Source organism: Tachypleus tridentatus, chromosome 4 (assembly GCF_004210375.1).
Source record: "Tachypleus tridentatus isolate NWPU-2018 chromosome 4, ASM421037v1, whole genome shotgun sequence".
Lineage (NCBI taxonomy): Eukaryota > Metazoa > Arthropoda > Merostomata > Xiphosura > Limulidae > Tachypleus > Tachypleus tridentatus.
The window spans coordinates 84,752,613-84,888,904 of NC_134828.1; the positions used below are offsets into that span (position 1 = coordinate 84,752,613).

A 136,292-nucleotide genomic window follows, 5' to 3' on the forward strand; every position below is an offset into this window, starting at 1 on the left:
CTCAGCTCTGAAGTCATTGCGAACAATACTTTATTAAAAAAAAACAACAATATTCAATAGAAAGTAGCTTTCACTGCAAATAATAATAATAATTTACAATATAATATTCTTGAAAAAAAATATTAATCTTTAAACTATATGTCATTGACAATAATAATAATAAATATGCTTAAACTTTATTTGAGAAATTCTCTCAGGTATCGTGTTTTTTTTTGTTGAAACAATTGTTTACCGTACTTAAATTTGGTAAAAACGACAAAAGAATCAAGTGCTTCAAAACGTATTCGGAAAAAGCAAACACTGAAATAACCAGCAGTTAGTAATAACAACATTACTAAACTGTAAGAATGATATCTCTGTATCAGTTATACTAAACTTAAGAATCTGAGACTATCACTGACGTCATTAAGTCTATAGAAATTATATTTTATATTAAATTAACTTTAATATTATGTTTATTTGTGATCTACTTACTCGAATGTCTGTCAACTATCAGATTAAGTCTCCAAAGAATCACACTGTTTTGGAAGGGTTAATATATCTTAAACATTAGCAACATGTGTTACAAATTAACGTTATTAACATGAAATCAGAAGCTTTGACTCAAGGAAGCGTCTAACCGATCCACTTGTACCAATACCTCCTTGTTCCTCATATCACCAAAATTTTTGTTTGTTTTGTTTGATTGTTTTTGAATTATGCACAAAGCTACTCGAGGGCTATCTGTGCTAGCCGTCTCTAATTTAGCAGTGTAAGACTAGAGGGAAGGCTGCTAGACATCACCACCCACCGCCAACTCTTGGGCTACTCTTTTGCCAACAAATAGTGGGATTAACTGTAACATTATAACGCCCCCACCGCTGAAAGGGCGAGCATGTTTAGCGCGACGGGGATGCGAACCCGCGACCCTCAGATTACGAGTCGCACGCCTTAAAACGCCTGGCCATGCCGGGTCACCAAATTTTTTAATAGTCATTACTCTGTGAATTTGTTAATAAATTAAGAACACTGTCTGGAACTACAATATTTAACATTTGTGAACGAAGTGAAGAGTTGCAAAGTGTTTCAAGTGCTTGCAATTAGGTGATAAAAGTCTGTATATATACTGACATAATACCTGTTATATCATTATAACACCTGTTCATTCATGATCTTGACGCTACCTACAATTTTCAGAAGAAACAAATAGAAAGAAATACTCGTAGAAACATACAAATATAAAAATAAAACCGTAAACACGTATATCTATTTTTATAAGTTCGTAGAAATGTGAATCTGAGTTTTATTAACCCTATCCAGCGCAGGGAAATCGGAGTATTGTTTTCAGTCTCTAATATTTTTGACAGACTTAGTACATTTGTCGAGTGTTTCCCATGGACTAATTATTTAACTTTTGTTGCACGTACGTGGAAAGTGAGCATAGCACTGACAGTTAACCACCTTCGTTATAACCGAAAATACTGTAATTAAAAAAATAATCAGAACCTGGGGAATAAATTAAACAGAAAGAAAATCTGGGTACCTAAACTTAAATATTCGAAGAGCGGGATATTGTTTGTTTTATACTTTAAACTGGTTAGATACAAAAACTTGTGTGGATAACTTTGCTCTGTAAGTTAACATTAAGCACTGTACAGGTTAACCACTGGTTCGTTATAACCGAAAATACTGTAAGTTAAAAATTTCTAAGCAGAACCTGGGGAATAAATTAAACAGAAAGAAAATCTGGGTACCTAAACTTAAATAATTCGAAGAGCGGGATATTGTTTGTTTTATACTTTAAACTGGTTAGTTAATATTAATTTCTAGTTGTACAGGATAACTTTGGCGGCCGCAGTTGTACAGGATAACTTTGCTCTGGTTGGAAGTTAATATTAATTTCTAGTTATAGGTTTTGATAACAAGAGAAAATATTTTTTGAAAAATGGAAGAAAAGTTTTAAAACTTTGTTGTTTTAGTTTGTTTATATTTGCCATGATAAGTACACAACATTTTGTTGTTTTTTTCTAGGTTACATCAACACATCCACTCATCAACAAAACTAAGATTATAAAATACAAAATGCGAGAAGAAAGCAGCTAAAACAAATATATATGTATATCGATTCTTTGCTCTACAAAGAATTTGAAGAGCAGTGTCTTTGTTTATTATAAAAGTTAACAAAGGCTATATTGACATTACGAGGTACACCGCAAAGAGGCACAGTTGGAAGTACAGCCCCTTACCTTGAGGGGGAGAGAGAGAAAAATGCTCTCTAGGGTGGTCTTAAGAGGTTACGACTGAACTAAGACACAAACACTGGTGAAGAATTATTACTTTTTAATGATAGTATGCAAAATAAATGTGTATATATATATATAGAGAGAGAGAACTATTATTTATAAGAACATTCCTCGGTGGGACAAAGAAAAATTTATGAAATTACAACGCAAAATTTCGGACACAACAAATATCTCAATGTGGATTTGCTATAAAATAAGCAAAGAATCAATTTATAATAACCTCTGATAATAGAGAACATGTCAAGTGCTAGGGCTCTTCAGGCCATCTGGAATATAATGAATATAAAAATGATTAAGAGACTATTTATACTATATTAGCAAACGCTTAGCGACAACTGTTGCGTTGTCAACTAGTATAATTTGGTGAAATGTAATTTCTCATCATTTCAATTTATAGTACAGCCTACCAGAACGAGGGTAAAAACAATATTATTTATCTGTTTTAACAGGGTTTTAAAAATGAAAAACACATTAACAAACTGGAATTAGGATTTCGAAATTCGTGTTTCCTGTTGTTACTAACTATAGACAGTGAACATTTAAGTTGATGCATATCTACAGAAGAAAAACGTGATTTCATATTTTTGCTTATCTTACACGAGTCGCTTATCGCCGTAGGGGTAGTTTTATACCTGGTATATGTAACTAATATATTCTGTCCCCCGCTGGTACAGAGATAAATCTACGGATTTACAACGCTAAAATCAGGCGTCCGATTCCCCCAAGGTGGATTTAGCAGAGTACCCGATGTAGGTTTGCTATAACAAAAACACACATTAATATGTTTTGATTATATATAATGAAACATATTTTACACTTTTACAAGGGGGCCCGGCATGGCCAAGCGTGTTAAGGCGTGCGACTCGTAATCGGAGGTTCACGGGTTCGCATCCTCGTCGCACCAAACATGCTCGTCCTTTGAGACGAGGGGCCTTATAATGTGACGGTCAATACCACTATTCGTTGGTAAAAGAGTAGCCCAAGAGTTGACGGTGGGTGGTGATGACTAGCTGCCTTCCCTCTAGTCTTACACTGCTAAATTAGGGACGGCCAGCGCAGATAGCCCTCGAGTAGCTTTGCGCGAAATTCAAAACAAAAACAAACTTTTACAAGTAAATAACTTGGAAGAATATAATTTGAAAAGTCTTCTGCTTTTAACAAACTATTAAAAACATATTTTCTCTTGGACGACAGCTTAGTAAAGTCTTCTTAAATGAAAATGTGAACAGTGGCAAAGAAGTAGGTCTGCTCTGCGAGCTTATAATGTCAAAATTTGCGTTTTGATATTCGCGGTGTAGACAGCACAAATAACCCATTGCGTAGCTTTATGCTTTGTTACAAACAAGTTTAAACGAAAGAAGATAAAACAACAACAGCACATCATGTCAAAGGTTGGGAGGTTTCTCTGAGGATTTATTCCTGGTCCCGAAATTTTTGGGTGCAACTTTGCACAGTACCAAAAGATATGTTCTGAATGCTTTGCCTTTATTGAAGGCCCGACATGGTGAGATAGTTGAGGCGTGCTCGACTCGTAATCCAAGGATCGCGGGTTCGAATCACCATCACACCAAACATACTCGTCCTTTCAGCCGTGGAGGCACTGTGTGACGGTTAGTAAAAGAGTAACCCAAGACTTGGCGGTAGGTGGTGTTGACTAGCTGCCTTCGTACTAATCTTACACTGTTAAATTAGGGACGGTTAGCACAGATAGCCCTCGTGTAGCTTTGCGCACAATTAAAAAGAAAAAAACAAACAAGCCTATATTGAGAGTAATCAAACTGTGCAAGAATGATGTTCCTAAACTGTCCTTGAAGTTAAGTCTTTAATTGTGCTCAATTAAAAAAAAAAACATGCAAAAGCCCATTGGAGCTGCTTCGAGGGATTGATAGGTTTGTGGTCGCCTGAGGTTGCTATGATTCTAGATTGTCTGGCTATCTTCCATATGGAAATAATATAAAGAGTTGCAAACTTTGGGCTTCTGAACCTTCGTCAACTTCAAATGCTTATTTATTATTTTGTAATATGAGACACACTGAGCTTCATGGCAATAACATTTTGCGCTGAGAGAAGGGATTTCTTCGTAACCAGACTATGGTTTCTTGTAATTTGTTGATATTCTACTAGATAAGTTTATTTAAAGTCCCCCTCCAGTGTTTGAAATTTTATGTTCTTTGACCCTACATCGTTTAATAATCTCATTTACAAATATTTCTTATGCTGAATAATAGGCTACACAGTTTTACAGCACTAGTTTATCATTGGCAGTATTGCACTGCCAAAGGTCATGATTTCATTGTGAACCAAATATACTCTTCAAGAAAAGAAACGCAAAAGGCAAAATATGAGACAAATTGTTGACAAGTTTATTCCGGGTAGTTCTGTATGGCATGTGTGAAACTTTGCACATTCACTGCTGAACATCCAAAGTCTGCAAAGGCGAAGTCCACGCTCACTAGGTGAAGTTTAACGTCACTCAACCTCAATAACGAGTATGCCCCCCGTGAGCATCAATACCTGCTTGGCATCTCCTGCCCATTGAAGCGATGAGATGACGAATCACATCCTGTAGAATGGCTGTCCACTCAGCCTGCAAAGCTGCTGCAAGCTGAGGTAGAGTCTGCGGTTGAGGTTGTCGCCGTCGCAGACGTCGGTCCAACTCGTCCCAAAGATGTTCGATGGGGCTTAAATCTGGTGATCTGGAGGGCCAAGGAAGAACGTTGATGTTGTGGTGTCTCAAGAAGACAGTGGTGAGTCGAGCTGTGTGAGGATGGGCGTTGTCATGTTGAAAAACGTCGTTGACGTTCACCTAAGAATCTCGTCGACGTATCGTTGAGCCGTAAGATTCCCTCGAATGTGCAAAAGGTCCGTTCTGGCATTGTAGGCGATGGCAGCCCACATCATGACGCTGCCACCACCAAATCTGTCAACATCCTGCACACAGTTTGCTGCAAAACGTTCACCTCGACGACGGTAAACACGGATCCTTCCATCCCGCCTACGAAGCATAAAACGTGATTCATCGCTGAACCAAACATGCCTCCATCGTTGATGAGGCCATACCCGATGTGCCCGAGTCCACTGCAGCCGTGCTTGACGATGTTGCTGGGTGAGGATGACGCCTCTGACTGGACGTCGAGGTCGGATTCCTGCATCTCGTAGACGGTTGCGTACGAGCTGATCGGAAATCCTACGCAGCCCTGGTATGGTTGAGGCAGTAGACGTCGCAGTGGTGGTCCTATCCCGAAGGTGACGTAACCGGATATAGCGATCTTGTGCGGGCGTGGTCACACGAGGTCTGCCAGATCGTGGACGGTCACGAGTTGATCCATGTTGTTGGTGACGATTCCATAGCCTTGTGATGGTGCTTGGGTGGACATTCACAGCTCTGACAACATCTGATCGAGATTCGCCTGCTTCCAAGCGACCAATGGCGTTGTTGCGTTGTTCTTCAGTCAGTCTTGGCGTAACTGTATTGCGTGTCGGTGGCTTAACACTGAGCTATGGAAACCGAGAACTCGTCACTTTTATAGGGATTTTGCACATGCTGCACTTGCAGAACATGCAGATCTCTCAAACAAATTTATTGGATACGCATGCGTTTTGGTGAAAAATCCGATGTTTTCCTCCGTTTTCAAAGTGCACAACTTTTATTGTCATTTTGGTCTGACAATCAGTGCCTTAACACGTGTAACATCATATACTCTGAGCTTGTAACGGTATTACATATATTTCTCTTTAAAATAACAAAAATATCCCTTTTGAGTTTCTTGTTTTGAAGAGTATATATATAAACAGATAGATACTAAACATATGTTTGTTTTACACCACATCACGACTGTTGCGCCTTTATGTTGGCGAAATACAATGTGAATAACTATCTGTGAACATAATGCCAATAAAAGTATGTTCCCCAATATTACATAAGATACGGCGATAACCTATGTAAACTCAGTAACGATGAAATTCCTAACACGACCTTAACCTTTAATTTAAATTTATAATGTAAATGTTTTTATCATACTGTTCAAAGTAGGTTCCATGTTGAGAAGGAGAAAAGAGATGAGTTTCATAACCACGCACATACGCAGGAGCTTCAGCCGGATGATCTATTTTTGTGATAAAAAAAAGACTATATACCTAAAGCGCAACTGCTTATAGCATTCAACGCTTTACAGTGCATTTTTCTGATGAAGTATTAGCATTTTTGCCTTGAAATAGTCGCTTGTCCCCAGACCACTATAACTGCGCGCAATATGTGTTGGCTTTTGATTTCACAAAGTAGATCACCCCCTTTCAAGCCCACCATGACCAGGGGGTTAAGGTACTTGACTTGTAATCCGAGGGTCGTGAGTTTGAATCCCCGACCCACCAAGAATGCTCGTCCACTCAGTCGTGTGAGCGTTATAATGTGACAATCAATCCCATTGTTCGTTGGTAAAAAAGTAGCCCAAGAGTTGGCGGTGGACGGTGATGACTGGCTGCCTTTTCTTTAGTCTTACACTACTAAATTAGGGACGGCTGGCACAGATAGCTCTCGAATAGCTTTGCGCGATATTGAAAACAAAACAAACCACCCTCTTTTAAACATTCTGACTACGTGCCTAATCTAGCCTGATATGTGTTGGCTTTTAATCTCACGAAGTATAATCCTCCTTTTAAACATTCTGAGCAGGGCCTGATAACATACTCACATGAAGTGACATGTTGAACCTGTCGTTGCTGCATGACAACTACGAAACACGTTTTCTGAAACATTAAAAAATATAGAGATCAAGTAGTAAGAGGTAACTAACAGAAGAGAATCAGACAGACAAGAGTAATGTACTAAAAACAGAATAATAGCCAGACAAAATGAAAAATAGAAATATTAATGGTACAATCCGCTAATCTTTCTATCTCAGACGAATGCAAAATTTATTGTCGAGAAGCAAGATACGGTGTTTCAAATTAAATGTACCACTAGCAAAAACCTATTATGAAGTCTGGCCTGACTTGGTTAAGAAATTAAAGAAATCTCATCCATTTGCTAAATGCTTCAAGAGAAAATAAAGGGAAGAGGACATAAATTTTATTGAAGGATGACAAGAAGTGTTATGCCAACAAACTGTCTACTGCCTTTCCGAAAAACCAGCAATTTGCTTATTGATTCTTCAGTTTATAAATTAATCACTTGTGAGAAGAAAAAAAACTATTTCTACTGTCCGTTTGGGACTGCAATGAATAAAACGTATAACTTAATTTTTCATTTGATACTGTGTGTGTGTTTTTCTTAGAGGAAAGCCACATCAGGCTATCTGCTGAGTTCACTGAGGGAAATCGAAGCCCTGATTTTAGCGTTTTAAATCTGTTGACTTACCACTGTACCAGCGGGGGACATTCAGTAGTGAAATGAGATAAAATTATTTTATATTTTTTGTCGGAATTATTTTTCCCATTCTGTAGTTTGTTTAATGATTTATTAAGATGTTTTAATTTCATCCGTTGTGAAAAAAAAAAAGGTACCAGGTTTGTGGTGATAGAAGGTGAAATGACATCTGAATAAATATAAATGTCTTTTATAAAATACCAGAACTAGAATGTAGCGTGTTTCTGTATTTCATAAACAAATTGCGGTTGTTGCGAGGAAAAAAAGAATCTAAAACAAGGCATAAGAAATGTTTTGTCAATCAAACAAAATTTCATACAGTAAAGATCAGCCTTAACTAACTGTAACATGAAGATTCCCTAACCTTTGTTTAAATAATTATGAGAAATTGAGTAAACTATCGCAAAAAATCGTTCTAATTATTACTTTTTATTAAATCTTAGCTTACAGCGACACACCACCTTAGGTACATAGTACATGATCTTGTCTTCATTTTGTTGAAAGTGGTCTGACGTGGCCTAGCGTAGGGGTTTTCAATCGTTTTATAGCATATAAGTAATGTGAATTTTATATGAGATAAAGTTTAACTTTCAATGAGATCGGTAAGGATGTTTATTGGATCAGAGCTTTAATTGAACCCTTTTTACGTACGGTCATTATTTATTTCGTGAACATTCTGATGTTCCCTAATAATACATGCCCCCACCTCCCCAGAGAGGGATCCCCCAGTTGGAGAAACATTGACTTCTTGGTTATGGTAGTTTAGATGGGTCATGGTTTGTTAACACAAAAATACGCTCCACATTTTGGGCCGTGGGTGTCATTTTAGGGTGACCTTCAAATCTCACTGATCGGTTAGACAAGTGTAGCTCAAGAGTTTGAAGTGAGTATTGTTGATTAGCTGCTTTCATCTAACTTATGTATGAAAAATTAGGAGCAGTTAATGCAGACAGCCATTTGTATAGTTTTTCGTTAAAATTATCGAAAAACAAGTAAAATATCAGTCACAAATTTAGTGAGTCCTGGTTTGATCTGATAATCTGATAGATGATGACTTAAGCTTTATAAGACTTTTCAAATAATGGATAGAATAATTGAACACAAGTTGGAACATAATTAAAAAAATCTTTTATTGCATTATAAGCAAACTATGCATTGAATAAAAATTCTTCGAAATACATAAAATTACAAATTTGACGAACAAAATGTGACTTGTAAGAGCCTTTGTATTTGTACACATCATGTTGCCACTCGTATTATAACACCAAGGTATCCATGCAAATGCCCTTTTACCATCACCAATTTGTTACCTTTCCTTCTCCACACCTGTTAACCCTTAAAAACTTCTTTATCCATAATTATAAACCCTGGAGACAAAAAAAAAATCCAAATCCATCCCTCTGAAAAAAAATTACTTTAATACAGTTACTTTTGTTTTCAGCAAAATAATTTAAACAAATAATTACTAATTAATAAAAATGTAATTGCGTAAAAAGTAAATTTTAAAAATTAATGTTCTAAAGGAGAGCTCGTTTCAAAGGTGGCCATCTTATAAATTACTGAACGGACATGAAATCACAAGAATCGACTTTTTCTTTTTCAGCTTAAAACATTCGGCTACATATTTTAAAACAGAAATTTTATTTAAATATAAAATAAAATGAAGCTGTATATGATTTAATTATTTTTATTTTATGATTTAACGACTCGAAATGATTTATTTTGTTAAATTTCGACATGTGAAACATTTGCTATTTTTCAAATTAGTAACTGCTAAAATAAATTAGCTAATAGCGGTATTTCCTTTGTTTGTTTCAAATTACGCGTGAACTTTGCGATACTGTTTGTAAACTATAATCAAATTGCTTGCCACAAAGAAACTCCATTCACAACAGAAAACACACAAATAAATCCTATATTTTAGATTGTATTACTAAAACATGCATTAAAAAAGCAGCCTTGTATTTCACCTCATATTTGAAAATATAAATAGTAACTTTTGCGTCATTCGGTTTTATCCCTCATGTCCTAATAATTTTAAATGTTTCTTGAGCATTGCTAAGGCTCGTCCTCTGACCAAAGACAGAAATAACTTCTGTGTTACAAAAGTTATGATTGGTTACTGAATAGTTTTGTGTTACTATTTATTGATGCTCTGCTCATAATCTGGCGGATGTTACCGGGATATTCACTTGACTTCCGAGTGAAAATTAGGGAAAATACACAGAAACTTATCAGCGCCACCTGGAGGATTCCGATGAACGCAGCAACTATTATAACAGACGCGCGTGCTACACATAAGCCTTTTCTTGAAGGATCGACGATGGGATCGCCTGTAAAACAAATCAACACATAAAATACAAATTTAATATTTACTAGTCACAACAAAACTATTATATCTATTCTTTTATCTTAGAAACAATAATAATACTTTCATTACTAGAATTTTTTCTGGGTTAACTGACAAACGTGTCAAAAGATAATGACAATGTTGATACATAATCAGTATAAATTTATTAACAAATACCTTATTTTACATTATTTCCAAAATTACAAGTTAAGTTCAGTTTGAAAAATAATTTTAATTTCAAAGTGTCTTGTGCCTATTGAAGTCAAATATAACACATTTAACTTGTGATTATTGTTTCCATGTTTGTTTTTCATCGAAACTAGTATTCATGATCTGAATTTTGCTTGTTTTTTTAAAAGGTTAAATGAAACTTGTTTGGAAAAAGGATAGTGTGTTATGCTGAAAAATTACCTAACAAAACACATTAAACATTGAAACAATATTATAAGGATAATAAACCTGCATTGTCGTATCGTACAACTTTATTATTACTTTTATACTGTGCGTGGTAAAACCAGAAAGTAAACTTGCAGTAAAATCTCTGGTATTTAGCCTGAGAAAATCCATTCCTCTCAGCTTGCGGAAGTAATTGCGTACACTGTGAGAACGATGATTTATGGAATGATTTATACATTGAAGTTTACTAACCCTTACTATCGAAAAATGCGACAAATCAATTGTTAGCTAAGCCCAATAAGTAGAATCATTCTGTTATATGAGCCTACGTAAGCACAGAGATCATAAGACAGATCTATCAATCTTAGAACAGTCTACAGTTGAGAAGAACGTTTATAATAAGCTTCTTTTATATCGAGCAAATGGCGGAGAGGATGCTGATAACCGCTTTAATTGTACTTAGTTTAAAGTTTAACACTTGGAAATTAGCTGCTGACCAAAATTCCTACTAGTGATCCAAAAGATTTTAATACTTGTGGTAAAGTTACTAAGGCTAGCTGCCGTCGTTCCTGGTTTCGAACTGTTGATCAAAGGAAAGGCAGGCAGTCAGTAGCACATTGTCACTCACCAGCTGTGTTAAAGGAGTGACAGTTACTCTAATAATCCAGCCATAGCTGAAAATGCGGCGAATATTTTGTGGTGTTGCACGGATTCGAATCGGGTTCTGCAGTTCCAAAATCTAGACTTCTTTTTACAACAGTACCTACTCGTGTCATGAACCAAAAAACTAGCGCAAAATTACGGTTTTGGCTATATACAATATTTTCACTAAAAGGATTCGAACACCGGATTTTAATGTTGTAGATCCGTAGCGCTGACCCTCCAGAAAATACATTATTATTGGTAAGCAAAACTCTGTGTGATAAAACCGACAAAAAATCCGTGTAAGTAACTGAGAAACAACTCGCTACATTATTTTATAATAACGACAAAAAAAAAAGTTGTGTTCGACTAAGTAAATAATTTCACTGTCTTATTTGTTTATGATAAAATATGAGTATATATTATTTCCTGAAAAGAAGGGAAAGTAATTAAGTAAAGCATTAGTTTCGGACCTTAATGGGTTTTAAAACGAAGCTGACACAGTCTGGGAAAGTTTCATATAAATAAAAACACCATGGCAAGCTATATATGTGTTTCATATCGATTTATTTGCTCTCGAAGCAGTAAAGATCACAGTCTGAACTATGGTTAAAATGACCTTATGTTATAGCATATTCAAAGACACGCTTAACCCAAGTATCGTAGACAGAATACAAAATAGTATAGGGCCAAATGGTATCGATCCTGTTGATATCATACTATAATGGAACTCTTTCTTATATGATACTGGAAAAACTTTTTTATTATGTGATGTGCAACCCCCAACTTCGCGAAATTGTTATTCTGTGTGCATGTAAATTTGCAATAGGGATCACGATTTTCCCGTTTCACCCCCGTCTATCGTCACGGAGAACTTTAATGTTCTCCATTTGCAGGACACAGATAAGACGTCAGAATACATCACACGTCATACTACAACGGAACTCTAGCTTGTGTTTATAAAACGGACTTGGTTGAGGATCAATACAACATACCGAGTTTCTCAATGTAAAGACATGTGATGATCGATTGGTAAAAGTGAACCTATACGGTGTACTATGTTTATTCATTCTTTCATAACGTGCACTTAGTAGAAAATTCTATGAAATGATTCGTCGAAAACCCATACACTGTAGCGTTTAGTTAAGTCTGCCAAAAATGTAGTACATTTTGCAGTAATATAGCGTTGAGTGTATTCGCAAATTTTCTGAAGTTTACATGCATTTTAAGACAAAGAAAATTTAAAATATTTTTTATTAAATAATAACTTGTTTGACCAGGTATACGTTCTGGCTTAATTTACAGCAATAAAAAATAAAATGTAGGCGAAGTTGTAAGAACAAAACAAAACTTTTGGAAACTGGACAAATCAAGGTATTCACTTTATGCAACACCCTTCGTCTGTTTTACAATATGACGCACTCAAGAGGCAATATAAGCTGTAATAAATTACCATTGACTGTTTCTAAAATATATTTTTGGAATTTAAATATTTTTGTCGGAAGTTCAATGACATAATATTTTAATGGAAAGCAATACTTTGAGCAATAAAAATTAAATTAAATGGTAAAAGTGTTTTTGTCCACTAAAGACAAATGTATCAAAAAGTGTTTGTTAAACTTCACGTTATTTTCTTAGGGTTCTTTTATGGTTCTTCGTAGTTAAGCACAAAACTACACAATAGGCTATCTGTGCTCTGCCCACCACGAGTAATGAAACCCGGTTTCTAGCTCTGCAGACATGCCGCTGTGTCACTGGGGAGGAATGCATTCTCATGTATGCTCATCGTGTTTTTCTGTCATATTTGAGTTAACGTTATTTTTTGTAACAGAAAGTTTTATTTTAACTAATAACATAATATTTTATTAGTAAATGGTAAAGAAAACGACAGTTCATAAAATATTACGATATTAAATTAAGAAGTAGCTATTACTTTTTTCTGTATAAAATACAAAAATAACTATTTCTCACTTTGTATGTTAGAATTTATTTTTTGTTGTTCAGGAGGGTATTCTGACTTCAAGTCTGTCACGGTAAACAACATACTTTCCATGATGACGTCATTCACGACGTCACCTACTTGTAATTCCAGGATAGAAGTGTCTGCTACAGGTATTGACCTTTGGAGTCTTTGAAGACTTTGTGTATCATTCCTCGTGCAATTTACCTAAGAATAAACAGTAGATGGGCTGTAATATGCGACACAATGAGAAAAAAGGAACAAAGAACCGAAATACTTACAAACATCTTCTGACACAGTAAACAAAACATGTACAATCACACTACAGATTATTAGAATAATGTAAAAATTAATATAACTTTATCTGCTGATAAGAATGTCACTAAACTCTGTTTCATTCACTTCAGAAAAAAACGTGTTTATTAGAAAGAAAAATTGTTATCTAAGAACTTACCAAAATTAAATGGGAGAACACAGTTAGGGTCAACAAATCTATTCTGTTCTAACCACCTAACAACCTGGTCCCAGCTAAACAGCTCTAGCTTTCTAACAGTCTGGTCTCACCTAATATATTTTAACTTTCTAACAGTCTGGTCTCACCTAATATATTTTAACTTTCTAATTGTCTGGTCTCAGCTAATCTATTCTTATTTGTCAATGTCTGTTCTAATTCAATCCAATTAACTTACTCTAACCTGCTAATAAGCCTGCTCACACCTAATCCAGCTCACCTATTCTAGTCAAATCTAACCATTTCCAACCTGCTTTCACCTAATCCGCTTGACCTCTTTTTGTAATCTGATCCCAGCTTGTATATTCTAAACAGTTATGATCTATTAATAGTCTTGTCTGGGTAACCTCTGCTTTTTTGCTTTTAGTTAAATATGTGTTATTTGCTTTTCCACAGCTGCTGGCTATATGTTTTGTGAGTACTATCAACTAAAACCTTTGGTCGTTTTATACAATTTTCCTACAATTGACAAACCAAGGAATTCCTGGGTTTGTGTCAACATTATTTTGGCATGTTTAAAAAAAAAATATTGCTTTGTTTGTTTTTAGGGACATGTTGAAATGTGCCGCTTGAAAAAGATAACAACCGCAGTATTTTATTTATTTGTTATTTGTTAAAAAAAAAGAAAACTTTGACCTCGATATTTGGTTTATATTGTCTCCCTCGAGGTAAGAACATGTTTTGTACTCAAAATCCTTTTAATTAAAGTTTGGTAAACACACTCACTTTTTTATAATTTGTTAAAGTTATAAAATAACTACTTACAATTTGATCGACTCCAAACAAGGTTTTTTGTTTGTTTGGTTATGAATTTCGCGCAAAGCTTCACAGAGACAATCTACGCTAGCCGTCCCAAACTTAGCAGTGTAAGACTAGAGGGAAAGCAACTAGTCATCACTACCTACCGCCAACTCTTGGGCTACTCTTTTATCAACAAATAGTAGGATTGATTGTTACATTATAACGCCCCCACGGCTGAAAGGGCAAGCATGTTTTGTGTGACAGGAATTCGAACCCACGACCTTCAGATTACACAGTCGAGCGCCGTAACCACCAGGCCATGCTGGGCCCGAGTCCAAATAAGCATTTCTATATTTTATTTCCTGGGATTATCTTTTTGTTTATGCTATTAAGTTCTAATTACAACTTTTAATACTTACTGGTGGACAGACATCTAGGCAAAAGGACACCGTCATCTGAAACTTAACTGTGCTATCTGTAGCAAACTTAAAAGCCTGAAAAGGAGCTTGAAGAGATTTGGACCCTTGTACAGGACTTAATGAAGGAAACACATTGGGTTCCACAGGACACCTGCAAGAAGAAATGCATAATATAACTTAGGGCTATTACGGTTAACATAATCTAGTGGTAACAGCTAAGTGCCTCTGAATATATTTGGAATGCAGACTGACATCAAACTCGAATATCTCATATTTTTACAGTTTATATTTTCTTTTACCATTTCAAATAATTTTTATTCTGTTAATTATCTTAGAAACCTCTATATCTGAAAATAAACCATACCCACGATCATCAATCAAAAGAATCGTGTTCAGCCCTTGACCACTCCGTGCCACAAGACCTCTTCCAGTTATTCCATAGATATCTGTAATGTAGACAGATATTGGTTTTATTCCCTTTTCGTTTTAATATCTGAAAGTTAATCGCACTTTATAATACAGTGGAGGTTTGAAACAGATAAAAACAGTGGCAGCATATTTATAATCAACAGTCTTCCTGTCGTTATGATGCATTATGGAAGGAAAACGGAAGACTCGGATTTTTAGATGGATCTTTGCAAGGCGCCACCTAACTTGTGAGCTACGTCTGCAGTTATTGTGAAGCCCCGAATCAACGATATGTTTTTGTTTGTAAAGTGGAATTACTAGTGATATGTCAGAGAGACACGCTGATTTATTACTTAAGGTAACTTTGCGAGAGAAAATGAACAACCAGTTTTCACATACGTAGCTATCCCTAGCAAGAAACACCCTTTCTCTCTAATAAGATACACTTTTTCCTAAATATTTAAACAAGTTACTTACTTTCGTCTAGCATCTCTATTTTGAGAAATAAAGGGTCTCCTAGTTTCACTCCCCTAACATCTTTTCCCGTTTCAGTGACGACTCGGAGTTGGACTATCGGAGTTGGAGCTAAACCAGTTACGACCTGAGACAGACTTTGAAATTCTCTGTATTGAAAATAAAGAGTATGGAAAGTTTTTTTGAAATTACAAACAAGCCAGAAATGTGTTTTAAAAGTATAGGTTGTTTGGAAGGTGTTATTTTCTTGTTTTTTTGTTTTCAGAACATGGAGCATTTAGTATAGTTTTGTAAAACAACTTTCCTAAAACTATAATGAGTCAAAGTAATTTAGACGAAATATTATCTATTTTGTTTACTAATAAACATTAAGCACTGAAGAACTCTCATTGTTACTTTAGGAAGCATACTAAACTGAACCAACAAGGTGTGTAATATAGAGAACATCACAGTTTTCAGAATAAGCTAACATGTACTTAAAGTGCTTTAATAAAGTTTTTATAAACAGTTTTGTGAGGTAAGTGCCACTTTTCAGGTTTTTTTTTTGCTGCTAAGCATACAGCTACACAATATTATAAATGTGTCCACTACAAAGCAAAGTTAAGAGGTATAACATTACAAATAAAACTAAATAAGTAAAATAACCTGAGATAAAAATTGAAATAAGTAACAGTAAAAGCAACTACAAACTAATACAAATATTTGAAACTAAGCTCATATTATAACATTAAATCCTGTATTTGCTTTTATTTTTTTTGTAAGAAGGTTTATATCCAATAACTTTGAGATTTTCTTTAGACCTGGTTGAAGTCATTTCCTTTATAATTTGATAACCTATTTATTACTTAGAAAGGCCTTAAAAAATCAAGTGATCATTTCCCTCCTAACAACACAATTTTCTTTTTCATTACAAGTCAGAAATGACAAATCATTGAAATGAAACATTTCTTTCATATTAACAAATTTTTGTTTAACATCTGTAGTGCTAGTTAATAAGACCGAAAGCAGGAAATTCGTTAGGCTTCAGTGGGGTGTTATGGTTTCTGTTATTTGAGCTGGAGTCAAAAACAAAATGTATTCCGGTAAATGGTTCGATCTATTAACCTAAAAATGACACTTTACTGTCAAAAGAACTCGCATCTTAATAGTGTTTGTATTCCAAGACGCGAAGTTTAGCTAGTTAGGCAGACTGTGTTTCTTTAGCAAGAAACAGAAGTATTCACTTAAGCAGTTATAGCACTAAGCTACCTTTAAAACAGCAAGTGAACTTCGTCAGCCATTTCTCTAGGTAGAACTTGTTAAAACCGTAAAAATAACAAACGGTTTTATAGATTTGAGGAATCATATATTGCAAAGCCTAACGTGATTTTGGATTGGATTATGGGTTACACTTCCTCATATTCTGGAAACAGGTTAGAAATCCATATTTCAGATAACAAAAGAAGGTCAAATTTCCATCCAAAATCTAAAAAAGAAATGAGAGACAGAGTACCAGATAGTTTTGTTTGGGAACTGTTCCGAAAAACATTTGTCCCTGATTCGAAGGTTAGGTGTTAAATCATTCCCGAATGTCTTTGAGTATGTTGTAGAAAGCCTTAGCTAGTAGAGTATAGCATTTAGTAAATAATATTAGTACCTAGTATTACATTTCGTAAACTACACTATACATAATACGACGTTTAGTAAATAACATTAGTACCTAATATGACATTTAGTAAACTACATCAGTACCCAGCATGACATTTAGTAAACTATATTCGTACCTAATATGACATTCAGTAAACTACATCATTATTTAATATGAAATTTAATAAACTATATGAGAACTTAGTATGAAATTTAGTAAATTACATCAATAAAGGAAGTAAAATATATATGTAGTTTTGTTGATGAAATAATTTATATTAATTCTGTGTGTAACTGAAAATTCAAACTTATTTTATACGTACCTTGTTGTGGTACGTAATAAAAGGTACGTTGAGGGAAGCGAAAAGTTACGACTATATGGACTAATACGATCTGAACAGGCTATCTATTTAGATACAAATAAAAAATCATACACTACGTCGTAATTCAATATTCACACCTCTGTCTCTCGGGATTTGTGTGATCTTATGTTCCCTGGAGGGTCAGGTACGCTTTGACTTCTTCTTCCTTCCTCATTTTCGTGGTCATGCAGTATGAGTAGGTATGGCTACTACTATAGGGTCAGAGTAGTCCGAGTTTACTCTGACCCTCTGCAGGGCAATATCCATGTACTATTTTCACATATTTGTCGATACGAATTTGCCCTATCAGTAGGAAGTCTAGTTTGATGAAGGATTTTTTCTCCCTTTTTAATATTATTTTATTTAATTATCTTTTATTTTTTAAATTTATTTTTGTGTTTAAAATATATGTTGATCGGGGAGAGATGTTTAGGACTATCCTCATCATGTATGCGATACCTGTCTAGTTCGTATAATAATTCATTTTTCATCCAAATGTTATCAAAATTCGTTGTTGTACTCTGTAGGAGCCTAAATACTATCGTTGGTATGTTTGAATATTTATGTATGAAATTAGATGATGTGGTTCTGGGAACTCTGTATGCTGTTGTGAGTAGTGTGTTTCGTATTGTTTTTATTATCTTGTCACTCACATTAATCCATGCTGGAGCTGCACAGTCAATTACAGTCAATTAATTTTTCAAAAAAAAAAAAGAAGCAAAAGTAATAGGCCAAAGTGAGGTGAAATTTTTAAGTTAACCTATCAGTTTAAATTATTTCATGGACTTTAAAAAGGTTAACTGTGTTACACTCTTGGTGTCACTCAAAGCCAACTCTCTGAATTACTTATACCGCTCCCTACGAAAAGTAATTGTTGAGCATTTCAGTCATGCTAAGAGCCACTTAACAATAACATGTGGTAAATCTACATTTTTCTTATTTAAGTCACATGTTTAAAAGTGAATAATAATCTGTTATCAGTTTCTAACAATTTAGTGTAGAATATTCTGCTTACGAAATAAAATTTGGCGTCAACGGTATTCATGCTGTTCTACCATCATTTCAAAGATGAATGTTGAGTTTTGTCGTCGTGCGCAGCTTTTCAAACAGGAGTCAGACACCACGGTTGGCAATATATAAGATAATGTATTTCATAGGACATTAAAAATCTTCTTTTAATGATAAATACATTATTAAACCTCAGGGGGCGTAATGTGAATGAATTACGTTAGTTTAAAAGAGTTTGTTTGTTTATCCTGGAGCAAAGTCACATTTGCTTATCTGGTGTGTCCACTTTTGAATTCTAACGTTGTAAGCTCATAAACTTGCCGCTGTCCCATTAGGAACATCTGGTTTGGTTTGTTTTGAATTTCGCGCAAAGCTACACGAGGGATATCTGAGATAGCCGTCCCTAATTTAGAAGTGTAACACTAGAGAGAAAACAGCTGGTCAAGTCATCACCACCCACCGCCAACTCTTGGGCTACTCTTTCACCAATGAATGATGAGATTTACAGTAACATATAACGCTTCCACGGCTGAAAGGGTGAACATGTTTGGTGTGACGGGGATTCGAACCCGCGACCCTCGGATTACGAGTCGAGTGAAGGAAATTAAATGTAGGTAAACGTTCGTACAAAAGAAAACTAGCAATACGGGATTTAATGTTCTAATATAAACTTTGTTTTCAAATCTCGATTTTTAATTTATAGGTAATAAAAATGATTAGTCTGTATCTTTATTTATATCCCACTTTTTATTCTAATAGCTTGTAAGATTGCTGTTTTCCAGGAATATTTTCAGAGTGGCATTTACATCACGAAACCGGTTGTAAACGTTTTAACTTTGCTATTGGCCCGCCATGGCCAAGTGGTTAAGGCGCTCGACTCGTAATCTGAGGGTCGCGAGTTCGAAACTCCGTTACACCAAAGATGCTCGCCCGTTCAGCCGTGGGAGCGTTATAATGTTACGGTCAATCCTACTATTCGTTGGTAAAAGGGTAGTCCGAGAGGTAGCAGTGGGTGATGATGACTAGCTGCCTTCCTTCTAGTCTTACACCGCAAAAGTAGGTACTGCTAGGGGCAGATAGTTTTGAGCGAAATCACAATTTCACGAATACTTACAGAGTCATATTTAAGTCACAAAACCGACTGTAAAAGTTTAAAGGAATACTTGCAGATTGACACTTAAGTAACCTGTTGTAAAAGCTTTATTAAAACACTTCAGTAAAGTTCAGCCCAAAATCATGATTTTTTTCAAAGTTTAGCATTAAAAGAAAAAGAAAAACTCAGGGCAATTAGTGAGTATAGTATAGTTATCTCAGTAACACAGCTCTTAAACAAAGCACATATGAGCAATCATAAGCATCACAATGTCTAAATAGTCCATTTCATAAAGTCATTATTATTATTTTACTTTAGCCAAGGAAACAGGATAATTTAAAACTAACTTCTTAAAATGAACTATCTATTAACGTTTCTTCTGTAAAGTTACGATGAATATAATACGTGGAACCCATAATTTAATAGTTTGTTTTGTCGTAGAGCTAGACAGAAGGCAATCTGTGATCTGTGCACTTCGGAATATCAAAGCCCATGTATTAACGTTGTTAAGTCCGGAAACTTACCGGTGTCCCGCTAGGGGACCAGCTTAACACTAAAGATATATATTATCCACGATTTAACAATAAAAACTGTTACAAGAACCTATGAAAAGTAGGAGTGAGATTCGAAATTAGAGTTGTTATAAATTCAATAAATTATGTAAATAAAAGCAACTAACAAGAAACTATTTGTTCTTTGTTGAAAAGACATTTGAACATTTTAATGTAAATCTTATGGATACATTCTTAAGGTTTCTTCCTTACAGTAACAATAATTTATACAATATATTGTTATCAGCATAAAACGACACATAGTTCTATATTTGAATGCAACTCCGTTGGTGGTTCAGTGGTGGTTTTGAGAGTTTATAACGCTCAAATTCAGGATTCGATCGTCGTAGTAGGCATGGCGCATACAGTCCATTGTGTATGCTTGTTCTTAACAACAACAACAAACAAGCATACATGAAAATAATATAAAATATATTTACCCTTCCTCAACTTTTTTTCCACCCCTCACTCTTCTTTTTACCTCTTCATAATCACAGACTACTTCTATTCGGCGATCTGTGTTTGTTAGAACAATTGGATGGTGTTGCACGACTACGCTATTGGTAAACGTTCCGTTTCCCTGTAATTGCATACAAATAAATAAAAAAGGCAATTTTTTTGCCTCACTTAGTATTTGAGAATAGTTAACCAAGTGTTTGACACATCATAGAAGAAAAAGGAAGAGAGAGAAATACTGTATAACTAGAAACACATTGTTTATGTTAGTGAATCTAAATCTGTCCTTGATATGATCATGAACATGACAAATAACTAAGCTTCTTATTCGGTTATTAGTTACCAAAACCATGCAGACCATGGCTGATTCCCACGTTCAAAATATGCATTGATGCTCATCTAATAACGAACACGAGTTACGTGTTACACCTTGCGGTTGCCTGAATGTACTTCGTCAACTCATCATGTGTACAGAAGGTAAGAACTGTATTATGAATTATAAATTTTTTGTGTTTGTTTGTTTTGGAATTTCGCACAAAGCTACACGAAAGTTATCTGCATTAGCCGTCCCTAATTTAGCAGGGTAAGACTAGAGGGAAGGCAGCTAATCATCACCACCTACAGCCAACTATTGGGCTACTTTTTTACCAACGAATAGTGGGATTGATCGTAACATTATAACGCTCCCACGGCTGAAAGAGCGAGCATGTTTGGTGCAACGGGGATTCGAGCTCGCGACCCTCAGATCACGAGTCGAACATATTAACCCATCTGGCCATGCCGGGCTGAAATTCTTAGTGAAAAGAGAAATGATATATAAAAATATCCAAACTAAATCGTGTCCGCTATATTTAATATTGATAAGGCCTTTTTCCCAATACCAAGGTTCTTTAGACCGAACGACATATGACACTTATAGTAGTTACTGAGTACCTATTGATATAATATTAGCAAACTGATTGAACAAACTGGTATAATGTGGATTGAATTACTTTAAAATATGGAATGCTAGGAAAATGAGGAATTACACAGGCCTAACGTGGTCAACTCAATTCAGAGAACGTACGAGTGAAATGAAAAATAAAAATATTAGCTAACAATATGTCAGCCACACTATATATGCCATAATCAATGCCGACTATGCCTTTCGTATGAAACCAGGATTCATTCGGCCAGCTAGGATAGGACAGATATAGTAGTGGTCGAAACGCTATTTATATTATCAAATTGCATGAACACCAACTAATATAAACAAATAAAGTTGCAAATTATTAGTTCAAAGATATCGTTTTTGGAAACATTATTCTGTCCACCTGAGCTAATTTTATAAATTAAAATTATAGAATTCCTCTATAAATGTAACTTTGGACTAGACAGCTGCTGCCCATGTCATCTTTGTTTGTTCATGTCTAAACTAAAGATTAAATGTGAAATGTTAATTATTATTAATTTTATCTACGTCATTTATAATTCACTATTATGGTTTGATTTATCCATTTATTATTTAGTTATTTCGCACTTTCTTTACGTACGTCTTAAGTATCTAATATAGCAGAAAGTACATTGAAGGATTTTTACGCCAAAACATATTTAACCTATAGTTGTTAAATTTGTAAAATATACAAATTAAGTATATATATATAAATATATATGTTATAGTACTATAATTAAATAAAACAGCTTGTATTAACCATATTTGTTTTACCTGAATTCAATAAGATTGTTTATGGAGCTATGTTTGTTTTTTGAATTTCGCGCAAAGCTAGACGAGGTATAACTGCACTAGTCATTCCTAATTTAGCAGAGAAAGGCAAGAGGGAAGGCAGCTAGTCATCACCACCCGCCGCTAATCCTTGGGCTATTCTTTTTGCCAACGAATAGTGGGATTGACTGTTACTTTAATACGCCCCTACAGGTGAAAGAGCGAGCATGTTTGGTGCGACGGAGATTCGATCCTTCGACCCTCAGATTACAAGTCGAACGCCTTAATCACCTGTCCATGCTGAGCCATAAAGTTGTGAGTCAATGTACAGTGAAGACTCAGGAACGTAACGTCTGGCAGTCAGAGAGCATTAACGTAAAAATACTTGTGCTTCTGTTGTAAATTATTTTATTAATTAGTTTTATGTTAGTAACTTAGAGACACAAGAATATTTACATGCCTCCATAACGGACAATGTTAGACAATACCATGTTTCCTATTAAAAAAAAATTGAAAAAGTTTAAAAAAAAAACTCATTATTTAATGTGTAGTAACTTGGTTGTTTTTGGTTTTTCTGCATCATTGGGCTGTTTTTAGTGTCGTGCTTAAAGTTAGTATGATGTCTGATCTCTTCTCCCGTTCCTCAGATACGGTGCAAGTTCAGAACTATTTCACATTACGGCTATGCACCGAATGTGGGGAAGGAGGGAGGACAATTAATAATCTAAACAAGTATACCTTACTACTACACAGTCTTTGTCAAACGCATTACTCAGAACAATTAAAGGATAATAAGGTTCTGATTTGTTTCTCAATAGAGAGAGATATTCAATATCGGCTAAATTTTTTTATTACAAATACCACAGGAAAACATATCAAGCAAGTTAAAACTTCATTTGAAACTAGCAAAAAATATCAGTATTTAGATGGTCACATATCAAAGAAAAATAAATTATTAAGATAAAAATCAACAATTTTGTTTAGTTGTTGTTGTTGTTTTGAATTAAGCACAAAGCTACACAATGGGCTATCTGCGCTCTGCCCACCACGGGTATCAAAACCCGGTTTTTCGTGTGTAAGTCCGCAAACATACCACTGTGCCACTAGGGAACAGAAATATTTGTTTTGGAAACTCTTGGGCTACTGTTTCACCAACGAATAGTGGGATTGACCGTCACATTATAACGCTCACACGGCTGAAAGAGCGAGCACGTTTGGTGCGACGAGGCTTTGAACCCGCGACCGTCAGATTAAGATGGCGGATAAAAATTAACAAAAAGAGTTTTTAGTAGTTGGTCGGTTTTTCTTTGTTGTACCTATTCTCCGTACTGATGATGACATTTAGAACGACTTACTGGAGCAGCGCAGTCCACTCCTTGATGAGGGCAGCTCTAAGCTCATGGGCCATTATAGAAGCAGAGTGTCTGTCTCTTACTGCCCTCACTAGCAAGTCCCTCCCCCCACGCAATCAGATGTGGGTCCAGTGACTTAAAAAGGCCAGTCCAGTACCTCTATACCTCTATCCTGAAACAATTTTGTGTGGTCTTGGCAGTGTGAGGACGCACGTTATTCTGCTGATATACGAACTCACCTCCAACATCACCGGCAAAAGGGGTGAACAATGGGTAGCAAGCTCTCTTGGTGTCAAGGATATTCCATTCATCACATAAAGATTTGTACGCCACTGCATGCAGCTGCCACTTCCGACCATGACTAAGTGAATCCAAAGGGCATCATGGTGGACAATGTTACAATCTAAATATCATTCTTTACGTTTCCAGACCGTAACACATCGATAGCTTGAAGATACACAGAACTCCTTCTGTGAACAGTACAGTGGTTCGTTGCTGAAGAGCCCGAAGAAAACGCCATGTGGACTTTTCGGTACTTTAGGATCAGTACAGGGGCTCTAACTGGTGTCACGGATCTGAGTCAAGCCTCATAAAATATGTTCATGACCGTTGAGCACGATATCTGCACTCAAGTAGTTTGTTAAAGTTCATTTCTGAGGCCCCTAGCGCTGCTGGTGTGGCTTATAAAATCTAAATTCCACAGATGTTGATTGTCTACTGCACCTGTAGCCATTTCGCGACCCAAGCCTGCCCTCAGGGTGTTTTATCCTGTAAGCTTTTATTAAGGCCAAAATTTACTGGCCATAGATTGTGACATTTCCATGATTCCTATCAATTTAGTCTGAGTGTGGCCTTCCTGAAACAGCCTGACTGCTCTGCAAACTTCAGTTTCAGTTATCCAATTGGTTTCTAAACGTTTGCACACTCTTTGCAAAAGTCAATGCCAACAAAATTTTTCAATAACCTAATAATGCCTCAATAATAAACATTTTTTCTAACCAATTAAAACAAGTCTTTAGATTTGGATCATTTGTTATGAAGGCTTATTACGTCGGGAATTATTGTTGTATCAACTTGCAAACCCTAAGTAGGATTAGTGTAATCCTTTCCAATAAATCAGATTAATTTGAAAGAGTGAGAACCGAGAAACAGCTGATTATCCTTTAATTTTTGTGAATAATGTATTTCATGGACTGGCACTAGAAAGACATATCTGATTAAAATCTTGTCTATAGTAAAATACGATTCGTCCTTATATTGCACAAGAATTCCAATTTTAGTACAAATGACAATTCGATCTTGTTGTTACGTTGCGTTAAATTATTGAGCTCACTTAAAAAAAAGTTTTTGTTGAAAATTCTTTCCTAAATAATTTATTAAGAGAGGTATAGAACTGCCAATCTCCCATCTTAAAGTATGTATACTATTCACTAAAGCATTATAATAGTTATTCAACTTTCCAAGTCATCATTCTAAAGTTGTTGGCTTCACCTTTTCTTTAAGCGTTTAATTTATTAAGAATGAATCCATGTATGGTTGAACTTTGACCTTATACAATTCTTACCGAATTCTTAGTGCCACAATTCCGCCCGTGCAACGGAAGTGTAATGGCAATTTCTCCATTGTCCCCTGCCGTTACAGCGTAGCATTCGTTAGGATGGCCTAGGGCGTAAACTCGCCCCCGGAAAGGAGTAGAAACTCGGAGGATGGCTGTCATTGATGTGGAGTCACACTGCATCTTGACTGAACAAGAAAATGTTATATATCATTCGACTTCACTTAAAATACTATACTTGATAGTTAAAACGCTCATATATATATATACACACACACATACTTAATGAACTACTCTTCAAGTACGAAACCAAAACAATTAAAACAAGTGATAGTTTCTAATTAAAAAGATCAAACCTACTTCTTTTAGAACATATTAATGTACTTATTATAATGAACTTTTATTACAGAGCTTATTATTATAAATATTTTTATACAGAACATCGGTGTCAAGTCGTTGAAGTTTCCATTAATTTACTCACACCAATTATACCCACAAATTAGAAAAAGAAACTCTCTTTCTTTACTAGGTGATTAGGGCGCTTGACTCAAAATCTACGGGTTCGAATTTCTATCTCACCGAACATACTCGACCTTTCAGGCGATTAATATGTTTCAATCAATCCCACTATTCATTGGTAAAATAATAGTAATACTTCGCGATAGGTGGTGATGATTAACAACCTTTCCTCTAGTCTTACACTGCTAACTTAGGGACAGCTAGCGCAGATAGCCCTTGTGTAGCTTTGCACGAACTTCCAAACAAACCAATTCTCTTTTTCATTTATATGATGATCCGAAAGATCAATCTGGTTGTGCAAGTCAGCAGACAATAACTTAGGTACTTACGGTAGAATTGTAGCGATCGGATATCGTAAATGTAAACAACAATGGCTTACGTTTATATCACTCACTAAAACCCAAATATGCCAAGGATTGACTGAGAAAAAGTAAAGTTATGCTCTAAGATAGGAATAAATGTACGTGTGTGTGTAATTAAGCTCAAAGCTACACGAGGGGTTATCTTTGCTCTGCCTAACACGGGTATCTAAACCCGGTTTTAGCGTTTTAAGTCCATAAACATATCGCTGTGCCACTGGGGGTAACTACAAGAAGAAGAAAAAGTAGTTGTTTTTGCACTTAAGCCGGAAGCTACACAATGGGTTATGTGTGCTCTGCCCACCACGGGTATCGAAATTCTGTTTCTAGCGTTGTGCATCTGAAGACATGCCGCTGTGCCAGTGGGGGAGGAGGGGGTAAAGAAATAAAATAATCAATTGTCCAGAACGCCATGGACTGTAAATCCTTCTATAATATCGCTCTTTGCCCCAGTAGCTCAATAGTTCTTTTGATGGCTTATAATGATAAAAAGCAATTTTCGATGGTTTTGATTGGCACAGCACAAATAGCCTATTATTTAACTTTGCGTTTAACAACAAACAGTAATACCACTTAACCAGAAAACAGTGTCTCCGAAACGAAGAAAGACAACACCATAAAAAGAGTACCAGCAGACAAAGATAATGCTACAATTATGAAGGATAAAAATGAATACTTCATCCAACTCCAAACTCTAGCTGAAAATGGCCATTACGCGAATATTAAATCTTATCCTACCACAGAGAAGATAATTAAGTAATTTCTCAAGAAAAATAACTTGGATCAAAAACAGATTAACGACAAATAGTACACACTGTGCCTCTGGGAGGCTATTATAAAGGTTAAAACGATAACCAAACAAGACACATGATTAGTTTAGATGTATCCAATTTTTTCACTAATGTATAAGCCTCTGATATTCCACAGATGCTAAACAACTGCATGTAAACGATAGAACTCTCAAAGCATGCGTACAAGTTACACTCTACACCAGTCGAGCTCACAGTTTTCGGTTCCAACATTACAATAAACACTACGAACAAGGAGAAGTCATATATACAGTCCTGGACATGGGTTAGCCCTCATCATCAGCACTCAGCATTCCTGACTTGGAGCATTTCGAAGGTAACGTCCACAAAACAGCCGCTCTACGACCCAAAATTTTTCTCGAATATGTTGGCAATACGTTTATCATCATGGCCACGCATTACAGACAAAATTCAAGAAACCATGATCCACATGAACAAACATCATCCTACGATACGATTCACAATATATATTTAGAAAAGACAGTCAACTCCAATTTCCAGTCGTTGTGATTAAAAAGGCACATAATTAGTATATCACAAGAACGTAGAGAAGACCCATAAATATAGTTAATTACATCGATTATACAGAGTTGAGTACGTTATATTTAAACGATTTTGAACACATAAATCAGCAAGTAATTTTACAAGTATGGCCGCTAAAAGGTCACGGTAGAACAAAATGCATCAGAACTGTATTTTCAAATTGTTTGATTTTTTGTAAGTATTATTATGTCACCGGAAACTGATAGATCTTGAGAAGGGCATGAACTGGTATTTTCCGATGCAAGATATTCATTTACTTATAATCTTAGATCAATAAGTTTTGCTAGAAGTTGGGTTTGGAATTTCAAAAACAGAGATATCTTTTGTAATTAATGACAGTGGAAGACAAAGTAAGTAATATGGATCAAATTCGGAGGTAACGTTCAGGGAAAGACTAGAAATAAGTCCTATACTTTCTTTTATTAGCAAAAATATGGCGTTTTTTAACATTAACGCAAAGATCAGTGGCAAAAGCTGTATACGTGTCCCAGGAAACAGTACAGTACGCAACATTAGCAAGAAGGATCTCAGTTTGCAAACGAAACCAAGAGGATATGGGTTCACCAATATAAGCTTTCCAATCATACCACACATTCAATCATCGCATATTTCAAGCAGCTGGAGAATCAATCGGGTATAAAGACAAACCGATAAAGTCGCTTGTGGATTTCTGTGTGATTAGATTGTTGAAACGCACGCTGGAAAACTGGCATCCTCGTACACTTGATAGCTTATGGGAAAAATATACAAAGAAGAGTGGTGTGGTTTAAACGTGACAACCTTACGACGTATCCTTTTCCAATGGAAACTATGATTCAGACATTTCATCAGTGTAAAGACAGGCATATCATAGAATACCTAGTTTTCAAAATAAACAAAACTTGTAACACAAATAAAATCAAGAACGAAGAAAAAGAAATCACGACAACCCCACTAGAAAATAACTACCTAGAGTAATTGATGAAGAGAAAAAATAAAGAGAAAAATGAATAACATGAAAGAAGAAAATTACAGACATATTCTTATGTGTCAGAGTTCTCTCTGAAAATAAACAGAGAATGTGTAAACCGCATAAATCAGAATGTTATTCGAAAATATAATCGCAAACAATATCCAACAAGTTGTTTAAAGGCTCAATACAGAGAAGAAAAAAAACACAATTTACAATATCCCATGTGAATGTCGCTTCAGATACCTTCAAGAAACAAAAATACCAATAAAAATTAGAATTCAAGAACATAATAGTCTTACGTATCTCGGTAATACTGATCTATCTGTCATAACCCATCATGACAGAAAAGATCATACGATAAAATGTAACAAAAGCAAAATAATAGAATATGAACCACACATGCGAAAAAATTAGCTTTTTTTTTCGTTTCACTGATAACACACCTTGCAAAAAAGTCAGCAAAACCTGGATAATCCTCTTGAAAACATTCAAATAATTAAATACATTCGTCTGATTTCAGACGACTTTTCGTCAGTCTGACGTCTTAATACTAACAGTCTCTACTGCATCTCAAATAGCCCCCGCCTCCATCATCATATCCTTTATGTGATTTTCATTTGACGGAATTAAATATTAAAACGGCTGTATAGATTTGAGCTAATAAAACTAGAAAGAAGCCAGTTAGTCAGCAGCCCCCTCTCCTGGCAACTGTTATATTACATTAATCGAATAGTTGAATTTGACCGTCGCTTTTATAATACATCACGGCCTCAAAGTGTGAAGCGAGATCTTACGGCAACCGGACGCGAACCATGGTTCCTCGGATTTATCGTACTGCGCGATTGACCTAAAGAAAGTTCTTCCTGAGAATGAAAGAAATCAATCAACCAGAATACTCTTGTATAAATTTCAAAAAATACAGAATATTATTAGTCACGAATTCAGTTTATCTTTTAACACACTTTTTTTTTTTTTTTTTTTACACCATATGAAAAACGGAGCGTTTATAAAGGAGTTTGAGCTTCTTACATCAGTGATTAAATGCTCACACCATCCTATCCAGGTTGTTATTAACCATGTTAGTTCTACTATATAGTGAGGTACAACACACTTATAATTTACAGTTGATCTAGTTTCACATTCGCAACTTATAAAAATCATAAGAAAGGTTTAATGTGTTGTGACTAATTTGGAACACCCCGTAATGGTTCAAAAAAGTTTCAAAACACACAAGACATGTCATCGTTCACACGACATTTTTGTTATTCTTACTGGAGGTCCTGAGATACTTGTGTCCTTGTGGACGTCCCGTACGATCTAGTTTAATGTCTCACCGTGGAATGTTTAACACTTGGTCAATGAAGGATCAGTAAATTGAAGGTAATTTGAATGAGAACTGATATAAAAATATAAATTAGCTCTCACACCCTATTGTCAGTTTAGCTTGAAACAGGAAACGACATTTTTTTTCTTGTTGCATCAGTACTCCAAAACGATAAAAACAAAATGTAACTTTCTTAATCTCAGCTTTTACTTCTTCGCTGTCTTGTCTCAATAATAATGTACATGCAAGAACACACCTAGCAATTTATTTGTCTACTGAATGTTCAAAAGCTTATTAAGCCTTTAGACACAGTGAACTGTAGGGTTTTTGTTGTTTTTTAACATAGCTCAATACTGTCGTCCAGAAATCTTTATTACACTGTGAAAGCCCAAAACTCATTTCTTATATAAAAATAATGAATTTGGTTTAACTAAATATCCTGTGAATTACCAGACATGTGAGAATGGTATTATTCATATGTACCTGGTGTTATTTTAGGTGAAACTCTATAGATATAGGTAAATCGACTGAGAAAATTATTGATAGATGGATGTACTGTGAAATTATAGATATATTGTCAGGCAAATTCTAATTGAGATCGCTGTAAAAGCTTAAAGAACATTAGTAGAGTATTAGACACTGAAAAGTAGATAATATAGGGTGACTAAACAGATAGCTGGTTTTATACTGCTTATCGTTCTGAGATCTGGTATAGCCATGCGTATTAGAAGGTCAGCGAACCTGCTCCGCACGTTCAGCTGTGGGCTCGTTACAAATATTACAGTCAATCACGCTATTTGGAATTATGAGTAGGCTTGTCAGTGATTGCTATTTCTTACTGGCAACCGTCCTTTCGGTCAGCAACTCTAAAGTAGGGATGACCATGTCTAAGCCTTGGGATCTCTGACCTGTCCGTTTACACGTGTTTAACATAACGCGCCGTTTAGGATTGAAAATACCAGATACACGTTGCTCGTCAAAAATGTTTTTATGTAGCAGAATAACCTGAACTGATAGTAAGTATTGTCAGAAGTAGCATCGCTTTTGGTATTTCCTTGTTTTACTCCAGTATAGTTATAAGCGACTGTATGTTATGCCCAAACAGTGACTAAGGTTCATTGGACTAAATTGTCTGTGATTATATAAACACGCACTTTAAGGTGCACGTGTCCACGAACTCAGCTTCGTCAATTTCCGAATAATTTTTATTTAACTCCAGCTCAAAGTTTTCTTCTTGAAAAATAGCATCATCATACCTACAGGATTTCAGTAAAACCATATACTAAAAACAAAGTACGTTATGGATTTAAAAAACAAACGATTCTTCAGTAATTAATAGTAACATCGTGAAGCTAAAGACAGACAGCTGCCAAAGCTTAAAGAGCGCGTTGATTTTATTCTATTTTTATTAAATGTTTGCTTCATTATGTAATCAATTATTATATCTTAATTTAAAAACAAAAAAAACAAAACGCGATCAATTAGGTTTGCAGACACTGACGGTCTTTCATAAAACGTTTCTTAAAGCAGGTGATATAAGCCGTTTAGAATGTGAAAAGTTCTCGGCATCACTAAAACTAACAGGAAGAAACAACTGCATCAAATTCATAATTACGAGTCCAACGATTTGACTTGAAGTACTCTAAGAATCAATCGAACTTGAAATAGGATGGGATTAATTGAATATTTGCTTCATGGCTCAACAATCTGTTTTCTTACGGTACAAAGCTGACAATTCAAACGAAAATCTATCCCTAATAAGCTGCAACCTTCACGTTGCAAAACCGTGATATTAACATGTTCGATTGTTTTTTTCCTCATTCTTATAATTTTTCCAAGCGAACCTCTGCTGTTTTGAAATAGACACGAACTGTTGGTGGCATAGCACGTTTTAGAGCTCACACAACAACTATAATACCTACGAAAGAGGCAAAAGGTTGTGTGAACAAACATCAAACGGAAACTTCGACAAAAGGAAGAAAAAAAGGAAAGAAGAAACTGAAAGCACGACCATAATGGAGAGATTGAAGCACGTGCTATAATATATATTTCCGATGAAGTACACAAGATTAGTGTGCAGTTAGGAGAACATAACTCAATGTCTTTTTATAATATATTATGTTTGATCTTCTGATTTAACCTTAACTCACTCTGATTTTCTTAAAATATTAGCTACAGTATAAGTAATTTAAAATAAAAGTTGAAAGTAATTCGTGTTTGACAAACGAAACTCGTTTGTCAGTGATAATTTTTTCTGAGGTGAACAAAAGATATTACACTTGTAGTTCTTAAAAACCTAGATTTTAAACCAACCAGATATATCTCACGGGCGACAGTGTATATACCACACCTGGTATCATACTGCAAGTCCTAAAGGATGACTTATAATTAACAGATGTCAGTCATAATGTTTAATTATATGTGTGTGTTTGAGTGTACAATGAATGGACGTGTATATGTGTGTGTGTGTATATATACGTAGAAGTAAATTACAATATATATGGCTCGGCATGGCCGGATGGGTTAAGGTACTCGATTCGTAATCTGAAGATTGTTATTGCAGAAAAATTGGATTTTGTTAGGATTTAAGGAGCTTTTCAGTTGCTTAATCAATATTCCAGTTTTTTTTAGAATAACTTGGATATTTATAGAAACAATACTATACGTTGCAGAGTTACTCCAGATACATATAGCGCTAGTACATTGAGTGTTTATTCAATAATTCGGGTTAAATAATGGTACATCATTAATATTAAAGAGAATTTTGAGACACTCCTATTTCTGGGACCAAAGAATGAGTATTTGTCTCATAAGAAGTTACTTTAACCACTGTGGCATCCAGGAAACTTGAAATTCAGGTTGCAACTTAAGCAGGTTATAATTTGAATGTGTATGTGTTAGTCAATTGTGTCAAATTTAAAATACTAGGAACTTTCAAGAGCTTTGAGTAATCAATTGAGTAAATTTTATCAATCGAACAAGATATTCGTCTGTAAGATCGTTTTAAGTGTCGTTAAGTTCATAATTAATTTCAAGACAAAGAAGTTAGTTGTTGATGAACTTTTCTAAAACTTTTCGTAAACAACTTGTTCAGTTGATCGGTTTGTAACCCAAAGAATTACCCGCCATAGCTGTCCTTCCTTGAGATCATAATGATATTAGTTTAAGTCCACGATTTAGGGGCATTACCAGCTTTTAGAGACACTATACAGAAACATTTGATAAGGATAAACGCTTCTGAGGGCTTTGAATTTCTTAAGAATTATAAGTTGAACGGTACTGTCTCCTATATCTGGTTTCTGGAGGATTAAACTGAACTTATGTCACCTAAAACGATGAGTTTTAATAATATAGGATAAATACTGGTTTCAGTATTTTTGCTAGTAAGGTCATGAGGAACGTCGGTTTTGAAAGGCATGTATGATAATTTACGTCCCCAGTGGCTCAGCGGCATGTCTGCGGACTTACAACGCTAAAGATCAGGTTTAGATACCTGTGGTGGGCAGAGCACAGATAACCCATTGTGTAGCTTTGTGCTTAATTCAAAACAACAATGGTAATTTACATACGTCTTAATTTTGCTATAAACGTAGTTGTTTGAGTTCGATTTGGTGGGGCTCATAAGTATATCTTATTGGTAATTGTGGAAAATATCAGCTTTGAGTTGGTTGGTATAACCATCAATGCATGTCTTTAAATGTTAGGGTTTTTGTAAACCCAGTTGTGCTTTCTACGCTATCTTCAATTTGGACTGCATTAATGATGGCAGTATTGAGGAACCATATTGAACTTTGGCATTTATGTCAGTGAAACGGTAGTTAGACACTGATAAATCAAGTTAAAATAATCGTAGATTGTGTCAGAGCCCTTGGAGTAGGTGATGACTAAAAATTACTGTAAATCAATTGATAGCTTAAAATGTTCCCAGTCATTGTGTTTTTTTTGTAATTATATTTCTCTAAGCATTTTTTAACAAAAGTCTGTGTACTTCCACTTATAACCGACAAAAACATTAAGTTGATTGTCACCAAAACTGGCAAATGCCCTTAAAGCCCTTAGGGAGGTCTGAACCTCTATCTTACCCTTAGGAGTCCTTATGCCTTCCCCTTGCATTAAACAGACACATCATCAAGAGAACAATATTCTGACGCATGGCCAGATGATTAGGGCGCTAGACTCATAATCAGAGGGTACGGGTTCAAATCTCCGTCACACCAAACATGTTTGTCTTTTTCAGCCGTGGGGTCGTTATAATGTTATAGTCAATCCCACTATTCGTTGTAAAAGAGTAGCCCAAGAGTTGGCGGTGGGTGGTGATGACTAGCTTCCTTTCTTCTAGTATTACACTGCTAAATTAGGGACGGCTAGCTCAGATAGCCCTCGTATAGCTTTGTGCGAAAATAAAAATAAAAACCAAATCAAACACTATATTAATGAAATACCTTCGAAAAAAATTAAAACAACAAAGAAGAGATTAATGGCCACTGTTTACACTTTACACACTAACGTAGCACGGGAGGCAAAGTGAGTACAGCTGCCATTCTTGGCTCTGCAAGGGAAAGATGGTCCCTGATATTTGTTCGAAAACTATAAAAAAAATTAACTAATTGTATGGTGTTAATACTCAGGAGCTCTATTTGCAATGTAAGTCGTCACAAACATCTTAGTTTTTGCTCTAAATACCATTGTTTGTACGTAAAATCCTACAATCAAATGTATACTGGTTCTGGAGGTCTCCCTCTACCATACACACATATACCAATCTTTAACTCACAGATCCTATCCAATAGACAAGCGTGCTTACATTATCCTAGGATCAAAGACAAAAATGAGTTGTGTTACTAATACCAGTATTGTAATCAGTATAAATCTTACTACTGAAAAAGGTTATGTTGTTGTTATCTATGAATTGTAGGTGACTCGATCTTTTATCATTTGCGGTATTACACTAAATTACGGTTGAACATGGTTCACTGGTTAGCGTGCTGATAATGAGTCGCAAACCTTGTTTTTTCTAGTTTACAGGCCGAGCACACTAACTAATAGGTCACACCCGACGAAATTTTTGTTTGTTTGTTTATTGTTAAGTATAAAGCTATACAGTGGGCTATTTGTGCTTTATCCACCAGGGGTATCGAAACCTGTTTACTAGAGTTATAAGTTCGCAGACATGCCGCTGTGCCACTCACGAAGTAAAAGCTTAAACAAACAAAAAAATACATTAAATACACAGTGTACAGGACCTGGAGAAGACAAGGATGGGTATTGAACCTGTCCCAAGCCAACAAAAACTTACAGAACTTGGTTTTCTTACGAGCCTAAAAGGATGAAGAGATGACTAGGAAGATATTAAAATTAAAATTCCACTAGCGTTTTTCACTTCCCGGCAATGTCTGATAACTTAGTTAATTGATAGCTTTGAGTCAAAAACACGGGGTAACAACATTAAGTCTAAGAAACGCCTGAATTAGGCATACATTGCGGGTAAGTTATTAATCTTTCCTTTTTGTTTTGAACAAAGCTACATATTGGGATATCTGTGTTCTGCCTACTGCGGTTGTCGCAAGCTATTTTTGAACGTTATAAACCACCAGACTTACTACAAAGCCGTCGGTGGTGGTAAGATATGAAAAGTGGCTGCTATGTCAGTTGTCTAATGAAAGTTGGCATTATTGTGTCTTGAGCGACAACTGTTTCTTTTAGTGTTGAATGAGCATAGAAAGTTTTCTATTGTCTGACGTTACGCTACTTTTGCCATTAAGTAGATTACTGTCTGATGCACTATTGTCACAGTTTTACAAATCATTTTTATTTACATCAAATATCCTTACACGTATGTTTAAATTCCATGAAATATAAATTTAAAACGGCATGAAAGGTTGTTTCAAAACCAGTAGACATTCCAAGATACATTTATTTATACGTCATTATCTTGAATAACAAAGAAATAAAACTAATATTGCTAATTTAAATTTCAAGAGTGGCAGAATTTTCACATAAAATTCTTTATTAATATTCATGTTTTGGTATTTTGTTCTTTTGGTAAATCGCAAAAAACAATACGTCTGTTTATTTGTTATTTATTTTTTCGCTAATACAACACTTTTATCTCAATCTACAAAACAATTAGAGCTTTTATCTTTTTTACTGTACAAATTTATCCTTTTACAAAATTCGTTTTGCCTGTCGTTAAGTGAGGAATAGAACTAAAGACATGTGAAACGGATACATCAAATTATTTGTATCCTATCGGAGTTGACAGGAATATCTGAAAAAATTTCACCTTTTTATATTTATCTGTTGGTTTTTTTAAATTTTATTAGTTATTTTAAGCTACAAAGGGAGCAGCTGCCGTACTCACAAATATTTTATTAAATTAATCCTATCTCCCAAAACTTATTCATAGACTCAATAACCCACTTAATACATTGTTGTAAGAAGTTTAATACAATTGTGCTTCATCAATATCTACACCAGTGTCAACAATCCTAATTTACAACTTGAACCATAACCGTACAGGTAAAAACCAAACCTGTTTGGATGGGCTATTGACACCTTAATAGCGCAATCTCTTAAAGACCTAGGTAAGTTTCGTCTTTTATGTGATATTAATTATCGATTATAGCTTTTTTAGTAACTATAATATATTTAAGAATAGCTACTTATATTTGTATGGCTACTATTTAATAAAATAATTTGAATATATCATAATGAAGAACTAAAGTTTTGATTTACATGTAAGCTCATCTCAGATCGATGACAAAATGATGTGTGTTTTTTTATAGCAAAGCCACACTTGGCTATCTGCTGAGTCCACCTGATTTTCGTGTTGTAAATCCGCAGACTTATTTACCAACGAAGACGCATTTGTTTTAAGTATTTTTTGTTATTTTTATTGTAGTTTGTACTTTAATTATAAATGAAAAAGGCACACCGTTTGCCCCCCTTTCCTGTAGTACAGCAGTGTGTCTACCGACTTATAACGCGATACACCGGGTTTCGATAGCCGTTGTGGGAAGAGTAAATATAGCTCTTTGCATAGCCTTTTGTTTGTTTTTTAATTTAGCGCAAAGCTACACGAGGCCGATCTGCGCTAGCCGTCCCTAACTTAGCAGTGTAAGACTAGAGGGAAGGCAACTAATCACCACCCACCGTTAACTCTTAAGCTACTCTTTTTACTAACGAATACTGGGATTGCCTATAATATTATAACGCCCCACGGCTAAAATGGCGAACATTTTTGGTGCGACAGGGATTCAAACCCGCGACCCTCGGATTATGAATCGAATGTCTTAACCACCTGGCCATACCGAGCCTTGTATAGCTTTCTGTTTAACTACAAACAGACACAACCTATATTCTGTTAACAAGTGTCTTTTTTTTTACTGAAATTTCATAAGGTTTTAATTGTATCAAGTATAATTTATTTTTCTTTAATTGTAAACATAGACTGGGATAGTATTTAATGTTTCAAGTATTGTTATTAATGTGTATTGTTAATTTCAATAAAATACTTTTCTTCATTGGTGACTTTTATTACTGATATCACGTTTTTGTAGGCAAATTCGATAGCGAAAATTAAAGTAAGATTGCTAAGTATTTTGGAATAAGTGTGCATAAAATTAAACTTACCATCAATGCATGAGCCAAGTTCATAAACATTTCCATATGCTTCTCTCTGCGTGTTCAGAGCAATCTCTGGCGTTGAATAAGAATCTTCCGGTGTTAAAAGGCATAAAGCACGAACTTCGTCGAACATGAAAGACCTGCAGCGAAAATCACTGTGGTTAACACAAGCTGTTTGACAACGCTCTCTGGTGACAGATGTGAGAGACAGGTGAACATGAACGTGGGCTAACATCCTTCCATTTTGTTGATAAAAAATGCACTGACTCGGTTCTGGAAGTACATAAAAAAAAGTTCTAATTTGTACTCTAAGAGCAAAGCGACAGATAAAGGTATTTATGTTCAAATGAAATCTTTACCTGAAACACACTGATTTTCTAGATAGTCCACCTCTTCTACGAACATTTTGAAAGCTTCCGGTGCTATTCGACGGTCGTGGATACTAAGAACACAGTCGTTAGTAGAGAAGTCGAAGATCGCAGAGCGACAAACAAAACTTTTTTCGATTGAACATGCTTTTATACAACGGTCTTCATTCCCGATGTCAGGCACGACTTTGTCCTCTTGTTCAACCAATCGAATCCCAGGAATAACATCAAAAGCCCAGTGACGTTTACAGCTAAAACCTAGAAGGAAAAAATTAATTAATTTATACACAGTTTTGTCTTAAATACTACTTTTTGTTGAATTTACTGAATAAGTTAACTTTTCCCAAAATCTATCCCGAGTGGGTTTCGAACTTATGCCGTTGAATGTCTGCTCAAGTCTATTTTAAGGATGACTTGTTTTTGTTTGTTTTTTGAATTTCGCGCAAAACTACTCGAGAGTTATCTGCTCTAGCCGTCCCTAATTTAACAGTGTAAGACTAGAAAAAAGGCAACTAGTCATCACTACCCACCGCCAGCTCTTGGGTTACTCTTTTACCAACGAATAGTGGGATTGACTGTCATCACATTATAACGCCCCCACTGCTGAAAGGACGAGCATGTTTGGTGCGACGGGGATTCGAACTCGCGACCCTCAGATTACGAGTCGAACGCCTTAACCCACCTGGCCATGCCGGGGCCTTTTAGGGATGAAAGCTACAAAGTGTAATGAAATAATTAATGGCGAACAAAAAAACTATTGTAAAAAAACAAGAACAAGATATACAAGGAATTGTTCGATTATATCTGAACTGTACACTGTATCAGTATGTATCATATCGATAAATTCACCTCACACACGTATTATATATTTACCACATATACACAATACAAATATCGTAGACTTAACACTTTTATAATTATTCTGTTCAATACAATAGGTTAAACTGTCTTATAAAATACAGAATGTATAGAAAACGAATCACTCACATTTAAATATATATATATATATATATATAATGCAGGTGTATTACGAATAAAGCTTAAGAGAAACAGAGCATAGCTATTAAGATAAGAACGACATCTGTGTAAGTTTTCAAGCATGTAAAGTGAGACTGTTTCCAGTCTCAGTAATTTATCTTTACATAGTAAAATTATTTAATAAAAAGGTTTATTGTATTTTAAGATTGGGAACTGTCTAATACTAAATATTCATTGTATACTTTTACACGTTCGTTTTTATTTCTTTAATACATCTGTGTGAGAGCATAGCTAGATAAAACTTTATCAAAAAGTTTAAGACGAATACATTTTATAGGTATGGAAAGGGTGATAAAAATTTAACAAATTTCATGTTAACTGTATATTGTACTTGGATGTTCACCAATATACGTTGTTTGGATATTGAAATACCACGACCTTGGAACTAGATTTTTTTAAGAGTAAAAGGTTAAATTTAATAGTTTAACTCATAACTTTGTTTGCAATAAAAATTTTCACACGATTAGAAAAAGCAACACCAAATTTGTAATCATGAGCACTAAATATAACAAATAAATTTTCTGTTCGATACATTTTCCCTATCCAAATATGCAAACAAATGCCTAATTTGCCTTTCAGGACTGTTGCTTATGGTACTGCGAGAGGTCTTGTATCAATAATCGATGTGATACAATTCATTAGACTTTAAAACACTATATTTTGATAACCATAAATCACTTCAAGTGGTCAAAAATACCATATACTATGTGGAAACACATTTATCACGTTTGGCTATAATATATGTGTATTTATATGTATATATATACAGGGCTATGCAATGCCAGACTGAAATGCATGAAACATTGTGCTGTGCAACAAATAATTTACGAAAGGATTAAAGAGAAGGGTACACGTCACTATTAGACGATTCAGCCAATGGGAAGAGAACAATACTCTATCTTGTTTCATTTGATTCTATGGATGATGGAGATTGGTCGAAATCTACGTATATTCGTAGACGTGAGAAGTATTCTGGGTCATGTAAAGTGAAATATAGAACATATAAAGCAGACAGAAAAAAATCATAGACATTGACCCATGTCCAATTAAGAGTATTCGACTTACATACCGTGAACAAGAAGCATCCGACACGTATTTGTTGTGTGACCAAAGAGAGGATTCAGATGACCTTATTCAAGGACAAATAAAAAGGAATCACTAGATGTTTGTGTGCATGTGCCATTACAATGCAGGCTGAGAAACTGCTGGTGAAATTATGTAAAAGGGATGTGGTTGCCATAAACGCCTGATATCATAAAAAGGTGTTTAGTGTTATTGTACAATCATGTCACACTTATCGGCAATGCCAGAAAATCACTCTTAACTCATCAGCAGCATTGTCTTCTCTTAATTCATTGATAACATTAAATGCACATTTGAGCAACCTGATTTGGAAATTGTTTTAAATTATCAAACAATGACGAATCTCTCCAACAGGATGGTAGTGTTGGAGATGACAAATTACAAAAAAGGTCCGTAATGCGATGTTGAAAAAAAGTTTCGTTGTTACTATTTTAGGGCAAAGCTGCTTGCTTTTTGTTTGTTTTTGAATTTCGCGCAAAGCTACTCGAGGGCTATCTGCGCTCCCTAAAACTAGAGGGAAGGCAGCTAGTCATCACCGCCCACCGCCAACTCTTGGGCTACTTTTTACCAACGAATAGTGGGATTGACCGTTAAATTATAACGCCCTCACGGCTGAAAAGGCGAGCATGTTTGGTGCGACGGGGATGCGAACCCGCGATCCTCAGATTACGAGTTGCACGCCTTAACCCACCTGGCCATGTCGGACCCCGCAAAGCTGCACAATGGGTTGCCTACCTTCTGTACACCAAGGAATCAAAGCCCAATGTTCTTACCATCAGAGGACTGAAAGGATGACTAATTTTCTATATTACTAAGCTACAGACATATAAATAAGGTAGAAAAGTGTTGTTTAAGTTCAAATGTACTACAGGTTATGCGATATCATATGCTAGTAACTATAACACAGCGGATTATTGTCTTGTGCAGGTGGTAAACATTGTTTATAGGAACTTACTTGAAGAAAATTCCAAACTTAGAGGTAACATTGGAACCCAAATACTAGGAATGGCCTCTTCCTGTAGTGCGAGTGATGATTGAAAATAAGCATATTAACAATAAATATGTTTAAAAAGTACAGCTACATTGTTGCTAACTCAACTACAGTTATTAAACAGTGTAAAACTACAATTTCAGTTTATGTCAGCTGCCACCTTTTTCCTGATCAGAAAACGCCAGTGTTACTTTATATAGTCCTGATGACATATGTCAGAAAACACAAAAAGAGAAACCATTGACAAACCGGGTGTGAGTTTCATGATCATACGCATCAATGATGCAGTCTGGGACATATTTGGTAAGAATAAAACGATATAATTACTGGGGTTTATAGATGTCTTTACCAAAGCACCTAATGATAATACAGACCAGTAATTCTTAACCTGTTTCTTACCTCAAGATTAATTTGTAACCACTTTTAGCTACTTAGACCAGGCAAATAACCGACGTAACAAAAAATACTTGCTTACTAAATTATTATTAAATAAAGAAATACATTAACTATTAGTTATTTTAAAAGTCTGATGACCTAATTTTGGGTCACGACATATCGATTAAGAAACGATGATGTTCACCATAACTTCTCACCAGTCACAACAGAGCCATTCTATGAAATGGAAATATCTCTTATCCAGCACCTTGATAATGTCATAACGTCTTGTGAAACCCTACTGACAAGAAAGGGTGAGATGATCCAATTTCCATACAAAACTATCATCAGTGAAGACCAACCTAGTATGCTAAAATATCCCTCTATAACATTAGCTAAGGACAATTAAAGTAGAAAAATTAAATTCTAAACGCATACACAATTTCATATTTGGTCCATCCATCTGTCATGTAGAAAAACAGTTGCACTGGTTGTATCCTAATTATTTCGACATGGAAAAGCTATTGTCGGGAAAGGTGGAGTCTATTTAGGCATAACTACCTAACAGTGGCTGCGCAAAAGTTCTTGTGAAATAAAATGTTATCCACCCCAGGTATAGTTTGTTCCTTCGCTTTGGATTCTTTAAGAAGCGTACGTGCTATGCCCATTATTTTACTGGTGCTGTTTCACATATTCTACTAGCGAGAGTGACTTGCGAGTGAATGTCAAGTCGACACAGATTGATTACTGCTATACAGATAAAGAAACTGAAAATATTTATATTTCTCCATAGTCTTCGTGAATAATTTGGTAGGTATCTTGATGAACTGAAGCAAGTGTGTCAATAATTTTTATACCTTGGACGATGGTTCACTATGCTAGATAGTTTCCAGTAGTCGTGCAGTGTTTGAAGGAAACGGAAGCTAAGCGTCTAACCATACTCATGTAATTCTTTCATAAATGGTATGATTACACCAGAAAACAAACCTTCCATTCTCCTAAGTTTCAAATTATAAGATCCACGAGCGAAAGAACAAGATTCTGAAAGTTCATAGTGGATCAACTGACCTGTTAGATTCTCCTGAGACATTGTTGAAGTGGATGATGGTGTTTGACCCTAAAGCAGTTAACATAACATTCGAACTTAGATGAATGCTGGCACATACAGTAATCGCAATGAACTACAGACACATCGGGAACAATCAATTGCATAAAGTTTTATGACCCAATTGATGTTTATATTCTATTGAGCTTGAGATCCAAACATTTAATGTGCAAAAAATCACTGAAATCTGTGCAGAATACGATAGAATTGATGCTGAACTATATGAATATTATACTAAAGAAACATTCACAAGTGGATCTGCTTCTGTGCACGTTACGATAACAACAGTCTCTTTAGAATTGTTGACAAGTGTCAGTTGCACTCTCCATGTACCATGTGGAAAATTTGGATATATTTTGGAGTCGTTAAAACGGTGTCATACCTATATGTTCATGAGTTTGCCAATTTTTAGTCGGGGTAGTTTGTTCAGCCCCATCTTTCTGGTACACCTTCACCGAATGTCACACAATTTCTTCACTCATGAGTAAAAGTTAAAAACACCATGGGACACACGAGCTGCATTCTTTAACAAGACAAAAACATTTACTGAATAACTATTCTTAGGAAATCTTAAATTACCACACGTTACTACTACAAAGGTATGTGGTACTTCTTTACGATCGTACCAAGTCGTAAAACAATATCAATGAGTGTGAAAGAAACTTGTTTACCAAGCAAACAAGAATGCATGCCGTTTAGCAAGGCAACATTTCTTTAACACAAAGGGCGTGTTGCCTTTTAAGCAGGATTTATGTCGAGCCAAGATCTTGTGAAGAACCTTGAAATTCTAGAGCTAAACCCAAGGAAGTTGAATGAATTCAGACAAGGGCCTTCAGCCTCTTTGGACTGCCCTGCCAGAAACATCAAAATAAAGTCTGTTTGTTTGTTTGTTTTGAAATTTCGCACAAAGCTACTCGAGGGCTATCTGTGCTAGCCGTCCCTAATTTAGCAGTGTAAGACTAGAGGGAAAGCAGCTAGTCATCACCACCTACCGCCAACTCTTGAGCGACTCTTTTACCAACGAATATTGGGATTGATCGTCACATTATAACGCACCAACGGCTGAGAGGGCGAGCATGTTTAGCGCGACGTGGGCGCGAACCCGCGACCCTCGGATTACGAGTCGCACGCCTTACGCGCTTAGCCATGCCAGGCCCCAAGATAAAGTCAAAGGGACTCATTGAATATGAATTTCGAAAGCGTTGTACAGAGTGTAAACGTTTGAAGACAGTCCTCAAATGTACCAATATGTATGTATGTGATGAATATTGCTCTCGTGACGATATTGCTTCATCAGAGTAGACTTTTTATATATGATATTCTAACCATATGACTGCGACTTACACCTCTAGAATAATGTTCTACAGTACAACCAATAATGAAGGTTGAGGGACGAAACAACTGGTATCTTGCGAAGCATTCACAAAAATGTGTCAAAGACATCGATCCATTCTCAAAATTGAGTATATCGGGCATTAAATCTGTCTTAAACTGTACAACTTTGTATTTTTAAACATATACGCAACAAAAATAATCCCTGTGTTGTTGTTGTTTGTGTGTGTGTAATGGTGCTATATAAGATTAAGTCTGTTTACAGGTTATATAATTCCATATCGTTTGACCTATTTACACATCACGTTGTATCTGATAATGTACACATTCCACAAAATTCAATAAGGATATGTCTTGGTACCAAAAACATATGCTGCCGATTAGATGGTGCAAAAACACTAATCAGAAATTCATTTCTAGCCCAGTTTAGCCAAATAAACGGACATATTATATTTGAATATATTAAAAAAACAACAACAACAACGAGGTTATTCGTAATTTGATAATTATTTAAATAACATTATTTAGCCACGTTGTTGCACATTTCGTGCAAGTGGTAAGTTAGTATCGCAAAATGCATAATTATTTATAATTCCTATCTTGTTGTTTTGAATTAAGCACAAAGCTACTCAATAGGTTGGCTATTGTGCTCTGTCCACCACGGGTATCGAAACCCGGTGTTTAGCATTGTAAGTCCGTAGACGTACCGTTGAGCCATTGGGGGGCGATTCCTATCTTACAATAATGAAGTTCACGATGAACAAAACCTGAAGGAATCTAATATGCAAAATAACGACAACTACATCAACTGTAATTACAGATAAACCCGAGTCGTAATGAAGTAAAGACTAGTCGGAATACTAATATTTGGTTGGTTGGTTTTGAATTTTGCGCAAAGCTTCACGAAGGCTATCCGCGCTAGCCATCCCTAATTTAGAAGTGTAAGGCTAGAGGAAAGGAAGCTAGTCATCACCACCCAACGCCAACTTTGGGCTACTCTTCTACCAACGAATTTACCGTCGCATTATAATGACCCCACAGCTGACAGGGCGAACATGTTTGGTGTGACGGAATTCGTACCCGCGACCCTCAGATTATGAGTCGAGTACCTTAGCCACCTGGCCATGCCGGTGCCCTAATACTTGAAAAGCGAGTGTAATGATAGATTATACATCACGCAAACTAATCATTTTCTTTTAAGCGATTGAATGACTGGATCAGAACAATCGAATCCTTAGACAGTATTATTTTTGGAAGTGTACTGTTGTAAATCTCGCTGCTTTCTAATCGTAGTGTTTATACTTTAAATGCGATTTCTAATAATCCATAATAATGAAATAATCTTTTATAAAGTTGACGATTACTGATTCTATATTATTAAATACATATTTTAAGCCATCAAATCTTTGTACTTTCACCCCGAATTATACCATTATAATCCATTAAATGTACCGCTGAGCTACCAGGCGCCAAAGATCTTCGGCAGTTGTATTGAAACAAGGGCTTTGGTTAAAGATATTTATTTTATCAGGTAATAATCAGCCTAAAATTAGAATGTTAACTGTAACTGAGTAAGAGGAAAAACAATAGTAAAGCTCATTGGCAATTTAGTTCAAAATAGGTAATGGTATAAGAGCTACAGCACTGACAATTTTTAATGATGACATATAATACCTGACATAATAGAGCAGATCAGTTAGTTAATATTTAGATTACTATTGCTGTGTAATTACTACTATAATATAACGAATGCTCAGCCTTTTTTAACCTAATAATGTTTTTTCTTCGTACCCCGTTGAGATCTACAGTGTTTATTTGTTTGTTTGTAGTTAAGCATATAACTACACAAAATTTATCTATCCTCTGATTATCACGTGTATCGAAATCCTGTTTCTAGCGTTGTAAGTCCACAGACATATCACTGAGAGCCAATAGTGTTTAACCAATCACTTGTTTTCAATTTTTACAAAGTAAACTGGTAATTTAAACCTCGGACAAGTATTTCACTCCATACTAATGAAATAACTGTTTATTTGTTCCTTCATGAAGGTTCGATAAACAACAACATTTTCATGATTAATATTGACTCTTGAACAGTAAATACAATGAAATTAATAACTATATACAAAACATATAATCAGCTGAAGTTACTTTTCAAGTTTAATTTGTTTGTTTGTTTGAAATTTCGCACAAAGCAACTCGAGGGCTATCTGTGCTAGCCGTCCCTAATTTAGCAGTGTAAGACTAGAGGGAAGGCAGCTAGTCATCACCACCCACCGCCAACTCTTGGGCTACTCTTTTACCAACGAATAGTGGGATTGACCGTCACATTATACATCCCCACGGCTGGGAGGGCGAGCATGTTTAGCGCGAACCCGCGACCCTCGGATTACGAGTCGCACGCCTTACGCGCTTGGCCATGCCGGGCCCTTCAAGTTTAAAGATGTTTAAATAAAACAGTAACTATCAGAATGAGATCATATAGTGGTTAAATATGTAAAATAATTTATTATTAGAATTTTGAGTAAAATATTTGGTAAGAAAAAAACAACTATATAATTTATTGCACATGTACTTTGTTTGAGATTGTTTAAGGTCTAACTCGTTGTTTTATTAAAAAATATAATGAAAAAACTGGAAAAGTGAAAGTGAAATAAAGGAAAGAGCTTGTGAACTTCCAAACTTTTATCAATATTTTATCGACAGATGTCGCTAGGCATGGCACAAGGGTCCCCTGTCCCGATTTTATTGACATTGCCCCTTATCCCAAGTTGGTATCTTAATAAAATCAGAATAAAAAACCATGATAAATGTCATATTAACATTGCGAAAATTCCATGGTCTATGGGCCCGAGCTTCAAAATCTTTTAAGTACTTAATGACGCCTCTGACATATTTTTTTCTTGTATATACTCTACTCAATATCAGGCTTAACTTTATATTATTCTGCAATAAAAATTAATAAAATAATATAAAAATGCATTATTTTAAATATAATTAATTTGAATGAAAGTTTCAATAAACGTTTAACGTTTCGAAAAGTTCCTATATGATAAAAAATATGCTTCAATAAGTAGGTTTCTGTTAGGTTTAACTATTGTTTGTTTTTTGGAATTTCGCACAAAGCTACTCGAGGGCTATCTGTGCTAGCTGTCCCTAATTTAGCTGTGTAAGACTAGAGGGAAGGCAGCTAGTCATCACCACCCACCGCTGACTTTTGGGCTACTCTTTTACCAACGAATAGTGGGATTGACCATCACATTATAATGCTCCCACAGCTGAATGGGCGAGTATGTTTGGTGTGACCGGGATTCGAACCCGCGACCCTCAGATTACGAGTCGCACGCCTTAACACGCTTGGCCATAACGGGCCAATAGTTTAACTATTATACATGTATTGGTGGTTATTGGCTCAATTATACTAGTTAGGCTGAACATGACACTTACAATTCTTTTCATACACACAGTGCTACAAACTGTCCCTGTATGAAGAATAATAAGTTTAGTTATCAAAATTCTAGAATATGAAATATTCTAGACCGTTAAAAATTAACGAAATAACTACAGAATATGGAAACATTGAAAGAAAAGAAAAACAGACGAGGTACAAGTAAAACCAAACGAAGACTTAATATTGTAAAAACACTAGTTTTCTAGGAATTTTTGAACTCATCAAGGCGATTTTCGAGTCGTAGAATAGCTCTAGTTTCATAGTGTTATCCATTTTTAAAAGGTAGCACCTGTGGGGGTGTAAGTATTGTGCTGAAACGTGTTTATCCAAAGAAATATGAAAAAGTTATATTCAGTTTCGTATAACATTTTCAACTTCTTTTACTTTACTACCCAACGGCGGCAAAGTTAATTAGAGAGCGCTTTGAAGACAATGTCCTGTGACGAGAGAAATAACAAACAGATAATTTATATTGTCTCTCGACTAAGTGATGCAGAAACACTGAAATATAGCTAGCTATACAAAAATATGAAACTTACAAATGCGTAAAAGTTACTGAGTTCTTCTGACGAAAGCATACAATGAAAACTTAACAAAAAAGTACTTAGTATAATTATCTTTAAATTAAATACAAAAATATTTAACTTATAGTTTCCACAATTAATAAATATATTAATTTAACAGGTTCTGTACAAAAAAAAATATAAAAAAATATCTACCCAATTATGCTACATAAATTTACGGACTTTATTAAGAATAATAACGATATAATTTAATTAATAATCCGTATTAACTATAATTTTTATTAAAGGTTTCATGCACTTTTCCAGTAGAAATTATTACTCAATTGTATTATCTATGAAATATTATTTTGCTACAAAACTTTGCCTATTATATTTTCATCCATAATTATCATAAGATCTAAATTTTAATCTGTCTATATATCCTCGATGATTTTAATGTAATCTTAAAATATGATTTTTGTTTCAAACATACAAATACATATCTACAGCCAAAGTACAACATAGTTTTAAATGCAAGGGAACTGCCATTTTCAACATAGATTTGTTTCTGTTAATAATGAATTACGTTTCTCGTGTTTTTATACAGTGATTAGTACGAATATTGAACATGTATTTATATTCCATTTCCTCTAAATTAAACAATAACTAGTACCTGGTAGACAGATTTTTCTATGATAACTCCCAGATGGGTGTGGTTTAAGTTGTCGTCTGATTATCGAGTGATCTTCTTTGGTCAATATACAGGTTTGATTGATGTGATCCAAAATGTAAGATTTACAGTCGTCATTGTTGTAACACAAGTTGTAGCACACCGTGGGGTCAGTATGGACGAGGGCTATGTAGTCATCAGAACTCGTATAGATATTTGTTGACAGCATGACAGACGAGGTTCTAACGAAGGTGGTTTCCCCTTGCGAACATCCACCTGAAACGTTGAAATTATCTTAAAACACCTCTAGAGATAACCATACATTAGTCTGAAATATTTAAAATTAATTTAACCTAAGATCTTGAGCTGCTTTAAAAATTGATATTACACATGGTGTCCACAAGGCACGTTCAAAAGAATTATTGAAGTGCTTTAGAATATTGTAGAAAAGATGTTTCAGAGAAATTAATATTATAGATACACAAAATCATAAGTAATGGTTACTATTTCCCACTAAATGTAAACTTAAATCTAGAAACGTCTTTAAATCATTTCTACTGTTCGTCTTCCGATTAAAATCTGTGCAGAAATATATCATTTGATATATATTATAGTAAAAAGTTCTACTGCATCACATATCCATACATTCGTATACCATAGAATCGATATATCCTAGATAAAAGGGTGGCCCATAAAATAAAGATGCACACGAAGAAAAAAAAAAAAAACAACAACAGTTATAAATAGATAGAAAACCAAGTTGTGTCAAAACATATTTTGATTATTACAGTCTTTTCTGGACTCTCATTAAGATGATAGTCAATTCGATTTATCTCATAACCATTTTACAGTGTAGACTTACATAGAATGATTTATGTATAGTTATATTATTCATATATTCTTGGTTTCATTCTTGTTCGTACTGCTATTCCTGCATCGTTTAACATTTATAAAATATTCTTTATTACTTATATCTATATATGCTATCAAAAGTAAGCTGAACAGCACCTTATGTGATAAATGAGTTAAAGTCTTTTAGAGACACCCATATCCACCTTTGATTTACAACCTCTAATAACAAGTTATTAGCACCATCCACTTCTTACTATTGTTATCCTATATTAATTCAACGTGTTTGTAATTTTGTTTTCCCCAAACTCTCTTGAAGCTAATAGTGACTCGGGGGTCTTCCTTATCTAAGTGGCGTAGCCCCATACCGTTATTTATTTAGGTTTTCAAGGGGACGAAAACACGTCCTGAAGGTCACATAGACACGATGGAGGTCTAGAAGCAGGTTTATAGAGTCGCTAAGTTTGAATCTGGCAACAGATTTAATGTTTCTGGCTCTTCCTCTTCCGGATCTGAATGAGACCGTTTTAAATATTATATTCTTACCTCTTCTCACATCTATGTGACCAAACCTGGTTTGGGTACTACTGTCAATGTTCTAACGTTGTTTTTGTTTTTGCTTTTTAGAGTATGGAACCCCTTGTAATAGTTATAGAAGTGACTTGAAATAATGGCGGAGTTTCATTGCCACATTGAGGGTTTCTGTGAATTATGAGTGGGATGGGCCTATGAGCCCCTCAGTTGAGTGTAGTTATCATATGCTAGTGAATATAATTTTAGCTAACTAGTAGGATTGATTGTTACAGTTAAAACATCTCAACAGCTGAAGGTGAGGAATTTGTTCATCAACACATGCACGTCAAGCATTGACCATTTCGTCCGCAGCCGGGAACGCTAACCACTAAGCTATGCCCGATCCACATATACACAAACTTCCTACACGACATGGGCAGTCAAAATCGCTACTGCTCGTATTGTGAGGAAAAATATGTAGAATGATTCACGTCAAGTGGCTGCTACTGTTGATGGATATCTGCAAGAGTTCTTGAATAATATATGGAGCTACCCTTTATAGCATGGGCTACAATGGCAGAGTAACTCATGGAAAGTACTAATCACCCCAGAAGATATTGTATGTGGACATCAGTGGGATTCACAGGTGCTGTCATGCCCTCCTTCTTTGTGGGACACTATTTTTCCATGGTTCCACACTTAAACGATTTTCTGACATTGGATTGGCACACTTGTGTTTGACGATTACTCGTTCATGAGCTTTCATTGAACCATCTGCAAGCCACAACTTACGATGATATTTCTTTTATGATCTGGATGCCACTTGGGCCGCTGGACGTTCATAGGTAGTATTATGGTCACTGTTATTCAATACTTTACACATCTCGAGCAATGCTCTGTGCTAATAATCAACTTACTCCACAAAGTTATGTTTTCAGCTTGAGCTCGTGCTAATTTAGAACAAGCCCTTATTACTCTAACAAATGCAGGATGTGAACTCTATCAAGTCTGTGCGGCCAGGAGACTGGTTCTGTGAAAGGTCTCAAACAAGTAACCTTTAGGATCACCGACATCCGTGTTCTTCGCCAGGAGTGGAGCGAAACGATAGAAGCCCAGATTTTACATATAGTAAATATATGTTGTGTTACCATGTTTCTGTCATAACTATCGCTATCATAAGTTACACTAAATACAAACACCGTTCGTGTTTCGTGTTTGTTTAGTTAAGAACAACAATGTGCTCTTCTTTCTGGAGTAAGTATTTATTTACGTATTAGTAGGCTGTATACGTGTGTTTGTAGAGACACGCTGTATATAACACTTTTCCGTATTGTTCAATATGATAAACTTGTAAATATGTAAATCTTTGGTAGAAGTTAGAAAATATCACAAGTAACTTTTTAAAACAAAGAAATCTCTAAAACACGTGCAACAGCAAAGTATCGATTTTGTTTGTTTGTTTGTTTGTTTTGGAATTTCGCACAAAGCTACTCGAGGGCTATCTGTGCTAGCCGTCCCTAATTTAGCAGTGTAAGACTAGAGGGAAGGCAGCTAGTCATCACCACCCACCGCCACAAAGTATCGAACTGACCCTTATTTTTACAATAAATAAAGTAACAATGCAATGATGTAATAATATATAGTACAGAACAACATATATTCGACATAAGTTAATATTTGGGTTATTATAAGCCAACATAGAATAAAAGACATATTAGAATGTTTTTGATTTGGGTATAATGTAATTTAAACCATTTCATCTACTCACCACAATAAACGTCTTCAAGTATTCCACTCCATACCAACAGCAGTGTCAGAGTTTTTCTCCAGAATGGTGAAACTGAAACATTCAGTGAAATGAAAGTTTGAAAATATTTTATAAACATGTACAATATCGCAAAAATTCTGAATATTTATTAAAGACAGATCTTAAGATACTAAGAGTAAAGGAGATCAATATTTCTAAAGCACTCAAGTTTCTATTAATTGTAACTGACAATTTCAATAAAAATAAACAATATTATATGAATATAAGAGCATAGTCAACTCTAAAAAACTGACTGAAATATTAATCTTTGACGACCATTGTGTGCACCTCTGAATATAAAGTAACTGAATTTTAAAGCAAGTTTTGTCTTGCTCTGATGTAGTTTAAACAATGTATTTGTAAATATGTGTTGGGCATGATAATAAAAACAGCTTAGCAAATCATTGAGTGTGCCGTGCAGCCAAAAGAACCTGTAGGACACACTGTGTTGTTAACAATAGCGATAAGTTTAGCGATTTTACACTTTCTGTTGCTCTAAGTTTGGTAATCCAAACTAAGTGGATCTGTTGTACTGAACCGTTACTTCACATACCAATCCAAACTAAGTGGATCTGTTGTACTGAACCGTTACTTCACATACCAATCCAAACTAAGTGGATCTGTTGTACTGAACCGTTACTTCACATACCAATCCAAACTAAGTGGATCTGTTGTACTGAACCGTTACTTCACATACCAATCCAAACTAAGTGGATCTGTTGAACTGAACCGTTACTTCACATACCAATCCAAACTAAGTGGATCTGTTGTACTGAACCGTTACTTCACATACCAATCCAAACTAAGTGGATCTGTTGTACTGAACCGTTACTTCACATACCAATCCAAACTAAGTGGATCTGTTGTACTGAACCGTTACTTCACATACCAATCCAAACTAAGTGGATCTGTTGTATTGAACCGTTGCTTCACATACCAATCCAAACTAAGTGGATCTGTTGTATTGAACCGTTACTTCACATACCAATCCAAACTAAGTGGATCTGTTGTACTGAACCGTTACTTCACATACCAATCCAAACTAAGTGGATCTGTTGTACTGAACCGTTACTTCACATACCAATCCAAACTAAGTGGATCTGTTGTACTGAACCGTTACTTCACATACCAGATTTCAAGAAAACCTTTTAAGACATACGAGAGTTATAAAATATCCAATTTCTATTGAATTTCTTCCCTTTTTTCGCACCTAAAGTACGGAAACTTTATTCTTTACAATATCAAAGATATTTGGAATGGCAATAACCTCATGGTATTTTTTTTATGTCAGTAATCTGAAGTTATAGAGCTTTAGAGTGCGAAGCCTATTAATATCAAGTTTTCCAATGAATGCAACAGGTCTTTGTACTGTCTGGCATTCATAACCATTTTAATTTATTAAATGACATAATGTAGACTGCAGATTAAACATGCAAGGAATGTTGTTTGCAGTATTAAAAGGAACAAACAAGAATACTAAATCATACCTATAAATACTTATATAACAAAAATACAAACTTCTTAACATTGTTAACAGATTTATAGCCTCATACAAATGACCTAGCGTCTTGGAAGTTAGGAATTTTCCATGTTGGTACGAAAATGTAGCTTTATATATATATATATACACGTGTGTGTGTATATATAGATACATACACTAAAACAAACATATTTTGCTCAGTGAAGTTAGCATTTAAGATGATTTGTTTGTTTGTTTGTTTTGAATTTCGTGGAAAGCTACACGAGGGTTAACTGCGCTAGCCGTCTCTAATTTAGCAGCGTGAGACTAAAGCGAAGACTGCTAGTCGTCACCATCCACTGCCAACTCTTGGGCTACTCCTTTACCAACGAATAGTGGAATTAACCGTAACATTAGAACGTCCTCGCGGCTGAAAGGGCGAACATGTTTGGTGCGACGGGGATTCGAGCCCGCGACCTCATAGTCATGCCAGGCATTTAAAGTGAAACAATATTTTAAAAAAATCTTTATTATTATTAATTTAATGCAAATAAATAAAAAGACTTGCTAACAAGACCTTCTTAACAATGTAAATCTTCCCGCGTTGTTTGACCTTAAAGCTTTATACATGTTTTAAACTTACTTTGTATGTTAAACTATGTAACACTAAATTTATTAATAAAATAATTTTCATTAAATTATCTCTTATTGATAGAAATACCAAAATAGAAAAAAAAATTTAAAATGGTTCTTGCAAATTATGACATTTTTATGATACACTTCTTAATGTGTTTGTAACGAAGTATTGCATTACTGATATGACATTACGTAAATTTATTACTAATCGCAAGCTTTCTCTTTGTTCAACACATATATGTTTAGAATGAATTCTAGATAATATATATATGTATAAATTTATCTGAATTACAACTAAATCTAGAGGGTTTTTTTTAAAAACGTTTTCTCTCCAGTAAAGCCTGTAGTATATTTAGTGCATGAATGTAACCTTTCTCTGAAGTACAACAGCTTGGTTTATTCCAGGGAAAAATATCTTCATCAGATTATTTTACTTTATTTCTCTGACTTAAGAAGGCATATACTTTTTGGGTTCTCCTCGTGAAGTCACCCGCTGGTACAGCGGTAACTCTTGGGATTTACAGCGTTAAAATCAAGGGTTCGATTTCCCGCGGTGGCCTCAGGAGATAGCTCAGTGTGGCTTTGCTATAAGAAAACACACACACACACATTAAAATAAAACTACTTATGTTAATCAGTAGATTTGTAATATAAAACTGTTGCAGTCTTACCGTCTTTCCTTTTTATAATCCGTGTGTCTAAAAAAGATAACTTAAGTTATTCATTTCAAAAGTAAACTTTATGTTAGAATTAATTTGATTCAAATTTTTCAAAAGGTATTCTAAAACCAAAGGATCTGCTCCATACTAGAAAAGAAAAGTCTTTTTTTTCCAATTTTACTACAAGTAATTAATATAAATAACAACATTGAAAAATAATTTAATAAATCATCGAACATTTGAATTTCAAAATACTCCATCAATAAAGTAAAGTAATTTGGAGCCACTTTTTTGCCATTTATGTTTCAGAAATTTGTTGAAACATTGCGTTTTATAAACAAACTAAAAATTACCTAGAATACAGTTTAAACATTTAAGTATCACTTCTTTACTGGTTTGGTTTGTTTTGAATTTCGCGCAAAGCTACACGAGGGCTATATGCGTTAGTCGTCACTAATTTAGCAGTTTAAGACTGTACGGAAGGCAGTTAGCCATCATCACCCACTGCAAACTCTTGGGCTGTTTTTTACCAACCAATAGTGGGATTGGCTGTCGCATTATATCGACCCCACGGCTGAAAGGGCGAGCATGTTTGGTGTGACGGGGATTCGAGCCCGTAACCCTCAGATTACGAGTCGAGTGCCTTAACCAACTTGGCCATGCCAAGCCTGAACCAATGTTAATTTATCCACAAACAAGAAACAACTGCTAGAAGTTGTAGTATTCACTAAACGCTTCAATGCTGTTCCGTACAGTTTTCTATAAAAATAAACCAGGCATCACTCTAGTGCTTGATATATTTTAAAGACATAGAAGGAACAACTGTACTTTAAATATCAGTGCTGCAGAAGATCGATTTTACTAAACAATGTTGTCTGAAAAAGCATCAAGGAAATGGATTTACATATGTTCTTGCAAAACAATAAAATCACCTTTGCTTACAAAATGCTCTGATATATATGTAAATAAATATATATATATATATATATATATATATAAAGCAGTTTTCTATCTGTATAGTGGTAAAAATCAGGTAAAGTCCTTAAAGATAAATTTTAAATTGATAAGCACTCACATGGATGGTTCGAGTTTGGCAGTTGTTTCAATTTCACTGTTTTAATGCCATGTACAAGGTTTAACTGATGAAATCGATGCTAAGTGAAAGCGACATGGCATGAGTATCCTAGGATCCGATAAGTGTCTGGTGTGCTATAACTCACAACACTAGCACTTTTAAAGATCATTAATACCTGATGCTTTTGCTAGTAGAAGTTATAACTGAGGTGTAAATACACATTGTCCCAAAGATAAAGAAACAGAGTAACATGAAAAACGCTATAAGTAACTGGTTAGTAAAGTTGGATTTAAATGAATAGTTCGAAGACTATGATTTATCATGAGTATTGCTGGTCATGAAGCAGGTAAAGTGTAAACTGAAAGGAACATTGAATGTCACTCAAAAGTTTGTAACCTTGATTAATTATACGAGTAACTTAAAACATGGAAGGAACTATTCTATCACTGGTCTAGTTCGTGAATAAGTAGCTGTAATCAAAATCTATAAATATTTGGCCAACAAGTTATATTCCCTGATAGTTTAATTTATTATCTTCCCCGATAGCAGAAAATGTGCTTGCTTGTTTGCTGTGTTGTGAAAAGTGCTCACAAATTACTGACAACTAAGGTGTATGTGCTTAAATGAGAAGCATATTTGGAAAGCCTAACCAAAATTAACCTGCAACACAACTAGCAAAGAAGGACAGTCACAACATACCTTACTGGGTTTTGCTGAGTGAACAACAGTGGTCTTCTGATATGATTGAACTGGACATTATCTGGTGTTTTGACAACTTAATCTATGAAAACATAAGCTTCGGTGATCACACGATACATGAAAGTATATGGAAGATTTTGATAACTGAAAATGAGTTCTTCGGATGAGCCTCGCATTAATAACCTGAACAAGGCAGATAAAGAGATCAAAAAGGAATTTCCAGATAGCATCATGAAAGTCGAATCTAGCATTCTCTATCAAGGTGATACGAGATGATGCTACAATTACTTATCTATGATAACTCAGGTGAGGAAAAGTCATACCCTTAGTAAGAGTGGTCACAGAAAATCACTAAATTCTCTAGATATTATGACTCAAAATAAATAGTGACAAACTAGAATAATAATGTGATACAAACAAGTAATGATAACTAACTTAGCACTGAAAGTACTTTGTATCCCTTACCTGTTGAGCACTTAGTTTACTATTGTGGTAATAATGATACAATATTCAATGATGACACAGCTGTGGTCTAGCTAACTTCCCTCTAGTCAGTTTTATCAGATAAAAATTAGAAATAACTATAGACAGATAACCCTTTATGTAAAAATTCAGAAACAAACAGTAATTGGATCATTCTTTGATAGATTGTTTAGGCAGAGTATTCATGATGAAGTTTTGTAGAGCTTGACCCAAAGACTTTCGAAATGTCCTCTACACTTGTGTCTCCACAACAGGCAGTTCCCGTCCATTCTACAAAGTTTCATAATTAGATCATATTTGGTTTCAAAACTTTTGTGCAGCAGCAAAATCAGTATAATGCTTTGAATAAATTATACATAGTTTTTTATTTAGCCCAATACCAAGAACAAGTGTTTTCATGCGTGTATGACTGATGCACACAACGATAAGGTGATATACCGTTTGCTAAGGTGGAAATGATAATGGCAGAAAAAGGGATGAAGAATGATATATAATACATTGAACGTATTGAACATACTAAATATCCAATATTTAAATTACTGTAGATTTATTTGGAATAATGTTTTGCATGGTATGATGAAATATTTCTGGTAACAAATAGTTCAGGTACCAGTGACCGTTGACCAAAGTTGGTTCTCTTTTCTTGTTTGACTTCCAAAGCATTAAAAAACAGCATCAATAACAACTGTGTTATCATAAAGCCAGTTGAAAGCGTATGTGTAACATCACTGAAACGTTTTGATATTCATTACGTAAGAACGTGTTGTTTGGGCCATGCAATGTAAAGTGAATGTGGGAGTTCCACTACCTCACTAATTATACAACAAACGAACCAAACGCTTCTTGATTCGTCTTCTTCATTTAAGAGACTATTTAGAGAAAAGGTACAATTATTTCATCAAACGTTGGACTCTGGTTAATCCTATTCTAAATCTTGTACTGAAACATTACTTATTAATGTCACCCCGCCTCTTGCAGAGGTAGAGAAAAATAGAAAGTTTGAAACGTATCTGTTCAGCAAATTATTTACTTATGTCTATAAATTGTTATACTTTGAAAAAAAAACTATATGAATTTAATGCTAAAATTAAAGTTGAGGTTTCAAATCCAGGTATTTCAACTTTGATAGAAGTGGTATGTTACTTACAATAACGCAAAGATTAGTCTGTACGAGGCAGAGTTTCTAACCACACTTATACTTCAAATACTAATACTTCTTCCTTGAGAATACCACTTCAGACAAATAACCTTTTGTACCTGTGAAAGATTGAGTTATATATATATATTTGCCTGGTTTTATAGAAGACAAAACATCACATCACCATGACGTACGAAAGCTACCAGCTTTAGTGCACTGGCCCATTCATTAAAACTTAAATGACAAGGTACAGAGTAGCAGAGGACACGATGACAGAACACAGACTATTACAAATGGGAAGGTTGTAAAAGTGAAGCAGCTCTAGAAGGAATTAAAGCAAATCCTCTACGACCTCCACTAGGTTCATGATTAGGTACGAATCATCTACAACTTTGAGAAAACGGACACCTAGAAAATGAAAATTTCCGTGTCCTGAACAATGTAACGGCCAAATTGTGAGAAACGTGCTTTTTTAAGGAGTATATACATTAAAGTAAGTATACAAGTGTGTTGAGCTAAGCAGGCTTCTATAGTAGGTGTCTACGACTTGTTGGCGATAAATTCAACAATAAACGAACAGCACACGCTCCACTTGTTGTTTTTCAATAATATAAGTATTAAAAACACGTTTTACATATGTATAAAATTATTTACACTATGAAGATTATAGTTCTAACTCAAACACTACACAATTTTATTTTTCTTCTCGAAAGTCCATTTAAGCTTATTAAGTTCTTTTTTAGAATTCAGTTTACAAGCCAAACCCTCTTTCTCTGTTTTTGTCACAATGGCATCAGTACATAATTCACTTACGCTATCGCGTCAATTACCGCAGTTGTATCCCACCTATACTTCCAATAATCGTTTGCTTTTTCGTACCTTCATATAATCGTCTATTTTCGTTAAAGACGACACAGGCGAGTTCAATTAGCTTAAAACACCCTTTAACAAAACAAATCATTCTCCTTATCTTTTTCAAACCATTAATCTCACCCTAAACATATCAACTGTTTGGATTGGTTTGTTTTAAATTTCGCGCAAAGCTACACGAGGGCTATCTGCGCTAGCTGTCCCTAATTTAACAGTGTAAGACTAGTACGAAGGCAGCTAGTCAACACCACCCACCGCCAAGTCTTGGACTACTCTTTTACCAACGACTATTGAAATTGACCGTCACATTATAATGACGCTGAAATGGCGAGGATGTTTCGCACGACCGGGATTCGAACCCGTGACCCTCAGATTACGAGTCGAGTGCCTTAACCACCTGGCCATGACGGGCCCAAATGTTAGGTCTTTCGCTCCTGTGCGTTTTCTAACTTTATTCTCACTAAACTTCTCTTTACCACAACTTTATTTTTTACTCTCTCTCTTTCGCTTGTCTGGTCGCAGCTATTTATACGTCTATCACTTAGACTTTCTAGAGATCTCTATAGCCTCGATATCCATGTATTGCAAACACAAAATAAATTAATTAATAATAACGCTCTGTACACTAAACAGTCTTTTGTGTTTGACACACATGTATAAGAGACTCAAATTCTCTTTTCATATAAAATTTAAATAAGTGGTACTTCTGATTTTCCTGATTTTTTTAATATGCGTACTTATTTCACTTCAGTAGTATTTATTATTGTCTTTACTTAAGCTGATATGGATATATATGTGTATATATATATATGCGACTTCTTTTATTCTTTGGATACAGCATTTGAAAAGCTATGGTAGAGTGTTTGTAAATTGATTCTTTGCCGATTCATATTCTCACAAAGCCACTCAAGAGCTACTTGCGCTAACCATCCCTCATCACAAAGTGATGGATTAGAGGGAATTCATCTCCTCAACATCATCCACCACCAACTCTGACTACTGTAATTAAACAGTGGGATTGACTGTAACGTTAATATATCCTCATGGCTGAGAAAGCACATTCAGTGATTGGATTCGAGCCTATGACCCGCATCTTGTGAGTCAAGCACCTAAACCTTTTGATAAATATGATATATTCCCGATTTTCGTTTCGTTTTTCTCTTGGGAATTATACAGGAGCATTATATTTTTAATGTATCATTTCTGCTTGTTGATGTTTTAATACCATAAGTGCGAATTAATATATGCATAAATAAGTTTTTGTTCTGGTGTAGTATAACGGTCTACAGGGAGGTGTGGCATGTGCATCCTAGAAGCCTGTAATTACTATTAAAATTTGTTATGTTGTTTACAAGTTGTTGTGTGTTAGTATTCCGGTCACAGCATAGTGTTGCCTGAAGGATTATAAATAGACGCTGTTTGCCTGGCAGCAAGTTTAACTTATGTATTCGGTGTCTGTGAGAATCTCGTTTTCTTGCCCATCACGTTTTTGTGAGTGATGTATTTAGTCAGTACTGCTGGCTAAAGTCATGTCCTATTATGTTCTGCACAGTTGATCCATTGGATCCACTTGTGATCAAGGTGTGAGAGTATATATCTTAAATATTGATGTTTATGTTTTGCTACTCTAATTTTACAAGCTCTCTCTTACTTGGTAGTTGTTAGGTTAAGAGCTGGAAACATGTGGATTCCATGTTTGTTGTGGTAACGAACTGATTGAATACTTTGTTTATCCCCAGAAGTATTCCTAAACGTAAACCGACAGGCTAGAGGGAAAATATCTAACTAATAACATCCACTACCAAATCTTGCATTAATCATTTGAGTTTGACCATTTTTCGTATAGCACAATCTTGGCCCCAAAGAAGGAAGAGCGTTTTTTGCGACAAATAGCTGAGAACCACAAACCCTTAGTTTCATAGTTCGAGCACGCTAACCACAAAGCCACGCGTTGTTATACAATAAACACAATAAAATATTTTAGTTGTGGTAATATCATAAAGACACAATTCTATGCCGGAGAAAATTTGTATGTGGACCTGTATGTTATTTCTTTGCTCTCAGAGACAATATAAAGGCCCGAAAAATGCCTAGGGTCTAGCATATCTGACTAGAAATCCTTATTGCTTCTACACCTGTTTCGCACTTTCAGCTGTGGGTGAACTAACACTCTGTTTCATTGCTCGGTTAACAATAGTCACTTTAGATATCGAGTACTTTTAACTACTTTTTTACCCATAAGACTGCAGGCCAAAATTATGGATAGCTGTACCTGGACCATTAGGACCTCTAATCTGGCCGTTTAGCTCATTGTGTAAGAAAATTGTTTTTCAGGTGAACCAACAAACAGACCTTTTTCAGGTGAAACTTGCAAAAAACATAAAGGAAACTAACTTTATAAGAATCTAATGACATAAAACCGTGAGGAAAACAAATTTTACTTATATAACACGTATGAATTTGTCATAAAGTACGTGAACCAACATATATTCTCTTTCAACATTAAAACAGCTCCCCGTGATAGGAGTTGGTGAGATTACTTGGCTTCGGTGTGTCCGGTTATAATGATGTCTTTCAAAAAGAAAGAGAAAATATTTACAAATACACAAGTTTTGGTGAGTTGATGCAACAGTTTAAAGTTTCTGATCTATTCCTTAATAGGGCAATATTGTGTATCACATAGAACACAACGAACTACATGTTCATACGACCAAACCTTACAACTCTCACTCTTTGTGCAACCAAATTAAAAAGAACACAAATGGTTGGATGTCCATAATGGCAAGGTTAAACTAGATTCATATTTCTTATTTCTTTTGAGCTGGAATGTATTTGTATTTTGTTTGCTATTTAGAAAGATGAAGAGGGAGAAATTATAAATACAATTAGTTATAAAAGCTCGTCAAAAATGACGGAATATCACTATTGAATGATTAACGAAAATTATAGAATTTAACTGAAAAGAATTTGTCTCTACCTTCAAAGTTATCAAAAAATAATGAAGCAAAAACAAATCAACAGAATATTCAATATTCAACATAAACAGGAACAATTTGGTGATAATTTTGTTGTTAAACGAGATGTATACTATTGAGCTTTACCATAAAAAAGAAGCGTGAAATCGTTTCCGACGGACAGACAAAGAGAATAATCCTTTTATAGTCAATGATTTGCTTTTGTTTTATTTTGTTTTGAATTTTGCGCAAAGCTACACGAGGGCTATCTGCACTAACCGTCCCTAATTTTGCAGTACAAGACTAGAGGGAAGGCAGCTAGTCATCACCACCCACCACCAACTCTTGGACTACTCTTTTACCAACCTATAGTGGAATTAACCGCACATTATAACGCTCTCAAGCTGAAAGGTAAGCATGTTTGGTGTGACAGGGATTCGAATCTGCAACCCTCGGATTACGAGTTGAGTACCTTAACCATCTGGCCATGCAGAGCATAGTTAATGATAATTCCTTGAACGATTTTGAAAGGGCGTTTTACTTTCATCTTTAGAATTTTAAAGGGTCTTTGCTTTATAGGCTTTGCTCGTCTGTCTTGTCAGAACGTTTTATACTTGTGATACGTGTTAATAATTGAAGATACCACCCCCCCTCTACGTTTAAAACCATATATTGATATATGATATATACAATCATGCTGATTAATGTTGCTTTACACGTTTCTTTGTTTTAAATTTGGCGCAAAGCAACACGAGAGCTATTTGTACCATAAGTTAGAAGAATATGTCCACAGGGTAGGTAGTCAGCCATAACCACCACCGCCAACTCTTGGGCTACTCTTTTACTAACGAATAGTGGGATTGTCCGTCACATTATAACTTTCCCATGGTTGAAAAGGTAAGCGTGTTTTGTGTGACGAAGATTCAAACCGTCGAGCCTCAGATTACGAGTCGAGCGCCCTAACCAATTGCTCCTGCCAGGCAGTGCTTTGCACCTATAGTGTTTGCAAAATCCTTAACAATATACTAAATTCAAGCTGTTTTACTTCTTATAATTTTCTGTAAACAATGAATGTGCTAAATACTCTTTCAATTCTCTTTGCACGCAACGTTTCATAGAAACGAGGGACTCACCTAAATGTACTTCCAAACATCTAGAAAGTTTTCTTTCTGTCTAATTACTACATTGCGCTTTGATATTTTTAGTACAATTTCCGTTTCTCTTAGAAAAAAGAAACGTATCTCTTAGTTATTTGATATTCCTTTTGTTTTAATTGAACACTAAGGTGTTTAATTTTATTTTAGATTTACAGTTAACATACTTTAGCCTTCGACTAAGTTCTGTTGAAATATTAGAAATCAAGCTTTCCTTATATGGGACAAACTTCAATAGTCTGCTGCTTATAAACTAATATATTTCCTTTTTTTTTTACAATGAATGTTAAATATGCAATAAAACTGTAATGAACTCTTTATATCAAAAATCTGCCATCCATAATATGGTCATTAACATTTTTGCGTGATTGTCCTGTTTAAGTTTGTGTTAAAGGTCATTTAAGATGTTTTCCTAACTATGAAAAAATGGTCCAGTTGTGTCTTGAAATATTGAAAAAAAATATAATCTTAGTAAAAATTAATGACGTTCCAGAATATTTATAATATTTGATAACAAACTGTCATAAATTTTGTATTGTTACGTATTTAGCCTAGAAATTTCAAAATAACGAAAATTTATTCTGTTACTGATTTATGACAGTTTGTTACCAAACATTATAAATATTCTGGAACGTCATTAATTTCTAGGCTAAATACGTAACAATACAAAATTTATGACATAATTGTTCAAAATAATTAAACTTTAACTGGAGTGAAAACTCCATCTCGACAAAACCAACAAATATCACCAAATAATTAAACTTTAACTGGAGTGAAAACTCCATCTCGACAAAACCAACAAATATCACCAAATAATTAAACTTCTTTTACAGGGAAGAAATTCATTTAAATAAGGTGAATTTTCAGAGCGGCAGGTACACTATTCAATTTTTGAAATTTTGGTTTTGTTTGACGTTAAGCACACAGCTATACAATACGCTAAATGGGCTGCGCCAAATGTGGAAATCTAGCCTCAAATTTCATGTTTCTAAGCCCTCAAGCTTACTGATTGATTAGTAGTAAAAGAGTGCTTTAAATAAATTGATGCGTGCTCCATAAACATCTGAAACGAAGTTCCATTACTCTCCTATTAGGGTAGCGTTCTACCCACAACGACCCCCCCTCCACTATCCACCTGTAACTCATTCAGCCCACCTAACCAACACCCACTGATGAGGGTCAGGTCAATACCCTAGACTCTTTTCCTATTATGCTATGTGCATGTGATGCTCTACGTCCAGTTATGCTAACTTGACTGGGGAGGGGCAAAGCTTGACTAGTCGTGTACCTGTTGTGAGGTGGTGGGAGGGACCGTCAGAAATCTCAAGTGAAGAATTACTGGTAATAAACTACTTCCTTTAACTGAAGGAAATACTTTTAGCACGTTAGACAGTGCGAAAATAAACATGAAATTAAATGAATTGTATGCATGTACTAGTACACAGATATACATAGCCACTTTATTATAATACATAAATTAAGTGTAATCTCTCGATATAAGAAAATACACATTAAAAAAAACAGACTGACCAAGCCACCCCTCAGTAACACAGAAGTATGTCTGCGGACTTACAACGCTAAAATCTGGGTTTCAATACTCATGGTGGGCAGAGCACAGATATCCCATTGTGTAGCTTTGAACTTAATTACAAACAACAACTGGCCAAACCTGCAATTATTATAATTCGAGACGTTAAGTCTTTATTAATATTTGTTTCTGATTTGAACCTTTGATTCCTGGTCTTAATCGAAATGATTCAAAGGTTCAAATCAGAAACAAATATTATTAAAGACAAAAAAAATCATCAATCCTGTAAAAGTGTATACATGTGTGTGCTTTCTTTATAGCAAAATCACATCGAACTATCTGACATATCCACGGAGGGATATCGAGCCAATGATTTTAGCATTGTCAATCAGTTTTTGTAAAACAATAAATTCAAGACTATAAACCAAAGTAATTGCTAAACAAAATATAACATAGCAACATAATAAAATGTTTGGGAAAAACAAGGGATCCTCTGGTCCATCTGACTTATTTCTAAACCAAAGTAAAACTATTAAATAATAATAATAATAAAGTCAGCCCTTGACATTCATACATCTATCAAGCTTTTTTAAAACTCACTCAACTTTATTGTCTCCACAACCATAGGTTGATCTTAGCTGTAGCTATGTTTATGTCCGTAGTTTTATAATTCTCACTGTTAAGTATTATAAATGTTGATGCATCAACATTGTAAATTCCTTTTACATTTTTAAACATTTCAATCCGATTCCTTCTAACTCTTCTTTTTCTTCAAGAGAAAAGAATTATAAGGATCATAATCTATTCTCATATGACAACCCCTCCAACCCAGGTACCCTTTTAGTAACCCTTCTCTGTACTCTTCCCAATAATTGAATGTCTTTTCTAAGATAAGGAGCTCAAGACTGAACACGATACTCTAAATGTAGCCTAACCAGCGATCTTTACAATAAAACTATAATCTCTTTAGGCTTGCATTCAGTATTCCTGTACATACAACCTATTTGCCTAGTAATAGCACACTGCTTGGATGGTTTAAGAGACTGATCAACCGTTACACCAAGATCCTTTTCTTTCATGACAATCTTCAGGTTACTTCCATCCAAATTACAAATAATTATTCCAATTAATTCAAATCATGATAACCAACATGCAATATCTTACATTTATCACAATTAAAACCCATCTGCCATTTATTTGCCCAATTCATTAAATGATCTAAATCATTTTGTAAATTGGCAGCATCGGCAAATTTAAGTAGTTTATTCACCATTCCTTCATCTATGTCACTAATGTAAATCAAAAAGAGCAATAACCTTAAGACAAAGTCCTGAGGTACATCACTTACAACTTTAAGCCAGTTTGTCTGAACTCCATTTATAACAACCTTCTGCTTTCTTCCATCAAGCCACTCTTCTATCCAATTAGTTAACTTATCTCCCACACCTTGCACCTTTGGCACTTTATCAATTTTTTTTTTAATACAAACATGCCAAATCTAAACTACATATCCAGCGTCATTTTCAAAGCATGTCTAAAGATTTATAAGGCAAGATTTTCTCTTAGTGAAACCTTGTTGACTATCAGATAAAATTCTAAACTTTGTTAAATGACTTTGCAGAGTATCTTTTCTCGGACTTTCGAAAACTTTTCCCACAACTGACGTAAGACTAATAGGTCTATAATTACTGGAACAACTTCTATTACCTCCCTTGAAGAGCTAATTTCCAATATGTTGGCAGTTGTCCACTATTCAAGAACTCACAGAAAATTGTGGCAAGTGGTTCACATATCCAGTCCTTGACTTACCTTAAAACTCTCAGGTTCAGCAGCTTTATTATTCTTTAAACTTCCCAATTATACTTCACCAAGCTTAGAGTTTATGCAGTTGTTTTGTTCAACTTTGTTTTAATCTAACAGTTGTTCAAAATGAGGAATAATACTTACGTCTTCATTAATAAAACCTGAAAATAACGAATTTAATAACCAATCCACTTCATTGTACTTTACAAAATCCTACCTATTTATTTTTATTTTTCCAGACAATGTTTTTCATACATCATTTTAAATGTTCTAATTTAATGGTTGGCCAACCTTTTTGATCTTTTATAATACTAGTCAATTTAAATTTCTTAAATTTGTGATGTTTTTCTTTAATTTTCTCGCTTATACCCTTTGTGAGTCAACCTGGTTTATTTTTTACTTGCAGCTGCACTTTTCTTTCTGTAAGGAATATATTTGTTTTGAATATTGAAAACTGTTTCTTTAAAAAAAATTCCACATTTGGTCTGTGCCTCCAAATATCACAATTTAGTTGCCCAATTAACAACAGATAAATTTTGTCGCATCTCTTCAAAGTTTGCTTTTTGAAATTTGTAACCAAAATATCATGATTCATAAGCAGCAAAACATCACACTTAATACAGCAATGATCGTTGTACCTAGGTGTTCCTCAGTTTCCACCCTCTCAACCATTAGAAGTTAACAATAACTCTGAAACAAAACTATTTCAAGTAGGTTCATTGACCAATTGATGAAGAAATTCATCTTGAACAGTTTTCAGAAACATTTCTCCCTGATGGTTTGACTCTAACATTTTCTCATCAGTATGTCTGCAATTAAAACCGCCCATAATTATGACTTCATTAATAGTTGAAATCTTGATCTCACTGTAAAGTTTCTCACTGATTTTATCTGTTTTATCTGGTGATAAAAATTTCTACTGAGAGCTTTTCCCCTTGATATCCACTAACAGAAATCCAAATAGATTCAATGCTGTTATCCTTAATATTCTCAACTTCAACGTGATCTTACTTACACTTCATATATAGAACCATTTCTCACCCTTTCTTTACTACTCTGTCCTTCTTAAATAACCTACAACCATGTATTAGAAAGAAATTTCTGTCATCAAAATCATGTACATTTAACAACATTAAAATTATTCCCATTATATCAAAATCTCCTTTCTTTCCAGTGCTCTGAAGTCAACTAATTTCCTTCTTATACTTCTAGCATTACAATAGAAACATTAGGCCTATTATTACAACTACTTTTATACTAATTCTCTATGCTAAACTTGCAAGTATCCCAAACTCTTTCCAACTTAAGGAACAAACCATCCATTCCAAGAAGTTCCCTCTTTCCACTGAACTGATTCCACAAATCCAACCAGCTGACCTGCTCATCCTTCATAACAATTTCAGCTCAAAATATTATCTTCACAATTAATTCTTAGCAATATCCCTAACTAATTCAATTTATGGTCTTTACCTTCAAATGCTATTACCAATCCCTTGTTCATATTGATTAATTAGCTCGTCTGACTCACTCTTCTTTATATCGTTAGCTCCTACATACACAACAAAGATTGCATCATTGCCACTCCCCTTCATGATATCTCTTGCTCTGTCAGTTATGTCTTCCACTTGTGCCCCACGGTAGCATAATCTCATTCTTTTCTCTCTATTTATCTCACAGACTATTCTATCCACATGCCATGCCAAGAAATCGCCTATTACTATAACCTCTTTAAGTTCATAATCCATATCCTTGTCTATTCAATTTCCTTTCTCTTCCTCCAATACTTTTTTCTGGAATCAATTGCTCAAGAGAACTTTACAATTAAGTTCACTACTTTTAATCCCAATACTACTCTTTCTAACTTCCTGAATGTCATTGTTAATCGTAGATGATGCTTTCCTAGCATCTAAAGGTTTAAGCTCCTCTTGAAGTCTTGATGTCATTTCCCACAGTTCATATTTATCTTTATTTACTTCATCAACTTTAGTTAGGATAGTCTCCAACCTTCCCTACATCCTGAAAACTCTGCATATATAAAAAACATCTTCACCATTAGCTTCCTTAAAAGTGCATAGTAGTCCAGAGTTCCCAAACAAAACCCACTCATTGCACCTATCGTACCTCACAAACTGGGAACAATTAACCACAGTAGTCTTAATCTTTATATTATTTGTAAAATTAGAATAAACACTCGATACTGTGATTAAATACCAATAACCTGTTGTTTACACTATTAAGCCTAAGTTTGGCCATTAATTAATTTTTAGACTTATTTGTTAAATGAACAATGTGTTTAATTTGCTTTACAATCTTACTACAATGGGAATTATAACAATCCTAGATAGCCGTTACACGTACCAGGCCTAATTTAACATTATACTGCTAAAATCTAAATTACAATATTAGATACATACACACATAAAGAGTTGATGAAAATTCTAAAAATGTAAACGTAACAAAATATTGATAAAACTTCTTAACGTAGTTATAAAATTAGATGATTTACCAACCAAATTCACGTCTGCGTATCATGCAGATATACTAGAGCCTAGTGTGGCATAATGGTTATCGTGCTGGACTGTGAATCATTGGATACAGTGTTCAGGTCCCATTACTACAAACAATAGAAATAAAATCGTATTTTGAATTTTATGGACGTAAGTGCGTTGTAAGGATGACAACAAAATACCACTTTCTGATAAGACAAGTGTCCTTAAGCGTTGATGATATAGGTGTTGTTTATTAGCTGCCTACCTTCTAACCTATCAGCTCAAAACTAAAGACGGCTAACGCTAGTAGCACTTGAGGAGCTTAGCGAAGGTACCTGAAACAAAATACATGCACACTTACTCTCAATAAAAATTAGAAGATTTCTGACAAATATACATAATGACGGACAGCCAGCGCAGATGGCGTTAACACCTTTTAGCGCGAAACATAACAAGCAAAGAAACCTTTTCATGTTACTCTTCTGCAAGTATTAAGGGCGTCCGCTATTTATACTCAATACTCACGTGCGTGGTGGGAGAAAGGAATTACGTACAAAACTTTTTAAAGGAAATAAACAACTGATCATACAAGAAGAAAGCATCCAAAGGATGAATGTTAAGCCTCTGAACGTTCCGTTCTCAAAGAAGTGGCAACTTTGGGGAATGTAAGAATTGTTATTCCGTGTTTTATTTATTGTAATCCTTCCACATGGCTCAGTTATGTGTATCCATGTGACTATGAAGACTGAAGTTGATTTCATCTTCTCCTAGAATGCATCATGACCAATTTTGATCAATTACAACGCCAGTCATGAAATTCAGATTCGTAGTCGTGGATTTTGTAACTCTTCAACATACCGGATAGTGTGTGGGTATAGCTGCACAAAACGTTTTGCACACAGTCCAATGGGCCATATATCTTGAATGCTAACTACTTCATCTTGAGATAGGGTTTTAATAGTGGTTTGGTTTGTTATGAAATTCGCGCAAAGCCTACACCAGGGCTATTTTGCTAGCTTTCTCTAATTTTGCAGTGTAAGATTAGAGGAAATGTAGCTAGTCATCACCACTTACCGCCAACTCTTGGGCTACTCTACTTTTACCAACGAAAAGTGGGATTGATCGTGACGTTATAATGCTCCCAAGTCTAAAAGGGCGAGCATGTTTAGCTGTGATGGGGATTTGAACCCGAGATCTTGAGATCACGAGTTGAGCGTTGCTATAACCACCTGGCCATTTTAATAGTGTACCATCTCCACTGGTTGTTGTGAACGTCTTATCTGTACCATCTCCACTGGTTGTTGTGAACCTCTTATCTGTACCATCTCCACTGGTTGTTGTGAACCTCTTATCTGTACCATCTCCACTGGTTGTTGTGAACCTCTTATCTGTACCATCTCCACTGGTTGTTGTGAACCTCTTATCTGTACCATCTCCACTGGTTGTTGTGAACCTCTTATCTGTACCATCTCCACTGGTTGTTGTGAACGTCTTATCTGTACCATCTCCACTGGTTGTTGTGAATCTCTTATCTGTACCATCTCCACTGGTTGTTGTGAACGTCTTATCTGTACCATCTCCACTGGTTGTTGTGAACCTCTTATCTGTACCATCTCCACTGGTTGTTGTGAACCTCTTATCTGTACCATCTCCACTGGTTGTTGTGAACCTCTTATCTGTACCATCTCCTCTTATCTGTACCATCTCCACTGGTTGTTGTGAACCTCTTATCTGTACCATCTCCACTGGTTGTTGTGAACCTCTTATCTGTACCATCTCCACTGGTTGTTGTGAACCTCTTATCTGTACCATCTCCACTGGTTGTTGTGAACGTCTTATCTTAGACAATTGTCTAAGCCTTTTAGCTCTCAGAACTTTCTAACTGATCTGCTGAGAGCAACACTTGTGTTGACTCTGCAGAGGTGCAAATGAAGTGCTACCTTGGAATTGCGGGCATTTTGATCTGTTGTTCTAAACTTAACATTATGTTGTTGCTTCCACTTCGACAGGTCCTCTATTATACTATTCACACAACCTTCATAAACAATCTATATATATATTACAATTACTTTTTTTTGCGGATGAGTATAGAGATGTTTCACTTTATGAATATCATAAAGTATTAATCTGTTAAAACAAATAAACTCTTTATTCACTCAGTTGCTAGACAGGATGTTCCCATGTGCTTTATATGTGGCCTGGGGTTGTAGCATTAAATACTGTGTCTATGTGTGAGACTAAACGTATTGAGAATATTCCACACAAGGAGCTTATTCAGGGTCAAACGTCGTATGTTTTAATCTGTATCATGCTTACCTTAACATTGTCATACCAACAGTCATTTTTTCAATTAAAACAGTTTTGTTAAACTTTATCTTAAATTATTCCAATTTATATTTCGCGTAGAAACGTCAATATTTAAATTGATAAACAAAAAACTAGAAATGTTTTTGAAAAATAAAGTATTCTGTGATATATCTCTCTAGTTTGAGTTTCGAAGCTACCAAACTAACCTTTTTATTTGATAGCACAGTAGTTTGTTAACGCAATTCATCAGAATATCTCATCTTTTTGTGTTGTATTCTTTTTATCACCTAAGTTTACTGCCAGAAGAAATATTGACGACGCTTATAGTACGGAGGCCGAAACGATGGTAATTTCAAGATTTAAAATGAATGTTGTCTGTAAAACGTTTCTAAGGAATCATGGTATGCGAGATATTCTTCACTTCAGAATACACACGACTTTGGAGCTTTACGTTTTTACTGCACTTACAGACACAAGTCTTGAACGAGCATAGCGTTCAACATTGCAGTAAAACAATATGATAATATTTGTAATAACGCGTCACAGCTTTCGATGTTTCATAACAGCAGTACAGTGTAAACCAATGCTCACTGAGTTCGTCGAAAAACTATGTCAACTAAGAGTGTTTGTTTTTAATTGAGCACAAAATTACACAATGGGTTATCTGTGCTCTGCCCACCATGGGTATCGAAACACGACTTCTAACATTATAAGTCCGCAGACATGCCGTTGTGCCACTGAGGGGTAGTAAATAACATTAAATGTATTTTACACTTTACAACAGCATTATGGAGTATTCATGCGCGAAAGACATTCCAAGTTTCTCAAGACTTTTTACCCATGGCATATCATCTGATAGAATGGCACTGAGTTGTTTACGTGCAAACTCTTGAGCTATTTGAGATCTGTTTTGAACTAAGGTGGTCAAACCCTTGCAATTGATGTATGTGACCACATTCAATATTTCATATATTAATTTACTCTAATCTTGCCTAAAATATTTCAATTTGAGGGTAGGCTGGTAGAGATCCTGATGAGTAATAAAATCGAATCGGATGCACATGCGCCATATGCTTGGTATTGCCAGCAAACAAGTACATAGACCATAAAAAGATAAGAAAAGGTATCATAGATTAATTTCCTTTAATAGATTAGTTTGCTCTTAATTCTATCTAAACGAATTCCAAGTGCCGTGGCTGTTGAAGATTCCCTCTCGTTATACCTAACCTTCATTAGAAAGATTATTATTATTTCTATACTTTGAGCGCTTCTAAGGAGTGTTAAAGATTTTTGTGTTCGATACGCTCGTGCTTAATAATCAAATAACTGAGTTAAATAACATAGATGTTACTCGTAAGTTGTTGCCTGCAGAGAAGCGAAAGTGTTGTTCCAACAGCGATAAACCCCATTAAGAACAACATTCACTGCTAAACTACATCCCAGTTTCGACTTACTGATAACGGCTGTGGTGGATGTTTGACTTACTGTCAAATACCGCTGATTTACGTAATGCCTCGAAAACGTGTTTCATGAATATCTTTTCATGTATTAGTCTCGTCACAAATCCCTGTTTAACGTTCTCTGGCTTTTCGAGTTTTGATTTGGTACGTTCGTACAGGTCCACAAATCGAAAGGAAAATACTGTAAGCTACTTTTTTCGTGAGTAAACATACGGGATATTACAAGTTCACATACATATCAATTTTATGTTCCTAGCGCAGATAGCTCTCGAGTAGCTTTGCGCGAAATTCAAAACAAACAAACTTATGTTCCTTTACGAGATATAATGACGCAAATGAATAGCCCACTAATATAGATTTTGAGATAAAATCCACAAAAATTAACGTTCTTTTGAAGGATAATCACTAAATCAGTTTAATACGTTAAAATTTGACTTAGATAATTCACTTTTGTTATTACGAGCCATTCTCTTACTTGGACGTTTAAGTAAACGCATTAATTTCAAGAGTTCGATGCTGTAATGACCCAGTTTGAACAACAACAACAAAACGTAAGTTTAGATATATGAAATACAGTTTTAATTAAGTATATTATATTATAACTAACAGATTTTACAGTAAGTAAGATTTGTTTTTAAAAGAGGTTTTCGTTAGAACACACTTATAGACGGGATATCTTATAGAAAGAAAGCTGTTACTAATATTTTTATTTTTTATTTACTTAACCTAGAAATAAATAAAAACAAGTTCTACCAAAACGTACTTCTATTTTTCGTAGTGTTAAGACAAGGTCAGCAAAACTATAGACAAATTGAATTATCTCAGGGACGCATCTTTTACATATTTACGAAATAATTAAGTTTGTTTTGTTGCGTTTTTTTTTACTTTGGATAGTACAAGAACATGGTTGATAATATAAAAATATTTACAAAAAACTGTAAATGAATAAAATACTGCATGGTGATACATCAACCATATTGTATCTGCTATATCTGACGAAGCCTTTCGTTCAATACCAGACCTCATCAGTCCGACTAGGATACAACGGACACAAATAGTTCAGACGCTATTTATATTGTCAAACTGTTTGAATAACAAGTGTTTCGGTACGATATAGATTAAGCTAGTTAAGTGTCATTTTTATGCCACTACATACAATAATAAGGTCATTGCTTTATTAACATTATATTGTTTATGTCACTTCAACATCAATACAGTCCTATGATCTGAAAGCTAGTTAATCCATTATGGTTTGTTTCAAATATTCACTATTTTGGTTCTGTCGTAAATGGTGTGTATATTATCAACAGATAAGAAATACAACGTACATTACTTTTCATTATGAGAGAAGTTCGACGACTTGCACGTTCTTGTAAACGAAACCTTTTTTTTTAATATTGAAGTAAAGAAACTAAAGTCGAAGCCTTTGATAAAAGCAAACGAATAAAAGGGCTGCGCTGAAGAATAAAAACGGTCGAGTTATAAAATAAAAACATCAATGAAACAAGTGGTGGGCTAAGAAACAATGTTATGTATGGAGTTTGTGATGATGAAAATGATGGCCGGCATGGCCAGATGGTTAAGGTACTCGACTCGTAATGCAAGGGTCACGGGTTCGAATCCCGTCGCACCACACATGCTCGTCCTTTCAACCGTAGAGGCATTATAATGTGACGGTGAGTCCCACTATTCGTTGGTAAAAGAGTAGCCCAGGAGTTGGTGGTGGGTAGTGATGACTAGCTGCATTCCCTCTAGTCTTACACTGCTAAATTAGGGAATTCTACCTTCTAGCATATCCTCTGGTGGCTTAGTAGTAAGATAAGATCCATCATTCCTTTCACTACAATGAACAGAGCACATTAAGCCTATTGTGTAGCTTTGCACTAAAACAAACAAACCTCTCCCATGGCAATAACCCTTTGGAGACGAAATTTATTCTTAATATTGGTGTTTTCTTGGGATAGGCTGTTGCTTTTGTGAAACCTTTTGCAATAAAAAAGTTCTTAAAGAAAGGTGTATCCAACAGTGACAATGCAAATCATCAACTGTCCCACCTATAATTTTCACACCTTTGTCGCTTAGTTGAATGCATGCTACGGCAAAGCCAAGTAGGGCCCGTCAGCATGGTTTGTGCGCTTTACTTGTAATCCAAGGGGTTGCGGATTCGAATCCCTGTCGCACCAAACATGCTCGCCCTTTCAACCGTGGGCGGTAAAAGAGTAGCCCAAGAGTTGACGGTGGGTGGTGATGACTAGCTGCATTCCCTCGCGTAGTTTTGCGCGAAATTCAAAACAAACGAAAATGATGAAAGTGGACACTCGCCTTCGTAGAACGAGAATAGCATATAGAAAATTGAGTGAATTAAACGTATTTTAATATACATAAAAATATACGAATTCAACTCAAAAAATAGACACGTGTATAAAGTACTGTCGATATATTTGCCGTAAACACTGATTCGTTGTTTCCATTAAGAAATAGGACATTTTTATAATTAGTGAAATCTTCTTTACTGTTTCTTTTTTATTCACTCTCTGAAATTATTCAAGATCTTAAGGTTCAGTTTCCAATATCTTGAGTAGAAAAATGTTTCATTTGCTTCATTGTGGAAACGTTTTTTGTTGTTGTTTGAAACTGTTTCGAGTTCTGCTTGATTACCAGTTCTCGCCTAGGGCAGGACAAGGTTACTAGAGTCAAAACAAGCTCTTCGACAGTATTTGAATATCATGTCTACGTGTTATGTTATTATACAGTCATTTCCGAAATGCAAGAACCTTAATTATACACACGTGGCCCCCAAACAATTAAAATTACTCTCGTCGTATTGAAAATTATTTAAAACAGACATTATATACAGCAAAGAAAGAAAAACATTACATGAGTCATTAAATGAGAGAGACCGGAGCAAGGACAGAATTTAAAATTTTCAAACAAATAAAAAAGAAATAGCGTTATTTGACAATTAGAGTTTCACATAACAAACCACTTAGCAGGAAGAACCACAACGAGGAATTTAATAAAGTAATTTCAAAGGTGTCTGCTATTTTCATGTGCATACATTTAATATAGTCGTTTCTATTTTGAATAGTCATAAAAAGTACTGTTTTTCTTTTTAATACCTTATTGTATATTTTCAAATTTAAAAAAAACAATTTTTCAAATTTTGATGACTGATACACCGTTCTTACCTTTCATTTTAATGGGAGTTAGAAAATCACTCCAATGATATCACGAAGTATGAAGGACGTTATAAAGATAGGTTTTTGACGGCTGTCTTTAAATTAATTATGCACACAAAACTAAATCGAAGGTATCACCAGCTTAAACTAAAGAATCGTCCACTGTTGCAAGAGCCACACCAGCGGTTAGCTTTCGCCGATTTCAATGTTTTTCCCGCCGTAGATGGGTTTAGACTCTCGTCGACACGTATGCGGAGGTGCTTCGGTCAGGTGACTTTCAGTTGATGTGATTCTCGTCGTTAGAGGGCGTTAAGATTTGTGCTAAATTGAAGCTTCTTTATACTGCTTCCTCACGCATAGACATGAAACTTTTTTTATTCTTTAACAGCACAAAATAATTTCATGCACTTTTGGAAGAAAACTATTGATTTAGTGCATTCACGTAAGCAACGTTATATAATTGTAAAGCAAGTGAACATTATGCGTCAACCAACATTTGTAGATGTATCAATATATTAATCACACTTGTTTGCTCCTTGGAAAAATATTTAACATTATAAGAAGAATTTGTTGGGTATTCTTCTTGTAGCTAAATGTAGCAATATCAATAACACCTTTATGTAGCGAAGCGTCATACAGTGTATTTTGGTAATGTTTTTAACTATCTCTTTGTCAGATTTTTTTGCCCAAAGCAGTGAAAGGCAAATACTTCTTTAAACAATTTTTAAACAAACTACCAAACACTCTATCAGATAAAATATATATTATTTTTATTTGTTTGGATGGAAACTTAATAGTTTAAAGAACGTTACCTGAAACACTAAGATTTTTCAGTGGTTGGGATTTTCAGCAGTTTTATCTCATATTACAAAATAAATTAATAAGGCTCGTTCACAGATAGTGTTTAATGTCTGAAACTTCTTGAATGATAGAATACCAGAGTAGTTTAATCTTCTGATTAACAAAAGGTAGAATACTTTATGATAAATGCAATAACACATTTTTCATTCGCTTATTGTCGCACGATATAAATGCAGCGCCATCTGTTCACTAAGATATATACTATATGTAAAATATTTCATAAAGGAAAAGCATCTGAAGGTTCCATATTAACTGAAAAATGCATTAACAACTATAATTTTGCTATTAGTACAGAAATCATTTATTATCTCTCGTTTTTTGCCTCAATAAATACTATAGTAAAATTGTTTTTATGGAGTAGTTTTATGAATTAATTAAATGTCAAAATAAAGTTTTATAAATTTCTGTTTACGTTACTTTGTGTTGTATTCCGTATTACCATATTGTATTAAACTCTCGATCCTGCTATAGGAAATTCGATGGGTCCACTGTTAATTACTGATGTAAAAAGATAATATCCTGTCCAATGACTCTCTTCAATCACTGTTTATATTGGAAGGAGAGAAATAAATGTCTCCCAGACTTTGTACACTAACAGAACTTTTCATGAAGTAGAAGGAACACAGTTACTTGTCAACAAAACGTTTCCCTTGTATGGTATCTCATGATAAACTTATAAATGATTTAACTGATTGTTTCCCTAAAGATAATGCTTCCTTTTTCAAGAAAGGTATGACTGAACGCAAGGGAAGCAGCGTTTTTAAAATATATGTTTAAAAAAATTAATTTTTAAGTATCAGCTAAATATGACATTATGAACTTACAATTAATTCATACGGAAGCTCTCTATACTACACCATACATAATCAGTAATCACATTGTAAAGGTGAAAGCACTGTTGGGAAGAACCTGGACTACAAGTCGCAAAATGCTTCCTTTTTTGAGTTGATTTTAGCTTTTTCTTACTAGAAAAGGCTTTATTTTTAACTAAAACACTTTTGTTACACAATATGCTCTTTAAACTCTAAAATGCTTCTTACATGAACAAGTTTCTGAATAAAAAAAATTCCAATTCATACTTGTATTTAAAAAAACATATCTTGTATGTTATATTGTCCTCTTTTACAGCATAAAGCAAATAATTACCAGTTCGTATTACTTTAAAACATACGCAAAATTCAAACTTATTGGCAATTTATAGTCTGTATATTAAATTATTTAAATCACTAAAACTTTAAGCGAAATAAATAATTTATAAGTAAGTTAACATTTCATAATTACTATTTTTATAATTAAAATGCACAATAAACAAATCAAATATAATAAGATAAAAATGATAATATACAGTAAATTTTCCTGCGATATTTAGAAATTTTTGGTTTTTCATGACCTGCACATCGCGCTCGTGATTGTGTGTTACCTCCCTCATGTCACGTGATGTGCAGGTGCTACGGGCATTGTATTGAATAAAAACATTATTTTTTTGTATGCATAAGTTTGTGTGAAGTGTCACCCTCCGGATTTGAAGATAGATTCAAAAGATAATATGAAAATTGTAACTGTATTATTGAAAGCTTGGTACAAGGAGTTTCAGCGATAAGTAAAGCACCATCAGAAATGGTAGGCCGATGCCAGCTCTAAGCCTGACTGGAAGAACAAAGCAGTGCATTCGAAAATTCAGTGAAAACTAATATGACAGACATCTTGGTTATCAAGAGGAATAGTTTGTTTGTTTGTTTTTTAATTTTGCACGAAGCTACACAAAGGCTAGCTGCGCTAGCTGCCCCTAATTTTGTAGTGTAAGACTAGAGGGAAAACAGCTAGTCATCACTCACCGTCAACTCTTGGGCTACTCTTTTACCAACGAATAGTCGGATTGACCGTTACATTGTAACGCCCTCACAGTTGAAAGGGCGAGCATATTTGGTGCGACGGGGATTCGAACGTCGACCCTCAGATTACAGTCGAATCCTTATCCACCTGGCCATGCCGGACCGAAAAGAAATAGAAACATTTAAAATATTAATCGACGTAATATAAAGGAGGATAGAAATAACATACAAATAAAGTAAGTAGACTACGTCTTGTTTTTATCTTTAATTGGAAGCACTTAATCTTAAATATGATTAATAACTACAGGTAATTAATTTTATCTTTACTGGCCGTCCTTTAGATGTTTTTTAAAAAAAATAATCTACCTTTTATGCTTTTGCTTCCCCCTTAGAACAAATCACTGCACGTCCCTAGTTGAACGAAACAGGTTACTTAAGACACCTTCTAAGCCTTGACCTCGTTGCATTGCCTACCTGCAAAATATGGTAAGTTATTTCTTACCTGGTAATCATAATACACATCATACACTATCGAGTTATTATAGTAAGGTACTCTCATGATGATAATAGAAATATAGTGTAATAATGACCCTCCCAAGTTTAATTGGTATATGCTGATCCATGTATACATTTGCATATATCTCAATAGTCTGAAATCTCTTAGGTACAAGTCTGCAATGAGGGTTCATAAACGTTTCAGTGATCATGTCTCCATCTTGTCCTTTAACTTGAATGGTTTATAAAAGTGACCCATTACCAATAATATTAGGTTCTACAATATATGAATAAACATAGAGCAAATACAAAATCCATGTACATGAGCAGTATGCTGAGCTATATTGAGTTCTGATATGATACAATTGTTCTCAAATCTGAATATATCAGATAATATGCGATCAAATATATACTGAGAATCACCCTTTTATATTGACACTTACTTTGTTGGTGAATCATAGCTAAATGCAGGATATGTGTGGGATTCAAAAATCAACTCTTATAACTGCCTTAGTATTCTTAAACCTTCAGGTTCTTTGTAATGATCTAGTCTAATATAAATGATTTTATCCAAGCCTTCAAAGCTAGAAAAGAAGGTGACTCATCCTGTACCACCAGGTACAGTATGTCAACTGTTCAGGTACTGTAGATCAACCAGGGTTACTTCCCACGAACCATGGAGGTTAATTGATCTCGAAGGTGTGTGATATAATTCATCAGAGAATTGTTGGCAAAATAACTCATAAAAGCGTTTATGGGTGACGTCATGTATCACTGATCCATGTTGAATAACGGGTAATAAAATTATCCATAACATTTTAAGATGGCAGCTAATTCATAATGGTTTAAGGGATCCAGCTATTAAACTTACATGGATATCTTTTCCAGTTAACGAAAAATGGTTGTTTTACGTACTCCTCGCTCAAGCAGTATTTTATTGCCAGCATGTACATCGTTTGAGGACTTAGTAACACGTTGTAATTTAAATTCGTAAAATGTTTCATCTACTTTTTCTGTGAGATAGTCTTGCAGTTTATAAATGGGAGGACTTCTCTCCAATCTTTAGTGAATTGTAAATATTTCGCATGTCCTTTAAGTCATATAGTCTTTCTTAAATTGACGTTTGACTTTACTAATTCGAACTTGATCATCCATTTGGGGTCGAAATTGCATTTATGTGTGTGATTTATTTATATTCCACACCAAAGTCTGATCAGTGTGATTACTGCATGCTGATTTTATTTTAAAATTGTGGTCTAGGTACTGACTAAATTTTTTAACACTGCAATGTGCTTGAATGTTCCATGATGGGTAAAACTGCACGATGTTTCAGTTTTAAAAGTATAATTAAAGCATTCAACTAATGAGACTTTTGTTTCACTATGAGTAGTAAAGAAGCGTATGTCTTGTTCCTCGGAATAAGATTGAAACAGTCTATCAGTTAATTTTGTTTCAACATCGATTTAGTGCTGAAAAGGTTTTCGATCTTGTTACTTTTTAAAATCTGCTCAAAAGCCTTTATGTGTGTCATTGTTTTCTTATCTTTGTGTGAACCAATCCATGCATATTTCTGAAACACATCAACAAATAACCAAACTTATGTTTGTGTGAACCAATCCATGCATATTTCTGAAACACATCAACAAATAACCAAACTTATGTTTGTGTGAACCAATCCATGCATATTTCTGAAACACATCAACAAATAACCAAACTGATTTTTATAGTGACTTATGTTTGATAAATCTGCAAAATCAGCCTCTTTCTGTTTTTACTGACCTGTATAAAGCATGTACACCATTGTAACTAGCAGGGAGTAAACTCTTATAATAAATATTTTATATGGTTTTATCCGTATTATTTGTGATGTCAGATGAAACTGAACCAACTTTTTCTATTTTGTCTGTAGCAGGCAAAGCTAAACCTAAGACGACTGGTAAAATTAACAGGGTTTACTGGTTGACAACAACCCATTATGACAATTAAGTAACAAGTGATTAATTACACAACATAATGTTCGTTTATTAAAATGGACCCATTTAGATTCAGTTGGTCCGGGTCTTTTGACGGTACAATATTCAAATTTTGTATTCGACCATATGTCCACATTTCAACAATTTCTTGTGTGATATTCATAGATTGTTCTTATGGAAATTCTACCCATCTAGTAGAACTGAACTTTCTTTATTGCCAGTACAGTATTTTTTCATGATCATTCCATGTTACATTTTCACTTGAACATCTTAAGTTTAATAGTATGTCAGCTTTCTTTTTATATTCTAGAAGTACCCTGTCGATGATATTCAAACCTTCATCAGTCAGTGATTCCATTTTAGTTTTAGTTCTTTTCAAGGCTTGTGATTGAAAGATTGAGAAAACTGTTGCAGGTGATTGAATATATTAACTTTATCAGCTGGTATTATAAGTATATATGACAAATTAAAAAAAAATTATGAATGTGTCTTTCATAAGCTTTAGGTTAATCAATCAAGTGCAGTGGTCCTTCAGTAACAAGCCTCATTTGTTTTGCATGTTCCATCTTAAACTTATTTGAGTAGAGCTTCGAAAGATGTAAATAAGAAAAGGGAAAATAAAAATAAAAAACTTTTTAGCATTTAATAGGGAAAATGTGAACACTATGAAATTAGCCTAAATACTAGCTGGTCAAAAGTTTAAGACCATACCAAAAAGAAGTCCTAAACAGGATACGAAATGCCCTAAAAGAGGTCTCAGTAGTGAGTTACACGGCTGTCATTGCGAATAACTGCAAACATTCGCTTTGGCATGGTCGATATAAGCGTTTGCAAAAGGCTGGCTGGAATGTTATTCCAAGTGGTGAAGATGGCTTCACGAAGATCATGCACTGTTTGGAATTGACGTCCATTTCTACAGACGTCCCTTGCCATCCACCCCCAAACATTTTAAAACACGCTGGATGGTCCAAAGGAATGACGTTATTCACCATGAAAAAGTCCTTTGTCCTGCGGGCATTGTGGATTACAACGTTGTCCTGCTGAAAGATCCAATCATTTCCACACAAGCAAGGGACTTCAGTCAAAAGGATGCTCTCTCCAACATGCCAATGTAGCCAACTGCTGTTTGACGCCTCTGTATAACCTGAAGCTCTATTGTTCCATGGAAGGAGAAAGCACCCCAGATCATGATGGAACCTCCTCCACTGTGTCGTGTAGAAAATGTCTCCTGTGGGATATCCTTATCGTGCCAGTAACGTTGGAAGCCATCTGGACCACCCAGGTTAAATTATTTCTCATCAGAGAACAAAACCTTCGTCTACTTTTCTACGCCCCATGTTTGGCGCTTCTCAGCAAAGTTTAACCGAGCCGTTTCGTGGTGTGGAAGGAGGGTGGCCTTTGAAGACGTTTACGGTTTTTAAAAACCTTTCTCTCGTAGATGCCGTCTTATTGTTTTGAGCTGTATTCTGCGTCCGTAAGGGCCTTAATCTGGTTCGACGATCGGCTGGTGTCTTGCCGGACAACCCGTCGAATCCTCCTGCTCAACGCAGGCGAAATTTTCTTGGGCCGACCACTTGAAATTCTCGTTCCGTATCCCTCAGGATCTTTTAAGACATTTGCAACAGCAGTTTTACAAGGCCCAATCTTACCAGCGATGGCACGTTGAGAGAGACTTTGCTTTTGCAGCTCGACAATTCTGCCACGTTCAAACTCTGTCAACTTTTATAGCCTTTGTCATGTTTTTCCTCAATGTAACACAGGAGATGTCAGTCGGAGATGTTGACAACGCTAATGCTTGAACACGAATGACTAAATTTCGTTACGTGTTTTACGCTTCGTTTCAGTATGGTCTTAAACTTTTGACCAGCTAGTATTTAGGCTAATTTCGTAGTGTTCACATTTTCCCTATTAAATGCTAAAAAAGGTTTTTTTTTCCTTTTCTTATTTTCACCTTTCGAAGCTCTACTAAAATAAGTGGTTGTGTCTAACAACGCAAAATGCATATTTTATCTTTATGTTCATTGGCCTTAAGATTTTGGTCAGCAGTGTATATCACTTAGGAAAGTACACTACAATCTCATCTCTATAAAATAAACCAACTTTTAAACGTAATTGTTTCTTTGTTTTTTTAATTTTGCGCAAAGCTATATGAGGGCTATTTGCGCTGGCCATCCATAAGTTAGCAGTGAAAGACTAGAGAGAAGGCAGCTAGTCATCACCACTCACCGTCAACTCTTGGGCTACTCTTTTACCAAAGAATAATGAGATTAATTGTCACATTATAACGAAAGCGTAATTGTTCAGGCGTTTGCAGTTTCGAGTCGATGATTGAATATTCAAACGGACGCCACGTTGCATCTTGATAGGATTCTTCAAAGTATTTAATGTGTGAGAACGTATATGTCTCACTGAAACATTCATAGGATTCTTCAAAGTATTTAATGTGTTAGAACGTGTATGTCTCACTGAAACATTCATAGGATTCTTCAAAGTATTTAATGTGTTAGAACGTATATGTCTCACTGAAACATTCATAGGATTCTTCAAAGTATTTAATGTGTGAGAACGTATATGTCTCACTGAAACATTCATAGGATTCTTCAAAGTATTTAATGTGTTAGAACGTATATGTCTCACTGAAACATTCATAGGATTCTTCAAAGTATTTAATGTGTGAGAACGTATATGTCTCACTGAAACATTCATAGGATTCTTCAAAGTATTTAATGTGTTAGAACGTATATGTCTCACTGAAACATTCATAGGATTCTTCAAAGTATTTAATGTGTGAGAACGTATATGTCTCACTGAAACATTCATAGGATTCTTCAAAGTATTTAATGTGTGAGAACGTATATGTCTCACTGAAACATTCATAGGATTCTTCAAAGTATTTAATGTGTGAGAACGTATATGTCTCACTGAAACATTCATAGGATTCTTCAAAGTATTTAATGTGTGAGAACGTATATGTCTCACTGAAACATTCATAGGATTCTTCAAAGTATTTAATGTGTGAGAACGTATATGTCTCACTGAAACATTCATTGGATTCTTCAAAGTATTTAATGTGTTAGAACGTATATGTCTCACTGAAACATTCATAGGGTTCTTCAAAGTATTTAATGTGTGAGAACGTATATGTCTCACTGAAACATTCATAGGATTCTTCAAAGTATTTAATGTGTGAGAACGTATATGTCTCACTGAAACATTCATAGGATTCTTCAAAGTATTTAATGTGTGAGAACGTATATGTCTCACTGAAACATTCATAGAATTCTTCAAAGTATTTAATGTGTGAGAACGTATATGTCTCACTGAAACATTCATAGGATTCTTCAAAGTATTTAATGTGTGAGAACGTATATGTCTCACTGAAACATTCATAGGATTCTTCAAAGTATTTAATGTGTGAGAACGTATATGTCTCACTGAAACATTCATAGGATTCTTCAAAGTATTTAATGTGTGAGAACGTATATGTCTCACTGAAACATTCATAGGATTCTTCAAAGTATTTAATGTGTGAGAACGTATATGTCTCACTGAAACATTCATAGGATTCTTCAAAGTATTTAATGTGTGAGAACGTATATGTCTCACTGAAACATTCATAGGATTCTTCAAAGTATTTAATGTGTGAGAACGTATATGTCTCACTGAAACATTCATAGGATTCTTCAAAGTATTTAATGTGTGAGAACGTATATGTCTCACTGAAACATTCATAGGATTCTTCAAAGTATTTAATGTGTTAGAACGTATATGTCTCACTGAAACATTCATAGGATTCTTCAAAGTATTTAATGTGTAAGAACGTATATGTCTCACTGAAACATTCATAGGGTTCTTCAAAGTATTTAATGTGTGAGAACGTATATGTCTCACTGAAACATTCATTGGATTCTTCAAAGTATTTAATGTGTTAGAACGTATATGTCTCACTGAAACATTCATAGGATTCTTCAAAGTATTTAATGTGTGAGAACGTATATGTCTCACTGAAACATTCATAGGATTCTTCAAAGTATTTAATGTGTGAGAACGTATATGTCTCACTGAAACATTCATAGGATTCTTCAAAGTATTTAATGTGTGAGAACGTATATGTCTCACTGAAACCTTCATAGGATTCTTCAAAGTATTTAATGTGTTAGAACGTATATGTCTCACTGAAACATTCATAGGATTCTTCAAAGTATTTAATGTGTGAGAACGTATATGTCTCACTGAAACATTCATAGGTTTCTTCAAAGTATTTAATGTGTTAGAACGTATATGTCTCACTGAAACATTCATAGGATTCTTCAAAGTATTTAATGTGTGAGAACGTATATGTCTTACTGAAACATTCATAGGATTCTTCAAAGTATTTAATGTGTTAGAACGTATATGTCTCACTGAAACATTCATAGGATTCTTCAAAGTATTTAATGTGTTAGAACGTATATGTCTCACTGAAACATTCATAGGATTCTTCAAAGTATTTAATGTGTTAGAACGTATATGTCTCACTGAAACATTCATCTGAGATTTACTTCTCATACTTTTAAGCAAAATTATACATAGAGAGTTTAAACTAATGCTACGCATTTCTCTATTCTGATAAAATAGATTATGTGTAATATAAAACACATGTAAATTCAAATGGTGACGTCCATGTGTAAAATCTGGGAAACTTCTCTTGTTTCTTCATTTTCACATATAAGATCAAAAAGTCTAAAAATATTTGACTTTTTGGGTTATATGTTAGAGGGAGATTTTTCAAATAAACTTTCCACTAAGTGGATATTAGGAATAGTTTGCTATAGGTTGGCATACAATTTTTGGAAATCACTATAAAACCATACAACGTATCTGGAATAGAGTAAATAATATACAATAATTTGATAAAACATTGCTAACAAATTGGGTTTTACTTCTTCCAGTTGAACCTGACACTAATTAAATGAAAGAATGCTAGAGGCAGCAATCCATCTTAAACAAGATAATATGCACAATATGAATTGTTTTATATACAAAGGACCATTCTCTCAGGAAATGAAATAAATAAATAGATAAATTTAATAGTTATATAGTAGATTATCAAAGTATGTTAGAATGTATCTCTTGCTGTAAAAATTAAGGTACGTTTTGCTTTCAGGTTTATTAATCATGGTTTTTTTCTGTCCCAACATATTTTTATGTCATTTATCATTGTAATGCCACGTTCAGTAGCGAATGTTTAAAATATCTAATGTTTTGCTTTTTATTGAAAAGACGCTTAATTTATATTTAGTGACAAAACTAAGGATAAATCATTTGACTTTACAACAGGACTTTCCTTCTTTATGTAAGCATGTGTAATTCTTGGATCCACCACTGACCCATGATTTAATGTCTGTCAAGCTCGTCTGTAAATCTAGAGTGGATCTTAAGTTTCTTCTGAAATGTAAACAACACTGTCAGTGTCATCTTACAAAATAGTTGAATCTAGCTTCTCTAGTATGTGGTGCAATGTCAGACGCGCCTGAGCAATACTGAAAACGTCAAAAAGATATTTGTTTGACATTTCTGATGTAGAAACTCGTGTTGGTATCTCTAATGAAAAGCAATAACTTCAACATTGATTAATATAACATCTGTTATCATTCATTAAAGAGTCATACTGTTTAACTGGCGTTACGTAGATCAGTTGGGTTTTGTCCTCAGACATGTTTCAACGATCCCAGTAAGATTTAGGACAAAGTTTTGTAACTGCCTTTCTGCCTGGATTAAATTCTATGTTTTCAGGAGTCAGTTGCACACTTTATTTCCAACGTACTGTTAAATAAATTCCTATTTTGCTTCTAGCATAATGTAGTTTTGTGAATCTTCCATGGAAAAGGTAAAGATCACAACTCTATATTACCTCATAGCCACACTCGACTGCTTTTTTACCTCCTTGGTAACCCATGTCCTGATAAATGCTCTCTTGTCATCCAAGCGAATATACATGGTGGTGGTACAGAGAGGGAATTGTCTTGGTTTCCTTGCCATTGGACTCAACTTGTTGACTGTCAAGGACTGAGTGTCTGCTAGTGTGCAACATCATTCACACGTCAACTCAACTCATGCACAGGCGTCTTCCAAGTTTAACGAGGTTTCCTGAGCATGAAGCACTCCTGAATGATCAACTAAAAAATGGGAAACGAATGAGAGGAGAATAAAAGAAGCGGTTCAATGATGGCCTCAAGACAACACTCAAGAGCTCCAACATCGATGTTCACAACTGGGAAACTGTGGCTCACGACCGAACCACCTGTCGATCCCTTATCCATCAGGGAGCAGAATTCTTTGAGTCATCAAGAAGACAACATATTGAAGAGAAGCAGAGGAAACAATGTCAGCTACTACTGAAACCTCTCCTTCCCTCTGAACTGACTTGCTCTTACTGCCAGAAGACCTGTGCAGCAAGGATTGGCTTCAGTAGCCATCTCCGGACCTACGACAGGGAGGGAAAGTTCATTTACCATTACTTCTCAGGGCTAATGTTTTGCTTTTATTGAAACCAAAATAAACATTTGTGGTGGTAATCATGGGATGGCCAACTGGATACTTTCAGTACTTATTCGTTCATGGATATAAAGACATAAAGTCAAAGTACTTGATCTTTTCATCCTCTAGTAATGTTAACTCTACGACCATAGAAACTGTCACATATATCCAGGAGAGGAACCACTGTATGGCCCTTAAGAAAGCTAACTCAATTTGTATATGTGGATTTCATAGAATTAAATTAATGTTTTCAGACTGAAACAACCTTATATCCCTGAGATTCTAGTTTATGATGCATCTCCAAGAAATATTTTCTAACGTACCAGATGGGTTTACTTAGAACAATATTAATTGTGTCAAGATAAAAACATAAACTATACCCGTGAATAAAACTCTCATAAAACTTATATATAGTGTTACGTTCCTTACAAAAGCTATCAAAACTATAATTTAAGATAAACTCATAAAACTTATATATAGTGTTACGTTCCTTACAAAAGCTATCAATACTATAATTTAAGATAAACTCATAAAACTTATATATAGTGTTACGTTCCTTACAAAAGCTATCAAAACTATAATTTAAGATTAAGGGCATGTTGGATATTAACACCTTCAGGCTGTTGTGTGTAGTTTAAGCATTCTATACTTAACCGACAATAGTAGTTAGTTATATTGTATCTGTGGTTAAATACACCTTGTATAGACAGGCGGTAAGAAGCTCATCTTTGAACTGTAGGCAGCACCGACAGAGTATATCAACATCTGATTGACAGTACCTAATGAGATAAATAATGTATGTGTTTAAACAAACTTTACTGAAGATTACTTTTTGCATTTTATTATCATTTACGTACTTCTGTAGGATTATACACCTTTCAGTTTTAAAACATATAACTTTAGATATGAGAACTGTAAGTAGCATAATTATCAAGAGAAGATGAATCTTACTTGTCTTGAAAGTCAGAAATGTGCTCTTCCTCACGGCGCGCGCCCTCCGCTAGTATAGCGGTATGTCTTTGGATTTACAACGCTAAAATCAGGGGTTCGATTCCCCTCGGTGAGCTCAGCAGATAGCCCGATGTGGCTTTGCTATAAGAAAACACACGCACACTCCTCACGGCCCTGTTGGTACCAATATAGAAATTTCTATTTTATGAATTTTGTTATGATGTCTGGTGAATAGAGTCATACCAAGTATAGAGTCTCGACACTTGTGGTTTAATCTCATGTTGAAAGAACTAACCTTTTTCTTACTTGGTTAAACCAAAAGCTTTTGGAAATTATGACAATGACATGGGAATAAAGTTGTAACTGTTGTCACCCTAAATGCAATGGGTTTTGATGGTCATTAGTATTATCTTTTTTACAATTATCAATAATGTAGGGTTTTATCCCTTGATGGATAAAATAATTTAAAATGAAATGACCATCAAATCCTTTATGTTATGAGATATGTAACTGTGTAATTCTCGTGTTCCTCAGAAAATAAAACAAAATTCTTATTGTTTGAAGAATAATAAAAGTTTGAGAAATTAAAGATACTCTTACTGTGATTTACATAATGTAGAAGATAGAATACTTCTCATGTCATGATGGTCTTGTTTGTAGATCATTTGATGGAACAAAATAAAGATCATAAAAATATCTTATTTATCATACTGATATAGTGACAAGTTATTTGTGCTATGCACAAGTTACAAATTACATTGTTAATTTAAAAGATAAAGTTACAAGTGTCATTTTGTACGTGTTATAAAAACCATGAGTGATATTTTGCGTAAAATTTGTCAACTACCGTATTGGCCGGACTATGGGGCGATCTCGAATTTAAGGTAACCCTCATTTTCACAAATCATGAGAAAGACAAAATTGAGTGTCATAATGTCCGTTTGAGGTCCACAAAAATCAATATTATAACTTTGTAACTATAGATGGACTAATTGCAAGAACTAGCATTATCCTTGAGCGAACATCTGGCGTGCATGCGTAGATGGATGGTATCTGGACATCCAGGGATGCGAAAGGCTAGAATGGAGAGAAGGGGCTTGGGTTCGGTCGCGATTATAAGGCGACTATGAACTTTACAACCTACATCGCTTTTTTAATCAGGCCAAATGACACTTGCAGTATTTTCATTATGTGATTATTTAGTAGAAGCTTTGTTGCGATTTTTACCTTTAAAAGCATTTGTGCTCCCCGCTAGTACAGCGATGTGTCTACAGATTTCCAACGCTAAAATCAAGGGTTCCATTCCCCTCGGTGGGCTCTGCAGATAGCCTGATGTGGCTTTGCTCTATGAGAGCACGCAAAAGCATTTGTAATGGTAAAAGATGGTACTTACTTTATACGACTGTAAAAGCTACGAAAGTATTTATAAATTACTCAGATTTTAGTTTTACTATTACGGTTCTGTTAATTATCTTCATGTAACAATAATTTTGTTTACAAATATCTTAACTTTACAGTATGATTTTACTTTCTACTTCAGACGTTCTTATTCAAATTTAATAGCCCTGATTTGTTCACTTATGTTGTGACATTTAGATTTCAATTATTAAGATACAACTTGTTGTTGGTCAAACGTGGTCTAATTGTTTAAGTACCAGACTGTGGGGTTGATATTCTGTGGTTTTCATCTTTTTACCTTAGAAAATAAAGAAAATTACATTATACATTTTGAGGCCATAACTGCATTATAAAAGAGGCAGTCAAATTCAACTATTCAATTTCACAAGGATAGCCCAGTAACTGGCGGTCGGTGGTGTTGACAAGTTGCCTTCCTATTAATCTGTCTTTTCAAATTTAGGAATTGTTAGTGCAGATATTCTTTGTGTAGATGTGACTTTTATTCAGGTTAATGCGTTAAAGATGTATTTATGTATGTAGTACATGTTGTCATAACATCTGGTTTCATCTAAACTTGGCCCAGCATGGTCAGATGGTTAGGACGTTCGACTCGTAATCTAAGGGGCGCGAGGTCGAATCTCCGTCGCACCAAACATGCTCGCCCTTTCAGCGGTTGGGATGTTATAATATGAAGGTCAATTTCACTATTCGTTGATAAAAGAGTAGTTCAAGAGTTGACGGTGGATGGTGATGACTAGCTGTCTTCCTTTTCGTCTTACACTGCTAAATTAGGGACGGCTAACGCAGATAGTCCTAGTGTAGCTTTGCACGAAATTCAAAAATAAACAAAATCGTCTGAACTTACGGTTACTATTCCACTAGTAATGTGTTAGCTAGAGTTTTGGTTTAAAACTTGCTTTGACATTAACATTGGGGGCAGTTGGGAAAGTAACAGAGGAGTGAGTTATATGCAGGTGTTGGACACTGAACCGTCCTTTAATAGAAAATATTAATATATATCTTTATTAAGAAATATAAATCTTTACATCTAGCAGCATGTTCTGGACAAGCAAAGTGTGCCAGACCTTGACCTACACCAATTTTGCTCTTAGGAATTGTTATACACGTTCACGTGCTTGTACGAAGACACGTCTATTTTTCACACCTAGCAGTCACGTTGGGTAATTCATTACGTTTTCTAGCATTCTAGTTATATGTGAGTGTAGAAAAGCTGGAAATCTTGAATTTTTTATTAATGATTTTCACCATAATTTGAATGACGTGTCATCTGAAAACTCATAGTGTAGTTTAAAGGTATAGTGTAGTTCTAAGCAGAACCAATTTTTAGTCAGATTTGTTGTGGTGATCGTTCAGTGATATTGTATTCTTGAAGCCAAACACAGATTAGAAGACCATAAATTTCAAGAGAACCCCCGCTAGTTTAGTGGTATGTCTACGGATTTACAACGCTAAAATCAGGGGGTTCGATTCATCTCGGTGGGCTCAGCAGATAGCCCGATGTGGCTTTGCTATAAGAAAACACACAATTTCAGGAGGAATTTCAATTTCGTCTTTTATTTCATGATCGAGTAAAACGTACTTACACATGATTTAACAAATTTTATAAACCACCTATTTTGCAGTTTTAATAGCTTACTTGATAGGTTAAAGTGTATTTTAAAATAACATAATATTATATAAATATGGCACATGTAAATCACGATTTGTCGGCTGTTTAGTAGCACAAACTGTCGTGTAAATTATCAAATAGCTAAAGTTCAAATGTCTGATTATTAAGAAAACGTATTTCAGTGTTTGTTTGCTTGTTTTTGAATTTTGCACGAACCTACTCAAGGGTTATCTGCACTAGCCGTCCCTAACTTAGCAGTGTAAGATTAGAGGGAAGGCAGCTAATCATTACCACCCACCGCCAACTCTTGAGCTATTCTTTTACCAACGAATAGTGGGATTAACCGTAACATTATAACGCCCCCACGACTGTAAGGGCGAGCATGTTTGGTGCGACGAAGATTCGAACCCGTAGCCCTCAGATTACGAGCCGAACGCCTCAACCCACCTGGCCATGCCGGGCCTCATTTCAGTGAGTTTTGTTCATTAAGAAAAGCGACATCTACTTTTCTAAAGCAGCTGAAGTTTATTAAACCTAATTTTTGTGTCCATATAGTATTATGATTCGTACTAGCGTTAAATAAATGTTATCGTAGCTAACATTCACAGTGTAAAAGTTCTGAAATAATTGGCATCAGTACTAGGCTTATTTCAGCTGGAAATTATATTGTAATTTTTATCATAAATGTGAATTCTTATCTTCAATACGGAACTGCATCAAGTGCACATTTTAAGTAGGTAAAAATCCTTAAAAATCAGATGTAATAGAAATGATGAAAATCATTTTAACTACTAAAGCTTGCTTCAAGACATGTTTTATTAGGTGTTAAAGGTATGTTCTTGGATAAAAGTAACACAATGCTATTAAGACACTGTAGCAGTCTCTCTGTAGCTTCGGAATGGGGTGATCCATTTGTTGTGCTTGTCACATATTAACACGGATCAATCTCTCTTTGGTACTTTTACACTTTCTTACAGAAGATAGCACTGGATAATTCTTTAGACTTGTACTAGCGTATTTCTGGTAAAATTGATGTGCATAGAGTTGTTAATTATTTAAGACTAGTCAAATTCTTTAATTATTTTTATCATGCATAGAACTTTACAAAATTAAAAGTACGGTTTTCTTTTGTTTTGTGCACATATGTGATTTAATTTTATTTGTATTTCTTTAGTGTATTGAATAAAAAACATGTTTTTCTTTAATCTGCAGACTTGTGGCTAAGAACATTTTGTTCACTTTAGTCAAGTCAAAATTTCGATGAACTTTGCAGACCCTCTACTTAGAGTGGATACTGTTCTTACCCGTAAGAAATTAGTTTACCTAAGAATACCACAACAGAAAATCACAAAATATGTATTTTTTTACGCTTTTAATAAGCTACTGATGTCAGAAATTGATTTAGATATAGGTTTTCTCAATAAATAACGGCTTTTGCAATACTGTTGCTTTATATTACTTTTATTACCATGATGTATAATTTAACCGCATTTATTTAACTCTCAGTGTACGAAAATGAATCTCTTTCTAGTTTTTCGTAATTTACTTTTTAAAGAGAGCTTTATGCCTGTTGATACCTCAGATTAGATTTACTTTAATCTTGTACAGAGAACTAAAAATAATACCTGATGTAAAATGCTGAAAATCATTTTAAAATTACGGATGACTTTAGTTCTCAGTGATTTTGTTTTCACGTGCAGTACGAGCACAATCCATGTGTTGCTTTTTTTATGAGTGTAACGGTACGTTAGAGTTTAAAAGTTTTGAACTAAGGAATAAGCTGTTACTATTTGTAACTATTAATGTGCTACTTTTCTGTATGTTTTCTTAATCATATGAATGACACCCTAAGCATACACTGACCTAAACGGTCAGGTCATTGACCTTAATTATTCTGGTATAGCTCTCCCCTCCATAATTCTGAACTAGAGAACAGAAGGAAGGCAATCGATTGGAAGTACACGCCACCTGAAGCAGCTACTCCTAGTCAATTAACAGGATATATTATTATTTCTTAAACGCACCCACAACTGAAAATACAACGTGTATTTGATTATATCACATTTTAAAACCTAGGCTCCAGTCGGATACACCAATCGTTAGACTACACCCCTGTCGGATACACCAATCGTCAGACTACACCTCTGTCGGATACACCAACTATTAGACTACATCTCAGTCGGATACTCAGGCAAAAAATGTATTATAATTACTTCATTTAAAATTATGAATAAAAATATTTCAAGCTTTTGTTAAATATTGTTATATCATTAACACAATAAAAAGGTACTTCACAGGTTTAAACATATATTCATTTATTTCTAAAGCTGTTCCAAACCATTTGTAAACATTATGTTTAGAGAGTCCAATAATTATAAAATCCGACACCAATACAGATATACAAAACCTTTAGCCCAAATATGTATGATAATTGGAAATATTTTACAAACAAGCTGGGAATTTTTCAGTTTGAATGATTTACACGAAGCAGAGGATGCTTCCAAAGAACACAATACCAAATGGCGAGTTAGAAATGAAGATAGATAGCCACTTTTTCTGCACTGACTTTCAATATCCAGCGAACGTAGCCTTAAATCACATTTTAGTATGTTATTTATTGTATGTTATTTATCAAGGCGAGGCATCATATCCTTCATATATACTACGGAACATTACGTCAGCGCTTCCATGAACAACCTGTGGAGGACTTGTGGTGTTTGGTACAGGAAAAGGAAGTTGATCGTCCATTTGCCGCTTCCGTTTGTTCTTCCTACGCCAGCGGTAATAGAAGTAACCTCCAAAAAGTAGGCCTATGTGTAAGAGCGACAACGTGACAGCAGTAGCTATGATTGTGGACTGAGAGGTGCAAACCATGTTTGATTCCTTTTCTGCCAAGCGTGATAAAATACAAAATAAATAAGACTCAGTTAATATCTATATACACATTAAAATAAAATTAATCTTAATTTAAAAACTTGTTTTTGTTATATTTTTTAACATCTCGTTCAATATATTTAACGTTTGCTATAACGCTCTTGAGGAGAACGTGCTACAATAGTTTTCTTCCTAAGGTATTTCTGATAATACAATATACTCCTTAAGTACAGATAGACATTTAACAGTTTTTAGCCACGACATTGCAGCTCATAGAATGGCTCCGATTTTTTATTTTCAGGTAGAAATTCTTAATTTATAGCTCCATCTCTTGACCGATTCGACAACTAATTACAGCCGTGACTCTCGAGGATTCCCTCTTTTTTTTTTTGGCTCCATGAGCACTAGAATAGTTAACACGAGAGAAAAAATTTGCTTTCTTGATTTCTGCTATTTTTTTTATCTTATGTTGCACTATACATGACAGATTTTGTGGGATAAGTTATCGATAATACGTCATTATAAGAACACAATTACTGCAGTAAATTTTGCCGGTTCAGTGTTTTTCTTTATAACCTTATATGTTAACCAAAAATAATTTTAAACTAAAATCCATTACTTTAATTATCACACATTCCTACATACATTTATCGATTCCAGAGATAATTTTGCAGCTGGAAGGCTTTCCGCACAGGAAAGTGTTTAAATAACGTTTTTGGCAATTTTTAGAATGCTTAAAACCTTAGATATAACAAGTAGTTATGATAAACTGATATACCTGCACGTTCTGATGTTATGAAATACAGTGTAGCCTTATTTAATGTCATTTGTGAGAGTTGTTATTTAGTATCACCAAACCCCACGGGTATTTATATTTTTAATTACTTTTATAATATTTTTTATTCATATAAATTATACTTTGCCTCCCACTAATATAGTGTATTTTTTCTCATATTACTAACCGAATGGTTCAGCGTAACGTGTGTGGCTCCATGGTTCTTGAGGCTCTGGATCTTCTCCTACCATTATGGCCAGAGAAAGAGGAACTTCCTGAGGAACTGGCTTTTGTGTCGTTGCCACTATATCTTTAGTTGGAGATCCATTTTGAAATTGTGGACTATCTCTTTGAAGTCCTTGACCAACTCCAAACTGGTCAACATCATTCCAATTCGCAGACATATCATTACTGTTAGGGTAAGGATGATTTTTTCCATAAGGATAGTCGTTCCACTTGCTGTTATCTCGGTACTCACTGTGGATTTCTTGATCAGGTCGAGGATCTTGTTGTCTTTCTAGCTTGTGATCTTGGAGTTCTCCTGCATTGATCCCATACGGTGAAATATGTGGTCGACTATTTGAAAACTCACGTTGAATGTAATCCGAATGCCTATCGTTATCTTGTGGGACACTCTCTTGTCCGTATTGGTGTCCATGGGCATTGTGGTTTGTTGATTCACTGTGAGGATAATCGGGGTGGTTATTATCATTATAGTACAGATGATCTTGTACATGTTGTTGTCCAGCGGTATTATCATATGTTGATTTACTTTGAGAATAACTTGGCTGATTACCACCTTTGTTAGACAGACTATCTTCTCTGTATTCTCGCCCATAGGAACTATCATAAGCTGATGCACTTTGAGAATAGCTTGAAGGACTACCTTGTCCATATTGTTGCCCATAGGCACTATCATATGCCGACTCACTATGAGAATAGCCCGAATGATTATCACCCTTTTTCGACAAATTAGCTTGTCCGTGTTGTTGCCTATACATATTATCATATGCTGACTGCGTTTGAGAGTAACTGAACCGATTATCACCTTTATTCGACAGACTGCTTTGTTCATATTGTTGCCTGTAAGCACTATCATATGTTGGCTCATTTTGAGAATAGCCTGAACGATTATCATCCTTGTTCGACAGATTCTGATACGTTGATTCGTTTTGAGATAAATCTGAACGTATACCATTCTTGTTCGACCGACTATCCTGCTCATAGGTATTATTATATGTTGACTGACCTTGAGGATATATTGAACGATTATAATGGCTGTTCAATGTGCTATCATTTTGGGGATAGTCCGAAGGTGTTTCGTATTTCATGATTGTATAGTTCACGTGATTTTTGTTTGATAATAAAGATGGGGGGTTTAGAGTTGACGGGTTTGTAGCGTGAAGAATCAGTCTGGAAGACATTGTTGTTGTCTCGTTTCCGTTTAAGAAGTCACGTGGTTCCAGTTTCTGTTCTGTAGTCTCGATCACAGCACTCTGTGGGACCATCACAGGATATTCATTTGGTCGAAACTCAGGATGAGGCACGTGACTACTAACATCCGAAGAATCAACTGCAGATCCATTAGATGATGCAGATTCGGTCTCAAGCATGGGGTCCATTGCATCACGTTTTCGTCTACCGTACGATTGAACGTTGTTAGCACAGCGCACCTGAGGATAAAATGTTAAACATATATCTATGAATTAAAATCAACCTAAAGTCACACTAAAACTACAACTTTAATCTTTGCAAACAGGATTAATAATGATAAAGACACTTATAGAATATTTCGTGTTGAACTAACTTAGTTGTTTTTTTTTCTTAGCGCAAAGATACGTAATGGGCTATCTGCACTCTATACACCATGGAGAGCCGAGCCAACTAAAACTTAATAAAATACAATTATAGATTTTAAATCGTAATAAATAATCTCAAGTATGAGAAACAGGCAAACTAGAAAAAAAAATCCTATGGCCAATCTGTTCTAAATCATCATCCGGGTACCCTCGCTCCATTACATTACCATAAAAAGACGATATGAAATTAGGTACAACACATGTACGAGAAAAGATATCTGCTTAGTCGCAGTAACAAGTAAAACACATAAGAAAAGATGACCCGTTTTTAAAATCTTATAATTTGCTGTTCTACATAAAGCGATTTTCGCAATTCTGTTTAATTTGGCTTTTTTTAAGATCAAATATTATAATTCATTTATTGTGTTACGTTTACGGGATGTTAGCGTATCGTAGATGTTTTTATAACTTCATGGCTAGATTGTTGTTATGATATCAAAGAATGAATATTTTATATCTATTGTTGTATTTCAGCTCATATTCTATTCACATTATTTATAAAGAATGAAAATAATAATATTTTATAAAATAAGTACTTAATAATGCCTTATGATGATCTCAGTATCAATAAATTAAATCAAATATAAGCAAATCAAGGTAAGTAGAAACATTAGCCTACAAGATCACATCGGTCTTTACAGGTGCTTTATTATAACGTTAAGAATAGCTGAATATCAAGTTAAGTAAAGATACGACTCACAGGGTCACATCGGTCCTGACAGAAACGTATCTGGACTTCGAAGTTGACTCGTCCAGTGGACGGAAATCGGAAGGCCTTAAAGTTTCCGATGAGTGACTTCTGGTCTCTCATATTCAGCTGCAGGGCCGGGAAGATTGTGGGGTCAGTTGGACAGCTATAGGATGATAAGGTTCTTAGTCCTTTTTAAACTGCACATTATGTAAAACGATGACTGTGTATTAGGGATGATGGGCTCAACTACTAAAACAGAAAGGTATTCACACTTACCCATTACTGTTATTCACACTTACCCATTACTGTCAAGAAGAAACAATGATTCTCCATTAGAACTCCGAGCGTAAAGATTTCGAGCAAATATCGCAAAAGCAGCTAATATAAAGAGAAAAAAAATCCGCGAAATTACTTTTCAATCTATAAACCTACGAACCTACATTATTATTATCCTATGAATAAGTTTCGTAAAAATTCTGAATAGTACACTAAACGAAACCCATTCAGTTACAGCTTTAGATATCCACTCTACTGTCTCAACCAGTAAAATGTTTTCATTTGACAATTTTGTTTGTATAGCATTTGATTTTACATATACGATTTTACTTGTACGTTTACAAGGCTAAATGAAAAAAAGAAAATAAATATTTGTTTGTTGCAGTAGAAATGTTCTCTTCTCGTGTTTTTTTTCAAAAATTACCGACTTTGGAATAAATTTTAGTCGAAGAAGTGAGAACACAAAATAGTTCACCTACTTGATGGGTCTGTCAAATCAATTCGTAATTCAAGTTCATCTCCAAGACCCACCACATGAGCGTCTCTTCCTGACGGGTCTAATATCCTCATTGCGACATTAGGAGGCGGTGCAGTGTTTGTCACAATAGAAGAAATGGAAGGTCGACGTGTCCTGAAAATGTCGGCGTAATTACAGATTATGTCTTAAATTAAACTGCAAGTATGTAACGTGTTCTTATGGATGTGATTTCTAATTTTATTTCCACAAAATAACTTTCCCCCCCAAAAAAAGATTTATTTATTAGAGTTACGACTTTTGTATCTTATTTGAACATCACGAAATAATTTTGAAACGATTATAATTATTCTTGTATCATATTAATCGCCAGTTATGACGTTCTGGCACTAATAGAGTGGGCCCGGCATGGCCAAGTGTGTTAAGGCGTTCGACTCGTAATCCGAGGGTCACGGGTTCGAATCCAGGTCGCACCAAACATGCTCGCCCTTTCAGTCGTAGGGGCGTTATAATATTACGGTCAATCCCATTATTCGTTGGTAAAAGAGTAGCCCAAGAGTTGGCGGTGGGTGAGGATGACTAGCTGCCTTCCCTCTAGTCTTACACTGCTAAATTAGGGACGGCTAGCGCAGATAGCTCTCGAGTAGCTTTGCGCGAAATTCAAAACAAACAAACAAACACTAATAGACTGAATACTGCATAAGCAACAAATTACATATAGTTATCAATGTAAATTATTAAAAGCAAAATATTTAAGTCATAAAACTTTTGTTTAACAAAATATAGACATGAATGTTCCCTTACGTAACTTCCATTCCTTTCTCTCCGTTTCTACCAAACACATCCATAGTAATGGTTCGTTCTCCTGTCTCAAATGAACAAACAACACGGATCGTCTTATCTGTATCCATGACGATGATTGGATGTTGCTGGACCACCACTTCGTTTGCATAAACTTTTGATTCCTAAATTGAAATATATATATATATATATATATATATACAACTTCTTGGATTTTTTTCAATTATTTAATATTCTCGATCATTTAAAGTTCAACCTGCATAAGGTACTCTCCTACGATAGGAGTATAGGTAAAAAACAGTAAAATTAAAACTTACAAAAAATACTCCTTATAAAAACTCTCTATACCAAACTAAAAATACTTATTTGTATAATATTATTTCGGCTATATATTACTAACATTTATGATTATTTTTTCTCTAGAGCCAGAAATTATAGCCTCATACACATATAAAAAATGCATATGTGCATATCAAATAAAAAACCACATCACTTTTACTAACTACCTTGCATATTTGAAGATCATTTGAACGTTTATTTATTAACTGTTGAATGATAGCTACAGTGACACAATATTTCAACATGTTGGTTGTCCTAGAGTATACATACACATAAATGAAAAAAGAAAATGGTGGTTGGCTGCTCAGTTAAAATATACGTAGAGTTGGTTTAAACTCAAAACTGTACAGTGTGTTATCACCATCCACTGAAATCGAACTTTTGTTTCAGAGTTGTCAAACCTTAAACTTATCTGTTAGACACCAGGGGAAGTGAACTACTACAACGTTACGTGATTTAGGTTAAAAGATTGAGTAAAATAATATGAAAATGGCAAAGTATTTTTATTTCGCATTAATTCGTTTTTTTGTTATTTCAAAAATTAAATCATTATATTGATTCTTGGAGTGATGACTATGAATCTGTTGACAATGGCTACCATGATACCTAACACTAATAACAATGTCAGGTGAGAGTTGTTTATGAAAATATAATTTCTAGAATGTGCAGGTTTTGTCTCACCTCTCATTTAAACTATGAGAGCTATCTTTAAACATTATGTCAACACATGCTAGGTAAAAATGTTATTAACATATAGAATATGATATTCTATAAATGCAGTGTTTGTCACAATAGAAGAAATGGAAAGTTGACGTGTCCTGAGGTACGATTAGCAACCATATTAGCGAAATAACAAAACAGATTATGAAATGTTTGGAGCCTTTGTTAATGGCTACTGTTTAACATTAATGTACCCGGAACCGACAAGCATGAATAACCACGTATTCATTCCACATACACGAATTACTTACTGTATTTGTTTGTTTAGTTTTAATAATAAGTTTACACAATGGGCTATGTGCGCAACGTTCACCATGAGGAATCGAACTCCAGATTTTTGTGTTATAAGTTCGTAGACGTACCGCAGACCCACTAGGGAGACAGGACTACTCCTAGTTGATAAAAACAGCTGTTGAAGGTGAGTCAGGTGCATAACTTTCCTTTTCCCATCAAAACTTAAAATCAAGTACTATATTTTTTGACTGGCGGCCTCGTCTAAACACAAAATACTGCGTAAATATTAAAAATTACTTCTGATAACTAAGAACAACAGTATCAATTTTTAATTTGTCCGTGGTCACATGAACCTTAACGTCAATAATAGGACGGTTTTTGCACTTTCTATCCATCTAGAGTTACGCTTACTTTAGAAATTCAAATGTTTCGAAAATGGTCAGATTTTTCTTGTATTTTGTGTACGTTAATGTGCGTAAAGAGCTAGTTACAAGTATTCACGTAACCATTTCTTCACTCAATACTTATAACAGTTGCATAATAATATGTGCAATTTAGTCCTTTAACATTTTCCAGGATAATTATTAAAACATTTAAACAGATGTCACATAAAAGTTTGATATTTTGAACAATATCAATGCCTGCATTCAAATCCATTATAAAATAAAACATGCCAAAATGTGTTTATTTATTTACCTCTTTCCTTCTACATATATATAAATTATAGATCTGTAATCGTCATGACGTTTTTTAGAATTAAAAACAGCTGAACTAAACGATTAACACTTAAATTTAGTATAAAAGGCACATGACTGCAAGTTTCGTTTGATAGAATTCTGTCGAATATTTTGAAACGCTGGCTCATCTTTTTAATCTTTTTCACATTCCTAATTTCTTTTGCTCTTATCATTCAATAATATAACATGGTTTCTTGTTCTGAAAAATTTGTGTATAAGCATTTGTATATCATTATAAATTTCACGTCGTTCTTTCTTACAATTTAAAGTCTTGGTAGTTTAATACTTAACCGCCAAGTGCCGTCTGTTGATCTTACGTACATACTCAGTTGGATGACGGTATTTATGTCATCTAACCCAAAGTAAATAAATTTCTTTTATTTATGGCGTATTTCACTCGAGGAAATATCACTGAAGTTTCATGTCAGAATGTAAAACTGTTTTGTTTTGTTATCATTGTTCAGTATAAGAACGGTATAAAATGTAAAACAAATCAATCCGTTAGTCAGCCACAAAGTATTCTCCTGCACAGTATTCTCCTGCACAATGATTCATGAATAGATTCTATACAAACATGTCACTTGGATTTTTTACACTAAAAAAAGTATTTTAATTTATACAATATATAGTTTCATTCTCAAAATTTAAGGATCAAATTATATATAAAAATTTGTAATTGCCACTCGCTCGTCTTCGAGGACATTCAGTTGAACATGATCAACCAGGATTAGTCCCCGTTCCATCTTTCTTTAATGGAAAGGAGTGAGATGAAATGAAACTTATAATGGAGTCAAATGTAAAATCATAACACTTGGTGACATTAGCTTGGGAGAAGAGGTAACGTTATTTCAGCTTTACACCCCAACCAACCTCACCTTGTTAGTATTTCAGCAATACTGACCAGAATAATGTGTGGTTTGTTTTTAATTTCGCGCAAAGCTACACGAGGGCTATCTACGCTAGCCGTATCTAATTTCATAGTGTAAGACTGGAGGGAAGGCAACTAGTTATCACCACCCACCTCCAACTCTTGGGCTACTCTTCAACCAACGAATAGTGTGATTGACCGTCACATTGTAATGCCCCCACTGCTTAAATTTAGGATGAGCATGTTTGGTTTGACGGGGATTCGAACCCGCGACCCTCGTATTATGAATTGAGTGCCTTAACCACCTGCCCATGCCAGCCCAAACAAGAAAGCAGAAGGAACATTAAGATTACATGTTATTCTGATATTGGTGTGAGTACTTCCAAATAACTTGTTTTTCCTTTTATCTGTAGAAAAAAATGTAGAATCAAATGGCCCTTGATGTAGTTATAACATGTTACCATTTGAAAACAGCATGTAGTCTTTGGTGAAGCTGAACCACGCGATATCACATTGTTACAACGTTTATTCGTTAAGGACTCTTTCTGTTCTTTCAGATTGCCGTTTTCCTTGAGCTTATATTATCTTACTTATCTTATTTTACCTCAGAGGTCGTCACTGTACTTCCTGAAATACATATTACTACGGTTTTCTTACCTCAAAGGTCGTAGTATACTTCCTGAAATACGTATTATTACGGTTTTCTTACCTCAGTGGTTGTTAGCATACTTTATGAAATGGGTATTATTGTGGTTCGCTTACCTCTTTTCTTGTCCCACATCGGCTTCCCAAAGAAATCGCAAACTGAAGCGTAGACTGTCCTTGACCTACTACAAAACATTGTGTAGGATTACCTTTGGCGTAAACTCGACCATTAAACGGAGACTGGAAGTTTAACGTGAGTAACATGTCTTGTTCAGTACATTGCACACTCACTGCAAAAATGAAAAACGTTTGAATGTTCTTGAAATCATTTATATTAATTGATCAAGATAAAATAGTTTAATTAATAAACATTTGATAGTTTTTGTACACAGACTTATGACGGAAAAACACCGCTTTAATAATTTAAAAACAAAGTATTTGGTAATTTTTAACGGTAAAGCATGAGGCTGCAGTTGCAAAGGGGACATCTAAATCTCAGTTGATGTCTTTTACAGTGAAACAAATCATGTTCTACGTTTAATGCATTTATTTCTGATCACGCTGATGACGTAATTCAATTTTTTAAGACCATGTTAGTATTTTGTATTTTAGTATTTGAATAGTAAAAAAATAATAAATAAAATACATAACTGAGCATGCGCTCAAGTTGCTCTTTCTTTGTACTTTATTACACAATTAACAATACAAGTGTGTATCACAGTTCACAACAGTTGTAAGCTCAGTTGGGTATCTTTATTCATTCAAATTTAATTAATAATACGTTGTCATGCTTAACTGCTTGAAGAAGTGAAGAGAACTAAAACACTGTTTCCAGAAACTTATAACAGTTTTATGTTGTAAGCAGCAACATTCCATTTAAAAAGTTAGGTCTGTACATAATAATGACAAACGTATTTTTATATATGAGTTTTATTACCAGTCTTCAAATAAAAAGTTTGATTATAAAGATATATTTTCTAAGAACAAGTTTATTGAGAAAGCATACAGGAACCGTCATATAAAATCTGGCAATGATTCCAAAATTTCTCAGCTTGTTTCCCCAGAATGTAATGCCGCTAATAATTTCAGTACCGTAGTTGTGGCTTGGTGTTTGTAATACGAAGGCCGGACTGTGAACTAACAGAATTTCACTCTTACGTTTTTCAACTTCATGGCTTATATTTGGGTTCTATATGACATTCAATATTTAATATAGAAATAAAAAACCTTTATGGCAACAAAGATGTCGAATTAAACGTTAGTATTACAACATTAATTTTTAATTACGACGTAGAAATGAAAAATCTTCATAGTCTTTAAAAATAATGAGAATTTGAAAACATTATATCACACTAAGGTATAGAACCGGCATCAGTACGATTGAAGAAACACGGCTTTAACCATCATACACACGGTGGAGGTCAAAATGGGCCCACTTGTGTTTAAGTTGTTATAGAAATATCAAAGGTGTGACTTTCGGGCCTAAAAATGTACCTAATTTAATCTATACTAATAAAATACTATACTAATACGTTTAACATGTATTTTATGCAAATGGGGTATTACACCCCTTGTCTAATGTCGAAATTCACGTTTTCCACATTGGGAGTCATTTTTGACCCCCGTTTAAAAAACTCAATTACATTTCTGGTAAACAATCAAATAATATATTGATATGAAATTTTGTGTTCTAGAACAGTCTAGAACACTCCATAAATGTTCTCGAGCATTCTAGAATATTCATATCTTCGTTGCATAGAGAGCCCTCAATCGATGATGAATCAGGAAAACCTGAAATAATATCATACTATAACTCCACCAAAGGAGGAGTCGATACACTAGACCAAATAGTTAGATTCTTTTCCACAAAAAGAAAGACCAGAAGGTGGCCAATGGCACTATTTTATAACATTCTTGATGCTGCCGCATACAACGCTTACCTTCTCTATCGCCAGCGCCATCCAGAATTCTCATCAAAGTACCAAAAAAGAGCAAGACGTGAATTTCTGAAGTTGCTTACTGATGAATTACTGCCTGAAGAAGATACAAATGAAGTGATCCCTCCAAAAAGACACAAAGTTGCTGAAGAGAACGTTAGGAAATGGTGTCAAATATGCGCACGTGATTCAAGGAAAAAAACTTCTTCAAAGTGTATCAAATGTAGTAAAATGGCTTGCAATGACCATAAAGTTACCCAGAGTGTATGCATAAATTGTATAGAATAAATATTTTGTCCAAATTTATACTTTGCTTATATGAAAATAATTTTTTTTTCAATATTTTTGGTGGGGGTCAAAAATGACCCCCAGTGTGGGCAACGTAATTTTTTTGAGTGTGTGTACTAGGGTTAAAAAGATTCAATATACCTTGCTCACACGTTCCTTTCTCGCTGAATACCGAATTTCGACGAAATTGTAAATTGTTTTGTCCGTCTTCTAAAGCTGTGGAATCATCACTACAAAGTGCGCAGTCTCGAGTAATAGTCTCGAAGTTTACCGCTCGGCACGTGAATCCACGTTCTTCATCACAACGAATTTGACATTCGGGTAAAGAGAATGTTCTCAGCAATCGATCTATCTTGGGAAAGAATCGATCCAGGAAATCTCGATATTGACAAGTCGAAGGCTCTAAAACATAAAAACGTGAAAAACCTAAATGATTTCATGATACCTGACTTATTTAAATGATTTTGATCGAAAATATGTCAGTACAATTATTTATGAAATACTTTCACACGTTTTGATAAATATGCCTAAAAGACATTTTCGAACAATTAATAATTTCTAATCGAGTGAATGTGTACACTGAAAATAATGTTTTAGCTTCGTCTATGAGAATCATGTTTTTTTATGGTATATATATATATATTATGATAACACATTAACATTTTCCTTTTTCACCTGGTGCGCATTGGTTCTCGAGGTAGTCGGCCACACCTGTCGCACGTAAGAAAGACTTTGGACGTGTTCGGCGAGTTTCGGAAAACAGTCGACAATTCCGACTCTGATAAAAGTATGTAGCAGAGCGGCATAAGAACTGTCGTTCATTTAAGCAGAAATCCTCACAATCTTTTCTTCTATTAACATTTGGGATTTCTCGTTCTGGTGATTCCTGAAGTTCATAACCAGGCAGTCGTTCAAATGTCCAGAGCTTCTCACATGGTCGATCTAGAAAATAAAAGGTTTCTAAAACAAAGTAAATTAAACTTCAAAATATAAACTGAAAAATATTCCCTGTATAAAATAATAAGGGAACGTTTTTAATTTTTGAAAGCAACTACGCAAGAGCTACTCACACATAGTCATTCATAATTTTGAACTGATAGACTAGAAGGAAGGAAGCTAGTAACCAGCAGCAAATCTTTGGGTTTCTTTTGTCTGATAAAATAGTGAGGGTTGCCTGTCACTCCTATAACGCATCCACGGGCCCAAAGTGAGAAGCACGTTTTTGTAACAGTATGAACTCTCTAATTCACAGTTCAACCATATTATTTACTACAAACCCAGCCAATTAAAGGACAAAAAAATCGTTTTTCCCTCAGTCCTTGGATATCTAGTATAACATAAGCATGATATTGTCTTTCTTCATGCCGGTTTACACATTGCACAGTTTCTATTGCTCTTAAAAGCTTCTTTATACAGCACTAACATAAAATATCCGCGCTCCTCTGCAGGTTTCAATGGTGCCCTCATGATTGACAGAGACTCCAATGTACCAATGAAGCTCTTGTATTAACCCTAATTAGTTTTATATATATTCAAAAGGATTCTGAGAGAGAAAAAATAGGACATGCGCTCATGATACCTGACAACGTGTTTTAAGTTTGATTCCACTAATTTTTGAGTGTATATTTAAGCACAGTTTCAAACATGACGCTTTCGAGATCCCTAAAAGAGCCAACAACACAAAATTTGATTCCATATTTGAGTTTAGTAACACTGTAAAATTTCCAATAGTCTCCCATCATGTTTGGGTGAGCTTACGGGGAATATGCATTATAGATAAGGATACCTCACCCCCACGCCAATCCGAATCTGACAGCCAAGTCTGGTCCTACTAGCTCCAGAGGGGTTAACTGAACATAGTACACACAAATTACCAAGCTAAATTAATATAAGGTATCCATTCTTCAGCTTTGTGAGCCAAATTATGGGACTGACTATCACTTTTACAACAGATGAAAGAACGAAGATGTTTAGTAATACCACTTCTCGAACTCCAGATTCTGCGATCCGCAACTCAATTTGCCAATTACTAGCCCATACCTGGAATTGTTTCTTTACACTTGATCAAAAGAACTGTTTGAGAAAGTTAAGGAAAATTCATCAGAATATGTACAGAACCTCACAACTGTAACTTTTAAATTATATCAAAAAAATAAAATTAAAAACTATAAAACAATTTTTTCGCCAATATTCTACTATTGTTGGAAAAATCAGAACATCACATCAAGTCAAAGTTAAAACATTTAAGGTTTTTTTGATAGTAAAACATAATTTTAGCCATTTAGAAAGCCTTAGTGATTTTTTATTTTCTCTTTTTCTTCTCAGTTTCGATCTTTAACATAATTACCTTTTAAACATATTTTTTCGAAATATGTCATGAGGGGTGAAGAGGTAAGGGCATCAGAATTATCACCAGCAGCATTGTCCAACCAGAAGCATCGCTGATATTCACCATATTGGATCACGAAAGCTCGACATCTGTCCCCCAACCGCTGGCATGCATTTTGGCATTCTCCAATAATTCCCACTGCACCTCGCACTCGGATAAACTCCCTTCGTCCAACCAGAAGATCGTATCCCGTTGTCTTCTCATATGTGTACTGATCCAACAAACACCTTTCTTGAGGAAAAGGAAGAGGAGGCAAAGGAGAATAAGAGGTAAAAGGAGGTAAAGGAGAATAAGAGGTAAAAGGAGGCAATGTTGGCAGTGTAGGAAGTACTGTGCCAGAATCAATCTTACAGTTTTTCTCAGTGTACAAAGCTCGGGATCGGAACCGAAGCGCCCTCTCTTGGTTTGTTTCTCGACTCTCACTACTTAGTAAGCACTGGTTTCCTCCCACAAAACCACTTTGTTCAACGTATGTGTAGGAACGACATGCGAATTCTCTTTCCTGGTTGCATTCCTGCTCACATTGGAATGTAGAGGACGCTGAAGGCACTGATTTAGTGGTATATAACATGAACTGATCTCTCTCAACTGTTTTATATGAGCATCTGGATATATCTAAAATAAAATCAATTAATCTAGTGAATGCAAATACTTTAAAAATACCATTAATATAAACATGCTGAATTAAAGATGAAAAGATAAATAGTCCATGTTTTATTTAGACAACGCGTTATTAAATATCTGGAGTTACAGAAATACATGTAAGATATCTCAAAACTTGAGTAAAGAAAAACAGCTGTAAGTTACGTGAACGTTTCAAATTTTTCATTCCTCTTTTTTCTTAAAGTACAACAGGAAATTTTTTAACAACATTTCTAGGCTTTTGGATAGAAATTCGGTCCTATCATCTACATTTGTTTTAAGCACAGAAAAAGTAATAAACTTTCTATCTCTTCTGCACTCATTTCTTTCTTTTGACCAGTTCTTTGTTAATATTGCAAAGAAACTACTGAAGATTTCCAGAAATGAACATGATTCGACTACTTTATCGAAGTTACGTTTCGATAAATGCATATTAAGTGTAATAAAATGGTTTTGCTTCCAAGTCGTAAAGGCTGAAAATCTTCTATCCGACTATTCACTAAGAGCATTAATTCTAAATGTCTTATAACAAAATTCCTTTATTAAGACACTCTAAAACTAAATTTTGAGTGACAGCTATTTCGGTTGTTTGTCTGAATTAAACACAAAGCTGCATAATGAGCTATCTGTGCTCTGCTCACCACGGGTATCGAAACCCAGTTTCAAGCGGTGTGAGTCCGCAAACAATTCGCTGTGTCACGACAGTTGTTTCTTTATTTTTAATCATGACAAAGGCAGGCTTCTCGTTTTCCAACACTAATAAAAACTAAAACCTTCCCTTTCTACTAAATAAGACAACACAGTATTGTATTGTTTAAGCATAATATTTAGTCTTATTATGATATGTTCATTTCAAGTGTTTTTTATTTTATTTTATAGAAAGCACTAGAAATTACTTTATTAATCTTAAATTTTCTCTATCATTAGATTATTATTTGATTATTCTTGAAAATGTTAAGTCCCTTTTGATAGATTATTATCAGGGTAAAACATAAACCTCGTAAAATAAAATATGTTGATAAATCACATTAAGAATAAAAACTACCAAGTAAGAGAGTACCTAAGTTACACTGGTTTTCAAGGAACTCTACCCCACGTGCTGGAACCATCCGTCCGTTTCTTGAGTCTCTGCTTTCAGTAAACAACACACATTCCTGGCGAGAATTGTAATAGTTAGCTGCAACACAACGGAAGCGAGATTCTTGAAAACAACGAGTTTCGCACTCTTGTCTTGTTCTGACCAATTGAACGGTATCTCGTGGAAGCGGTCCTCGGAACTCTTGGTCCACCAACCTCTCGTAAACCCACAGCTTCCCACATACCGGGAAATCTTAGAATACAAAAACCATAAAGTACTTTACAGCAGAAAAAGAAAAAGGAAATGCTTTGGCTATAGTTTAGTTATTTGGATACAACCCTGATTTACTTCTAACTGAAAAATTCATTATTGTTCTAAATGAGACGAACTTTGAGTATTGCGACTTACTTTCTAAGGGAATCCGACCTAGTTAAAACTATAGCGTTTGTGTAGTTCATCTTTTTTACTTCCTAATTTCATTGTGTACTATTTTCTGGTTTTCACAAGTTGTCAGTTTAAAAATAAAATTGAGTCTTTGATTTATAAGTTTTATATTTTTTTCAGTTAATTGTAAGGCACTTCTTACTTACACCAATCATGAAAAATAAATAATAGAACTTCAAAAGTTTTTTTATTTGAAAGCTGCGTAAAACTTCATTGGAACTAGTTAGTCCATTCCAACTTGTCAGGAGTTAAAATGTTCATTGCACTAGGTCTATATGCTTGTATTGTAACCCGCTTATTCATTCATTATCCACTAGCTCTAAAGACTACCGCATTAGAAATCAATGGGGAAGGGAACTTTCCTATTGTAACTACGAGACGCGAAAAATCATTGTATCCGCGTATTTTTTAACGTTATAATTGTTTATACTAACAATTTAAAGTTGATGTTACATAGTAAACTTACTTGGCATACAAATTCCTTCAAAATAGCTCTTGCCTAAAGCTGGCCTGAGATCAAAGGCTCGGTTAGTACTCCCATCCCGAAGGCTAGTGCATTGTTGTGTTTGATAATCCAGAATAAAAGCTTGGCAATCGGTAGTGATTCGACACCTCTGGAGACATTCATAAGTGATACCAGGCGAGGATGCACTTCCCTGGTATAACTGATTGCCTGCTACACCGACAAGCTCATGGCCAGTGACTTTTTCATAAACAAGCTGTTCATTGGACTGGCATTTCTGACCTAAAAGAACAAAGACACGAACAAAAAGAAATTAAGTATGGATATCGACAGAATGAAACTTTTTATGATATTTTCATCGTGTTTGAGGTCTATGAAGTCAAGAAGATTGTCTTGAGTTCTCAATATAATCAAACACGACGTTTTCAAAATGACTTTTGGAGAATTTATTTTCTTAGCACTGACTCAAAATATTTCTTTCAATTTGGTTTATCTGGGAAACTTATCTAAATTTTAAAATTACCAAAGTTATTTGTTAAATGAATTTAGCTGTCTCTGTTTGCTTTGTGATTCGAACTGTTTTGTTAGATCATGTTATATATTAAACGTCTCGTACTTTCAGAAGGCTTTGGTAATTGAGCAGAAAATTAATGAATTAAAAAGTAAATAAATTAACGTGGAGATAGCCTAATAAATTACTAAATACAAGTAGCATAGCTGTATTAAATACGCGTAACATCTCATATAAATACACATAGCATCTAACATATTGAAGGATTAAATAGTGAACTTTTTAAGTTTGAAAGTAACGAAACAATTTATGTGGTTAAGTGTTTTATAGTTTTTTTGAATATGAAGCTATTTTAGTTTTAAGTTGTTTTTTTAATTTTCTGCAACCTTTGAAAGAATGACTTATTTATTAAACATATTTATAAAGTTTACTTATACAGATATATATAACTAAACTTTATATATTTAAGACTATGTATTGGAATTACAAAGTTATCTTGTTTCTTCAAAACATTAATTATTTAGACCAGATGAATTACACAAAGAAATGTGGTTTTTATAGTTACAAAAAAATGATTTCATGACTAGAAAATTAAATTAATAAAATATTTACATTTTCATTTTAAGTTATTGAAAACTTGACTAGTGTTAGTTTAAAACATGCAAGTGGAGCATATTATTGTACGTTCATACTGGTTTCGGCGAACATGCTTCAAGACGTAAACTAAGTCAAATTAACGCTAATCCAATTAGGTAACTAGAGTAATTTTGTGCACTAATTAGTTAATCGTTCATAAACAGAAGAGAGAGAAAACTGTGCAAAATAAGTAAAAGAAATAGTAACAAAAAATTAAAACTAGAGGATGGTTACAAATTATAGGAAATTCTATACCGATTCCCGAAACAACATGCGTCATAAAATTTAAATGTAAGAAATTACTGGACACACACAAATTGGTTTACGCTATTATACTACTGGGTCTAAGCTTTAGAGCATCACGCAAGAGTCAAAGTTTTACAAATCACAAACTTTTAATGATTATGGCCACTTACATTCTCAAAGAGAAGTTCAAGAGACCATCGGTAACCTTATGTAACAACGATTGTATTTCATGGCAAGAAGTTTCGTTATTATATGTAATATTTTCTATAACTTGCTCACAAATATCTACATCTAGCTAAATGCAATACAGTTTCAACAGAAAATATGAATTTAAAGTGTTTTGGTTTCCATGTTTAAGCTGAGAATAGATTAGAAACATTTATTTAGTATTTAATATATTACTAATACACTAAATTTAGTATATGGCGCCCAATCTATCATGCATTTCACTGAGTTACACCAGTTTCATCCCTCATCAGTAACCGTGGGCAAGGACCAGTCCAAAAATATTAGGCTTTATGTATTATGACAGTGTCTATTAACTTGGAATATGATAGATTATGTGGATAATCAGTCAAACATTTTGTATACTGTGATAAACATGGCGCCCCTGCCCCTGTGGCACAGCAGTATGTCTGCGGACTTACACTGCCTGAAACCGGGTTTCGATATTCGTGGTGGGCAGAGCACGGATAGTCTATTGTGTAGCTTTTTAACACAACTAAAAATAACATCAAATACGTTATTATAAGTATCACAGTTTAAGTTCCTTTTGTTCAGCACAGATACCTATTTTTATGTAGGACTAGAAGAACATGCAGAATTATCGTTACTTACTTATTCTTCTGGATTATCCAACAAACAAGTTGTTCATATTTATTTTTAGTAGCGAACACACTGACGTTGAAAATGTGCCTCCTTACTATAGACTATGTGAAATTTTGTCAACTGAAGAACCCTTGTCAAGAATGTATACTGTTTTAACCGCGTATAATATATTAGTGCTATTAGTGGTTTGAGATAAACATTTTTAGGTTATTATAGAGTGTTTAACAGGCATTTTCGTCTTATGTAGCAGAGGCAACTGATATGAGTTATTAAAAATTTTATTTAAATCACAAAACAAGTAACAACGTTTCAACCTGCTGAATAACGGTCATTATTTCAAAGTCATTCTTAACCCTATGAAAAGTTGTTACTTGGTGTTTGTTTCTGTTATCAGTATCAGCCTTATCTACTATAGAGTTACTTCAAGCGGGTTCTTCGACGCCATGAAAATCCTTCTTATATATAAAAATATCAACAACTTGTTAAATTCACGTAATAAGATTTGTTTGTTTGTTTCTGAATTTCGCACAAAGCTACTCGAGGGTTATCTGTGCTAGCCGTCCTTAATTTAGCAGTGTAAGACTAGAGGGAAGGCAGCTAGTCATCACCACCCACCGCCAACTCTGGGGCTACTCTTTTACCAACGAATAGTGGGATTTATCGTAACATTATAACGCCCTCACGGCTGAAAGGGCGAGCACGTTTGGCGCGATGGGGATGCAAACCCGCGACCCTCGGATTACGAGTCGCACGCCTTAACACGCTTGACCATGCCGGGCTTCCATGTAATATGAAAACTAAAATGTGTAAACAAAGAGATATTTTACAGTTTTACCTTTAAAACACATAAATCACTTTTCAGAAAGTTGCAAGTTGCTTTTTTATAAAGGTAGCTTTGTGCTACACAATGGGCTATCTGTGCTTTGCCCACTACAGGTATCGAAAACCGGATTTTAGCGTTGTAAGTCCGCAGACATACCGCTGAGCCTCTGGGCGGCGGGTTAGCGGTAAGTTTATGGAATTAGAACGCAAAAACCCGGAGTTCGATTCCACATGATAGACATAGCGTGTTGTCTAACGTGGCTTTGTGCTAAAACAAAACACGCACACTGTTTGTTTGTTTTTAAAGTGATCTTGTTTCCAAATTAGAATATGTGATTAAATAATGGATTGGAAAATTTGAAATGATCGTATAAGCAACATGTTGTAATTACGTTACAATAAATAGAATTCAAAAGAGTGTTTGCTGTCACGCATTCTTTGTGAACAAAGTGACATTTCGTGATTGCTTTCATCCGAATCTTCTCAGTGTAGAAGCGTAGGAGCAAATTTCACTGGAACCATTGTTTGTTTCTTGTTCTTGTTTTTTGTTATATTGCATTTGGAGAAAATGTTGATGATAAACTACATTTACAGAATTGAGGAAACCAAAGACAGTTGTAAGTTTATCAAATATTTCAACATTATGTCTGTAAGGATGATTTCTTAGTTATCTTCGGTTTTGTTATTATAAAGTTCCACCAAGTACTAACTGCTTCAAATATTAATTACATGAATTAACTATTTTTGTCAAAATCGAAGAGAAACTAACATACATCTGTTAAATACACACGAAAATAAACAAGTTTGGTTATAACTTAAATAATAATATTATTATTGCATATATTTGTTAGTATACTCATTTTTCTCTTCGGGTGAAAGTGGCATTTCTTTCAATTGATTAGGAAATTCGAGTTTCTATAGAAGAATAATAAAATCACGTTTTTTCATGCATTACTAGTCTTATAGACATGCTTCATGCACTTCACGATGGTCAGCTGGCAGGCAGGCAACAGGTAATCCACCAGATTAACGAAAAAAGTAAAACTTAAAAGTTAGCTTACGTGATGCTCCTTGAGGGCGGTAACCGGGTGGCCAAGATATTTGGTTACCTGGTGGGGGTGTAAAAATGGATGTGGGAGGGAATGGAGTGTATGTCGAGCCTGGGGTGGGGAGTATTTGTCCAGCTTGGCATTTTCTCTCGAAGTAATTTATTCCTGAACGTCCTTGAGCAGCTTCTTGACCACCGCTAGCTGTATCGTCTCCACTGAGGAAACACTGTCCACTGCTGGAGTAGAAAGCATAGGAGCGACAGTTGAAGGTGGAGTAGGTAGTGCATGCTTGCTCACAACTCTCCTGGGTGGTGATTCCAGACGTCTGTACAACATCAGTATACGTAGGGAAAGCATTAGACTTTTCTTCATACGGACATGGACTAGCTGAAAATCGGAATATACAGGCAATATGACTGTAGACAGAAAAAACATAAGCAAAGTTCAATAAAGGTAGAAAATAACAGTAGAGACAGAAAACACACATAAATAAAGAAAAGTAAAGGTAAGAAATAACAGAAAAGACAGAAAACACACATAAATAAAGAAAAATAAAGTGTAAAATCTTTACACATGTAAAGATGAATAGGGCGAGAGAATTGTTTTATACAGAAAGTACGAAACTAAAGGGGTAGGGAATTGAGATAGAAAACACACAAGTTCAATAGGGGTAAAAAAATAACTGTAAAAATAAAACATACAAATAACATTCAATAGTGGTAAGGAATAACTATAGATAAAAATACACAAGTACAATAGGGGTAGGAAATAACTGTAGACAGATAATACACAAGTAAAATACAATAGAGGTAGGAAGTAACTCCAGACAAAAATACACAAGTACAATAGGGGTGGGAAAGAACTGTAGACAAAAATACACAAATACAATAGGGATAGGAAATAACTGTAGACAAAAATACACAAATAGAATAGGAATAGGAAATAACTGTAGACAAAAATACACAAATACAATAGGGTTAGGAAATAACTGTAGATAAAAATACACAAGTTAAGTACAATAGGGGTAGGAAATAACTGTAGAGAGAAAATGCACAAGTAAAGTACAATAGAAGTGGGAAATAACTATAGACAGAAAACGCACAAGCGAACCTTAATAGAAATAACGGACTGATTCTAGCCAGAAAACATACAAAGTCGATATATTTTTCAGCTACATTTTGTGTTTAATTATAACGATTATTTAACCAGCTTAAGAACTGAGACATGCTCTGTACAAAAGAACTCCTGAGTAAAACTTTAAAAGTTTTTTATTTATTTTCTCTATAATCTCTAGTTTACGCACCTGTGGTACATTGGTTTTCTAAGTAGTTGATATTTATGTTATTATTTGCTTTGTAATCTGTAGGCCTTGTTCTTCTGTCCTCCTGACTTAGTTTACACACAGTAGACTCTTCATCGTACAAAGCAGACCGACACGTGAAAGTGACTTCATCCAAGCAAGCTTCTTCACAGTCTCTCCTGCTCTGGATCAACGGTATGGATTTCTTATACAAGTCAGCAGACATCTCGTATCCTAAGACTCTTTCGAAAGCCCACGCTTTATCCTGGCACTTCATCGCTACTTGTCCTGTGATAAAATAGCAAACAGCTCTAATGAAAGTTTAAAATATCAGTTTTAAGAAACCAGAATAATTCCCACTGAACTGTATATTGCGTTTACGTCTGTACTAGAAGACATTTTAACAAGCTAGTGATAATTAGAATACCTCTAAAATAACACATAGTTTGTCTCGATTTTTTTTTGTTCTCCAATAATAAAACTTAGAATTGTTATCTTTATTCTGAAGGTCTAGTTTCTTTTATGGAAATATCGATAATTATAGTTATTATGTTATTTTACCTCAAAACACACACTCAGACACTGTTCACTTAGTATACATAGGATTTTACTTTACGTCGAAAAAGAAATTCATTGCAGGAAGTTTCTTATGTAAAATAAAGTCCAAAATTAAAATATTAGTCTAACTCAGTTATTTATCTTGATTATTGTTACATGTTAATTGCAGATATTGAAGTTTTATTATTCTAAGTGTAGCACTCCATCTCGTGAGTTTATTTTGTATTAAAAAGTGAAATTTGAGTACGAGTAAAACTTGAGCTCAACAATAAACAAATATAATTAAACCATAATTTATATTCTAATAACAAAACCTACAGCAAACAAATAACAATAAATGGATACTGAGCTTTACAAGTCAATCACAATAAATAACACAATTAAACTATTTAAAGCTAACCTTTTAAGAAGAATAACGATAAACGGATATCGAAATTAACAAGCTCTGTGTTTTGTGTGTTTTTCTTATAGCAAAGCCACATAGGGCTATCTGCTCAGCCCACCGAGAGGAATCGAACCCCTGATTTTAGCGTTGTATAACAAGCTCTTTGGTATGAAAGAGTTTTTATACTTTTCGCAGTCGATGAATCTACATATTACATCATGCTGGAAATTTTATTTATTTGCGAGCTACAACATTAATTGTAAAAGAACTGGCCCAATCCCTGGGTGAAATAAATATTTTCTATATAAAAGATTTACACTACCCTAAATTGGGTAATTATGTCCCAGTAAAAATAATAGGGGTTTCTAAATATACGTATTTTCATTATTATTTCTTAAGAAAGAAAATATGTTTGAGTAAAGAGTTCTCGAGAAAGTCAAATAATTTTGAAGATTATAAGATGAAAGCCATTTATTATTCCAAAAACACTTTGTGACATATTTCGAAAATAAACAAAAATAGGGCGATTTCTGGATTATCTACAGAGTAATAGGTGTCGTATAAATATCGGGAAAAAAATGAGTCAAATAATTTTCAGACTTACAACATCGTGAATATTTAAACACATATCAATTCTATACCAACCTCTTAGGCACAGTCTTTCAAAGTAATTTTCAGCTGTCCTGGGTGCTAACTCACGGGTCCGACCTTGCGAGTTTCGGTCTAACTGGTCACACCGCATATTACGATAGTTGACGGTAAAGGCTGGACAGTCCAGTCCGGCGTTCTGACAGAACTCTTTACACTGAAGAGTATTCCCTAGAGCTCCAGGATTAGACAGAGGAATTGTTTGGGTTATTGCAGACCTCAAAACGTAGCCCGTTACTTTCTCAAATGTAAAGATCCCTCCGGTGCATTTGTCTAAAACGAAACAAATAAATGTTTAGATTTTTGATTTGGTTTGTTTTTAATTTCGCGGGATTGACTGTAACTTTATAACGCCCCCACGGCTGAAAGGGCAAACATGTTTGGTGTGACGGGGATTCAAATCCGTGACCCTCAGATTAGAAGTCGAATGCCTTAATCACCTGGTCATGCTAGGCCTAATGTTTAGGTTTGTTTTGAATTTCGTGCAGAACTACACCAGGAGTGTCTGCGCTAGCCGTCCCTAATTTTGCAGCGTAAGACTAGAGGGAAGGCAGCTAGTCATCACCACCCAACGCTAGTTCCTGGGCTACTTTTTTTGCCAACGAATAGTGGGATTGAACGTCACGTTATAACGCCCCCACAGCTGAAAAGGCAAGCACGTTTGGTGCGACGGGGTAAGTTGCATTTTTATTTTGGATAATGTGGTTTGTAATACATTTTACTACCAAATAAGACGATGACATGAAGTTGTCACTGATACGATTCTAGCAGAATATAATGATGTTTTTACGTAAAAGAAGTGACGAAAGAAGATATTTCAGCATTTTTTTAACAATCATTTTTATCTGATATAAATAACACACGTTGATTTTATACATACATACCAACAACGCATTGTTTTTCGCCATAGATGGCGCTCTGCTTCACAGGAAGTTCGATGCCACCAAGGCTAATGACATCGTCTCCACTCAGGTAACACTTGTTGGCTAGGAAAGTGTAGGCTCTGCAGTTAAAAGTGGCTTCTTCAGTGCACTTTCTTTCGCAATCTTCTGCTGTATTCCCGAACTGGAGAAAATCCATGGATACTACCGTCCGTTCTGGACGTTGTTCGTACTTGCAGGTGATTGGAGCTGTTGCAGTAAAAAAATTGTGATAAATGTTGAGTGGATTTCGGCAACAACAGAAACAGGAGGTGCTTTGATGTACGAGAAAGTAGAATACGGTAGCGCGTACTATATGTCAAAAATGTATTACAGCTATCCCCCTATGAGTAATAGTTGCATACAGAAAAACTAGAAAAACCAAGAAAATGCTCCCTGTATCTCTAGTTTTGGTTTTTATTTTCTGAACTTGTTACTGTTTCTTGCGCTAACAATTTGTAATATTTCTAGTTTCTAAGTGAACTTAGTCTTTCAGTTTTCCCTAAACTAAATTTTTTCTGTTTTGTTTCCGAACAAAGAATAAATATTATTTATAGAACAACCTCTACGTGGTCCAGATAAAACATAAAAAGAACAAATGTGTTTCCTTTCACATGCTTCAACATTTTATGAAACAAATAAAGTTGCTTATCGTTTTTATGAAACCTAATTGCATAAATATCCAAAATAGATATTAAGAGTTAATGTAAACATTTTTGTTTTCCCCTTAAATGAATACTCCCCATGAACGCCAGAAATAATGGATATTTTTAGTAAGGGTTATTTTTTTGATACCAAATTATAATTTTAGTTATGTTCAGTTGTGGACTGATTAGAGAGAAGAATGAAGCCTTAGGTGAAGACAAGGGAAGATATAGACACGGGAAGTAATTAAAACATTCGTCCTTAAAATTTACTTACATTATGTAAATTAAACAATTGTATAAAATAATAACTTGTGTTTTGGATGTTGGCCAATACTAACCCAAGTAACACTTAAATCTTATGATATTATTTTCAATACTTTATATTTATATACATATATTTACTTTGTTTCGTCCTTTCTACTGATAATCGTACAAAGACTAGCCCAAGTAAAATCTCATATTTTTTAATTTTAGTTCTATTATTGGAATTAAATTTAATTAATAAAAGGTCCCTTGCTTGGACAATAGTAAGTCTACAGATTTATAACGCCAAAATCTGAGGTTCGATTTCTTTCGTTGGACCGACAGATAGCCTAACGCGGCTTAGTTGTAAGAAAATACATATACATTAATAAAATAAAATCTGTTTTCCCCTTCTCAAATGTGTAAACAAAACGTAACCAAATGTAATTAGTACACCAAATTCTCAAAACCCCCGTCTTCTGACAGACAATGTTCAAGTATGTTAGCTCTATGTAGCATTCTTCTCTGTTTTACCTTCCTTTCAATTTCCTTTCTCTTGATTAGCGTATATTACTCATTGTTGTTACTTTCTATATGTTAGTGTATGTACAGTAAATTGAGAGACCTTGTCTACGCGGATTATATAGATTCTTGGACACGTTTATACAGAACACACCGAAAACTTACCTCGGTGAAACCAGACTTCCACATGTAGTTAGTTTCTATGCTTTCTTCTGTTTGAACATTAACCATGTCAGGCGAAACGGATATCACATTATTCACCAGTATTTAAGCAAATCAAAAGAAAAACATTGTAACAGCCAATGTTTGTACAGGGCGTTCTCATGTATGTATAATTTATTGAAGATGGCCATTTACTTATAAAACTCCAGACCTTTTCTTTTTGTGAACTTATTCAAACTCTAAATGTTTTTTGTTGTTTTTCCTCAAGAAGTAAAAAATTACAATTCAGGAAGATTCGAGCTAGCGGCTTTGATTATGTGACAAGTACTTTTGCTAGCTCAGTTTGTTTGTTTTTCCTTTTTTTTTGAATTTCACGCAAAGCTACACGTCGGATATCTGTGCTAGCCGTCCCTAATTTAGCAGTGTAAGACTAGAGGGAAATAATGGTTAGTCATCACCACCCACTGCCAATTCTTTTACCAACGAGTAGTGAGATTGATCGTAACATTATAACGTCCCTACGGCTGAAAGGGCAAGCATGTTTGGTGCGACGGGGATTGGAACCCGCGACCCTCATATTACGAGTCGAACGCCTAAACCACCTGGCTGTGCAGGCCTCATCAGCTCAGCTACCGTGTCTGGAATGCCGAACATCTCCGTTTCATTTGTTATTAGTGATGGAATTGTAGCAGGTCTCTTCCTGTCGGTTTATGAACAGAATCCTTTCCTACACTGACATTAGATTTATAACCCTTAAAACTAAATAAGATCGGTACGTCTATAGTTATATTTGTGAACATCCATCTTTTATTTTAATTTTATAATTTTTATTTACAACAACTTCATTACACATGCTGTCAAGTATACATTTAAGGCCTATCGAAGTTTCATTGAGAAAACATCTAATGTAATCCAGTTCCTTACATGCTTTCTGTAGAACTTTAAACTATAATAAAATATCTTCGAATTTATAATAGTATTATTCTGACAAATTATTTAAATAGAAGGATAATCAAGCAATTCTGACAAGTAACGAAGCTAATAAGGGACAGTTTCTTACATCCGGGTATTAATAATCTTGCAAAGATTCACAAAAACAAAACTCACAAACGACTGTGAAAAACATCACACTTTCAATTTAAGGAAAGAATGAATGAGTAGTTTTATTGGTTGATTTGATAAAATTACTGCTTTCATTCACACATTTTAAAGGTAACAAATCTCGGCAGCTAAATAAACTTTGGTTTAAAAACTTTTCTTATTTCTCAGTTTGTGACAGATTTTTATTTTTTGTGGAAATAACTTCCATTTAAAAAGCTCTTTGAAACTCGTATAACTATGCCTAAAATTAAAACACCTAATAAAATTTAGGTTAGATGTTTTATAAAGAAACACACTAATCATCATACACACATATAAAGATATGTGTGTAGTATCTGGGCAAAATGTAATATTTTATTATCTTCGCCTTAAATAATTTGTACAAAATATTTTCTAAATGAATGATATAATACAGTGCGTTCAATATAAGATAGAAAGTGTTTGAACAAATTTCAAAGAAAAGAGAATATTGTGTTTGAAACAACTTGTGAAGCAAGTGGGGCAAGTGCCCTTTGTAGGGCTAGACAGCAATATTATAATGTAAGAAGACAAAGTCTCAAAACTCCATCATAAGAGACTGATACATACACACGTAATAATTAGAAGAGAATTAAACATTATTGCTTCGATATTAATGTAGTCTCATAATGTGATATAAATCCCTGTTTGTTTATAATATAACAACAATTCTTTGCAATCACACATTTGAGCAACAAAGTACCTGAATACAGTTCCTAAAAATGAAACCGAAATTTTGTTGTTGCAATAAAAGTTAGTGAGATAAAAGGTTTTTCTTTATGTTGAGTGACGTATGAGTAGGCTTGAAGTGTTTAGTACTTTTTATGTTAAAAGGTAGCCATTTTTGGTAAGTATAAAAAACTATCCAGTTAAAAGAAAATTTGGTGATTCATGCTGATAAAGATAAGCTCAGATCCGTGATATTCCTTAAGTAAATAAATTTTAAGATATTTAATGTAATCTTTACACACATATTCTGTGTGTAGAAGGCCATCCGAATCATTTTAAATTAGTGCCTAGAGATTGTGGTATTTCTCTGATGATCAACAATTTTAAGCTGTTTTGTATTCTCGAAATATTCTTTCTTGTAAGTTGACCTTCCCAAGTTGTTAGTCCTAGCTCGGTCTTTCTTTTCTTCACTTTCAGTTTCTTTATAGTTTTGGTACAGTATGGTTTAGTTTATGTTTATGTTTTTCTTATAGCAAAGCCACATAGGCTATCTGCTGAGCCCACCGAGGAGAATCGAACCCCTGATTTTAGCGTTGTAAATCCGTAGACATACCGCTGTACTAGCGAGGGGCAGTATGGTTTAGTCATGATTCTGTCTTCTAAAGTCTAGTCTAATGGCACTAAGCGGTAGTATACTTCAGTCATGGTCTTGTTTCCTAAAGTCCACTTAATCTTGTCTCGTTTAATAACGTTAAGTGAGTTCTTGTAATTGTAACCCAAAGAAGTGTAACATCATAGCGAAGTATTTATTTATATTTATTGAACAGTATATTTTTCAAACGTATATTATTAAGTTAAAAGTATATGATTATGGAATATTTATCCAAAGTTAAAACCAAATCTCACAAAACTAAAAATGTGGGAAATCTACATATAATGTATGAATAAATGCATAATTTAGTAAAAGCGTGCATGCTAAGATTATTGCTAATTGGCAAAGGCACAATAAATCGTTATAAAGTGCTAATATACAACTTTCACTTTAGAGTAAAAAATAATTTCTATAAAAAATTTAAATTATCAAGTTTTGTGGCATTTTTTTGAAATAAATGTTTAATTTTTTCAGTATTTAAAAATTCTTACTTGAACTGGTGCAGAGATTTTCAAAATAGTCCCGGTTGCTTCCGGGAACTTGTCGGAATGCTTGCGGCTGAGTTCGTCGGTCCTCCCTGCTCATTCGACACACGCGTTCGATTTCATCATAGTCAGCTGAGCGACAAGTGAAGGAACTTTCTATCAGACAAAGTTTCTCGCATTCCTCTTTATTTTGAATGTTTGGGATATTACGATCAACAAAGCCGTCCAGATAAGCACCTTTAACCCTCTCGAAAATCCAGAGTTGACTTCCACAAAGTCTATCGTAGGTTGACTTATCCACTGCCAGAAGAGTACAGTTGTAATTCAATAAACAAAGAACCTCTTATTGTAAATTACATTAATACAAAACGTACTTTCTCGGAATTGTTAATGTTACAGTGGAAACAATACTTAGTAATATAATTACTTCAAATGTAGAAACAAGGTACAGATAACTTTACATTAAGCAATACTTTAATATATATAAAACTATATATAATCAATTAACCCTGTAACACTTTGAATTATTGTTAATATAAATAATTTTTAAGTACTGATACCAAACCATAATAAATGTCGTACTTTACCTCCTCGAATACATATCTTTTCAAAAAAATTAGTTCTTGGTTGATCCACAAGTTGATCTCTTCGCCCAATAGAACTTACACTGTATGAGAGACATCGAAATCTATCATAGTCCAAAGCAAATGACAGACACTGAGCTTCTTGTTTACATAAATTGATACAGTCTTTAGTAATAGACTGATCTTGACGTTCTAGTATTGTTTTGGACTGGACGGGGCTGCTAAACGCAATACTTGTGCTCTTCTCATAAGATTCAATGCCTCCAAAACAATTTTGGCCTGTGAAAATGAAAATATCTGGTTGTAAATTGTTTTCTCATGTTTTAACTGAAACTCACATGTTCAGTTGATGAATTGATGCCTTAGACAATCAAGTATATTTAGGGTTTCAAAAAAATACCTTAAAGGCAAAAAAAATAAGTAAATTCAATCGCACGCAAAGACTAACAGACGAAAACAAACTTCAGAGGTCGTTATAATAATGGAATCAAATTTTAAATAAAAAATATTAAAATATTATTCATGTTTTAAAATCGAGCAACATCTCTGATAAAATTATTATTAACAGTTTAACAGGAAAAACACGGTCAGGAAAATCATAAAATAAGTACAAAAGCAGATCGCTATTAAAGACGTGTTGACACAGCGATACCATAGATTTATCGTATCGTGAAACCACAATACAATTGTATCAATACATCGTTTGATACCCATGGCCGAAAGAGTGAGCATGTTTGGTGTGAGGGGGATTTGAACTCGCAACCCTCACATTTCGAGTCGAGCGCCGTAACCACCTAGCCATGTCGAACCGTCTTCAAAAAGTATGTTTGTTTGAAGTTAAGTACAAACTTACACAAAGGGCTATCTGCGCTCTATCCAATACGGGTATCGACACCCGTTTTCTAGCATTATGAGTCCACAGACATACCGCTGTGCCACTTGAAGCTTAAGAAAGCCGGGAAGCTTTTAGTAAGTATTACAAATCTTTGTAAACAAATAGTGTTTCCGTAGCCACTCTGTATATGTTAAATATGTTGTAAAACACAGTTGTATTATTTTAGCATAAAATAAAGTGTATGTATTTAAGTCTTCGCTTTCACCGATCTAGCATTTTTATTTCCAGCCTTCACAGAGATATAATTATTATATGTAATTGTATAAATTGAGTATGTTAGCTTTGAGATTTGTTTTTACGTGTAATTAATTTTTTAAAGATGTGGCGGCATCTATTTCAAGAAATCAAATTAAAGGAAATATGAATATTAAAAATGAAGCGAAAATCGGCAAGTTCTCAGTAAATATTACAAGTCTTTTGTACAGAAAAAATAAGATCTTCTGATCAAGTATTTTTCCTAGCATTTAATGATTCAATAAAGTAAGATGAGTATTGAGTACTACACGTTGTCTTCAGTTCTTTTTTTTTTCAGAAACATTACATGCAAAATAACATAACGAATTAACAATAACAAAATGGATTGACAGATATTAACTTTTTCATATTACTTCTCTTGCCAGCTGCCATTTAGTTGATCAAACCTGATAATTTGAAGAGGCACCATAAAATGAAAAAAAAAATAACAAAATGGATTGACAGATATTAACTTTTTCATATTACTTCTCTTGCCAGCTGCCATTTAGTTGATCAAACCTGATAATTTGAAGAGGCACCATAAAATGTGAAATGCTTAAATAAGGCGATGTTAGTAATATAGTTAATAAATTATAAGACAACACTGTCAAACTTTATAACAAAGCGTTGTTAAAACTTCTGTATCATACAGGGCGTTCGGAAAGTCACTGTGCACTTATATATTTATTAACAGACAAAACTGGACAGTGACTTTCCGAACACTCTGTATTATGTCATCAATATCTAGATACACACCCCTAATAATTACGTATACTTGATAAATGATGTGTTTGTTACATTTTCGTTAATAATAATGTATGTTATTCATTTCTTTTTAATGTCAACTAATATATCGATTACACTATTTAGAAAAGAAACAAACGCTAAGTCAAATTAAACTTGTACAAAACGAAATAATTGTTTACCTTGTGCTAATGAAGGAAGAGAAAGGATAAGAAACATTAAGATAGATTCAAACCACTCCATTCTTCTGTCCTAATGAAGATGAGAGAAAAATGTTAGCATTTCTTCAATTGAACTGTTTTCTTGCCCTACTGGAAATAAAATAATTTATTGTTACATGAAACAGTTGTTATCTCTTTGTCTTAATAGGAATGAGAAAATACCATTGTTACATCTTATTTATTATCTTCCAACGTTAATGGAAAGAACTAACAATATCTCACAACATCAGTCATGTATTACCTCCCTGAATTACCGATTAAAAAAAAAAACAATAACTATTATTATATCAGCTACACGTCAACTTCCATTTCTAGAAGGAGAGAAGAGATATCAACATTTAGCCAATCACGTGTATCCCTCTGTCCTAATGAGAGAAATTAATACTGTTATGTCCATCTCTTGTTGTTTCCTTCTTCTGGTAGAAGAGAAACTTGCTGTTACATGTGTCACATACTGGTATTCTTCTGTTCTAGTAAAGTTAACAAGAAGATTAAGAACATATTTATCTTCTGTCGTAAAGCAACACTGGTGCTCCATCTGTCATGTATTAACTTATTGTACTAGTTCGAGGAATAACGTTGCTATCGTCTCTCATACATTATTGTTTTGCCTTTATAGAAAACTAATGAAATTACTGTTTCTTACACAATGTAATATAATGCTAGTAGTTAAAAAACCAAAACCTCTTTTTTCTTGTTGTTGTTGTGAAACGCAAAGCTACACAATAGCTAATGTATTTTCAGCCTGCTGCAGACAACGAAACCTGAGTTATATGCCTTCAGTCTTACCTCTGAGCCACACTAGGGAACAAGAGAAAAAAAGAAAATTAATCTTACATTTATATGATGTTTTTTTCCTTAGTTTCTCAATCATGTCTACCTTTTTCGTCACGTGCTCTTTTACAATTTTTTTCATCATGTTTTATCTCTCGTGTACCACTAACAGTAGGTTTTGATTTTCGTTATATATTTCCTTGTGTCTCAAAGAACTGTTTCGTCATGTGTTACCCTCTTCGCTGTTTTCTGTAGGATTGTTTTTCATCGCATCTTAATTGTTATTTCCTCTTCAGAGTTGTATTTTATAGCGTATTATTTTCACAGTTGTTCCTCACCACTTACTGTTTTGTTTAGTATCCTCTTCACAACTGTTCCTCACCATCCACTGTTCTGTTTAGTCTTCTCTTTACAATTGTTCCTCACCTACTGTTCTGTCTAGTATTCCCTTCACAAATGTTCCTCGTCTACTGTTCTGTTTAGTATTCTCTTCACAATTGTTCGTCACCGCCTACTGTTCTGTTTAGTCTTCTCTTCACAGTTGTTCTCGTCACCTACTGTTCTGTTTAGTCTTCTCTTTACAATTGTTCCTTACTACCTACTGTTCTGTTTAGTCTTCTCTTCACAGTTGCTCTTCATCCCCTTCTGTCTTGTTTAGTCTTCTTTTCACAGTTGTTTTTCATTACATATTATCCTGTTTAGTCTTCTCTTCACAGTTGCTCTTCATCACCTACTGTCTTGTTTAGTCTTCTTTTCACAGTTGTTTTTCATTACATATTATCCTGTTTAGTGTTATCTTCACAGTTGCTCTTCATCACCTACTGTCTTGTTTAGTCTTCTTTTCACAGTTGTTTTTCATTACATATTATCCTGTTTAGTGTTCTCTTTACAATTGTTCCTTACTACCTACTGTTCTGTTTAGTCTTCTCTTCACAGTTGCTCTTCATCACCTACTGTCTTGTTTAGTCTTCTTTTCACAGTTGTTTTTCATTACATATTATCCTGTTTAGTCTTCTTTTCACAGTTGTTTTTCGTTACATATTATCCTGTTTAGTGTTCTCTTCACACATATTTTTCATCACATGCTGCCTTCCTTACTTTCTCTTCATATTTGTTTTTCTTGACGTGTTGCCTTCACTATTATTTCCATCGTTACTTTTCTCAGGGTTTTAATTGTCAACCCATTTAAAGTTCACTACAGTTTTCATGTTCTTTCATGACCGGTAAAAATCAATAATCTAGGAAAAACGTCCAAACCTTTATTTAATTATTTAGCTAATTTTTATATAAATTTTTATCTTTCTAACTTCACAAAGTTAGTGGAAATCTCTGTCCATGTACTTTCAATAAAATACGTAACAAAAGATTTTGTACTTCTCTCTTCAACATCTCAAACAAAGAAACTATTTTAAGGTCAGTAACTAAAATATCTGTGGGTCTGATCTCTCTCTTCATGATTGTTTGTTTTTGAATACCGCGCAAAACTACACGAAAACTATCTGCGCTAGCCGTCCCTAATTTAGTAGTGTAAGACTAGAGGGAAGTCAGATTACGAGTCGAGTGCCTTAACCACCTGGCCATGTTGGGCCCTCTCTTCACAAAATGAAATAAATAACTTGGATGCTGGTAGAGTTCAACTTTAAACTAACCTTCCAGTGTGTCTGAGTACAATAGTTCTTATGAACCTTTTTTTTTTCTAAATATTTTATTTTAAACTAAAATTATCTGTGTGGTGGTCAACGTCTAAACCGATACTACACATCTCTTTTCTTTGCAGTATGTTTCATTCTTCCACCATTTTTTACTACAATTTATGTGGGAGCTGTCATTTATAAATGTTCGGCTAGAAAATGTAGTTATATACTACTTGCCTTGTAAGGAAAACACAAATACAGATATAATGTAATATTATCATTGCTTCGCATGTGTGTGACTTTTTTGGACCATATTGTCATATTAGTAACAACTTGTTAGTCAAGCCAGTTCTAGGTCATGAAGAGTTTACGTTCAATTCTCTTGTGAGTATTTTTGTCTGTCATAGAAGACAAGAACCCAGTGTCCTGGGTATCTTTTCAGTTACGTTTCTCAAGGCTCATTTGTTGATAAACATAAATGCAGCAAAAACAAGTTTCTAAATCGTACCATTTGTATATTTATACACACTCAAGGAGTTGCTGTGACACGTTTCTTGAAGATGAATAGTATTTTGGCTGATAGCATACAATTTTATTTGAATATTCTAAGAATTAATTCAACTGGAAATAATTTCATACTATAACAGTGAGTTACGTTCAAGCACTTTAAATCTACAAAGGGTAAATTACATATTAAAGGTTAGGTAGAGTTTATGACTAAAAAGAATACTTTGATGATTTAGAAACGTCATAATTTTAATCCAAACTAAAAATTAGTCGATCTAAAACATTTTAAAGCAAATCAGACATACAGTAGTATTATTTAAGAGCATATCAATTACTATCAGTAAATTTATTTTAAAGCATATTACATGGTATATATAACTTTATTTTAAGCATATCAGAATGCAATCGATTACTATATCTTAAAACATATCATATGGCAGCAGTAACTTTATTTTAAAATACATTACGTACCAGCAGTAATATTATTTTAAAGGAAATTACATGTCATTGATAATTATATTCTATATCGTATTATGCGCAAACGATAAGTCCAGATATGTCGGACACTACCAATAATTTTTGTTTTCAGGTAATATACATTTTGCCGAGTAATTTCTATTAACAATAGGTCTTTATTAAAATAATTAAATAATCAGTACCAATGTGAAAAGAAAATCAGGTGTTAAACTTGTAATATAAAAGGTTTTAGTGGATATATATGATAGGAAAAAATGGATATGTGATGATTTCAAGCTCTTCCTTGTTATATTGAGTTACGAACAACCGAGTTCAATGATTACTACAGGGTGTTCGGAAAGTCACTGTGCAGTTTTCTAATCATATTTTATTCAGTTTATTTCAAGCCAGCAACTGATAGTGGTGTTTAGAAACAAAATGAGAAGGATCCAGGCCTGTATTGATGCCAAAGGGGGTCACTTTCAACATTGTTTATAACTTATATGCAAAAACGGCTCGTTTGGGTTGAGAAAATATTTTACATAGAAGAGCGAACAACGTTTCGACCTTCTATGTAAAATATTTTCTCAACCCAAACGAGCCGTTTTTGCATATAAATTTCTCAACAAGTGAGTTTCTCGACATCACTGCTTATTGTTTATAACTGTCATTCATATTTACCTCCTGTATTCTATATTGAAACATGTCTGTTAATAAATATATAAGTGCACAGTGACTTTCCGAACACCCTGTATAATGTACCAGTATTTAGCAATACAAGATAAATAAATACAGTTAAGTTATAATTCAGTGTTTCATCGAAAGAAGTTTCAAAACATGGACAGGAAGACAAATATTAAAAAACTTCCGGTTGATATGTAATAATCAAGTATGATTGGCGACTCATGGATCAGGAACTCTGTATAAGAGTCAAGTTGGACACGCCTGTGTAATCATTTCTGTTTTTGTTAGTTGTTTTTTTGGAATTTATCAAACAAATAAATATTGTCAAAATTGGAAATGAATCCTTGCATTTGTCATATAGACTAGCTACGTATCAAAGATTTGTTTTGGTGTACGATATTACAACGTGAAACTATTATTGTAATTTGCCATTGTATTTTGTGAAAGGTATTGAGCTGGAAACGTGTAAATAGGCGAAAGTTCCGGCGGAAATATCCCTTAGAGACAGGGGATATCGTTTGTGAATGACAAACAGATTTAAAAATTTAAAATTAAAATTGCACATAAAAAAATCTGGGTGGTTGTCACTACATAGCATGTTTTTTAAAGTACGAAAGACTTGTATATATTGTAATTGTATGTAACCATTTATTCGTTTACTTTTACAAACCTTGACGTTAAACAAAGTATCGCTAATGTGATTAAGAACTTAGCGCTCGGCTCGACATGGACAGGTGGTTAAGGCACTCGACTTGTAATCTGAGGGCCGCAGGTTCGAATCCCCATCACACCAAATATGCTCGCCCTTTCAACCGTGGGGGCGTTATAATGTGACCTTTAATCCACCATTCGTTAGTAAAAGAGTTGGCGATGAGTGGTGATAACTAGCTGTTTTCTCTCTAATCTTACACTACTAAATTAGAAACGGCTAGAGCAGGTAGTCCTCGCGTAGCTTTGCACGAAATTCAAAACAAACCAAACCAGTTAGCACTCCTGTTTGTAAAAATAGTTTCCAAACATAAGCTAGCTGAAGTCAATTGGTAAGCCTAATATTTGTTTTGTGAACCTACTTTTCTCTGAAAGAAAAAAAAAGATACATCGGAAAGTTTGAAGGATCATAATGTTAAAAACCGGATTTCGAAATCCATTGTGGGCAGAGCACAAGTAGTCCATTCTGTAACTTTATACACACAAGTAAAACTTTAAAAGAAAAAAAGAGGAAACTTCTGATGGTTTTATATGCGCCAACCTATAACAAAGGAAAGCTGTTTAACCTGGAAAGATAAATTTCAAAGTAAAGTTTGTTTGTAGCTGCACAGTAAAATAAAACTGTGTGAAGTTATTGTAAAGGCAGAATGAACAAAATAATGTTATTTTCAACAAAGATTTTCTGATATTCAATCACATCTACACAACGTAAGGGCTATTTGTGTAACTCATCCATAATTTTAAACTAATATACCAGAAAGAATGCAACTAGTTCGTGTTACCCATCCATAATTTTAAATTAATATACTAGAAAGAAGGCAGCTAATCAAAATAATCCTTCGCCATGAGCTACTCTAATAGAACGTACTCACGACCCTAAAATGCAAAGCTCGATAATTTCTTCTGTCTTTGTTTTTGGTGAAAACGGACGAGAATTACATATTCTTAGATACACAATGGACTGTCTGTGCTCTGCCCATCACGTTATAAGTCCGTAGACATGCCGCTGCAACTGGGGTGCTCAAGATTGTGGATTACCAACAACAACACAATTTTGAACGTTAATTGCTCTGCCAGTCAAAGGTGCGTTAAGCTAAACCACAGCTTTTTGTTGTAGGAGGAAGAAGGTGTCTCAAATATTACCTAAGTAACGGAACAGTCTCTTGACTCAAAGGATCAGTTATATCTCGGGCCTGCGGCATCTAACGGGAAACAGTATTGTCATTCAAGGGCCTTAAAGAGCATCAAACCTGACACATCTATCAAGAAGATCTCTAACTCAGGAAACTGAAGGAACATCAAACTTCCTTTGTTAATGAAAATCCTAGAGATCCAGAGATTCAAGGAGACTCAAGCTTCCTCTGTCTGCTGGAAAGCCTTGTGAATCAAAGAGAATCTTCATTTAAGGTTCACAATCTCTCTCATTTACATACACTGATAAATTCAGCTTATAAAGTATAAACTTAATCGGTTACTAACATATTTGTAAAAGGAAAAAGAGAAGGTATTTCATTTTGTTGACTTGAAATTCGAAACCTTAATTGATAAAACTGCAAGTCTTAAAAATACAGTCTAAGCCAAAATGTTTCCTAAACTGTTTTATACTAATGTTACTGTCTACATACATGTAGTTATTGAGTAAATGCTCGAATAGTAATGGAGAAGGTAGCATACGGACAAACATGTACGAGTTGTCAAAACACATATACACACCTGTTTTGTATAAGAGGGTGTACTTTTAGCTTCATCTTTTTTCGAAACAGATCAGCGCTTTGTTCAAACAATTTCTCTATTTTTGATGTAGATTGATGCCTCATCACGTACCAGGTCAAATTATTCGACTGTCCAGAAATGGTGTGAACCAAATGGACATTGCCAAAACAATAGGGTTCCCCAGTATACTGTATCCACAATACTGAAATGCAATCGGACTAAAGAGAACGTAGTTTTGTAAGAAACCCTACTGATAGACTCTGAAAATCTACTGCCTTAGATGACCGTGTTTTGATCAAGTTAACGCATCAAAATCGAAAGTGGTCTTCCAATATCTTAAACCAGGGATGATATGAACACATTCATTATTTGATATCAAGATGAACAGTGAATAGGAGACTGTCTAAACAAGGTTAATTTGCACAAAAGGCTACCTACAAATCGATATTAACCATAATTTACTGCCGTCACCATGTTACTTGGGCAAGACAACATGTCAGCTTACAGTTAAAACATTGAAGACATGCCATCTTTTCAGAATAAAGGATTCGTATTCGTCGTTTGCCTGGAGAGCAGATGAGGAAAGACACTCTTTCTCACCGGGAACACGCAAAAGGTGGTGTAGAACATGTTTCGTCCTGGTAATAATATCCTCCAGGGAAACGTCAATAGCGCCTCCTATAAGTATCACATTGAGATGATATTTCTGCCATTTGCTAGGTCAAGGTTTATTCATAACTTAGTGTTTGTTTGTTTGTTTTGAATTTCACGCAAAGCTACACGAGAGCTATCTGTGCTAGCCGTTCAGAATTTAGCAATGTAAGACTAGAGAGAAGACAACTATCATCATCACCAACCGCCAACTCTTGGACTACTCTTTTACCAAAGAATAATAGAATTGACCGTAACATTATAACGCCTCTACGATTGAAAGAGCGAGTATTTTTAGATTGACGAAGAATCGAACCCGCAACTCTCAGATTACGAATCTAGCGTCTTGACCGCCTAGCCATGAACTTTGTGATCCACGATGACAATGCCACTGCCCGCAGTGCGCGTATTGTACAGGATTATCTCGACCAGGAGAACGTTATAAGATTACTATGGGCATCAAAATCTTCAGATTATGATCTCATTGAGAACTACTGGATAAAACTGAGACAAAAAATTGCTAACTATGACCCTAAATCAGCTACTATAGCTGAGTTCCAGCGTCGTCTGGTGACAATTTGGAATAAAATGACGGTAAATTACAGGAATATCTTCATTCACGGCATGTCATGTTGCTTTGCGGAGGTTATTTGAAAACGAGAAGGGTCAAACAAGCACCAAAAGTTTAAAATGAACTGATTTTAAGGCTATGGACTGTATTTGTAATAATATAATGTTATATTTTTATCATTATATGTGTTTTGTTGGGATACGTGAAATGGTTAATTACACATTTGTCTACTAGTATCTTATCTAATTGTTTGCTGTTCTAATAAATTGTTCATGATGTCCACAGAAACTGTCCCATTTTACAAATTATTATACATATAAAGATCTTTAATATAACATGTATTTTGCAGTGTGACAGCACTAAGTGCATTTGCAATCCACCTTAATATTAATGATCTTATTTTTTACAAAATATGCAAATATTTTGGCCAAGACCGTATGTATAATCTTAAAATAGGTATACTTTAATATGTAATTATTTGGAAATACGATGCTTTGTTTGGAATTTCGTACAAACCTACACGAGTGTTATCTGCCCTTAATTTATCAGTTTAAGACTAGAGAAAAGGTAGCTAGTCATCACCACCTACCGCCAACTCTTGGGCTACTCTTTTACCAACGAATAGTGGGATTGACCGAACATTATAACGCCAATACGGCTGAAAGGGCGAGCATGTTTAGTATGACGGGGATTGGAACCCACGATCCTCAGATTACGAGTCGAGTGCCTTAACTATCTTGCCAAGCCGAGCCTTTGGAAGTACGTTGAGCATGAAAATAACTTTACTTGACAGATGAACCTCACATAACTTTCAGATTAAACCTGTTAAACGCTACAAAGTAAGCATGTTTTGTCTGCTATTTATACGCACCCCCCCGCCTTCAGCCGGGTGTCTTCGGACTTACAACGCTTTGAAATCGTGCTTTGATACCCGTAATGGGCAGAGTATGGATAGCCCATTGTGTAGATTTGTTTTTAATTATAAAAAATAAACAACAGTTATTTATACATTTAATAAAAAACATAAACGAGCATGTTGCAGCGTTTTAGCGTTTACTATATGTAAATACTTCCAGAGCTGACAGTAGACAATATCAAACTTCCTACATACATATTTATATACTAACACACAAAACATGCTATATTATCCGCTGTTACTGTTACTGGCCAGTAAACCTCTGATTATGATTAAGAGAAACACATTTTGTCAGTTGATTAAACTCGTTAAAGCTCAGCCATAACCTCATTTTCAAATAAAGTATTTCAAGCTTAGACCAGCTAACCTTTCTCTCTCTATTCTGTGTAAGATAGGGTTTAACAATATATTTTAAAACGTGTGGGAAATAAATAGTTTTTCCATAGGTTTTTGATGAATAAATTCAGTTTATTTAGATTTCAAATAAGTAGAACTATATACCATTAGATGAACATGAAACACTTTTCCAAACTACTGGTATTAAAGTTAGTATTGACAGCGGAATTATGTCGACAAAAAAGTAATGAAGTGTATTTATTCTTGTATTCGTTCGTTCTAAAGTAATGTAACGGAAAGCATCAATATGCTATTTTATTTCCCTTATAGCTTTAGAAATGTATGCACGTGTGCTGCTAATTAATTAAACTTTAAACCACTTTTTTTTTTATCGTGGTGCACGCATTGGAGCTCGTGCACTGCAGCTATTCTGATATACTATTTAAATAGAATGACACTGGATATATATCCGACGTTTTCAGAGTTATTATAATTGTACTATTTCAGGTAATTCGGGCATCTGGGTTTAAATACATTATGAAAAATATTCACCTTAAATAGTCAATATTGAACTGTATGCAGAATACATTACTAATTTTACAATTTATTTTCACTCCTTGTTGACTCAGGGGTAAGCTTGAGGGCCTAAACTGATTTCTTGGTTCGATCCCTGCGTTGAATACAGAACAAATAGCCCATTCTACAGCTTTACAATTAAAACAAACAACGAAAGGTTCTCATTCTTGTGTAATTTAAATGACCAAACGTATAGTTGTAAAAGGAAAGTCCAAAAGCAACGATCAGTAAATCCCTGGTTATTTTTTATAATTTTGAAAGATGTGATATACATATTCACAATTATGTTTAAATTGTTTCTGTCACGAAAATACTACCAGGAAAAAAAAACTATACACTAATATGGAATATTTATCTTCATTAGTAATTATCACCTTGTAGTTGATAGTATAATAACAAAACAGAAGTACCAAAGATGGTGAAGCAATAGAGTGCGTGTGTGTGTTTACTTATAGCAAAGCTACATGGGGCTATCTGCTGAGTCCACCGAGGGGAATCGAACCCCTGATTATAGATAACTTCCGATAGATATAAAGTGCTTTATTTTACTAGTGGTTGCTACTAAGGACAATATTTGAATATCCGGTAAGATCATTTGATGTTTTTCGTTATCATGTTGAACGAGATTTTGAACCTGTAAATGCTATAAAGAACATATATATCTTGGGTATTACATCAGCATCTAAGAACGTCAGGGAGCATTATTATCCATTGAGATTAATCTTCCGGAATGGAATTACTTATAATTTAAATAGTAAAATATTTATTCCAAACAGCATTTAACGAAATTAATTAATTCAAGCAAGGTGCGTGAAACAGAAGAATTATTTTTGCCATGTTTTAAACGAGTCAAGGTCAAAGTTTCAATTCACAACTTTGGGATGGAAGTATTTAGGTGCGAGTCAGCTGGTGCGTTTCTTCTTCATATATCTGTCCTTAATTAGTATCATTAGGACTCTGCGTATTACATGAAAATCGATAAACCACACTGCAAAGCAGAAACTATCTAATATTGGACAAACCTAGATGGTAAGGTTACGGTTTCAAATTTCGAAGTTTAGCACAGAAAAATAAATGAGAATGGTTTTTACGCGAGAAATTAAAACGAACAACTTACTTTATGTAAAAGATGAAAAACTATTATTAATGGGAAAATAATTCATTATTTATACAAGTATGACTAGATATATTATAAACTTGTCTACATTACTGAAAATAAATAGTTTTACTAATCATTCTCCCATTATTTGATCAACTTTACCTTTGATTGTCTTCCGGTCAGTTTCTATAGACTAAGTGAAAGCAGGCCAGTGTAATCCACAGACTTACAAGTTGAATTAAACTTGTACAAAAGTAAACCAATATCAAACGATCGATTAATCGTTTTGTTATCACGAGTAAAAGTTGGTTAATCACACATGTAAAGATTTATTATTTAAACCTCGATTTAGGAAAGTTTCACCTGCCTTTAGGGTTATTGCACATTACATGATGAATCCCTAAGGAACACGTGCATTACTCAGTGAAAATTGCACCTTGCTAACGTAAACCAGATAAAGATATTATGCACACCTGTTCTCGAGCTGGGCCACTGAACGTGGGTGAAGGTTTATGAATAATACCAAACTTTATGCTGGTCTAACACCCTTCCCTTCTACTAGGGACAGGAATCCCTTTTGTGGAAACACAGGATGTCAGCTTATCCTTACTTTTACCATTCTCTCGTTGGATGATTAAACGAATCCTGTCAACCCGGTTTGACTGTTTAGTTCTAAAATGCATCATGGTTGCTTGGTTCGGCATTGTTCGTTTAGCTTACAACTGTTTCCGTTGTCCGAGATGTGTTGGTAAAATACACACATGTACGTAGAAAATCACAATATTGGCCACATAGCTAGGTCACGATGAGTATTGGAGCGTTCAATGTGCTTTACAGCTTTTCAAAATACTCTTACTAAGGTCACTTGAAAAAGTATACAATCAATAAACGAAGATGAATAGAATTCATTTCTGTAGTATACATTTTGTTCTTGTTTTCATTTTGAACACATTTCACTGGTAATTTTCATAAATGCTTTCAAATCTTTATTGAATTTACATTTTGGTACAAATCATGTTTACATGAATCG

At 34.6% G+C, this 136,292-nt stretch overlaps 2 protein-coding genes across 3 annotated transcripts; both read right to left on the reverse strand.

Moving 5' to 3' along the window:
• Positions 1 to 8,760: 8,760 nt before the first annotated feature.
• LOC143249599 (uncharacterized) lies at positions 8,761 to 75,643 on the reverse strand. Its single transcript, XM_076499721.1, has 12 exons — positions 75,373 to 75,643; positions 51,432 to 51,503; positions 48,305 to 48,577; positions 37,745 to 38,011; positions 37,392 to 37,658; positions 25,263 to 25,441; positions 20,629 to 20,768; positions 15,552 to 15,697; positions 15,031 to 15,112; positions 14,667 to 14,817; positions 13,007 to 13,202; positions 8,761 to 9,980 (listed from the first exon to the last, which is right to left on the reverse strand). The coding sequence occupies exons 1-12, from the start codon at positions 75,377 to 75,379 to the stop codon at positions 9,757 to 9,759; spliced, it is 2,004 nt and encodes a 667-aa protein (XP_076355836.1). The 5' UTR covers positions 75,380 to 75,643; the 3' UTR covers positions 8,761 to 9,756.
• Positions 75,644 to 93,328: 17,685 nt separating this feature from the next.
• On the reverse strand, positions 93,329 to 135,759 carry LOC143249601 (uncharacterized). 2 transcript variants are annotated; one of them, XM_076499735.1, is made up of 20 exons: positions 135,425 to 135,759; positions 124,599 to 124,668; positions 122,547 to 122,822; positions 121,966 to 122,259; positions 117,425 to 117,670; positions 116,538 to 116,813; positions 114,953 to 115,237; positions 113,710 to 114,036; positions 109,561 to 109,839; positions 108,633 to 108,902; positions 106,889 to 107,545; positions 105,217 to 105,483; positions 104,683 to 104,943; positions 102,434 to 102,606; positions 98,777 to 98,937; positions 97,977 to 98,128; positions 97,521 to 97,599; positions 97,231 to 97,384; positions 94,859 to 96,344; positions 93,329 to 93,910 (listed from the first exon to the last, which is right to left on the reverse strand). In XM_076499735.1, exons 2-20 carry the CDS (start codon positions 124,657 to 124,659, stop codon positions 93,654 to 93,656), a joined length of 5,961 nt encoding a protein of 1,986 aa, XP_076355850.1. In that variant the 5' UTR covers positions 124,660 to 124,668; positions 135,425 to 135,759; the 3' UTR covers positions 93,329 to 93,653. The 2 variants fall into 2 exon arrangements, with proteins under 2 accessions (XP_076355850.1, XP_076355849.1); XM_076499734.1 differs by having other exon boundaries at positions 113,662 to 114,036.
• Positions 135,760 to 136,292: the final 533 nt, after the last annotated feature.

Coding starts and splice junctions, on each gene's coding strand:
- LOC143249601 (XM_076499734.1), bottom strand. CDS start 124,659: ATGGAGTGGTTTGAATCTATCTTAATGTTTCTTATCCTTTCTCTTCCT. Junction 116,814..117,424: donor CGAAAAACAATGCGTTGTTG/GTATGTATGTAT, acceptor GTTTCGTTTTAG/ACAAATGCACCGGAGGGATC. Junction 97,600..97,976: donor TGATTTGACAGACCCATCAA/GTAGGTGAACTA, acceptor TCTTTATATTAG/CTGCTTTTGCGATATTTGCT.
- LOC143249599 (XM_076499721.1), bottom strand. Junction 25,442..37,391: donor ACTTGGCTCATGCATTGATG/GTAAGTTTAATT, acceptor TTTCTTGTTCAG/TCAAGATGCAGTGTGACTCC. Junction 20,769..25,262: donor ATTGTGGCACTAAGAATTCG/GTAAGAATTGTA, acceptor ATGCAATTACAG/GGAAACGGAACGTTTACCAA.